Genomic DNA, 139,463 nt, shown 5'->3' on the forward strand with positions numbered 1-139,463 from the left:
TCACCCCTGTTTTCTGCAGATCCCTCGTAAGTGGTGTCACTGGCTGGTGGCACCCTCAGTTACTGGCTGCAAATGGGTGGGTTGAGGGACCTGGGTCTTCTGCTGGCCTCAGCTGTCACGGAGCACACCACTGTCCTGGGAGCCTGGCCGGGACCTACAGTCTGCACCTGTTTTCTGGGCCATTTCCTCAGCCCCTTCATGGTTAAATGGCCGGAGAGATCCCACGCCTTCTGTGTGCCCAGAAGCAAGGGACTGACTGTCCTTCCATCTGTCCCACACACCCTCTGGCCAGTCTAGGAATCCATGATCACCCATCCTGCCCTGCAATAGGATGGGGAGACGATCCCTGCCCAGGGTCACACAGCAAGGCTCTGCCCAAACATCTGGGTGTCCCCTTGGGGCTCAAGATGGGAGATGGGGTCTAGGGTGGGTTTCTGTCCTCCTCTTCGACCCCCCACCCCCCAGTCCCCATTTCTGGGGGCCCTGCAGGGTGACAGAGGACTTCATTCCCGCGAACAGTACAGATATGAGGGCAGTGGGCCTCCCATGGCTGCTGGTCTGAGCCAGGCCGAGGCGGTCTCCATGCCTGCTGCAGGCCAGAAAAGGGCCCGGGAAGGCCATCCAGCCCTGTGGGGTCCCAGCTCTCATCTCAGCCACCAACATTGTTTGCGGCCCTTACCCACCTTCCTGCAACCTTTTGGGGCTTAAAAAAATGGTTTTATTTCTTAAAGACAAAAGCTTTTTGGTTTTAATACACAAACTAAATGAGGTCCTTGGCAGGCTCTTCCACCTTCCGGCCCAACCCCTCCAAGGGTTGTGGGCTGCAGTCTCTGGTGGCCGAGGACAGAAGAGCTGGGCCCGGCTGCGGGGGCCTCAACAGCCTCGTGGGCTCGGGAGTCCAGGCTGGAGAGACGGGCCAGGAGAGCCCATCCAGGAAAAGGTCACTTCCTGGGCGTCTGCCCCCTTTTCTATTGCTGTCCACCCAGGGAGGCGTCTGGGTCCTGGTGGGACTGGACTTCAGTTCACTGTAGGCACCTGGCTGTGGTGCAGGCTGAACTCCTTGGCCTTGAGACGGAGGCTGGCGATGCTGTTGGCCATGTTGACCCCTGGGGTTGCGGGGCCTGAGCTCCCAGGGCTGTAGGGTGGCACTGTGCTGGGGGCGACATGAGACACAGGTCACATGGGTGCGGTTGGCTTCTGGGTGTCAGTGCTCGACCCCAGCCTCTGGTCCTGCCACCCCCCTCCTTAGCTTGCTCTCCTGGGCAGCCTTCACCCAGGATTGGGGGTGATTTGGAGCTGTAGGGTTTGGGCAGGGGTCAGAAGTCCCCCCAGCTCAGTGCTGGGACACAGGAGCCTCCATATGAGCCATGAGCTTCCTGACAGCAGGGCCTGGGTGGGTCCATGCCCCCCTCCATGTGTACCCTGGGCCTGGCTCACAGCAGGATGGAGGCAGAATGAACAGGCACCTGGATTTGAGGATGCCCCTTGGGGCCAAGCGTGGTGGCTCACGCCTGTAATCCCAACACTTTGGAAGGCCGAAGTGGATGGATCACCTGAGATCAGGAGTTCGAGACCAGCCTGGCCAACATGTTGAAACCCTGTCTCTACTAAAAATACAAACAATTAGCTGGGCGTGGTGACGGGCGTTTGTAATCCCACCTACCCAAGAGGCTGAGGCAGGAGAATTGCTTGAGCCTGGGAGGCGGAGGTTGCAGTGAGCTGAGATTGCACTACTGCCCTCCAGCCTGGGTGACAGAGCGAGACTCTGTCTCAAAAATAAATACATAAATAAATAAGGATGCCCCTTGGTTTTCCTGCCCCATGTAACGATGAATAGGGAGGGAAGTTAGGAGGGCGGTGAGGACTAAGATCCCTTAAGCGGACCCACGAAATCCCTGTCCCCCCACATGACCATGGCTCCAGCAGAGCCACCCTCACAGCCCAAGGAGCAGACGGCGCCTCTGGAGCTGTGGGGTATGGTGGCCCGACTCTCGAGCACCTCCTGCCGACCATGTCAGAGTCTTTCCAGCTTTGATCCAGACAAAACTGCCCAGAACTTAGCTCTGGGCCCCAGCCATGCCTGCAGGCCAGGGAGACCATTTCCTCAGCCCTCCCAGCCTCAGTTTCTCGTCTGGAGGGTGGACACGGCGCTGGGGCCCCCGTGACAGCCTAGGAATCTTCCTGCAGGTTTTCTACTCCCTCAGGGTGATGCCTGTACTTTGCTCCCCCTCCAGATAGGCCTGTTTTCTCCCGGCTCCAGGTGTTCACACACACACTCACACCCCTGTGGACACGCATGCTTGCACGCTCCTTTGCATATGCAGGCATGTGCATGCACACTCACAGTCATGTGTGCGCACATGTACATTGACACACACACATGCCAACTCTTACAACATGCACGTGCAGGTGCTCATGAACACCCACTCACAGGCACACTCGCCACACATCACTTGGTGTACCCCAGATCCCAGGGGCACGTGGACACCATTCAAGCTCTCTCCAGACCCTCAGAGGAGTCCAGGCCGGAAAAGCCCTCTGGGATTCCTCGAGCTGCCCCTTCCTGGCCCAAAGGTGTTCCCGCTCTCACCTGTAGGGGGACGAGGCTGTCCAGGAGAGATAATCTGGACTCAGGGCGGTGGGCCGGGGAGCCACAGGCTGCTCGATGGCGGCCTCCTGGCTGTAGGACTTGAGCAGCGAGGCAGAGCGGCTGGCCAGCATGGCCCTTTCATTCCTGCGGAACTTGGCGCGGCGGTTCTGAAACCAGACCTGTGGGTGGGAGGGTGAGCAGGGTGCAGCATGGGCAGGGGGGACCCAAGTCCTTCTGGATCTGGGTGTGTGCCTGCTCTGTCACCAGCCCAGGGCTGGCAGTGTCACCTCTCTGACCCTTAGTTTTTTCATCTGTAGAATGGGGATGACAAATGACGCCTGCTGCTGGGTATGTGTTGGAGATTGAGAACACCAATGAATGGAGAATGAATGGAGAATGTGTTGGAGAATGAGAACGAATGGAGAGGCACTTGGCCACTGGGAGCGAGGTGCTTGCTGAGCACTCGCGGGGAGAGGCGCTTGCTGAGCACTCGGGGGGAGAGGCGCTTGCTGAGCACTCGGGGGGAGAGGCTCTTGCTGAGCACTCGCGGGGAGAGGGGCTTGCTGAGCACTCGCGGGAAGAGGCGCTTGCTGAGGACTCGCGGGGAGAGGCGCTTGCTGAGCACTCGGGGGGAGTGGCGCTTGCTGAGCACTCGGGGAGAGAGGCGCTTGCTGAGCACTCGGCTCAGTGCTGGCACAGAGTAAGAACTTGAAACTGGAAAAGGACTTCTTTACCAGAACCCTTTGTGCCAGGCATTGTTCTAAGCGCTTTACGAAAATTTATTTTTATTTGTTTGTTTATTTATTGAGACAGGGTCTCACTCTGTCACCCAGGCTGGAGTGCAGTGGCGCAATCTCAGCTTACTGCAACCTCTACCTCCCGAGTTCAAGCGATTCTCCTGCCTCAGCCACCCAAGCAGCTGGGATTACAGGCGCATGCCAGCACGCCCGGATAATTTTTGTACTTTTAGTAAAGATGGGGTTTCATCATGTTGGCCAGGCTGGTCTCAAACTCCTAGCCTCAAGTGATCCACCCACCTCGGCCTCTCAAAGTGCTGGGATTATAGGCATGAGCCACTGTGCCTGGCCGCTTTATGAAAATTTTAACTCTAATTCTCGAAGGACCCCTATAGCAAAGACCTACGTGATCCTCATTTTCCAGGTAGGCAGGTGCCTGCAGCACAGACAGCTTAAGTCACTTGCTCAAGGTCACACAGCCAGTAAGTGGCAGGGCTGGGATCTGAACCCCCATCCTCCTGGCCTCAGATGCTCCTGCTCAAACACCCCTCCTGGGCAACTGTGTAATCCCGGGTGAACAGTGGCTGTGCGCTCCCACGCGCACGCTCCCACGGGAGGCCCGGGACTGAGCGCTCACCTGAACGCGCGCCTCGCTGAGGTTGACGCGCCGGGCAAGCTCCTCGCGCACAAAGGCGTCGGGGTAGTGCGTGCGCTCGAACACGCGCTCCAGCGCCTGCAGTTGGCTGCTGTTGAACGTGGTGCGGTTCCGCCGCTGCTTCTTCTTCCGCTTGGCGGCGCTACCGCGCCCCGGGCTGGGACACTCACCTGCGGAGGTGGCGGGGGCGGTGGTCAGCAGGACGGCCAGTGGCTACAGTCACGGTTCAGCCCCCAACTCCGCAGTTTGCTCTGAGTGCTTTAGTGCCGCCGCCAGGAATGCGTCCCTTTAATTCACTCCCTCATTCCTTCCTTCTGGCAACCACCCATCCATTCACTCTTCAACACGTATTTACTGAGCACCTGTGTGGCAGGCCCAGTGCTAGACTCCGGGGAGATAACGGAGAACAAAAGCAGCCACACCCCTGCCCTGTGGAAACCCCAGTCTGAGCCAACTGAGATGGGACCACGGCAAGAGCCCTGGGGACAGGTGTCCCTTCCACCAGGGACAAGTGACCTGCTCAAGGAGGGCTCAGGAGACACCTGAGTGTCCCCAGCACCCGGCCCAGGCTGTGGGGCATGGCACATTCTGCATGGACACCTGTTGCTGACATGCAATAATAATAATAATTAATATGTCAATAAAGAGCAGTGGGAGTCAAGGCTCAGGACCCACAGATTCTAGGAAGCTCCCAGGAGCCCTAAAGACAGATGTCGTGATCCTCATCACTCCTAAGGAGGAAGAGTCAGAGAGGCTATGGTCTCGGGCCCAAGTTCAAGGTCCCAGTGGAGTCATTGTTGGGGGAAGGATCTGAACCCACCAATCGGGTACGAGAGTCCTCATCCTCTCCTTTTTAGCCAATCAGGCAGCTGTTGAGAGCAGCCTTCCTTTCCAGAGGGCCTACTAGGCCAGAGGCTGTACTGGGGGCTAGGGAGAGACGAACCAGAGGGATCCATTGGCAGGGGAGGCAGGCCCCGAATAAGCTTTGGCGGGGCCGTGGGGTGGGTCAGGGCAGGTGTGGGCCAGGGCACGGGAGGATGCTCAGCTCTGGTGGGGATGAGGAGCTGGCCGGGGAGGCCCCTCAGGAGAGGTGGAGCTTGCAAAGGGTTTGAAGGATCCCCAAGAGTTCTCCAATCAGTTAGAGAGTGAGGGAGGGTGTCCAGCCAAGGCCCAGCAGGGGCGGTGGAGGATCCCAGCAGGGGACCTGACCGAGGGTGGTGCTGGCCTGTGGTACAGAACTAGCAGCTCTGGTAAGGAGGGCCCAGCAGAACCCTGGGGAGGTCCTGGAGTGGCAACCTCTGGGCCCAGCCTGTACCTTGGGGGATGGGGTGGGGGGCGTCCAGCTACTATTTCCACATTTAAACTTTATCCAAGGGCGCCTCTGACCCTTCATCCTCTAGGGCTCAGCCTATTGTCCACTCCTCCAGGGGGCCCTCCCTGATCACCTGAGTCCACATGGAACCAAACCCCCTTCCCTCCAGCACTTAGAATCAACCAATGCTGCCGGTTCAGCACTTCTTTTGTATCTGATTTTTTCTCATTAAAAATGTGTATTTTAATAACCAAGTAATCACACTGCTTGTCACAGTAACAGATTCAAACAACACAGATGGGTATACAGTAAAACAAAATACTCTCCCCTCCCCTATCCCACTCCCCACATTTTCTTTCTTTCTTTTTTTTTTTTTGAGGCGGAGTCTTGTTCTGTCCTCCAGGCTGGAGTACAGTGGCATGATCTTGGCTCACTGCAACCTCTGCCTCCCGGGTTCAAGTGATCCTCATGCCTCAGCCTCTCGAGTAGCTGGGATTACAGGCGCCCACCAACATGCCTTGCTAATTTTTGTATTTTTAGTAGAAACAGAGTTTCACCATGTTGGCCAGGCTGGTCTCAAACTCTCGGCCTCGAGCAATCTGCCCGCCTCGGCCTCCCAAAGTGCTGGGATTACAGGTGTGAGGCACCATGCCCAGCCCCACTGCCCACATTTTCTAAGATTACAAATACAAGTTTAAAAAATGGCCAGGCGCGGTGGCTCACACCTGTAATCCCATCACTTTGGGACGCTGAGGCAGGTGGATCACTTGAGGCCAGGATTTTGACACCAGCCTGGGCAATATGGTGAAACCCCATCTCTACTAAAAACAAAACAAAACAAAGACAAAGACAAAAGAAATTAGCCAGGCATGGTCACAAGTGTCTGGAATCCCAGTTACTCCAGAGGCTGAGGCACAAGAATCGCTTAAACTCAGGAGGCGGAGGTTGCAGTGAGCCAAGATTATGCCACTGCACTCCAGCCTGGGTGAAAGAGCAATGCTCTGTCTCAAAAATAAATAAATAAATAAATAAATAAAATTTAAAAATAAAATTAAAAATTGACAAGCACACACTGGGGCTTCAACTTGCCTCTTTTTATTTAATAATATTCTGGATACCTTTCCATCTTAGTGAAACAAACCTAACCATCTTTATTGCGATTGCTTTTCCAAAATGTATTTTCCCTCTTGTTCCCTCTCCCCTACCTTCAGGAACCATTTTAAGAGTTAGTTCTTCCTTTATCCCTCCAGCATTGCTTTTTGCAAATATAACAAAATATGTGTAATATTTTCTCCCTTTCTTCTATCAAAAGAAAGCATAGCGGCCAGGCACGGTGGCTCATGCCTGTAATCCCAGCACTTCAGGAGGCCGAGGCAGGTGGATCACCTGAGGTCAGGAGTTCAAGACCAGCCTGGGCAACATGGCAAAACCCAGTCTCTACTAAAAATACAAAAATTAGCCAAGTGTGGTGGTGCATGCCTGTAATCCCAGCTACTCTGGAGGCTGAGGCAGGAGAATCACTTGAACTTGTGGGGTGGAGGTTGCTATGAGCCGATATCGTACCACTGCACTCCAGCCTGGGCGACAGAGTGAGACTCTTGTCTCAAAAAAAAAAAAAAAAGAAAGCATAGTATGTACTGTTCACTTTTTGCCCCACCTAACGATATTTCCCAGGGATTCCCCCATTCAGCACACCGGAGCCCTTCATGTTCCTTTTCACAGCTGCATAGCAGTCTACCGTGTGACTCTGCTGTGTTTATTCAACCAGAGCCCTATTGATGGGCATTTGGAGGGTTTCCAATCTCTTGGAACTAGAAGAATGCCACAATGCATAACCTCATGCAAATATGATTTTCTATTTTTGCCAGTGTATATTTAGGACAGATTCCTAGAAGTGGAATTTCTGGGCCAATGAGTGAATGCTAGATGTGGCCAAATTCCCTCGTATAACTGGTCTTATTTTGCATTCCCACCAGCCGGGTTTGGGGCGACGTGTTTTGCCTACAGTTCGGCCAACAGAAGAGCTTTGGATTTTAGTCCATACCTTGTATTTTTGTTTCCCCAGTTACATGTTCCCATTTTACACCCGATGTTCTTTGCACAGTACTGGGCATTTGTTCAGTGAACTGTTACTGAGCTTCTAGAACATGCCAGGCCCAGTGATGGGTACTGCTGAATATCTGCTTTTAATCAGTTCCCACGTTAGGAGGGTTTACTGACTCTTGAGCAACCAACTGATTTGATGTAAGGTTAAATTGTTCCATGAGACTGTAAATGAGTGTGTGTGTGTGTGTGTGTGTGAGAGAGAGAAAGATGTCCCTGAAGCTGGGTTTGGACCACTGCTTCTCAACCGAGGGCAATTTTGCCCCTGTGAGACATTTTTGATCGTTAGGACTGGGGAAGGGGTGCTACTAGGATCTAATGGTAAAGAGGCCAGGAATGCTGCTATATCTTTTTTATTTTTTGAGACAGGGTCTCACTCTGTTGCCCAAGCTGGAGTGCAGTGGCGCAATCGTAACACACTGCAGCCTCGACCTCCTGGGCTCAAGCAATTCCCCCACCTCAGCCTCCCAAGTAGCTGGGACTACAGGTGCCTGCCACCATGCCCAGCTGATTTTTATTTTAATGTAGAGATGAGGTCTTACTATGTTGCCAAGACTGGTCTTAAACTCCTGACCTCAATTCTCCTGCCTCAGCCTCCCAAAGTACTGGGATTACAGGCATGAGCCACCATGCTTGGCCTTGCTAAATATCTTTCAATACACAGGACAGGCCCCCATGTCAATGAATTATCTTGTCCAAAATGTCAATGGCACTGAGGTTGAGAAACCCTGGTTTAGAGGGATGACTAGGAGGTTATGTTCAGAAGTTTCCCCCTTTGGGAAATACTTGCAAACATACGGGACCAGGCGGGGGCTGTGGGGGCAGTGGGGAGGGAGCACGTGGTGGCCCTGTCGAGCTGGTCTCATTGCCGGGACCGCTTCACTCTTCACTCCTCAAGCAAAGGCGAGGATGGATGAGAATGTCTGCTGCCTGTGAATGTCTTTCCACCCCCACCACCTCGATGACGAAGAAACTTTAAACCGAAACAAGAGCCCTTGCGCTGAAAACTGGGTGGTGATCAATAGCCTGAAAGCAGGGATGGAAGTTTCTGGAAAGCCAGTCATTGCAGGGGTCATTTCCACCCCCCTTCAGGCAGTTTCTCTTGGGCACACACCCAACACAGGAGGCATTTCAGCCAAAAAAGGACATTTTCGGGAAGTTTCTGAGCAATTCAAACCTGGGGGTGTTTAAATGAAAACCATTTTGCAGCCTTCGCCTTGCCGAGTAAGCGCCCAAAGAAACAGCTCCACTTTCATGCCAGTTAAGCTGTGTGGCGACGTGGAGCCAAAACCCTCATGCAAAGGCATTTACCCCCACCCCAGCCAGCCCCAGACCGCCCCCAACACTGGCTGGCGTCCTCACTGCTTCCCAAGTCAGCTCTGCCCAGGGTCGTGCCAAGGCAGCTGTGATGGGATGCGTTCGGCCAGAGTCGGTTGGGACAGGAGTGGTGCCAAGTGCTCCATGTGTGGCCACCCACGGTCCCCTGCATCCACCCTAGGAGGCACTGTGCCATTTTATTTTATTTTATTACTTTTTTTTTTTTTTTGAGACAGAGTCTCGCTCTGTCCCCCAGGCTGGAGTGCAGTGGTGCGATCTCGGCTCACTGCAACCTCTGCCTCCTGGGTTCAAGCGATTCTCCTACCTCAGCCTCCAGAGCAGCTGGGATTATAGGCTGGAGTACAGTGGCACGATCTTGGCTCACTGCAACCTCTGGCACCTGGGTTCAAGCGATTCTCCTACCTCAGCCTCTCGAGTAGCTGGGATTACAGGCGTCCGCCACATGCCTGGCTAATTTTTTTTGTATTTTTAGTAGAGATGAGGTTTCACCATGTTGGCCAGGCTGGTCTCGAACTCCTGACCTCAGGTGATCCCCCTGCCTTGGCCTCCCAAAGTGCTGGGATTACAGGCGTGAGCTACCAATGGAATCATTTTACACACACGGAAACTGAAGCTTTTGAGAGTGTCTTGCCCAACGTCGTACATCTGGGATTGAAATCGATGTCTGTTGGCCAGGTGCAGTGGCTCATGCCTATAATCCCAGCACTTTGGGAGGTCGAGGCAGGCGGAACACCTGAGGTCAGGAGCTCAAGACTAGCCTGGCCAACATGGTGAAACCCCATCTCTACTAAAAATAAATAAATAAATAAATAAATAAATTAGCCAGGCATGGTGGCGGGCACCTGTAATTCCAGCTACTCAGGAGGCCGAGGCAGGAGAATCACTTGAACCCGGCAGACGGAGGTTGCAGTGAGCTGAGATCACGCCATTGCACTCCAGTCTGGGCAACAAGAGTGAAATTCCGTCTAAAAAAAAAAAAAAAAGAAAAAAAAGAAAGAAATCGATGTCTGCTGGGAGGCCTGGCCAAGCCAAGGCTGTGAACCCCTCTTCACGGGGCCTCCTCCCTCTTCTATCTCGCTCCCAGGCTCAGCAGCGTAGGGGGCCTGTCACACGCTCGGTCCCAGCTCTCTGAACCCATGGGTGGGCGGGGTCAGGAGATGCTATGGTGGGAGGCCTCCAGCCTCACGTCACCTCTTCGTCCTAAAGGAAGCCCTCACCCCTGGAAGGGTATGGGATAGCACCTTGCTGAAGGACACACCAAGCTGCTGTGAGGAGTTGAGTGTAGCTCAGTGCCAAGGACATAGTAATTGCTCAATAAATGTTCACTCCCCTTAACATGATTGCTTTTGTGCAGCCAGCTTTGTATGAGAAGACAAGGACCTTTCTCCCTGATCCTTTCGTCCCTGTAGCCCAGCCTACAGCAGAAAGATGGGGCTGCACCCCTGCCGTGGGCTGAGGCTGGGAAGGAACGCGGACGGGGAGAAGGACCCAGGCAGCACCTCCCCGCGGACCAGAACTCGAACCCACAGCTCTGGACTTAGCCGGGGGCTCTGGCGCTGGCCTCCGCCTCCGAGCGGATGTGCCGGATATTTGTTGCCCTAAGTTCCTGAATCACCTCCTGAGAAATGCATTGTGGTGGGCGTGTGTGTTCCTCTGGGGACTCCGTGCTTGGGCTTAAAGCATTTAGGAAATAAATAAAATAAATACTCTCTAAGCCTCAGGCCATTGGCGTCAGGTCCCTGCCTTTTCACGGGGCCCCTCTCCTCCGGTCAGCAAGCCCTGAGTCTGCACTCTCCAAGGAGGGCTGTGCCCAGAGTCTCTTTTTGTTCAGGAAAAGTTCTGCTTTTCCCTGAGACTGAAACAAAGCATGAAACCGCCTCCCTTTGACCAGGCTGTTTAGCTGCTTTTGTAGGGGGCCTGGATCCCAGAGGAGAGAAACGAGCTCAGATGGGGGAGGCCTGTCTCGCGCTGTCTCCTCTTTAAAACCAAAACGACATCGTCCCCGAATACATTACAATGAAAAAATGACTGGTGCACGGTTTTCTGCCATTAAATTATTTCACACGTACCATTTATTTGGCTGACTGGGGGCCAAAGACATTTAAAAACTCTGCTCTCAGCCAAATGATCAAGTGTTCCCACCGCCCTCCCCTGTGCCTACGGTTTTTCTTATTCCGTGTAATTTAAGGGTCTAAATAGTCTGGAGGGAATTAACTGCAAATTCTTCCTAAGACAAATAAACTCAGCCTCTTCGTTCCTGCCTTTCTCAAGCTGTTGAGAGACACACTCTATTTGTTTTTGCTTCAAATAGTCAGTTTGCGCCTGACCCCAGGGCTGAGGTGAGCTCCAACCCAAATAAATAACTTTTATTAATTAGCATTTATTCTGAGCAAATAAGCAGCCCTCCTCACCACCCCCAACATGATCTCTGCCAACAGCATCGCAAAAACAAACACCGGGTCCTTGGGACCTCGATGTGGATTTAACAAATTAACACTGGGCCTTCTCAGAGGAGCCTCGGAGCTGGAGAAACATTTACAGCCTGGAACGTCTTAGGCAAGAAGTGGAGGTGGGGTAGGGTGGAGAGGCCGTGGAGGCTTCGGTTTCCCCCTGAGATTTCTTGGTAGAGATTTGGGTTCCTTTGAAGGGCCCCTGGGAGAAGGGCTCAGACAGGAACTCTGAAACCACATCCTTAGCCACTGCCTGGCAGCAACAGCAAGGACACAAGTGGCCCTGAGGGAGGCTTGAGGGAGGATTCTCACCTCTCCCAGTAAGGAATGGAAGGCAGTACCGCCTAGTGGTTAAGGAGGTGGCCGGTCCGGGTCTGGCTCCCAGGCCGGTCCGCCTCACTAGCAGAGCGCCGTGAGTGAACCTTTAACCGCTCCCAGCCTCAAGAATCTCACCTGAGGCCGGCGCCGTGGCTCATGCCTGTAATCCCAGCACTTTGGGAGGCCGAGGTGAGTGGAATGCCTGAGGTCAGGAGTTTGAGACCAGCCCGGCCAACATGGTGAAACCCCCGTCTCTACTAAAAGTACAAAAAAATTAACCGGGTGTGGTGGTGTGCACCTATAATCCCAGCTACTTGGGAGGCTGGGGCATGAGAACTGCTTAAACCCGGGAGGCGGAGGTTGCAGTGAGCTGAGATCATGTCACTGCACTCCAGCCTGGGCAACGAAGCAAGACTCTGTCTCAAAAAAAAAAAAAAAAAAAGAGAATCTCACCTGAAAAATGGGAATAACAGGATCTACCTCATTTAACCCTCATAACAACCCACCACGGCTGGCTCCTAGTTCCATTTTACGTAGGAGGAAACTGAGGAACAGAGAGTTAAATGACATACTGATGCCACATGAGCAGGAAAGACCAGAGCTGGGATTGGAACTCAGAGAGCAGCACACAGTCCGGGGTCTTAGCCACTTCCCCACACTGCTGCCTGAGTCACCTCGGCATGGGAAGCCAACCCCCAGATCCTCGTGGTGCTGGGATTCTGGGGGCCTCCCTGGTGGCTTAACAGTGTATGGATCAACCAAAAGGAGGGAGGCTGAAGGCAACAGAAACATTCTTGGGGCTGCAGCATGTGGCTTCAGGCACACAGGCAGCAGGGCAGTGAGGATTAAGGATGTGTGCAGGCCCAGCCCCAAGTCCTGTGAGGGTGGGCCACAGTCAGGCCGGGCACAGAGAGAGCTCAACAACATGTGAAGACAGAAAAGAAGGAAGGGGAGAAGGGAGGATAGAGGAGAAGAAACATGGTCCCTGGGGCCTCATGGAGAAGGATCCCAGGGCTTCTAGGCTGTTCCAACCCCAGGAGTGCAGCCCTGCCCCAGCCAGCACCCCGACCAAGGGGCCCAAGAGCTGACTTTCGTTTTGTTTTGTTTTTTGAGATGGAGTCTCACTCTGTTGCCAGGCTGGAGTGCACTGGTGGGATCTCTGCTCACTGCAATCTCCGCCTCCCAGGTTCAAACGATTCTCCTGCCTCAGCCTCCCGAGTAGTTGGGACTACAAGTGCCTGCCACCACACCCAGCTAATTTTTTGTATTTTTAGTAGAGACGGGGTTTCACCATGTTGGCCAGGATGGTCTCGATCTCTTGACCTTGTGGTCCACCCGCCTCAGCCTCCCAAAGTGCTGGGATTACAGGTGTGAGCCACCGCGCCCGGCCAAGCTAGCTTTCAATCAGGCCAAGCTGGCCTCAGCCCCAGAAATTCAGGGACCAGGGGTAAGGCACAAAGGAGGGTCTCGGGTCCTCTGGTGCCAGTTACAAGGCACAGGTCCATCTTCACCTCCCTGGACCGTTGCTGGATGGGGCCACCTAGGCCACTCCAGTAGGCAGAGCCAGGGCAGGTGGCCTCAGGGCTGCCCGGCCGCTGTTCCAGGTCCCTGCCTCTTTGGGGTCACTGCTCGCATCACATACACCACGCTCTCTCACCATGGACCCCTGCCTGAGCTGGCAACGTCTCCTCCCTCTCTTGCTCACTTTCAGGTCTCAGCAGAGATGCCTCCTCCTCCAAGAAGCCCTCCTGGACCCACAGGCTTAAGCTCCCAAAAAGCCCTGTGCCTCTCCCATTGTAGCTCTGTCACACTGTAGGGTAAGTGTGGGGTCATCGGTCCAGTAGGGGCTGGGACTTACTGTTTTCTGTCTCCTTGGAATGCATCACAGGGGCTGGCACAGGGAACCTCTCATCAATCTGTGTTGAGTGCTGAGTGTTGAGTGAAGGAGGAGGCATGGGAAGGGCCGGGTGAGCCCGCAGAGCCCGCCCTCCTGTGCAGGGGTCTAGGTTCCTCCCCTGGAGCCATGGAGGCCTGGTGAGGACACGTCCTCCGAGTGAGGAAGAGGCTGGGGGAGGCCGGCCACCACCAGCCACTGCCCTGCCACACTTTTAAGAATGTTTCACCTCATTAATTTTGAACAAAAACCCGTGACGCTGACACATTTTTATAGCTACCAGCCTGGAGGAGAAACACATCCCGGGAAGGAAGGTGATGATGGAAGCCGCAGTGGGGCCCGAGGAGTCAGACAGGTCCCCAGGGGGCCCCATCCCATGGCTTCCCCGGCCTCGGCACAGCACACAAGAGCGAGAGGCATGGGCCACCCAACCTGGGACTGCCGTGCTCTGACCTGCTCCCAGCCCTGGGGGCCGGTAGCCAGTGTGGCTGCAAGAATGGTGGCTAGTGTGGCCTCCGCAGGCTCAGGATGACCCTGGAGTTTGGAGAAGGCTGGAGGAGGTTCCCTCATGTCCCCCACAAACCTCAGCAGAGCCTTGCTTGGAGGCAGTTGCGGTGTATCTGGGTCTCTCTGGGGTCGGGAGCCTCACCCCTAAATACATGACATGCACACATTTCCATGGGGCCACCAGACCCACAAGAAAGCGGAGGGGCCAGTGACCCAGCAGGAGCTGCCCCTGGAAGGGAGCACAAGCACCTTCCCACCTCTGGGCCTTGGTATCTGCTGTTCCCTCTAGCTAGGGCACCCTTCCCCCATCCCCACCGCACTGGCTAAAGCTGACCCAGCCCTGGATTTCAGCCTACATGCCCAGCCCTGAGAGGCCTTCCCGGCTCCCATACAAGCGCAGGTCTGCTTGTTATGGACTCCTAGGCCTTCTCCCTCTCCTGCACATCTGCAATTAACTAAAACAGAGAAATGACGTGTTTTGGTTATCTGCTTCATGCCTGTCTATCCCACATTTGACTCTAAGATCCAGACGGGCAGGGCCTGGGTTTTCCTTGTCAATGCTGTATCCCGAGGACCAGGCAAGAAGTTTGGTTTCAAAAATATTTCTGAATGAATGACTATGTAAATGAAGGAGCGGCTCACTCCAGAAAAGGATCTGAAGTCTCAACTTCCAAAGCCAGGTCCCTTTATCTTCAAAAGGGCCAGACGATGGCTGTTAGATGTGACATCAAAAACACAAGCAACTACAGCAAAAAAGATAAATGGAACTTCATGAAAACTAAACAGTTTTGTAACTGTTATAACCATTAAGAAACTGAAAAGACAACCCACAGAATAGAGAAATTATTTACACATTACATATTTGGTAAGGGACTTATGTTTAGAAAATATAAAGAACCCTTACAGCTCAATAAAAAGACAAATATCCCAATTTAAAAATGAGTGAAGGATTTGAGTAGACATTTCTCTAAAGAAAATACACAAATGACCAATAGGCAGAAAGACGCTCAAAATCATCAGCCAGCAGGGAAATGCAAATCAAAACCATGATGAGACAGACTTCACACCCACTAGGATAGTTAGAATCAAAAGACAGATAACAGCCGTGCATGGTGGCTCAGGCCTGTTTAAGCCCAGCACTTTCAGAGGCCGAGGCAGGTGGACTGCTTGAGGTCAGGAGTTCGAGACCAGCCTGACCAACATGGTGAAACTCCGTCTCTATTGAAAATACAAAAATTAGCCAGGCGTGGTGGCGGGTACCTGAAATCCCAGTTACTCGGGAGGCTGAGGCAGGAGAATGGCTTGAACCTGGGAGGTGGAGGTTGCAGTGAGCCGAGATCACACACTGCACTCTAGCCTGGGCAACAGAGCGAGACTCCAGTAGGCTGAGCCAGGGCAGGTGGCCTGATAACACCAAGTGCTGGCCAGGAAGTGGAGAAACTAGAACCCTCATACACTGCTGGTGGGAATGCAAGGTACAGCTGCTGTGGAAAACAGTCTGGGAGTCGCTCACAAGGTGAAACATAGACTTACCATCTGACCCAGCAATTCCACTCTTAGGTACAGACGCAGGAGAAATGAAACATGTGTCCACACAAAAACCTGTACACAATGACATATGTCCATAGCAGCATTTTTTTTTTTTTTTTGAGACACAGTCTCCCTCTGTCACCCAGGCTGGAGTGCAGTGGCACGATCTCGGCTCACTGCAACCTCCTCCTCCTGGGTTCAAGCAATTCTCCTGCCTCAGCCTCCCGGGTAGCTGGGACTACAGGCGCACACCACCGTACCGGGTTAATTTTTGTATTTTTAGTAGAGACGGGGTTTCACCATGTTGGCCAGGCTGCTCTCGAACTCCTGACCTCAGGTGACCCACCAGACCAGCCTTGGCCTCCCAAAGTACTGGGATTACACGTGTGAGCCACCGCGCCCGGCCATAGCAGCATTATTTATAATAGCCAAAAAGTGAAAGCAACCCACATGTCCTTCAACTGGTGAATGAATAAATAAAATGTGGCCCATTCATGCAATGGAATAGTATTCAGCAATAAAAATAAATGAAACACTTAGAGATGGTAACTGTGGGTTAACCTTGAAAACATGATGCTAAATCAAAGCAGCCAGCCAGAAGGGAATATATAGTGCATGATTTCTTTTATTTATTTATTTATTTTTTGAGACAGAATCTCACTCATTATGTTGCCCAGGCTGGAGTGCAGTGGCGCCATCTCAGCTCACTGCAACCTCTGCCTCCTGGGTTCAAGCGATTCTCCTGCCTCAGCTTCCCAAGTAGCTGAGATTACAGGTGCCAGCCACCATGCCTGGCTAATTTTTGTATTTTTAGTAGAGATGGGGTTTCACCATGTTGGCCAGGCTAATCTCGAACTCTTGACCTCAAGTGATCTGCCCGCCTTTGCCTCCCAAAGTGCTGGGATTATAGGCGTGAGCCACTGCACCAGGCCCTAGTGAATGATTTCTTTTATATGAAATGTCCAGAATAGGCAAATCCATAGAGATGAAGGTAGACTGGCAGCTGCTGGGGCTGGGGGGACTGCAGTGAGGATGCTGGAGAGCGACAGCTAAAAAGTGCAGGGCTTCTTTTGGGGGTGTGAAAATGTTTTAATATTGATTGTGATGATGGTTGTACAACTGAATATACTAAAAAATCACTGGACTGCACATTTTATCTTTCTAATTTAATTTTTTGAGATGGTCTTCCTCTGCACTCAGGCTAGAGTACAGTTTTGCGATCATGGCTTACTGCAGCCTCGAACTCCTAGGCTCAAGTGATCCTCCCACCTCAGCCTCCCCAGTAGCTGGAACTACAGGCATGCGCCACCATGCTCAAATAATTTTTTTTTTTTTTTTTGAGATGGAGTTTCACTCTGTCGCCCAGGCTGGAGTGCAGTGGCGCGAACTCGGCCCACTGCAACCTCCGCCTCCCAGGTTCAAGTGATTCTCTTGCCTCAGCCTCCCGAGTAGCTGGGATTACAGGCGCATGCCATCACGTCTGTTAACTTTTGTATTTTTAGTAGAGACAGGGTTTTACCGGGTTGCTCCTGACCTCAAATGATCTGCCCCCCTCGGTCTCCCAAAGTGCTGGGATTACAGGTGTGAGCTACCGCGCCTGGCTGATCAGTTAATTTTTAAAAAAATTTTTGTGTAGAGATGGGAGTCTCACTATGTTGTCCAGCCTGGTCTCAAACTCATGGCCTCAAGTGATCCTCCTACCTTGGCCTCCCAAAGCACTGGGATTATAGGTGTGAGCCACCACATCCGGCCCTGGACTGTGCACTTTAAATGGGTGATTGTACAGTATGTGAAATATACGAAATAAAATTATTCCCAAAAACACACAGAAAAAGGAGGTGGTGTCAAGAGAAGCATTGAGATTGGAGAGAATGGCAAGCAAAGGATATCTCCTGAGTCTCTGGAGGTGCCACAGGTAGTGAGGTGACAGGGGGTGAGGAGTGAGGTGGGCTGGGGTGCCGGGGAGGCCCCAAGAGGTCAGGGGCCTCTGGGTTAGGGTCTTTGGGGAACCCTCAGTGAGAGAGCCAGCAGGAGTGGCTCTTGAACTCCTGACCTCAGGCGATCCACCTGCCTCGGCCTCCCAAAGTGCTGGGATTACAGGCATGAGCCACCGTGCCCAGCCAGGGAGTGGCTCTCGCACAGAATGTCCCCATGCGGCGCGGTCACAGCAGCAGGCTAACGGTAGCGGGGAGGCAGGGTTGGGGACAGGTGAGGCCAAAAGTTCTTCTGAGCCCAGGATCCTTGAGAAAAGGAGTCTTCAGGGCCAGGCACAGTGGCTCGCGCTTGTAATCCCAGCACTTTGGGAGGCCGAGGCGGGCAGATCACCAGAGGTCAGGAGTTCAAGACCAGCCTGGCCAACATGGTGAAACCCTGTCTCTACTAAAAATACAAAAATTAGCCGGGCATGGTGGCACCTGCCTGTAATCCCAGCTACCCGGGAGGCTGAGGCAGGAGAATTGCTTGAACCCGGGAGGCGGAGGTTGCTGTGGGCCAGGATCAAGCCACTGAACTCCATTTGCCTCCTGTTCACAGGCAATCAAAGGGCCAGGGGGGCCAAGGCCAGATGCAGCCGAGTGGCTCTGAGGCCCTGGCTCCCCAGCATGGCCCTAGCAGGAGCCTCCCCTCATATCCCTCAGCCCCTGGGTTTTGGTGCCTGACTACCTCCCTCTGCACTAGGAGCTGGGGGTCCTAAGTCCAGCTCAGTCTCTCCCCTATTCCTGAGACCCCAAAACTAAGCTCTAGAGAGGGGGGCACCTGTTGGAATGGGGTGCGGGGTGGGTGGGAGGCAGGGAGTCACCCAGGAGGAAGGGGAGCAGCCCTCTGCTCGAAATTTGGTCTAAGAGAGGGGTTCATGTCTGTCCCGTCTGGTTTTAATCTAAGGTTGATGGCCAAATGCCAGGTTTATTGTAAAGCCTACATTTTAATAAGGGGCTGGTATCGGGAGGAAAGCTGCCCTCGTTAACTGTTTCCAGACCACGATGAAGTTTTCTGCTCAGGGCCCAAGGTGGGTTTTTCTCTCCCATTTAAGAGCTCCTGGGCCTCCTAAAGCCCAGAGCCAGTTGGGAACTTGGGGTGAGGGCTGGGGCCCAGGCACAAAGATGTTGACTTCGTGTGGCTTGGTTTTGCAACAAACCTGCAAACAGCTCTGCGGTCTCAAACCTGTCATTCTTGTGGTCTCGAGGACTCAGGGTCTGAAGGGACTTTAGAGGTCATCTGGCAAGACCCCTCATTTTGCTGATAGGAAAACTGAGGCCTGGAGGGGCAGTGACTCGGCCATGCACTCACAGCAAGGCAGTGGAACCCCAAGTTCTGTCTGCTGAGATGTGCTGCCTGCAGACACACATGCGCTTCCTTCCTGCTCCCATCTCTGTTCCCGGGTTTCCTGGGAGGATGCAGGAGAGAATATTCCCGACCCAGCAATTGGGTTAGGGGGGCTACCAGCAGCCCACCCAGATAGCAAACGCCTGCCTCCCCTGAGCATCTGAGAATGAGAAAAATTGCCCCCGTGTGTCCTCAGACAAGAGGTCTCTCCTCTTGGATTCTTGGTTTCACCATCTGTATTGGGACAAAACAGTATCTCTCCCTCCCTCTCAGGTGGCTCAGTGAGGATGGCGTGGCCCAGGGCTCTCCCAAGGACATGCTTAACGTGGTGCTCCAGAAATGACTGCTAACCCCACTATTATTCATCCCATATGAAGGCTAGGCCTGGCCTGGTGGTTCTTCCCCACTTTAATCATGAACCCCCCTTGAGAACTCTGAGGAACTCTACGAACCATTCCCTAGAAAAACACAGGCGTGCAGAAAAGTTTGCATGCAATGTTGTGCGGAGAGGTGGTTCACACACTTTGAATCCTGTCCACAGACCCCACCCTAAAGCACCAGCTCCATGGAAAGTCAGTTCTCTCTGTCCTGGAAGAACCTGCCCCTCTGCCCCCTCTTGGGGTCCCCTGGCCAGCCCTTCATGGCGAGCAGCCCAGACAAGGGCAGTGCCTGCGAGGCTGACGGGACCTGCCGTGACCCTGGCTCTGGGCAGTGCTGCATTCCCAGAGAGGCTCAACTTTAAACATCGCTGGGGTTTCTATGACCCATTTGTGAGTTCCGGGCAGTGCTGGAAAATGTGAGTCTGAGCCTCGCTCGGCAAAGCTCCAACGGCGTCCTGAGTGTTTCTGCCGCGCCCCTCGCCGCAGCGTGGGACTGTGGTGAGGCGAGAAGGACTTCTTCCACACCCTTAATTTTTTTTCTTTTTTGGTTTCCATTTAACCCACTTTATTATGCGCCTGGCACTGGGTTGTGGAGCCCTGCCTCGTACAATGCAGAGGGTACTGTTATTAAGCCCTGTTCACAGTCAGGGGCAATGAGATTCAGAGAGGTAAAGTACCAAACCCAGGTCCCACTGCCAGTGATCAGGGGTGATTTATGTCCAGACTCTGTCCCCAAAGTGGCTGGTATTTGGATGAAAGCTGCCCTTGGAAAAGTTAACCATTTCCAGACCAGGCGAAGTTGCTGCTAAGGGTCCCATGTGGGAAATGAGCTCTTCCCCATTTAAGAGCTCCTGGGCTGCTCATAGTCTGCAGCCAGGACCTGCAGGGAAGCCAGGGCAAGTGCTGGTGGCCAGGCGCAGAGACCGTTCAGACTCCTGTGGCCTAATTGGCCACCCCTCTCTACCCAAACAAGTCGGAATGCTCAGCCCACACCCACCCACCTGGCTCCCCTGCTATGTCTCAGCCTCCACCAGGTACCCACCAGCTGCTGTGCCCCACCCAGGACAGCCTCACCAGTGGGGTGCATGCTCAGAGTCTGGGCACGGGGCCATCTTCGACATCTCCAGCATGTTTCCAATCACATCCTCACACAACAGCCGACCCTGGCTCTAGAAAATTCTCCATTACAGTGGGTCCTAGTCCACCTCCCTGTGGTCCCCACGACATGCTGTGTTTACACTTTGAAGGGCAGCACACAGGACTCTATTCCTCAACGACCCCCTTGCTAGCCTCTGAGGGCAGCTGTTCTGGTGATTTCAGCCACAGCTCTGGGAGCTGCCCCGCCCCCCTTGCCACACTTTGCCACGTGAAGAGGCTGGCACCACATCTTCCGCATTTCTTAAAAGGGAGTCCACTGACAATTTGCCTGGGAATTCCCCGGGAAACTTGTTAAAGCCAGACACTCCCATCCCAAGGGTCCAGCTGGGAATCTGCAGTAGACACTCCCTCACCCGCAAGTTCAGGAACCACAAGCTTCAGAGCAGACATCTGGGAATGACATGGCTCAGACTGAAAGACACCAGTCCACACTCTAGCTCTGTACTGTCCAACGTGGGAGCAACGAGCTGCACGTGGCCATCTCAATGAAATTCTCACTGATTAAAATGAAATAAAAATACAAATTCCATTCCTCAGTCGAACAGGCCACATTTCAAGGGCTCAATATCCACACATGGCCAGTGGCCGCCACATTGGACAGCACAGATAGGAAACATTTTCATCATTACAGAGAGTTCTAGAAAGTTGTTTTTTTTTTTTTTTTTTTTTCTGAGACGGAGTCTCGCTCTGTCGCCCAGGCTGGAGTGTAGTAGCGCGATCTCTGCTCATTGCAAGCTCCGCCTCCCGGGTTCACGCCATTCTCCTGCCTCAGCCTCCGAGTAGCTGGGACTACAGGCGCCCGCCACCATGCCCAGCTAATGCTTTTGTATTTTTAGTAGAGACGGGGTTTCACCGTGTTAGCCAGGATGGTCTCGATCTCCTGACCTCGTGATCCACCCGCCTCAGCCTCCCAAAGTGCTGGGATTACAGGTGTGAGCCACCGCACCTGGCAGTTGTAGAAAGTTTTGAGACGGAGTTTCACTCTGTCGCCCAGGCTGGAGTGCAGTGGTGCGATCCTGGCTCACGGCAGCCTCTGCCTCCTGGGTTCAAGCGATTCTCCTGCCTCAGCCTCCTGAGTAGCTGGCATTACAGGCACCCGGCATCAGGCCTGACTAATTTTTTTGTATTTTTGGTATGGATGGGGTTTCACCATGTTGGCCAGGCTGGTCTCCAACTCCTGACCTCAAGTGATCCGCCTGCCTTGGCCTCCTAAAGTGTGGGATTACAGGCGTGAGCCACTGCGCCTGGCCTAAGGACATTTGAAAGGAAAAAAATCTCCTACAAATCCCACGACAACAGCATATCTGTTTAATTCTTTGCATACTTTTTGTTGCATGTCCACATGTATCTAGCTATCACATGACTCCATTTACAGTGTGCATGAATATCATTTTCTGTTTTGGATGGGGCATGGATTAAGAGCCTAGGATTGTGATCAGACACACCCAGGGATGCTGCGTATGGTTACACAGGCTGTGCACTGTACAACTTCAGGGGTGCCATTCCCACAGACTCCAGTGTGACTGGTGTCCCCTGCAGTTATGCAGTAGACAACCTGCCCAGCCATATCCCACTTTCCTGGAAATAGCTGCATTCTGGTTCTGGCTTTCCATGCCAGCTCTGTGAGCTCTGTGAGGCTCAGTGTCCCCACTGTAAGTGGGAACAGCAACACCTAAAGTGCTTCGACAATACCTGGCACCCAGTTAGTGGTCAAGTAACATCAGCTATCGCGTTGGTGACTGCCATGACCTCACCATTTTATGAAGCAAAGTCAATGTGACGGTGCAGGTAGACTGCTTCCCGCTGTGAGCGACACACAATGAACGATGGTCCCTCAAGCTCCATCCTAAACCCTCTGCTCTGTTTCCTATCTTCTTCCTCACGTTAGTGTGAGCGGCTGCATCACTTCCCCTAGTGGGGATGCCAAAACAGCCTCACAGCCCTTCCCCTCTTGTGGGATATTTAGGTCTCTTGCGATTTTCCTCTATTGTAAACACTCTGAAAAATGTCTCATTTCTTTGTCCTTCTGCTGGATTTCAAGACCCCAAATGCTTCACAGAAGTTCTTCCAACAGCGCTCTCCTCTCCAGAAGGAACCTTTTTGCCACCAAGTTGGTCAGAACAGGCCAGCCCACAAAAGAATAAAAGGTGGCGTCCTGGCTAAGCACCGTGGCTCACGCCTGTAATCCCAGCACTTTGGGAGGCTGAGGCGGGTGGATCGCTTCAGGCCAGGAGTTTGGGACCAGCCTGGACAACATGGCAAAACCCCCATCTTTACAAAAAATTAAAAAATTAGCCGGGCATCGTGGCACGCACCTGTAGTCCCAGCAACTCAGGAGGCTGAAGTGGGAGGATCACTTGAGCCCGGGAGGTGAAGGTCACAGTGAGCCACAATTGTGCCACTGCACTCCAGCCTGGGTGACAGGTTCAGACCCTGTCTCAAAACAACAATAATGGCCAGGTGTGGCTCTGCAATCCCAGCACTTTGGGAGGTGGAGGCGGGCAGATCACTTGAAGGCAGAAGTTCAAGACCAGCCTGGCCACCATGGTGAAACCCCGTCACTACTAAAAATACAAAAATTAGCCGGGCTTGGTGGCATGTGCCTGTACTCCCAGCTACTCAGGAGGCTGAGGCAAGAGAATCGTTTGAACCTGGGAGGCGGAGCTTGCAGTGAGCAGAGATTGCGCCACTGCACTCCAGCCTGGGCGACAGAGCGAGGCTTCATCTAAAAAAAAAAAAAAAAAAAAAAAAAAGCCAACAACAACAACAAACCAAAAAAAAGATACAGCACCCCACTGAGGAAGAGCTGGACTCTGGCGGCAGGCTGCCTAAGTTCAAATCCCAACTTCACTGCTGTGTGACCCTGAGGAAGTTACAACCTCTCTGTGCTTCAGTTATCCCATCCAGAAAATGGGGATAACAAGATCTTCCTCCCAGAGTTGTTGTGAAAATTAAATGAAAGAATATATATATAAGGTTCTTAAAGCAGTGCCTGGCACGTAGTAAGTGCTAAATCACGTTAGCCATTAGTATATTTATCTGGAGTTAGGTGCGTGTGCGTTCCCCTCCCACACTTGCTGTATATTGGCTGTGCAGCTTTGAGGCAATTTACTTAACCTCTCTAGACCTCAGTTTGTAACCGTCTGGTGGAGACTTGGGATGCTAAGAGGCAGAAGCAACCGTATGCCTGGCACGCTGAGGTCTCTCTCCTGAACAGCTGCTGTTGGTGCCTCAGAGACCAAGTTCTCTGCTCCCTGGGACACTTCCTCCCCAAAGCTTGCACTGACACACACAGAGCAGAGGCTGCCCTGAAGGTGCCCAAGGAAAGAATTCATCCTTCGTGGATGCTTCCCAGAAAGCTGGGCTGGACCATGTAGAAAGCCATGGCACAGTCACACACTGGATATTCTTTATTCTGGGCGGATGCATAGCAGGTCCTCAATAAATACTGAATGAATATGTAAGTGAATGAATGAATGGATTTTGGCTCCTGATGGGAACATAATCTCAATTCTCTGCTTGCCCAAACACCTGAAAATTTGTATGCACTATACACCATTACAAGCCTTCTCACTTCTGGACCCTCCTATCTGCAGAAACTAATATATTGATGGATATATGTATACACACACACACACATATATATATATATATATTTTTTTTTTGAGACAGAGTCTTGCCCTGTTGCCCAGGCTGCAGTGCAACGGCATGATCTCGGCTCACTGCAACTTCCACCTCCTGGGTTTAAGTGTTTCTCCCACCTCAGCCTCCCAAGCAACTGGGATTACAGGTGCGCACCACCACGCCCAGCTAATTTTGTGTGTGTATATTTTAGACGAGGTTTCACCATGTTGGCCAGGCTGGTCTCGAACTCCTGACCTCAAGTGATCCGCCCACCTTGGCCTCCCAAAGTTCTGGGATTATGGGCGTGAACCACTGCGCCCAGCCTATTGATGGATTTTTTTAATTGACGGGCCAGAGCATGGGCTAGGGAAATCACCTCCCACAGGGAAATGCTTCAGCCTGGCTTTGCTGGTGCTCATAGTCAGAGGTACAGGCACAGCGGCCTTCCTGTGGGGAAGGGCCTCCAGCATGCCCTGGGAGGGAAGGGACAGTCAGGCTATCCTGACGGCCCTCTAGCTGGGCCAGCATCCTCCCTCTACTTCCTAGAGTTTAGGAACGAACCACCTTGCTTCCTGAGCCTCCAGACGCCAGGAAGATTTGATCCCAAGCCCAAGGTTTCATCTCTGAAGTCCAGCAGGCAGGGTGGGAATCCTACCTTCTCCACATCCCAGCTCTGTGACTTTGAGCCTGTGACCGCTCCTCTCTGGGCCTGTTTCCCTGTGAAGTGGGCCCATAGGGCCTCAGATGGGATGGTAGTGACGTGAGGTAGTGACGTGAGGGGGCGTCCACCCAGTACTGACAAATGGCCAAAGCCTTGGCTGCCCAGTCTGGGTTGTCTCAACCTCTGCCCACACGCGCCTAGCAGGGATTAGTCTCTGAGTTGATGTGCATGGCTGACACCCCCACCCTACCCAGCATCCCAGCTCCCCTTTTCCGGAACAAGGAAGGCAGGCGTGGCGGGAAAAACCCGCTCTTGCCACGTGTGTTTCACCAAACACCCTCCTCCCGATCATGGGGAAGGGCTGCACACCAGGGGGAACTCGGGGAACTGCTGAGTCCCAAGCCCTGGGCAAGCCCTCTTCTCTGCAGCCAGACTGGGTTGGCCTGGCCCAGCCCGGCCTGGCAGCACCACCGCCTGGTCTTACGCTTCCTTTTGGTGGAGAACCATGGAGACAGAGCCTAAGTGCCCCCGCCCCCCGCCCCCCCCCCCCATCCAACCACCCGTTTCTCCTAAGCTCCCCTGCTGGGAGCTCCCAGCTCCACTGCTCACTTTATAGGCCCTGCGAAGGGGCCCAGAGAGCTGAAGGGGCTGGTCCGGAAAGGCAGAGCACCCCGAAGCTGCCTGGGGACGGGAAGGCACGGTGCTGACAGCAGCCAGGACCAGGGACCACCTTGTGGTTAAGACAGACTTGGTGCGGAGCTGGGACCGGCCTCAATGAAGCCCTTGTACTCACCCAGTGGGTGAAAAGCCCCCTTCCGAATCCCGGCGCTTAAAACCCTCCAACCTCCACGCTCCCCTCCCCCACCCACATTTTGGCGTTTCTCGCATGCCCCAAAGGCCTCATCTTAGGGGAAGCTCTGACTCAGAATTTTGAAAAATCTTACACACAAACTTAGGAAAACAAACTTCGGGGGGCGGGGAAGCGTCCCCAGCCCTTTGTGGGGTGGAGACAGCGGGGGCGCTAGCAGGGGGGCAGGTTTCTGAGAAGCCATCTTTCCCTCCCCGGGGACAGGGCCGAGGGGCGAGGCGGACCCCACCCGTCTCGTGGGTGGCTTTCCCATCTGGACGGGGAGCTGGCTTGCTGGGCGGGGGTCTCCCCTCCGCACGCGCGGGTCTGGGGTCGGTCCGAAATCCAGGGGATGCCGGGGCCGGCGCGCCAGCCGCCGCCGCCCAGCCCGGCCATGTGCGCGCCAGCCAGTGCGTGCGAGCGCGCCGCGCCGGTGGCGGCCAGAGCGGCGCCGCGGCACATCTGGTTCCAGGCGAGCCCCTGGCGCCTGCCTCGCCGCAGTCCCGCGGCCCAGACACACAGACGTTAATAGATCCCGCGCCCAGCCCCGCGCTGCCCGCGCCGCCGCCGCCCAGCTGCTCCGAGGGTGCGCGCCCCGGCCGGGCGGGAGGGGGCACGGCCTAGGGGAGGGGGAGCGGGACGCAGCGCTCCCCTCCAGCCCAGCCAGCTCCCTCCTCGCCTTCCTTCCAGCTCAGACACCTCCCTCTCCACCCCCGCTCTCCAGGCAGGTCCCGGGTGGGAGCCAGGACTGACTGCTCTTTCCCATCCTGGCACCGAGTGCAAGGGAATCCAACCCCCGATTAGTGACAAAGGCAGTTCCCACGTGTCCAGCTCCGGCCAAGGCCAAGGCTAAGGGCCAGGCCGGGCCGGGCGCCCATGGGCGTGTCTCCACACACGGTAACCCTATGAGGCAGGTACTGCTGCTACCGTCCCCGTTTAACAGTCGGGAAAACCGAGACCAGGGAGGGAGGTCAGTCGCCCAAGGTCACACAGCGAGAAAGCTGCAGAGCGGCCATTCAGCTGGTCTATCGGATCTGGCCCCAGGGGGGTCCGCGCTGCACCCCCTCTTCAACTGCTAGCCCACACACCTGGAACTCAAAGTCACCTTCACCCGGGGCGCCCCTCCCTTGCCCTCCCTCTGTCAGGGACCCCCTCTGCACCTGCAACCTTGATCCCTTAGCGAGGGTCCTCCCACCCAAGCATCTGGGGAAAGCGAAGCTTTGTGGGGACTCTGCAGGAATTTGCCCAGCTCCTTTCCCTTGGCAAGGTGGCAAGACAGCTGCTTATTTGGAATCCACCCCTTATCAAACCGGGAACCGAGGGTAGCTTTGCTTTTTAAAATGTATTTTTTAAAAATTATTATTACTATTATTTTTTTCGAGACAGGGTCTAACTTTGTGGCGCAGGCTGGAGGGCAGCGGCGCGATCTGGGCTCCGCTGCAGCCTTGAACTCTCAGGCTTAAGCGATCCTCCCACCTGAGCCTCTAGAGTAGCTGAAATTACAGGCGCCCACTACCACGCCTGGCCAATTTTTGTATTTTTTGTAGAGATGGGGTTTCACCATGTTGCCCAGGCTGATGGCTAACCCCTGGGCTCAAGCGATCCATCCGCCTCAGCCTCCCAAAGTGCTGGGATTCCAGGCGTGAGCCACCGTGCCCAGCCAAGGTGCCCTGCTTTAGAAGTACCATTCTACTATTCAGGGGTATGTGGCTTGTTTTCGTTTTGAAAAGGGGGCTGTGAGCATTAGGACCCCCCACACTAGATTCCATGATAATACATCTGAGTCTTAGCCAGTTGGTGAGTGGAGGTGGGTTTTGTCTTCCTCCCTTTCTCTCCTTCTGTGACTCCCTACCCCACCTTTTTTTTTTTCTTTCTTTCTTTCTTTTACTGTGGACTTTAGCCCCTATGGGCTAAGCATGTGTGCTTGCAAATTCCAAGTAATTTGTTGGCTCCAGATTAAACTTCAGCTTTCCGCCTTCTTAGAGGGGGCTTTATAAGGAAATGGGGCCACATCAAAGTGCCATGTTCACCCTTAAAATGGGAGAAGAGTGTTTTTTTCTGAGCTGCTTACATGACAGCAGAGGTTCTGTTTAGAACTTTCCCATTAATGCTCTCTGAATTCACTTGTGGGGGCTTGTTAACTTGGGCTGTCAGAAATTCTGGATTTTAGAAAAAAAACTCACTTTTAAAAAGTTCCCAGCCTGAAGGTAGTGAGGCCCATAATGGCCTGGTGAATGTGCCTAAGCATCTGAAAGCAGCGGGAAAGTCCTTTTGACTTTCCAGCCAAGTCTCCTGTTAAAGGTTTGGGGTGGCGGGGGCCTGGAGGAAGAGCAGCGTGGGCCAGGAAAGGGAGGTGCCTGCCAACTGGGGGCTCCCGGCCCGGCTCCCAGCTCTGTGCCAGGCTAAGACTGAGCCCTTCCCCAGCAGGCCTGAAAAGGGGGTAAACACAACAAGGCTGTGGGGTGTATAAAAACCAAACCAAACAAGCACATTGGTCAAGTAAAGCCCAGAGCAAGAGACCGGGAATTTGGAGGGAAGCTGATTCTTCAAGCATCTGCCATTTCCACAGCCTCTCTCTTTGAAAAGACAGTTTCCTCTGGAGCTAAAGACAGCTGGTGGCAATTTCACATCACAGAACTCTGTCCTCTTGCCTTTCCTTCTCCTCCATGGCCTCTCCTCTGTCCCCCTTAGCCAGAAACCTCTGGAGGGAGTGTTGATTACGGGCCACCTATCCACACTCACGGACTGTCGGGTGGAGAAGGGAATAATCCTCCTAGAACTTCTAGAATGACCCTGGATCTTCATGAGGCCCTGGCCTTGGCCAGGTCCAGCCACTTGCCTGTGGGGTGTTGGGGTTCTCCCTGGACTGCCAGGTGACCCCAAAAGATTAATCAGTGGGTACTGGGACCCTACCCCCAGACCCCTCTGAGCCAGCCTGCAGCTCGCCCCATTCCTCCTCCATGGTGAGCCCTTTCATCTGGAAGCTGCAGGCAAGTGGGTCTTGGGGGGCTGATGAAAGGGGATGGTGGCTGAATCCCCCAGGCCAGAAGGCTGGCCCAGCCATGAAGCCTTCGTTGGACCACTAGGGTCATGGCACACATCATAGTGTTTATCACTATTCTGAATGGGGCTCCCTCCGCTGCCCCCAATGGACTCCCCTATGTGCCAGGTACTTTAAACACACACACACACACACACACACACACACACACACACACAGAGCTTGGAGGAATCCTCACACCTGCAAACCCAGGAAGCAAGTATTAACAAGAGGAAGAAACAGGATCTGTGGGGTCAAGTGACTTCTCTAAGGCCACACAGCCAGTTGGTGGAAGAACTGGGACTCATCCACATCCTGATGCACCAGATTCCAGCACCCAAGCTTCCAACCCCTGAACCGCGCTGCCTCCCTGCTGAGCACGCATGAGTCTGCCTTCACCTTCTCCCCAGGAGGCAGCCAGCACAGAATGTCAGAGTCAGAAAGGACTTCTGAAGGGCTGGACATGGTGGCTTATGCCCATAATCCCAGCACTGTGGGAGGCCGAGGCGGGCGGATCACTTGAGGTCAGGAGTTGGAGACTGGCCCAGCCAACATGGCAAAAACCCATCTCTACTAAAAATACACAAGTTAGCCGGGCACGGTGGCACACACCTGTAGTCCCAGCTAGTCGGGAGGCTGAGAGAATGGCTTGAATCCAGGGAGGCAGGAGAATGGCTTGAATCCAGGAGGCAGAGGTTGCAGTGAGCCAGGATCAGGCCACTGCACTCCAGCCTGGGCCACAGAGGGAGACTGTCTTAAAAAATTAAAGGGGAGAGGTGGGGTGTTTTTGAGCACACTCAGGCCAGGGCTAGCTCATGGTGTCATCTCCCTGCCACTCCTGATCGCCTGCTAGTAGCTGCTTAGAACCCTGTGTTGTGGAGGATTGGGAGGGTCTCTGGTTGATGAGCTTTGTCTGCCATGGGCTCAGGAAGAGCTCCAGAAAAACCCCAAGCAAGGACTCTGCCTTCACTCCCTGCTGGGGGCCCTTTCTACCTCCAAGGACACAGCAAACTATGTCACGTGTGGCATCGTCTTACCATCCCTTGTCCCTTGACACGCTCATTTTGGGAAGTTCCACATAGACCACAGAAAGACATTTGAAGAGAATGATGTTCAATTCTGCCTTTTAAAATAAACAAGCAGCAATGTGGCATTGCCAGGAGGCAAACCCTCATCCCTCTTCCAAGGCCTTGGTGGTGGCAGGAAAAATTATCCAACCTCTCTGGACATATTTCCAATAGGGACAATATTCTTCCTCCTGCACATAAATACTGTATTAACCAGTAATGATGGCAAGGCGAGTTTTGCCCCAAAAGAACAATCTTTTTTTTTTTTTTTTTTTTTTTTTGAGACAGAGTTTTGCTCTTGTCGCCCAGGCTGGATGGAGTGCAATAGCGTGATCTCAGCTCACTGCAACCTCTGCCTCCTGGGTTCAAGTGATTCTCCAGCCTCAGCCTCCCAAGTAGCTGGGATTACAGGCACCCACCACCATGCCCAGCTAATTTTTGTATTTTTAGTAGAGACGGGGTTTCGCCATGTTGGCCAGGCTTGTCTTGAACTCCTGACCTCAGGTGATCCGCCCGCCTTGGCCTCCCAAAGTGCTAAGATTACAGGTGTGAGCCACCGCACCCAGCTGAGAACAATCTATTTTTTTAAAAGACTATCTACCATGAGAAAACTTCTTTAGCAGATTAAATTATAAACAACCTGATTTTAAAATGGACGGAAGCCCCGAGCAGACACCTCACCAAAAAGACAGACAGATGGCAAGTAAGCATATGAAAGATACACCGTATCTTGTATCACTGGGGAAATGCAAATTAAAACTACAGTGAGATACCACTACACGGCTATTAGAATGCCCAGAATCCAGAACACTGACAACCAAATGCTGGCGAAGATGTGGGGCAACAGGAACTCTCATCCACTGCTGGCGAGAATGCGAAATGGTACAGCCACTTTGGAAGACAGCTTGGCCGTTTCTTACAAAACTAAACATACTTTTACCATACGATTTGGCCATCACACTCCTTGGTTCCTACCCAAATGAGGTGGAAACTTCTGTCCACAAAAAGGCCTGCCCAGGGATGTTTATAGCAGCTCTGTTCATAATTGCCAAAACTTAGAAGCAACTAACACGTCCTCCAGTAGGTGAATGGATAAACTGTGGTACATCCAGACAAAGGAATATTACTCAGCACTGAAAAAAGGAGCTATCAAACCATGAAAAAATGTGGAAGAAACTTACATGGATATTTACTAAGTGAAAGAAGCCAACCTCAAGAGGCTACATACTGTATGATTCCAACCACATGACATTCTGAAAAAGGCAAATCTTTGGAGATAGTAAAAGGATCAGTGGTTGCCAGGGCTGCAGGAGGGATGGATGAAGAGGCAGAACCCAGGGGACTGTTAGGGCAGTGAAGCTACTCTGGGTGATACTGCAGTGGCGGATGCGTGTCATTATGCATTTCTCTAAACCCACAGAATGAACAACACCAAGAGGGAACCCCAATGTAAACTATGGACTTTGAGTGATGATGGTGTGTCACTGTAGGCTCATTGACTGTAACGAATGTAACACTCTGGTGGGGGATGGTGGGGGTGGAGGTGGGGACAGGAGATAGATGGGGAATCTCTGCACTTTCCACTCAATTTTGCTGTGAATCTAAAACTGCTCTAAAAAAATAAAGTCTAGGCCAGGCGTGGTGGCTCATGCCTGTAATCCCAGCACTTTGGGAGGCAGAGGAGAGTAGATCACTTTAGGTCAGGAGTTCGAGACCAGCCTGGTCAACACAGCAAAACCTTATCACTTCTAAAAAAAAATACAAAAACTAGCCAGGCGTGGTGGTGTGTACCTGTATAGTCCCAGCTACTTGGGAGGCTGAGGTGGGAGAATCGCTTGAACCCAGGAGGTGGAGATTGCAGTGAGCCGAGATCACACCACTGCACTCCAGCCTGGGTGACAGAGTGAGACCCTGCCTCAAAAATAAAATAAATAAATAAATAAATTCATACAGTCTAGGCCAGGCACGATGGCTCATACCTGTAGTCTGGGCAAACACAGTGACACCTTGTCCCTACAAAAAAAATTTTTTTAATTAGCTGAGCATGGTGGTGTGTGCCTGTAGTCCCAGCTGTTAGGGAGGCTGAGGTGGGAGGATGGCTTGAGCCCGGGAGATGGAGGCTGCCATGAGCTGTGATCATGCCACTGCACTTCAGCCTGGATGACAGAGCTAGACCCTGTCTCAAAAAAAAAAAAAAGTATATTTAAAAAGGGAAAAGAATATTAAAAAATAAATTTCACAACTGGCTCTCTGTGGGGGAGGAGATCCTTAATTTATAGTGTTTGTCAATTTCTGGGGTATAAATACTTCTACCATGGCCAATTTCAAGCCACAACATAACATCAATGAAGATGAAATTGAGAAGAGATGCCCTAAAGCCCACCAGTGTGTGGTATTCCTACCATCCAGATACCACACTGCAAATAACCTCAAGCATAAATAACAGCAAAATGTAAAATTATGAGAAAGAGATGAGATCTGAGTATCTATTGCCTGTGTTTTACATATAATTTCTGTGATTGTAAGTTTATATAATTTTTTTTTTTTTGACAGAGTCGCTTTGTCATGCAGGCTGGGTGCAATGGTGCGATCTTGGGTCACCGCAACCCCTGCCTCCCAGGTTCAAGCAATTCTCCTGCCTCAGCCTCCCAAGTAGCTGGGATTACAGGTGCCCGCCATGACGCCCGGCTAATTTTTTTTTTTTTTTTTTTTTTTGGTATATTTAGCAGAGACGGGGTTTCACCACGTTGTCTAGGCTGGTCCCGAACTCCTGACCTCAAGTGATCCACCCGCCTCAGCCTCCCAAAGTGCTGGGATTACAGGCATAAGCCACTGTGTCCGGGCCTTAATTTTTAATAATATCTGTGTTTGACAACCAGCTTCCAAAATTCTAAAAACTTAACAATAGGCTCTTGTGCAGTAGGACAAGCGGGCACAAGCACACCACTCTAGTTTACAGCCCACCTAAAGGAGAGGGTCTTATTTTTGCCTCTTTCCTCTCATCCTTACCCATATGCAGCTGTGTTTTGTTGGAGATGGCCTCATGGTATAGAGCCCATTTGAGAGTTAAGAGCTGGCACTGGCTGGGCGCGGTGGCTCATGCCTGTAATCCCAGCACTTTGGGAGGCCAAGGCGGGCAGATCATGAGGTCAGGAGTTCAAGACCAGCCTGGTCAACATAGTGAAACCCCCATCTCTACTAAAAATACAAAAAATTAGCCAGAAGTGGTGGCAGGCATCTGTAATCCCAGCTACTCAGGAGGCTGAGGCAGGAGAATCGCTTGAACCCAGGAGGCGGAGACTGCAGTGAGCCGAGATCGCGCCACTGCACTCCAGCCTGGGTGACAGAGCGAGACTCCGTCTAAAAAAAAAAAAAAAAAGAGCTGGCACCGTACTTATGGTGCTAGTCATGTCTGTCCGAGGACTAGCAGCCCCCAGAGCTGCTGCCTTTGGGAGGGCCCTCTCAGGCCCCCAGATCCTGGGTACCTTAATCAGGGTTCGGATCCTACCCATCGGCATGATACAACCTGTGTGCCAACTCCATCACCTGCGCCGGGCAGCAGGGGCCTTTCTAAAGTGAGTTGTTACCCTCAAAAGTGTGCCCAGAGGGCTGGAAAAGTCATGTTGGAGAAAACTCGGGCCCCAGCTCTCAGGCCAACTCTCAGGGAGAGAATGACGCAGCCCTGAAAACAGGACCACAGCGGAGAGGAGCACCGGCTGGGTAAGGTGGGAGGGATGGAGGCAGCAGGGTGGGACGAGGCCTCGGCCCTAGCTGCACGGGGCATTACTGGGGAGCAGTAGAGGGTGGAGCCTTTAAAAATAAGATGCTATTGGCCAGGCGTGGTGGCTCACGCCTGTGATCCCAGCACTTTGGGAGGCTGAGGCGGGCGGATCACAAGGTCAAGAGACTGAGACCATCCTGGCCAACACGGTGAAACCCCGTCTCTACTAAAAATACAAAAAATAGCCGGGCATGATGGCGCGCACCTGTAATACCAGCTACTTGGGAGGCTGAAGCAGGAGAATCGCTTGAACCTGGGAGACAGAGGTTGCAGTGAGCCGAGATCACGCCACTGCACTCCAGCCTGGCGACAGAGCGAGACTTCATCTCAGAAAAAGAAAAAAAAGAGATGCCATTGGCTGGGCACGGTGGCTCATGCCTGTAATCCCAACACTTTGGGAGGCTGAGACGGGCGAATCACCTGAGGTCAGCAGTTTGAGACCAGCCTGACGAACATGGCAAAACCCCGTCTCTACTACAAATACAAAAATTAGCTGGGTGTGGTGGCGCATGCCTGTAATTCCAGCTACTCTGGAGACTGAGGCAGGAGAATCACTTGAACCCGGGAGACAGAGGTTGCAGTGAGCCAAGACTGTGCCACTGCACTCCAGCCTGGGCGAAAGAGTAAGACTCCGTCTCAATAAATAAATAAATAAGCAAAATAAGATGCCAAGCCCCCGCCCCCACCCTGGAGAGTCCGACTCCACAGGTTCGGAGTGAGGCCTGGCCATCAGCATTCATTGAAAGCTCCCCAGCTCATGCTACCGTGCAGCCAGGGTTGAGGACAACTCACTGGCGACACCAAGTGCAAGGTCTTTGAGCATCAGACCAGCCTAGAGTTGAGGCCCAGCCCTATGGCCAGGGACCACTTGTCCCAAATAAGCCTTGGTTTCTTCATCTGCAAAAGCGACATCTATTTACAGGGTTGGTATTGGTGATAACTCAAGCAAACACGCGCAGTGGGAGATGGGAGAATGGGAAATCATGATGGATGCCACTAACTCGCGTGGAGCAATTCCTTCAAGCGGAGAACTAAGCCAAATGCCTGGTCACACCGAAATCTGGCAGTCCTGGGAGACAAGCATTATCACTTATTCCCCTTTTCCAGACGAGGAAGCCCTGGCTTAGGGAGCATGGTGACCTGCACAAGTGGCATAGGCAGGATTCCAGCCGAAGCAGGCAGGCTTCTTACTGAAGACCCCTGTGCTCCGGGAGCTCAGAGAAGAGCTTAGGGGTGGAGAAGGCAGGGAAGCTTGAAGGAGGAGAGAAATGGAGAGAAGACAGGAGTGTGTTCAGGAGCACAGGAGTGTCTCTCTGCGCCATGAAGCCAAACCAGCACCCCTAAGCCATGAGCCTACCCGCAGCCAACGACACACAACATTCCTGGCCTCGTGCACACTTCACCTCTTTTCTGTGAGACCCAACCTGAAAAGATTCTATTCTGTATGATTCCAGCAACAGGACAGACACTTTCCTTTCCTTTCCATTCTATGAATGAGAAGCCTGAGGCCGCAGAGGGGAGGATGCTAGGCCTAGAGCCACCCAACCAGAGGGTGGTGCTGTGTGAACTGGTGAAGAGAGTAAACAATGGGCTCCTACTCATCCTACAAGACCCAACTGGAAAAGCCCTCTCCTGATGCCCAGAACCCCTGTGCACGTCTGCTTCAGCCTCCTCACACTGGGTTCCAGGCTTGGTCTCCTGTCCTAGCTCTGCTAGGCTCCCAGGTTTCAGGTGTCTCTTTGGGGCCCATGCCATTGAATGGCAGGAGACAGAGTGACAGAAATGTGGACCCAGTGAGCCCTCCTGGCCATTCTCCTTCAGAGTCAAGAGACCTTGTCCTGACGTGGATGATGCTTCTTGGGAGAAACGTGAGGTCAGTGTGCTACTGCGTGTTTGGGGGGTAGGGAAAGGAAGGCACCTGGGGCAGAGACTGTGGGAGGGAGTTCATGATCAGAGACCACACTGTAGACACAGGTCCAGGGTAGCTCTTCAAATGACCCCCATTATATCATGGGGCTCTTCCCAGTCCTCAAAGCCATTTCTTGACCGGGCACGGTGACTCACACCTATAATCCCAGCACTTTTAGGAGGCTGAGGTGGGAGGATCGCTTGAGTCCAAGAGTTCAAGACCAGCTTGGGCAACAGAGTGAGACCCCATCTCTACAAAAAAGACAAAAATTAGCCAGGCATGGTAGTGGCACGCCTGTAGTCCCAGTTACCTGGGAGGCTGAGGTGGGAGGATGGCTTGAGCCCAGAGGCGGAGGTTGCAGTGAGCCAAGATAGCACCACTGCACTCCAGCCTGGGTGACAGAGTGAGACCCCCATCTCTACAAAAAATATAAAAGTTAGCCAGGCATGGTGGTGCACACTTGTAATCCTAGCTACTCAGGAGGCTTAGGCAGGAGGACCGCTTGAGCCCAGGAGGTCAAGGCTGCGGTGAGCAGTGATTGCCACTGCACTCCAGCCTGAGTGACAGACTGTCCCCGCTACCTCCAGAAAGCCCTTTCTCATCCACCCTCAATCACTGTGCGAGGGGGCTACTGTCATCAGGTTGCTTTAGAAAAGGAGAAACTGAGGCTCAGAGAGCTGATGCTGCCTGCCTAGGCCTGCCCGGCGAGGGTCTGAGCCAGTCTGTCTGCCTGCGCTTGTCTCCTGGGCCATGCTACCTTTCTGCTCCCCAAATCTCGGGTGTGATGAGTTCCCACAGCAACCAGGCTGCTAGAATTCCACGGAGTTGGCACAGTGATCAAAAGGGTGTAGTTTGTGAGTCACTCATACATTCATCCAGGCAGCATTTACTGAGCACCACCCTTGTGCCAGGTGCCACTGTTGACACAGCCTTGAGTGTGCAGAGGGAAGCCGGCTGGTACAGCGCAAGCAAGTTGAGTTAGTGACAGTGCAGTGGCTGCCGGCCCTTCCTCTGGCACGCGGCTCCTCCTCTCTGTGCCTCAGTTTCCCAGCCACTCATGGATCATTGTAAGGATTCTGAGATGATGCCTGGAAGGTGGTCAGGTGGCAGGACTCACAGGGGTCCCTGGGGCCCTCCACACCCCTCACCAACCCCGAGGGGCCCGCTGAACAACACCCCTGCCAGGCCTCGAGGCCACTTTTGCCCCTTTCCTTCCACGAAGCATCTGTGCATGTTGAATGCAGCCCATTTCTTTTCTTTTTTAATGTTTTATAGAGTTGGTGGTCTCATTCTGTGGCCTAAGCTGGTCTTGAACTCCTGGCCCCAAGTGATCCTCCCACCTAGGCCTCCCAATGTGCTGGGATTACACCATGCCCGGCCTGCAGCCTGCCTCAGCCAAGTAGGAGGAGGGCACCTGAAGAAGCAGATCTGTCCCCTTTACTACTCCTCCACCCCCTCTGCAGGGGGCTTCCCTGCAGGTGGCTGTCCCTCAGCCAGCGCCAATCAAATATGGAAAAGAGCCTGCCTGCAATTGCTTAATTCTCCCCTGCCCAGGGCCTGCCCCCAACCCGGACTCCTCTGATTTCATTAGCATTCTGCCCAGACCCCACTCCCCTGCTGGACCCATCAAGGCCCTCCCCTGAAAAAATAAGGACATTGGAGTATTTTCTGGAAGGGAGGGGAGGGGCCTGGGTGGAGGAGGGGCGGCCGGTGGTGAGGGCGAATCCGGAGGCTGCAGATGACCAGGGATCCCCCTTCTGAGCAGGTCCTGGTGTGGGGCAAGGTGAGGGAGGCACCCAGGCTGCAAAAGTAAGAGGGTCAGCTGGGTGTGGTGGCTGTAGCCTGTAATCCCAGTGCTTTAGGAGGCTGAGGTGGGAGGCTCATGCCTGTGATCCCAGAGCTTTAGGAGGCTGAGGTGGGAGAATCACTTGAGCCCAGGAGCTCAAGAACAGCCTGGGCAACACAGTAAGACTCCTTTTAAAAAAATTAGCCAGTGTGGCAGCGTGCACCTGTGGCCAGCTACTTGGGAGGCTGAGGCGGAAGGATCACTTGAGCCCAGGACATGGAGACTGCAGTGAGCTGTGATCGCACCACTGCACTCCAGCCTGGGCGACACAGCAAGACCAAGTCTCAAAAACAAAACAAAAGTAAGGAGGCCTGCGTCCAGATACCCGCCCCTCATGGGCCCAGCCCTAACAGCGATGCCTCCTTGCCTCTGCTCCTGAGGCATCTCACTCCCCTCACCCTTGTCTTGACTCTGGTTCTGAGCAACACCAGGAGGGGAGCCTACATGCCAGCCCAGGGTCTAGTTCCCAGGACCTGCCCCCTCCAGCTTCACTGGGTGCCCCTGCCCCCTACGAGCCCCACCCACTACAAGCCATCCTGGCCTTCCTTGTGCTCCTTGGACGCTGGTACTCTGCTACTTCCAGTCTTTGCACGTGCAGTTCCCCCTGGCTGGAAGACTTTTCCTGCCTCTTCACAAAGCCCAACCCAGCCCTCACCTCTCTTCTTAGACAACACTTCCTGTAGGAACCCTTCCCTCACTTGTCCAGAAAGGCGTGGGGGTCTGGCCACGTCTCCCAGCCACTCCACCATCACTAACTCAACTTGCTTACGCTGCACCAAGAACCGGGTTCCCTCTGCGCCCTCAGGGCTGTCAGCAGTGGCGCCTGGCACATTGTCGGTGCTCAGTAAACACTGCATGGATGAATGAATGAATGACTCACAAACCACGCCCTTAAGTCTTTGGGTGCACAATACCTAAGGCCCTGGAGCTTTTTAAAGGCCCAGGAAAATGGGAGACTGGAAATTGTTTTTAACTTAGTTCCAAAGTACAGTGAAGAAGGGAAACTGGCCGGGCGCAGTGGCTCATGCCTGTAGTCCCAACACTTTGGGAGGCTGAGGTGGGAGGACTGCTTAAGTCCAGCAGTTCGAGACGCTCGTCTCTACAAAAAATTTAAAGAATTAGCCAGGTGGGGGTGGTGGCACATGTCACCCAGCTACTCAGGAGGCTGAGGTGGGAGGATCAACAGCCCAGGAGGCTGAGGCTGTAGTGAGCTGTGATTGTGCCACTGCACTCCAGCCTGGGCAACAGAGTGAGATCCTGCCTCAAAAAAATAAAAATAAAAAAAGGAAATGAACAAACAGTGAGTGAAATGTGGACTGCCTGTGATGGCACGGCAAGCGGACCACAGTCCACCCTGCTTTTGGCTCCGCACACTTGCCACGGTGCTTAATGTAACGTGAGGGGGATGCTGCTACTGGTAGGGGGCCCTGGGCCCAGGCAGACCCCAACTTGCCCTGCTCCCTGGCCTCCCGGGCCTGTGCTTGGAACCAGGTAGGGTGGTGATGACCCCTCCACAGCTTCCTGAGCATCACTCAGCCCACGGGGCCCACTCTGGCCAGAGTGATGCCCTCAGCCCAGGGAGAGGGCAGGAGGGGCGTCAGTGGCACACTGCCTGCCCTGATAGAGGGGACAAGATGGTGGAAGGGTGGCCCAGTGGCAGTTGTCCAGGCCTCCTGGTTGCTTTGAGAGTCATGATTGACACAGGAACCCCGGAATGAGTTCCCTCAACTCCACCCACAAGCTTGGTGACCTTGGGAAAGCTTCTTGACCTCTCTGAGCCTTGGCTGCCTCGTCTATAAAGCAAGCACAATAACGGTCCCTCCGTGATTAGGTGAGACAATACATGAGATGTACCTGAAGCACTGCTTGTCCTGTTTAGAGAACTCTTCCTTTATAAACGTGAGCTCTGTTACACCCAGGAGCACCACGTGGAGAGCAACCTCCCTCCATTCCCTGTCCCAGAGGTGCCAGTGAGGCCCCACCCCACACAGCCCAGGCCTCGGCCAATCAGCACTCCACTTCTCTTGGCCATATGATTGGTTCAGAAGTGGGTAAGGACCCAATCATGGCACAGCGAGACTTTTTCGGAGATTTCTGGTCTCTTTTCTGTTGGGGGGTATGTGTGTGTGTGTGTGTGATTTCTGGTATCTTTTCTGTTGGGGGTGTGTGTGTGTGTGTGGTATCTGTGTGTGTCTCTCTCTGTGTGTGTGTCTCCTCTATAGGAAAGGGTGAAGCCAGAGAGAGAGAACCCAGGCCCCAGTGTCATTGCTTAAGCCTGGATCCAGCAGTGCCTGAAGTCCCACCCTGGATTTCTAAATTAGGCTAATAAATATATCCTAGTTTGCTTAAGCTAGCTGGGACCAGTCTTCTACCCATCATAGGTGACAGCCTTGACTGATACAATGCCAAAGTCCAACTATAACCGTACCCTTGTCCTCACCCTGGCAGAACTAGAGTAGTGTGGCTCCCACTCCAGGAACCCCTCACCCCCAGGTCTGCAGAGAGCACAGTGCCAGAGGGACTGGTGGACCTGCCTCAGGAATCTTCTCTCCTCTGCTCCCATCGCTGCCTCCACCACATGGGGTCCAGGGTCATGGGTCCCTCTCTGGGCGAATTTGGGATGTGAGTCTCTGCAGCCTGTTGGGAGGGGCTCCCGTTAGCCATAGCCTTGTACAGGAAGAGGGTAGGGACGGGAGGGCTCTGAAGTCTGATCCTGGGCCTTACCTCTGCAGGTGCTGGCTGTGCAGCCTGGGGGTGGCGCTCCCGCCTCTGAGCCCCAGAGGCCCCTGTGCTTCTCTTCGGTGGAACTTAACAGCACTGCAGTAAATTACCTGCCTGTGTCTTTTTTATTTTTTATTTTTTTTGAGACGGAGTCTCGCTCTGTCGCCCATGCTGGAGTGCAGTGGCGCGATCTCTGCTCACTGCAAGCTCCGCCTCCCGGGTTCACGCCATTCTCCTGCCTCAGCCTCCCGAGTAGTTGGGACTACAGGCGCCTGTCACCACGCCCAGCTAATTTTTTGTATTTTTAGTAGAGACAGGGTTTCACCGTTTTAGCCAGGATGGTCTCGATCTCCTGACCTCGTGATCCGCCCACCTCGGCCTCCCAAAGTGCTGGGATTACAGGCGTGAGCCACCGTGCCCGGCCTCCTGCCTGTGTCTTTATCAGTTACCTGTAAGCTCGCTAAGGGCTGGCAGGTGGATGTGTGCCCAGGGCCTGCACAGAGCAGGGGCTCTCAAGAAATATGTGCTGCAGGAAGGAGCCTCTGTTTCTCATCTCTAAAATGGAAATGTCAATATCTGTCTATAAAGATGAGGGGAGACCGTGTGTGTCATATGCTTAGTCTGTAGTGGGGGCCTCCTAAAAGGGAGATGATTAATTACTGTTATGAAGGGGGTCCCAGGAGGGGTTCCTGATGGGCAGTGACTTCACCCAAATAAGACTTAATGGTGGCCTGGCAGGAACTGGCATAGCCAGAGGGAATTTTTTTTTTTTTTTAGACAGAGTCTCACTCTCACCCAGGCTGGAGTGTAGTGGCGCCATCTCAGCTCACTGCAACCTTCGCCTCCCAGGTTCTAGCAATTCTCCTGCCTCAGCCTCCCGAGTAGCTGGGACTACAGGTGCATGCCACCATGCCGGATTAATTTTTGTATTTTTAGTAGAGACGGGGGGGTTTCACCATGTTGGTCAGGCTGGTTTCGAACTCCTGACCTCAGGTGATCCGCCCACTTCGGCCTCCCAAAGTGCTGGGATTACAGGCATGAGCCACTGCGCCCGGCCAAGGAGGGGAAGATTGAGGGACGGGTCTGGGGTCTCCATGGTGGTGCTGGAAGACCTGAGGATGGAGCCCCTCTCTGGGGCTGTCCCTGACCCCGCCACAGGCCCAGGCTTTTGTCTGCTGTGCCAAAGACTGGGTAGGGCCACAGATACCTGAGCTGTTTCCGGGATGGGGCGAAGCCATTGCTGAGAGAGGGGTGGAGACACTCCCTGCCCTCCTCCCTCCAGCTTCACCCTGGACCAGTCAAGAGACAAAGGAATAAACAAGTCCCTATTCTCACCACCCCGCCCCAGGGTGGGGCTAGGGGCGGAGGAATGGAGTTTTTGCCTTAATATGGAGCTAGTTTGGGTTGGGACAGTTCTCCAACCCCATGCTAGGGAGATGAGTGTCCTTGAGGGCCTACGGTTGCCAGGGGTATGGCTGGGTCCTCAGCCCCTCCTCTCTCAGGGGCCCTCACAGGAGTTGCGAATAATAGCGATGGCAGTAATAGTAACATAGTGCGCACAGCAGCAGCGGCGGGGCCATCTGTGCCAGGACTTTGTGAAGTGCTTCCTATCTCTCTGCATCCTCACCACCCACGCCTCTGAGTAGGTGCTGTCACCGTCCCCACCTCACAGACCAAGAAACTGAGGTTGAGAGAAAAGAAGCCCCTTGCCCCAGGGAGCCAGGTGGGATCCATGTGACATCCTGGCCCCACTCTGGACCTCCTCTCCCTGGGGTACCTCGGGCACAGGAGGAGGCCACGGGCATTTGGCCAACAGCTCCCCAGAGCTGCTTTCCTCCTAAGACCCATGCCTCCTCCTCAGGGAGCAGCCTGTACCGTGGGAAGGTGGAGGGAGGAAAATTCTCGGCGCCACAGGCAGCCCATACACTTCCAGTCACTGCTGTGGTTCCCCATTTTGAATAAAGCAGCAAACATGTGCCCGTGATCCCCAGGGAGCCCAGAAGCCGCCAGAACCTGGAGGTTCTTCTGCAGCGGGCTCCAAGCTGTCCCTGTGCCGAAGGAGACACATTGGCCTTTAGTGTTTCTGGAATGGGTTTCACTCCCCACACCGGGGCTCCCATTCCACACCATCTGCCCCAGCCTCAGATCCACTATTCACTTTGGGTTTCCATCTGGTTCTGGTTTTGGGGGGTGGAGGGAGGGCGGGTTTAGGGAGGAGCAGAGAGGGGGCACCGGATGGAGACAAATCCAAGACATTCACAACTTTTCTGGGTGCCCCAGACACTGGCATCTCCCCACCTGCTGCCACATCCACAACCCCCAGGGCTGCTTTATCATCAAGGAACCTGCTTTCTGTTTTTTTTTGAAATGGAGTCTTGCTCTGTCGCCCAGGCTGGAGTGCAGTGGCATGATCCTGGCTCACTACAACCTCCACCTCCCGGGTTCAAGCAATTCTCCTACCTCAGCCTCCCGAGTAGCTGGGAGTACAGGTGCACACCACCATGCCTGGCTAATTTTTGTATTTTTAATAGAGACGGGGTTTTGCCATGTTGGCCAGGCTGGTCTCGAACACCTGACCTCAGGCGATCCACCCGCCTCAGCCTCCCAAAGTGCTGGGATTACAGGTGTGAGCCATCACACCCAACCAGGGAACCTGCTCTCTGATGCCTGCTTGGACCTCAGTGTCCTAGGCAGAAAAGGAGCCAGCACTGAAACCAGCTCTCCCAGGGATGCCAATGCCACATGGAACCCAGCTTTGCCGGAGCCCGGGGACTGGCTCAGAGTGTGGGTGCGAGTGCATGTGCACGCTCTAGGCATGCAGGGAGTACCCACCTGCAATGCTCCAGGCTGCAAATCTGAACGTGTCAGCCTTCCTCCCCAAGGTCGTCTTAGCCACAGACCTTCTAGACATTGTAATTAATCTCTAATTTGAATTTTTAACTTCAAACACCACATTATAAAAATAGTTGTGTTTTATAGATGGTATCTGCCATTATATATGGTTACCATTTGTGCTGTGGAAAATAAAGCAAGATGCCTCCTTCTGCACAGGAGTGGCGGTCACATCCAGCCAGAAGCTAGGTTCAGTGCAGCGGATCAGCACTGTCCTTCCAGAGAGGGGATCCCAGGTCGCCAGGCAGGGCTGGGCAGGGGAGAGGGATCTGGGTCGTGTGTGCGGGCTGGGGGCGGGGTGTTGGGCTGGGTAACTCATCTCCCTTTTGGAAAGCATGGTTAGATACCAGCAAAGCCGTGAGGCAAGCTCCCGACACCCAGAACTCTGTTCCTAATCTCAGCTCCCCTTCCTGTGGGGCTTGGGGAAACCTCTCCCTCAGTTTTTCCATCTGTGAAGGGAACGTGATGGTCCTAAATGGGACATCTGCCCCTCCTCCCAGGTGTCTAGGGCGGGTGTGGGCGGGGGGCGGGGAGGGGAGAGAGAGAGAGAGAAAGCAAATTGTTTTTTTTCCTTTTCTTTTCTTTTCTTTTTTTTTTTTTTTTGAGACGGAGTCTCGCTCTGTCACCCAGGCTGGAGTGCAGTGGCATGATCTCAGCGCACTGCAACCTCCGCCTCCCAGGTTCAAGCGATTCTCCTGTGTCAGCCTCTGGAGTAGTTGGGATTACAGGTGCACGCCACCACGCCCAGCTAATTTCGTATTTTTAGTAGAGATGGGGCTTCACCATGTTGGCCAGGCAGGTCTTGAACTCTTGACCTGAGGTGATCCACCCTTCTCAGCCTCCCAAAGTGCTGAGATTACAGGCATGAGCCACCATGCCTGCCTAAATTAGTGTTTACTGGGCACTCTTCAGGGGCTAGGCAGGCGTAAAGCTAAGCCCCTACCTGCCTGGTCTTATCGACTCCTCTGAGCAGCCCAAACCCCAGGTACTATTATGATGATCATTTTGCAGGTGAGGAATTTGAGGCTCAGAGACATGAGTGCTTTGCCAAGATCACCCAGCAAGTGGAGCTGAGGTTGGGCCAGAATCTCCACAGCAGAGCCGGGCCACTCCCCAGCGTGTCCTGTCCCTGGGAAACGGTGGCCCTGGAGGGGTGCCCTTGGGAGCTCTCTGGAGCTGGCTCTACATTTCTCTGTCTGCATCACCACTGAGCTGCATGGGGGACAAGAGGGGCTGCCCCTGCCCCTAGCCCGCCTGGCTGGGTCAGGGATCATCTCTGGTTTCGTTCAGCAGCCCCTGCTCCAGCGTTATGGAACCTTCTTACCTTTCCCTTCCTAAACAGGCCTGGAGAGGCTGGGTAAGGTCGCAGTCAGCCCAATCCAGGGACTCCAGGTCGGCAGGGGTAGGGAACAGACCACAGTCAAGAGCCCAAGGCCTGGTGCCCCCACGTACTTACTGTGTAACTTGGCTTCCTGGGCCTCAGTTTCCTCACCTGGAAAATGGGGTCATAAAACCGCCTGCCTTCTAGAATGTTTGGGAGGATTTAATGAGATGATCCATGCAGAGGGTGTAGCACTTGGCAGGTGCACAATAAATGGTCCTCTTGGATCATGGGGCCAACGATGATGGAGGTGGGCCCTCACAGCCACCTCCCCCCTGCTACCGTCACCCAGCTCAACTGTTCCGACTCTGCAGCAGCACCCCGGACTCCCTCCATTCCTTGTGGAATACAGGATTCAAGGTCAGATAGCCTGGGATGGCCTTCCTTCCTCATCTTGTGAACAAAGCTTCCACCCCAGGGTCATCATGCACTTGGGACACACAGCCCTGGTCCTGGGTCCCTGACACCATGAATTCATCACCAGCCATGGCTCCCCAGTGCCTGGACATCTGCATCCCCGTCCCCACCTCCCTGATTGGTGCTGCCGTCCTGCACGTGGTGGACTGCGACGTGGGGCCCGGCCACCTGCCCCACCTCTGGCTCTAAATGGCTCCTGGAGCTTTCCCTCCCTGGCTCAGGATCTGGGCTTCTCAGGCAGTGCAGGTCTCACAGCAGCTGGGCCAGGGGCAGCCAGTTAGGGGCTTGTGGTCAGCTCCTTTGGAGACTGGGGCAGCCCAGCGAGCTCTGGGCAACTGAGACACAACTGTCATCCCCATATCAGACACTGGCTTCCCATGTGACCATAAGAGATGCTCACTGAGAGAGCCCCCAGAGAGGGCCGGAGTGAGTGGCCACTCTGGACACTCACAGACACACAGAACGCATCCCCACTGCTCTTAATACAAAAGTCACACACCTCAAACAAGGTCTGCCAGATCACAGGCCCCCATCATGCTCTCTCCCACCCTTTCTGCTCCAGAACAGCCATGCTCTTTCCCACTCGGAGCCTTTCCGTCTGCCGTTTCCTCCCCCCGGCGCGCCCTCCCTGACCTCCTCTACTGGACAACTCCACTCATTCTTGAGGTCCCTTCTGAAATTCTGTTTCCCCCAGGAAACCTTCCCTGAACCTCCAGACAATGCAGGGGCCCCGTCGTGTGTTGTCATAGCATCCCGCATGTCTCCTTCACACCAAGGACCACAGCTCCCTTGATTCCTGCAGGGGTCCCTGTGCCTGGCCAGGGCCTGGCGTGCAGTAGGTGCTCAACAGTATTTGTGGAAGGAGAGAAGCGTTCACAGAATTTCCTCCCTTGACAGAGAAACCAGCCCCTTGAAAAAGCCGCCCCCTAGGCTGGGCACAGTGGCTCACGCCTGTAACCCCAGCACTTTGGGAGGCCGAGGCAGGCGGATCACCTGAGGCCAGGAGTTCGAGACCAGCCTGGCCAACGTGACAAAACCCCATCTCTACTAAAAATACAAAAATGTGCCAGGCATGGTGGTACGTGCCTGTAATTCCAGCTACTCGAGAGGCTGAGGCAGGACAATCACCTGAACCCTGGAGGCGGAGGTTGTAGTGAGCCGAGATTGCGCCACTGCACTCCAGCCTGGGCGACAGAGTGAGGCTCCATCGCAAAAAAAAAAAAAAAAAAAGAAAGAAAGAAAAAGCAGCCGCAGCCTTAAATTTGCTGCAACAGCAACAGTTTTCTTTAAACAGCAACCCCGCTTTCAGCTGGTATTAGATCTTTGCCTTTTCTTTCTTCCTTCCCAGTGAAATCAGAGTAGTCCGTTTTTACTTCTTGTCTCTAGCAATTTCCCGCTTTGAGCCCTGACACTCTCCTCCCCCAGGGATGTGGTGGTGGGGCGGCCCGCTCTGCGGGAGAGGCTGGCCTTCCAATTAAAACATGATGTCTCTAGGAAACCTGAGCTTCCCTAAGGCAAGGGCCCCTCCCTGGTCACCCCCCTCCCCATCACAGCAAGGCCTGGAGCCTCCCCGCCTGACCATGCCACGGCCCAGTGTCTGCATGGGTGTGTCCCTGCAAATGGGGGGTTTGGAGGGGGGCCTTCCTCAGGACACTGCAGAGCTCTCCAGGCAGGAACCGGGAGGTGGGGAGGAACCCCCCCATCCCTCCTGGGCCTCCCCCAGAGGCAGAGCCTAGGCTGCTTCTAGCAGGAGAACCCCGCGCGGCTCCTTGGCCATCTGAGGCACCGGCGTGAGGTGGCCAGTGTGATACCTGGGCTCTGGGGATCACTGCTTATTTCCTGGGTCAAGTCACTTTATCCTTCTGAGCCTCGGTTTCCTCGTCTGTAAGATGAGGATAAAGCTTCACCTCTCTCGTGAGGCTGCTGAGTGATTCAGTGAGAGGCTCTGCATAAATCCTAGAGCTCGGAGACTGGCAGATGGTAAGAACGGGATCGCTGTGGGCGCTTTGTGCTGAGATTATGCCCTTTGGGACCAGGGCTGGCCTGTTCACTGGGATTTTCCCAGCACCACGCCTCAAAACAACACGCACATGCGCTGAACAAATGAGCAAATAAGGAGAATCCTATGCAGTTTTCTTGCAAGCAAAATGCAGAGCAGGATCTTGGTGGCAAGTGGGGAGGCACGGAGTTTAACATACAGTCTCTTAGGGGGAAGGCAAAGGGGTCTCTTCTGTGGCTTCACCATGAGGGGAAATGAAACAAAATGCCCATTTGTCTTTCTTCCCAACTTAGGGAGGTTTTCTCTGGATTTTTCTCCCTAGCCTAGGATGCAGCCCTTCTTTCTCCAGGTTTGAGGACAGAGCCCCTCTGAGCTGCGGGCATCACGCTTCGGCTTCTGGGGAGGCCCCGGGTCTCCCAGCACCCACACTTGGAATGATGTCTGCATCTGGAGGCCCCTCTGGCTTCCAAGCCCGCAGGGTTAGTGGTGGGGGCCTCAAGGGGTTGCCTGGCCTCAGTGAGGGCTAGGGAGCTCATCCTCTGCATCAGCTGTGGACTGGAAGCCGTCTGAGGGCAGGGGCCGGTTCAGACCCACTTCTGAATGCCTCAGTCCCTGCTTCACAGTGTCCTGAAAGCACATGGGCTCTGGCTTCTCCACCCCCTGTGTGACCTTGGGCAAGTCACTTAGCCTCTCTGAGCACCGGGTTCCTCAGCTGTAACCACGATTGCAGATACTCTTTCTTCTGAGCACTGTCTGGCTGCCTGCTGAGAACTCCACTTCCATCATCTCCCAAATCCTTAAAACCTCCCTGCAAGAAGGTGTGACTCTTGTCCTCCCCAGATGACAAATAAGGAGCTTAGAGAGAAACTAGCCGTGGTCCCTCAGCGGGCCAGAGGTGGGGCTGGAGCTCAAGATCTGGCTGTTGCTTCCCATGTTCTTGGCCATGCCACCCCTGATTCCCACCGTCCCAGGGCCCAACCCCTTGCCAACAGACCCTCAGACATGGGCTCTCAGCAAGGAGCGGGTGAATGACTGAGCAGGAGGAAGGACAGAAGGAGAAGGAGGCTCCCAGGTCCCAGAGGGTGCAGACCCAGCCCTGGAAAAACGGGAGGGTGCCAGACATTCTACACCCACCTGGGGTGGGAGCAGCCTCCACCTGAGGCTGAGTTGCCCACCGTCTGCCCACTGGCTGGACCGGCTGCCTGAGGCACCATCTTGAGAGCATTAGGGGCTGCTGTTAACAGCTGTTTTCTGTTACGCGTTATTTGTTAGTCTAATGAAAGGAGGTGCACTGGCTTTCAAGACCTCGGCGTTCTGCGGGGTTTTATATGGGAGGCCCGCGCAGAGCTCTGGCGGCGAGATAGGCTGCGAGGCCCCTGCCAGGCGCGCCCGCCCGGCGGCTCCCGCTTTGATTCCGAGGTTTGCAGCCATCCGCGTGGTAATTCCAGCTCTGGTTAAATGTCATTTTTAATAACGCCATCTCTGGCGTGTAAACGTCTGCGCCCACGGCAAGAAGGGAGGCCAGCGAGGGGGAGACCAGCAGTGGGGGAGGACAGACAGGGAGGCGGGGGTGGGGCAGGAGGACAAAGTCTGGGGCAAGCCAGCCCCCCCTGGGGGCAGCGGATCCCCATCCCCAAGAGAGCCCTTTGAGGGGACCCCCTGGGGGAGGGAGGGTAGCAGGGGGGCAGGAGGTGCCGGCAGGATGCCAGGAGGGGGCTTGTCCAGTGGCTCCAGCTCAGCAGGGGTGCTTTTGACTGCCTCCTACACCCCAACCCTGGCCACCAAAGCTAGAGGGGGTCAGGATGCTGGTGAGGGAGAGACAGGAATCGTCCCTATCACATCACCCCTGCATTCCAACCCCCTGGGCTGCCTTGGGCTGGTACTCAGTAGGTGCTCAATGGATGCTGGTGGATGGTCGAGAGCAAATACTTCCTCCTAGACCTGGCAGTGCAGCTTCAGCACAAAATCCAGTCCCTGGGGATGCTGGGGCTTAGCCTCAGCGCAGCCCCCTCCCTCTCCTGTATACTGCACACTTCCGGGCCCTTCCAGGTCCAGAGCCAGCCTTATGCATCCTGCGGCAGCTCTGCCCAGCCTCTCTGTCCCCTCGAGAGGACCGCTTTCCACTCGGGTAAACTGAGGAGGGTGATGGAGGCAGAGTCAGCTCTGGAAGGAGCCCGCAGCAGGGTACAAGAATCGCTAGGCAGGGGGCTATTGAATGCAGACGCACAGGCCCAGGCTCCGAGTCCAATCCGGTGGGTCAGGGTGGGACAGGTGGGTCAGGGTGGGACCTGGGAACACGCACCAGCTCTCTGGGTGATTCCGACGCAGTGACTCCTGGGACCACACTAAATATGTCCATAAACAAATGTCCAACCTTCTTGTCTTGCAGATGGAGACATGGAGGCTCAGACCAGCCACAGGGTGTGTCTCAAGCTGTAGAGCTGGGCAAGGCGAGGCAGGAACCCCATGTCCTGACTCCTAGTCTGGGGCCCTTCTCACTGCGTCTTGGGCAGCAGTGTTACAGGAGGTCACCTGCCCTCACCTTGTCAGATCTCAAGCAACTGAGGTGTTCGCTCAGCTCTGGGGGCGGGGGGGTCCCTCTGTGGAAGTTTCCAGTCCTCACAGCCTGGGCCTCCTTCTCTGTCATTGTCTCACTCCCAAGCCTTCTCCAAAGACTGCGAGTTTTGCAGCCCACAGCCTGTTGCCCGGTCCCCAATCCTACAGGCCTCAGCTCCTTGGCTGCTCCATGACCCGTTGCCCCTACTCACTCCTAGCCCCTCCTACCGCCCCCAAACTGGAAGGTCCAGGCTGCCCATCCCACGCACAGAAAAGCAGAATCAATCACAGAGATAAACCAAAATAATATCTTCCAGAGTCTGCTTCATTTTTAGGACACAAGAAAAGATATCATTAGCCATCAAGGGCCCCAAGGGGACCCATGCTGTCATCTTGGTGGCCCCCCAGAGCCTGGCTGGGCACAAACAGCTTCCGTGATGTGGAAGGGACACAGAGCAGGGCGGCTGGACCCGGGCTCAGGGCAGCGAGAGCAACCGGGGACCCAGTGCTTTCTGGGTCTCATAACAACCTCTGCTTCCAGGACCTGGTGCGACTCTGTGGCTCCTGGGTTCTGGCTGGAGCGGGGTGTCCCAGTAAGCCATGCTCCTTGGGAGGGGCAGCCGTGGCCAGCTCTGCCTCTTCCAGGCTGGGGATGCTGTGCCACCTGCCCCCCTGCCCCATGTCACCTCCCTACCTGCTGGATGCTGACCGCCGGGCACCCCATCTCTTCGTGTGCTCAGTGTGGGAGCCAGCGCGATAACTTCCCCAACCTCCCTCTGTCTAAACAGGAAGCTCCCACGACTCTCTCCTACTCACCACCTCGCAAAAGGCACTTAACCCTTGGCCCACACAGGTGCAGATGTATCTGCCCATCTACTCTCCAGCCGCTGCGGCCGCCCTGACCACTAACAGCCAGGGCTCCATCAGGGGGCCGGGCTGGAGCCCTCATGATGAGGGGTGTGTGTGTGCCTGTTGTGTTTGTGTTTGTGTGTGTGTGTGTGTGTGTGTGTGTGTGTGGCATGGGGGGTATGGGTCTGTGTGTGTCTTTGTGTCTGGGAGTCTGGGAAAGCCAGACCATGTGGTTCCCAAATGCCAGCCTAGGACAAAGTTTTTACCAACAAAATGAGAAAAATAGGGGCAATAAGTGAGCTTTTTATGAAGCTAAATGAAGTCAATTTTGGGAACCTTTGTTTGTTTCATTTTTTTATTTTTTGAGACAGGGTCTTGTTCTGTTGCCCAGGCTGGAGTGCAGCGGTGTAATCACAGCTCACTGCAGCCTCGAACTCCTGGGCTCAAGGGATCCTCCTGTCTCAGCATCCCGAGTAGCTGGGGCTACAGGTGCATGCTACCATGCCCAGCTAATTGTTTTTAATTTTTACTTTTTGTAGAGGCACGGTCTTGCTACATTGATCAAGCTGGTCTTGAACTTTTGGTCTTAAGCAATCCTCCAGCCTCAGCCTCCCAAAGTGCTAGGATTACAGGCTTGAGCCACCTTGCCCAGCCAAGAACCTTTCTGTACTCAGAGATGAAGATACTAAAAGGTTCTTTCTTGGATGAAAGGGTGGGGACATAGGGCTGTGAGTAAATGGCTTTTCTTGGCAAACCTTTAACACTGTCCACTGTATGCCACTTCCTCTCAGTTACTGGAAATTTAACTGGACTTGAAAACTGGAAGTCTGGGAACCACAGGCCGGCAGTGGAACTCAAGGATTGACACATTATAGGTGTTCGGAAAATGACTGTAGAATGAATGAATGAATGAACAAGTGCGGGAGCTGGGGATGGAGGGGGAAAGGGAACCTGTCCTATTGCTGTTACACAGAGACAGGGACCCTCCACAGCTCTCGTGCATCCAGGCAGCTGGAGACAGGTGAGGGAGGCCGTTCCAGTTGTTTCTGGGCAGGAGGGGAAGGGCATCACCCCCACACTCCCATGTCAAACACCCCAGCCCCGGGCAGTCCCCACTCTCCAGGCCTGACCCATCTCCCTCACACTTGAGACATGACCCAGGCCAGGTTGCTGGAGATATTGAGGAGAACCCCCCCAACCCCGGGCCACCTCACGGCCCGTGAATGCAGCCTGCGCCTGCCTGGGGGTGGACATCCCTGGTCAGGCCACCCCAGCATTCCCGGGAGCCAGGGGCAGCTTCAGGCAGTGGTGGAGATCAGGGGTTTTGGAACAGGAGGGCCAGGCTGGAATCTTACAGGAATGGGAACGGTGTGACCTTCACCTCACACCTCAGTTTCCCTCTTCATAAAATGGGCTTCACACGGCTGGCAGGAGGACAACTCCAATGAGGCCTGTGATGCCCCAGCCGACATGCAGAACACACAGCTGCTGTGCCCACGAGGCTTCCCGGTCACTCTCACCACGTCCCCTCACGCCTTCCTTCAGCCCCACCACGGCCACCCCCTTCTGCCCCACTGGCGCAGCCTCTGGCCCAGGGTGGTACACTGCTGTAAGGGTATCTTCAGGCAAGCATTGGGTCCCCTTAAATCACCCCCAAGGTCCCCTTCCACCCTGGGTGAGCCACTGTCCTTTAGGGTCTAGGAAACCACGGAAGTGCCCCAAGTTCTGCCGCGTCCAGCCTGACCCCACATACTTGCCTGGGACAAGCCACCGCAAACCTTCCTTCCTGCCCCCACCCACTCAGAAACGCCTAACATAGGCACAGAGCCTGTTCTGTGCCGCCCCTCCCCTCCCACCCGCTTTAGTCCCCAACAAGCCTCAGCCAGAATCTCCCCAACAGCCAGGCGAGCTCCCCTTCCCTGACTCCTCCAGCCCAAGGACTGTGCAGGAGAGGGAGGCCTGGACTTGTGATCCAAAACCAAATCCCTCCTCTCCTTTCCCAGCTGTGAGGCCTCGGGCAGGTTGCTTTGCCTGTCTGGGCCTCTGACAGCCTCGCCTGACTCACAGGCCCTCAGAGAGCATCTTCAGGAGCTGCGGTGGAGACGCTTTACTATGAACTAGGCATGGTACCCAGAACCCTCACCCACTCAGGGCTCGACACGCCCTATGAGGGATACCACAGCCCTTGTTCCTATCCCACAGATGGCAACACTGACTCGCAGGGTTCTTTTCAGGCCTCAAGGGAGGTGTGTAAGCTGGCGCTGTCACTACTGCTCCAAGCTACTTTTCTGGAGTTTTCTGGGAGGGGACAGTGGTGGCTCCAGCCTGTTGAGTTTCTGCTCACAGAGAAGGGCAAGCCGGTCTAAGCCCCCTGTGCCAGGCCCCCAAGCTCCACCCAGATGATCTACTGGACAGAGGAGCAAGAGGTCCTGGAACCACAAATAATGAACCAACCCTCCCTGGCAAAAAGAAGGCCGAGATGCAGGCCACTATCCCGCCCTAGCCACGCTGGGAGGCCCAGCAGTTCCCAAACGGAAGGCCCCCTGGGCACTCAGCCTCTCACTCACTCCTCCTCCCTCCCTGCTCCCCAGCTCCTGCTGAGACATGATCATCTGAGGGTCCAGGCACCAGGCCCAGCTCAGACCCAGGCTCAGAGACCCCACATCCCGGGGAGACACGCCCATCATGGGGTTCCTAAGCCTGAGTCAAATCATCTCAGTCGGGAGGGCCTCCCAACCCTTGCACGCCGTCTCCCACTGTTCAGGTGGTGAACGAGGCACAGAGAGGGGACATGACACCCCCAAGGTCACACACGGAGAGGAAGGCAAAAGCAAGGACCCCAACTGGAGCATCCCAGCCCCCCAAAGAATGCTCACTGACTGCATGACTCCCCTTGTCCCAGGAAATAGAGAAAGGGGAAGGAAGGGGAGAGGGGAGGGGAAGGAACGCAAGCTGCCTTTCAAAGGCTGGGCTCCCAGGAAATAGAGAAAGAGGAAGCAAGGGGAGAGGGGAGGGGAAGGAACGCAAGCTGTCGTTCAAAGGCTGGGCTCTGAAGGGACCCCTTTGTCTCTTCCTCCGAAGCCTGGCTCTGGTCTTGTGATGATGCCCTGTTTCAGCATCAGTTACAGGGAGGCCGGTTAAAAACCGAAGTTAGCCGTGGAAAACAGTATTATGGTCGCTTAACACATTTAAAGGTAGGGCCGGGCACGGTGGCTCACACCTGTAATCCCAGCACTTTGGGAGGCTGAGACGGGTGGATCACCTGAGGTCAGGAGTTCAAGACCAGCCTGGCCAACAAGGCAAGACCCTGTCTCTACTAAAAATACAAAAATTAGCCAGGTATGGTGGCACGCACCTGTAATCCTAGCTACTCGGGAGGCTGAGGCAGGAGAATCACCTGAACCCAGGAGACGGAGGTTGCAGTGAGCCGAGATCACACCACTGTACTCCAACCCGGTCAACGGAGCAAGACTCCGTCAAAAAATAAAAAATAAAAAAACTAAAGGTAGAACTACCATAGAATGCAGCCATTCCAACACTGACTAGATATCCCAAATCATTAAAAGCAGGGACTTGTATACATCCACATCCACAGCGGTGCTGTTCACAGTAGATGGGAACAACCCACGTGTCTGTAGATGGGTGAACGGATACAATGTGGTCCATCCATACAGTGGAATGTGATTCAGCCTTCAGAAGGAAGGAGACTCTGACGCATGCCACATGGGTGAGCCCTGTAGACGTCACATTAAGTGAAATAAGACGGTCACAGAACGGCAAATACTGTAGGATTCCACTTACATACGAGATCCCTAGGGTAGTCAAATCCACAGAGACAGGAAGCGGACTGCTGGGTGCCAGGGGCTGGGGGAAGGGGAATGCATGTTCAAGGGGGTGCGGTTTCAGTTTGGGAAGATGAGAAAGTTCTGGAGATGGATGGTGGTGGCGACTGCACGACAATGTGAACGGACGTAATGCCACTGGACAGCATTCTTGTAAATGGTGAAAATGGTCAATCTGATGTTAGGCATCTTTTATTGCAATAAAAAATAATTGAAGGTAGGTCTGCCAGTTTCTTAACTCAGGCCCTGAGCTGAGCCCTGGGGACCCCCACCACAAACCAGACTCACCCCTATTAACAGATGCACCGACAGCCCCTCGAGGGCTCCCACCTAACCCTGCCTTGCCCCGTGCCTTAGATGCAAGCACTTCATCTTCCCAAATCTCTGGAAAATGAATCCACGTGGGATCCCAAGGTTTCTCCTGCAGTGAATCCTGGGGTTTTCCAAAGCAGGTACCAGCCCTGAGCACTGGCCGCCCAGCCTTCCCTGGCCAGAGGCCTCACCCCTGCCTGGCTCTAGGGGCTTTGTTTATTTTCCCAGTGTGTCCACGTCCCTGTTTCCGCCCTGCCCACAGGAGGGAATGCTTTAGAGAAAATCTCAGTTATTAATGTGGTTTCTTTTGTTGTAAGTCATTGCAAAGGCAGCAAACCAGGGTTTGTTTTCCTAACGTGCTTGGCATAGCTCAGCGCCTGGTGCAGCCCTCAGCGTTTGACTGGGGAGGAAGGAACCCGCGACCCTGGTTTGTTCTGAGTCACTGGCGAAGCCACGGTCTTCCCGGCCATTTCTGGAGGGAGCCTGGTCTTAGAAAGTCATTGGCAGTAGCGGGCTTTATCTACTTGTGGCTTTGTGCAAACAAAAAATTTTAAATTAAAAAAATAAAAGTTTGAGCCTGCTATCCCAGCAGATTGAAGACATATTAATTCCTAACTCATTGGTGTCCCCCATTAACCCTTATTTTTCTTTCTTTCTTTCTTTTTTTTTCTCCTGCCTCAGCCTCCCGAGTAGCTGGGATTATAGGCGTCTGCCACCACACCTGGCTAATTTTTGTAGTTTTAGTAGAGATGGAGTTTCACTATCTTGGCCAGGCTGGTCTTGAACTCCTGACCTTGTGATCCAACTGCCTCAGCCTCCCAAAGTGCTGGGATTACAGGTGTGAGCCACTGCGCCTGGCTAACCCTTATTTTTCTAATGGGGGCACTCCCTCTTTGGTGCCATCTCTTTCTTTCTTTTTTTTTTTGAGATGGAGTCTCATTCTGTTGCCCAGGCTGCAGTGTGCAGTGGTGAAATCTTGGCTCACTGCAACCTCCGCCTCCCGGGTTCAAGGGATTCTCCTGTCTCAGCTTCTCCAGTAGCTGAGATTATAGGCATGCACCACCACGCCCGGCTAATTTTGTATTTTTAGTAGAGATGGGGTTTCACCATGTTAGCCAGACTTGTCTCAAACTCCTGACCTCTAGTGATCCAACCACCTCAGCCTCCCAAAGCACTGCGGTTACAGGTGTGAGCCACCGCCCCCGGCCAGACCATCTTTCTTTGGACCTGAGAACAACTCCAAGAGCCACAGGAAAACCCACCTCCAAGCATGTCTGGATCCCTGGTGAGGGGACCGGGCTCCTGTATGTCCAGGACTGGAGGATGATGCCGCAGCCCAAGACTCAGCCCACTGGCCTGATGTCTGCAGTCCCGGCAAGCCCAGCAAGGTTTGGCTGCCCACTTTCAAAGGGTCGAGGATGGGGAAAGAAGGATCCCATCTCCCCAACCTTTGGAGCCTTTAGGACTTGGGAGTCCACAGCAAGTGGCAGTGGTGGGGCCGCCTGACCCAGAGGGATGAGTTGGAAACTGGCGCCTGCCCTGCAGTCCCCTCTCTCCACCTTCTGCCTGTAGACCCAGATCCAGGCCACACCCCGGGCGGAGCCCAGGGACTCTCCCTGCCAGGGCTCCATCGTCCTCAGGGCAGAGCTAGGCAGCTTCCAAGACGGACCAGCCCATGAGCGCCTCCTGGAGCCTGGCCCAGATGCCACCCCACCTGATCCCACACCCAGTGTGTCCCAAGCATGCCTGGGTACTCCCAGTGTGCCAATGCCCCTTCTTAGGAGAAGGCCTGGAGGCCTCATGGGCTCTCCAGGAGGGTGGCTAGCCCCAGGGAGCTGCTGGGGAGACCCACTGCACACCCAGCTGCCTGGAGGCTGCCAAGGGCCTTGTCTAGGCGCCCACATCCCCAGCTGACACTAGCTGTTCTGGGATCCCCGGGGAAACCCGCCACCAGAGACCTCCAACACTGTGTCCGGGAGAAGCACGGCCTTCCCTAGCTGTCCCCACAGCAGGGGGTAGGTCAGAAATGGGCAGGCCGTCCCCTGGCCAGGACTGGAGTACGAGACACCCTGGCCCCCTTCCTTCCCTCCTCACCCCTCTCTCCTCTCCCTTCCTTCCTCTTCCTCTGTCTCTCCTCCCTCTCTCTCTCCTTTCCTTGCCTTCTCCTTTCCTTCTTTCCCTTCACCTTCAAGTTGTTCCTCCTTCTCTTCCCAACCCCTGGAGTCTCCTTTCATCAGGGTAAACCGGGACCTCTCCTCTGTCCTGGGGTTGGGGGACCGGCTCAGAGCCGCTGAGGTCCTCAAATGACCTTGGGCCGGCAGGGCATTCCCCCAGCACAAACCAGAGGGCACCTGCTTTCCTCCGGGCCAGAGTGGACATCTCCCTCCCCTTTTCTACTGAGGAGCTAAACCCCAACTCCTGGGAGGTCTGCTGGCTTCACACTCACCCCGGAGGGTGCAGCCAGTGGCCAGTCCACTGTGGCCAGTGAGTGGTGGCCGCTGCCATGAGGGAGCCAGTGGCTTCATCTCAGCCACAGGCTGGCAGCAGCTGGGTGCACTCAGAAGGTGCCCCGTGAAAGGCAGGCGTGTCGCAGGCGTCCTCGTGGACGCACATGGATTCAGACTAGGCTGCAGCCACCTCTGTTTTCCCTGCACCTCCTGTCTCTGAAAAGCCAAGGAACGCAGCCACCAGCCTGGGCACCCTGAGACCTGGAGGCTGGTGCCGGGAACAGGGTCCCCCGGGGCGGGTGGGAGGGCTGCTGGAGTCAGGCGGGCACACTTCAGGGGCCCAGAGCCCCCAGCAGGCCGGCCCATCCCCAGAGCTAGGGGACAGGGGCCTAGCTCACCCGGCCCCCATCCTTAGTGTGTGCTGAGCCGCGAGGACTCCGGTCCTCCCCTCCCCCACTGAACCGTCCGGGGCTGGGGCCTTTGCTTTTTCTCCATCTTCTCCCCGTCCCTCCCCTTCTTACCAAGGGCTCAGGACCCTGCCATCCTGTGTCACTTTTTGAAAAAGGCCACTTGGGTGGGTTGTTTGTTTTTAAAGCCCCTTCCTGATGACCTTTGACCTCCGCCGGGGAAGAGAGGCCTGGCTGGGCCGTTCCACCGAGGCAGCTGCTCCCGGGGCAAACTGGAGGGTGGGGGTGGGCAGGCACCCTCGCCCCCCAAAGAGCCCAACTTAAGACCGAGGAGGAGCTGGGGCGGCGCTCGCTCGTGCGGGAGGGGGCGGGTTTGAAACCCCAACGTGCAGCTCAGCGGCTTTGCCCGACTCAGGTCTCTGTTTCCCCAGTTGTAACGCGGCAGCAGCCACACCCACTTCCCAGGCTGTTCGGGAGCCGAACACTGGGGAGCGAAGGCAGCGCACTTCCCCGTGGGGACGCACCCCAAGACCCGAAGAGGGTCCCCCTCCCCCAGCCCAGAGTGCTGGTCAACCGCCGCCCACCGTCACTTACACGCGCCCCCAGAAGTCCTGCCGCCGACCACGCGCCCTGCATCTTCGCCCGCCCCGCGCCGGCTCCCCGGGCCCCGCGCCCCGGCCCCGGCCCCGCCACCCCCGTCCCTGGCCGGCCGTACTCACCATCCTGCGGCGCCGCCTCGCTGCCGCTGCTGCCCCCGGACGGCTCCCGTGCTGCGCCCTCCCGCGCCTCGGCCCTGGCCCCGGGCCGCGCCGCCAGCCGCCCGGCCGCCGCCACCTCTTCCAGGTCCAGGAGGTGGCTCACCGAGAAGTTCTTGCGCGCCTGGGCGCAGTCGCCGGGCCCCAGCGCGGGTGGAGGCGGCGGCGGCCCCGGGCCCAGCGCCGGCTTGTCCAGGGCGAAGGCGGCGGCCGCGCTGTCCATGCCCGCGAGCGGCCCCAGGGGGGCCGGCGGGGGTCTCGGGCTCGGGTCCCAGGAAGGGTCGCGGGCGCGGGTCGGAGCGAGAGCCCCGGCCGCCCCGCGATCTGCCCAGCTCCCGCCGCCTCCTAGCCTCGCGGCCCGCCCGGCGCTGACGTCGGGGAAACAAACTTTCCGCCCTCCCCTTCTCAGCCACGGCCGCTCGCTCCGGAGCCGCTGGTGCACGCGCTGCGCCGGCCACACGCCCCTTCTTGAAGCAAACCTCGCCCCCAGTCCTCTCCTCCGCCCTCTCCTCCCCGCGCGCCTCGCCCGCCCCCACCCCGGCTGCTGGCGCTGGGGGCGGGGAAGGGGTGTCCTCCCTTCACCCTCCCCACCCACTTTTTAGGGAGTGGGAGGTTCCGTGTTTTGTCGTTTTCCATCCCCCAAGTGTCTGGGAGGTGATGGCAGAGGGATTCCCCCCTTCCCTTTACAATCGCCTCCGCAGGTGGAGGGGGCGGCCCAGAGACGGAGGGGACGAGCCCCCCACTCCCAGCTCCAGCCTCACTCCCCTCAGCGCCCCCAACAACGGCCCCGCCCGCCCGCGCTGGCCGACAGAGCTCTGTGCACACCACCCGCCCCAAGGCTGTCTCTCCCAGCAGGCAGCGCATCCTCAGGCTCCTGGGGTGTACGCGAGCCCCCACCCCGCCTCTCCCCCGCTGCTCCCTGCCAGGTCCCCCACACACACCCACACACCCGGTGCCCACCCCCCAGGAGGCCCCAGGCCCTTCCCCAAGGAAAACCAAGCGGGGAGGCAGGAGCTTCGCTGCAGAATTCCTGGCGCACACACAGAGGACAGCCAGCCTGAGACGGGTGACAGGAAAGAGAGAGGCAGACTTAGGTGTCCGCTCTTGTTTCAGTTTTGTTTTTCAATGAAAGCACAGAAAAGATGTGCGGAGTGAGCAGACCTGAGACCCTAAGCCCCCCGGGATGCCTCTGCTCTTTCTCCAGGACAGCCGCTCGCCGGCCCGTCCCTCTGTCGCCCTGCCCTCACTACGAGGCATAAAGTCACATCAGCCAAAGTCGCCTACCGGAGGAAGCCTTCAGCACATCCTTTCCCGGTTCCCACATGGAAAACCGGCCCGCACACATCCCTGAAAGCCTGCGGACCATTATTTTTATTTATTATTTATTATTATTATTATTTATTTTTATTTTTTTGAGACAAGAGTCTGGCTCTGTCGCCCAGGCTGGAGTGCAGTGGCGTGATCTCGGCTCGCTGCAACCTCCGCCTCCTGAGTTCAAGCGCTTCTCTTGCCTCAGCCTCCCGAGTAGCTGGGATTACAGGTGTGCATCACCATGCCCGGGTAATTTTTGTATTTTTAGTAGAGGAGGGGTTTCACCATGTTGGCCAGTCTGGTTTCCAGCGTCTGACCTCAGGTGATCCACCTGCCTCGGCCTCCCACAGTGCTGGGATTACAGGCGTGAGCCACCGCACCCAGCCGGGAACACTATTTTTAAGGAAAGCCTAGCAATACATTATAATCCTCACAGCGTGTGTTGTTTGTGTCCGCCCCCACCCCCTCCCGCGCTGGAAAGGAATCAAAATGAGGCCGAGTAGGCCGGGCACAGTGGCTCACGCCTGTAATCCCAGCACTGTGGGAGGCTGAGGTCGGTGGATCACCTGAGGTCAGGAGTTCGAGACCAGCCTGGCTAACATGGTGAAACCCTGTCTCTACTAAAAATAATAATAATAAAAAAAATTAGCTGGGCATGGTGGCGGGCGCCTGTAATCCCAGCTACTGGGCAGGTTGAGGCAGGAGAATCGCTGGAACCTGGGAGGCGGAGGTTGCAGTGAGCCGAAATCACGCCATTGCACTCCAGCCTGGGCAACAAGAGTGAAACTCCATCTCAAAAAAATATATAAATTAAATAAAATAAGAAATAATAATTTAAAAAATGAGGCCGAGTGTCCCTGAAGTGTCTTTAGCCACAGCAATCCGTGCAGGTGCACACATGGGTAGGGAGGGTTTGGAGATGACGGGGTTCTCTGTCCTTGGACCTCTGCTCCAAGGAGTGTCCAGCAAGAAAGGCCAGCAAAGAGGCGCCAGTCTCCCTCATCCTAGGCGGCTGGGAGGAGCCCAGTCTGGGCACCAGGGCATACCCAGTGCTGCCCACAGTGTGTGTGGCTGAACCACTTTCTGAGGAACCCAGCAGGGTAGGGCCACTACTGGGCTCAGGATGTCTGGGAGGACCCTGCCCCTGCACCCAGCAAAACCCGCAGAGTGGAGGGGTCTTACCCAGGAAAAGCACAGCCCACTGAGTAGAGGCTTCATCCCAGAGGCAGAACAGTTTTGTGTTGGAGACAGGGTTCCAGCCCCAGCTATGCTCCTACTGCCATGTGGCCTCAAATTCAGCACCTTGGCCGGGCGTGGTGGCTCACGTCTGTAAGCCCAGCACTTTGGGAGGCCGAGGTAGGTGGATCACCTGAGGTCAGGAATTCGAGATCAGCCTGGCCAACATGGCAAAACCCATCTCTACTAAAAATACAAAAATTACCTGGGCATGGTGGCATGCACTTGTAATCCCAGCTACTCGGGAGGCTGAGGCAGGAGAATCGCTTGAACCTAGGAGGAGGTTTCAGTGAGCCAAGATCGCGCCACTGCGCTCCAGCCTGGGCAACAAGAGCAAAATTCCATCTCAAAAAAAAAAATCAGCACCTCCCTTCTCCAAGCCCCAGCTCCCTGCCAGTGGAAGGCGCCTAATGAAGAGCCTGTCTCCTGGGCACAATGGGGACTCCATAGTAGGTGAACTTCCGGCCCCATGGCCTGGGACACACAGAGGGTACTGTTGGCATTGGCCTGTGCAGTCAAAGGGCCTGAGGGATCATCTAGATCATTCCCTTGGAAGACAGATGGGAAAACTGAGGCCAAAAAAAGGTGAAAGCTCTTCTAGAGCTGGGAGAACCATGGAAATTGTTTGGTCTAAGCCCTTTTGTTTTACAGATCAGCAATGCGAGGCCCAGAGCTGGGAAGTGCAGTGTTCCGATCTCTCGGCATGGCCAGTGGCCACAGTGGCTTCTTCCACTCACTCCTGCAATTACTTATCCTACATATGTTGAGAGGTAACTCCATCTCTGTAGCATGATGGCTGTCTGGCACCAGCCTCCTGGGTGCAGATCAAGACCTTGCCTGAGCTTTGAGCAATCTACTTAGCCTCTTTCTCTTGGGGGCCTTAAATGTAAAATGAGCTGACTGGGTGTGGTGGCTCAGGCCTATAATCCCAGCACTTTGGGAGGCTGAGGTAGGAGGATCTTTTGAGCCCAGAAGTACAAGACCAGCCTGGGCAACATAGCGAGACCTCATCTCTAGAAAAAAAAAGTGGCTGATGTGGCAATGCATGCCTATAGTCCCCAGCTACTTGGAGGCTAAGATCAGAGGATTGCTTGAGCCTGGGAGGTTGAGCTACAGTGAGCTGTGATGGCACCACTGCACTCCAGCCTGGGCAGCAGAGTGAGACCCTATCTCTTTTTTTTAATTTAATTTAATTTATTTATTTATTTATTTTTTAGTATTTATTGATCATTCTTGGGTGTTTCTCGCAGAGGGGGATTTGGCAGGGTCATAGGACAATAGTGGAGGGAAGGTCAGCAGATAAAGAGACCCTATCTCAAAAAAAAAAAAAAAAAGAAAAGAAAAAGAAAAAGAAAATGAGCTGTTAGGAGGATTAAATAAACCAATGTATAAATAAAGGACACCTGGTACCTAGTGAGCATTTAATACATGTTAACAATGATTATTTTTAAATATCTGGCTGGGCGCAGTGGCTCACGCCTGTAATCCCAGCACTTTGGGAGGCTGAGGCGGGCAGATCACCTGAGGTCAGGAGTTTGAGACCAGCCTGGCCAACATGGTGAAACCCCATCTCTACTAAAAATACAAAAAATTAGCTGGGTGTGGTGGTGGGCACCTGTAATCCCAGCTACCCAGGAGGCTGAGGCAGGAGAATTGCTTGAATCCGGGAGGCAGAGGTTGCCGTGATCCAAGATCTCGCCATTGCACTGCAGCCTGGGCAACAAGAGTGAAACTCTGTCTCAAAAAATAAATAAATACATAAATACATAAAACAAATAAAATAAACATATGTTCTGAGAAGTAGACAGGGCAAGGATGGTGAACTCGGACTGTGCAGCTGAGGGACATGGGTATGAATCTACCCACTGCCATTTACTGGCTGCGTGGCCTTGAATATGTCACTTGCCCATCCTCCCTGAGTCTGTCCCATCGTCTGTAAAATAGGGATAGTAGAGGAACCAATCCAAAGGGTTCTTGTGGATTTACCATCATTATTGTTGCTACCTATTCCCTTGCCCAGCCTGGGGATGAGGGCTGGGGTTGGGGCAGGGATGGAAGGGTGGGGCAAAGGGCATAGACTGCTGTACTGTGCAATAAGACAAGAAAAAGGGATGAACTAAAAATAATTCGAATATATCTTTGTAGCTTATCTCTATCTATCTAGAGAGATGAAGAAAGTTCTATAATATACAGTCCTACATATAGTTTTATGTTTAGGATTGTATACTATAGTCCTATGTTATAAAAGTGGAAGTATGTTTACCTCCTGTTTTATAACCTGCTGAGCATGAGCGTCAGCTCTGATCCAGCCTGGGAATACACCCAAGGAAACTCCAGGGAACCCCAGGAGGGCAGAACTCAGGGACTCATCACCCCAAAGGGATATGGCTAAAAATAAATCATTTCATGATGATTTTGATAAATCTGAGAGGCTAACCCAGAAGAGGAAATGGAGGGCAAATAGGATTCCCATTCGGAACCTCTCAGATCAACTTGTGGTTACTGAGCCGGGCACTGCAGCCGGCCAGGGAGAAAGGGAAGGGAAACCAAGAGGGCCCCTGCTCACCAGATGGGATTCGTGGAGAAGGAGCTGATTATTCACTGGTGGTTCCATTTGAGGCTAAGTTCTAGGTCTGACCTTCAGTGAAAACTCATATTTGCCCCAGTCTCAAAAGCTCACATGTTAAAAATGAAAAGGTAACCTTTCTTATTGCAAAAGTAATATGTTATGGTTGAGATTTTAGAAAGCATCATTAGAATTAAGAGAATAAAAATCACCTATAACCCATTCCTAAAAGGCCTTAACACACACAGGAGGCGTTCAAGACTTTTTCCTTTTTTTTTTGAGATGGAGTTTTGCTCTTGTTGCCCAGGCTGGAGTGCAATGGCGTAATCTCGGCTCACCACAACCTCTGCCTCCCAGGTTCAAGTGATTCTCCTGCCTCAGCCTCCCGAGTAGCTGAGATTACGGGCATACACCACCATGCCCAGCTAATTTTTGTATTTTTTAGTAGAGATGGGGTTTCTCCATGTTGGTCAGGTTGGTCTTGAACTCCTGACCTCAGGTGATCTGCCTACCTTGTCTTCCCAAAGTGCTGGAATTACAGGTGTGAACCACTACGCCCGGCCACTATGGGCTTTCATTAAGGCTCCTAAACTCTTCAGGCTTCAGTTTCCCCATTTTCTTTTTCCTTTTCTTTTCTTTCTTTCTTTCTTTCTTTCTTTTTTTTTTTGAACAGGGGGTCTCACTCTGTCTCTGTCATCCAGGCTGGAGTGCAATGGCACAATCTCGGCTTACTGCAACATCTGCCTCCCAGGTTCAAGCGATTCTCCTGCCACAGCCTCCGGAGTAGCTGAGATTACGGGCATACAGCACCACACCCAGCTAATTTTTGTACTTTTTAGTAGAGACGGCGTTTCTCCATGTTGGTCAGGCTGGTCTGGAACTCCTGACCTCAGGTGATCCACCCACCTTGGCTTCCCAAAGTGCTGGGATTATAGGCGTGAGCCACCGCGCCTGGCCACACCGTTATTTTCTTAAGAATAAATACCTAGAATGGCCGGGCACGGTGGCTCACGCCTGTAATCCCAGCACTTTGCGAGGCCGAGGCGGGCAGATCACAAGGTCAGGAGATCGAGACCATCCTGGCTAACACGGCGAAACCCCGTCTCTACTAAAAATACAAAAAAATTAGCCGGGCGTGGTGGCGGGCGCCTGTAGTCCCAGCTACTTGGGAGGCTGAGGCAGGAGAATGGCGTGAACCCGGGAGGCGGAGTTTGCAGTGAATCGAGGTCGCGCCACTGCGCTCCAGCCTGGGCGACAGAGCGAGACTCCATCACACACACACACACACACACACACACACACACACACACACAAAGAATAAATACCTAGAATAGGCTGTGGTGGGCAAATAATGACCTTCCAAAGGTGTTTATATCATAATCCCTGGGACCCATGAATGTGTTAAAGGGGAATTAAGGTAACAGATGGAATTAAGCCTGCCTATCGGCTGACTTTAACACTGGAGAATTGTTCTGGATTATCTGGCTGGGCCCCATGTAGTAATCACAAGTGGAAAAGGGAGGCAGCAGAGTTGCTGTCAGAGTGATGTGATGTGAGAAAGACTCTATTGGCTGTTGCTGGCTTTGAAGATGGAGGAAGGCAGCCACAAGCCAAGGAACGCAGGTAGCCTCCAGGAGCTGGAAAAAGCAGGAAACAGAATCCAGAAGGAAATACAGCCCCGCCAGCCCCTGGATTGTAGCCCGGGACTTCTGACTCCAAGAAAGCTAAGATAATCAATTTGTGTTTTATTTATTTATTTATTTATTTATTTTTGAGACAGAGCGAGCACTCTGTTGCCCAGGCTGGAGTGCAGTGGCACCATCTCAGCTCACTGTAACCTCCACCTCCTGGGTTCGAGCGATTCTTGTGCCTCAGCCTCCTCAGTAGCTGGGTTTACAGGTGTGCGCCACCATGCCTGGCTAATTTTTGTATTTTTAGTAGAGACGGGGTTTCACCATGTTGACCAGGCTGGTCTTGAACTCCTGACCTCAAGTGATCCACCCACCTCAGCCTCCCAAAGTGCTGGGACTACAGGCTTGAGCCACCACGCCTGGCCCAATTTGTGTTTTTAAAATCATAGGTTTGTGATAAGTTGTTGTTTTGTTTTGTTTTGTTTTTGAGACAAAGTCTCATTCCATTGCTCAGGCTGGAGTGCAGTGGTGTGATCATAGCTCACTGCAGCCTTGACTTCCTGGGCTCAGGCCATCCTCCCACCTCAGCCTCCGGAGTAGCTGGGACTAAGGTGCAGGCCACCACACCCGACTAATTTTTTGTAGGGATGGGATTTTCACCACATTGCCCAGGCTGATCTCAAGCTCCTGGTCTCAAGTAATGCACCCACCTTGGCCTCCCAAAGTGCTGAGATTACAGGTGTGAGCCACCTCACCAGCCTGTGATGAGTTGTAACAACAAATAGAAAACTAACATACTGGGCTGGGTGCGGTGGCTCACGCCTGTAATCTCAGCACTTTGTGAGGCTGAGGCGGGTGGATTCCCTGAGCTCAGGAGTTCGAGACCAGCCTGGGCAACATGGTGAAACCCTGTCTCTACTAAAAAATACAAAAAATTAACCAGGCGTGGCGGCATGCACCTGTAGTCCCAGCTACTCAGGAGGCTGAGGCAGGAGAATTGCTTGAACCTGGGAGGAGGAAGTTGCAGTGAGCAAGATTGTGCCACTGCACTCCAGCCTGGCGACGGAGCAAGACTCTGTCTCAAAACAGCAACAACAACAAAAAACTAACACACTGGGTCAAAGATTCTGCACAGATTGAAGACTTTTGATAATATTACCGCTTTGTGTTCAGAAAGGTTGTATCAACTTCTACTCCTGGCAGCTTCTCTGTATCCTTGCTAGCACAAACTACTATAATTTACTTTAAATTTCAAAAGGTATTTCTCTGTTTCAATCTGCATATCTGGAGTTATTGCTAAAGGTAAGTGTCTGATATTTAATGGCCACTTGCGTTTCTTACTTGTGAAATGTCTGTTTATATTCACTACCCATTTTATTTTATTTTATTGAGATGGAGTCTCACTCTGTTACCCAGGCTGGAAGGCAGAAGGGAAATCTCAGCTCACTGAAACCTCTACCTCCCAGGTTCAAGCGACTATTGTGTCTCAGCCTCCTGAGTAGCTGGGATTACAGGCAGACAGGGTTTCGCCGTGTTGGCCAGGCTGGTCTTGAACTCCTGACCTCAAGTGATCCATCTGCCTTGGCCTCCCAAAGTGCTGGGATTACAGGTGTGAGACACCGCACCCAGCCTCACTACTGATTTTCCACTGGAACAGTTCTCTATTTCTTACTGAGTTACATTAGTGTCATTCTTTTTTTTTTTTTTTTTTTGAGACGGAGTCTTGCTCTGTCGCCCAGGCTGGAGTGCAGTGGCGCCATCTGGGCTCGCTGCAAGCTCTGCCTCCCTGGTTCACGCCATTCTCCTGCCTCAGCATCCCAAGTAGCTGGGACTACAGGCGCCCGCCACCAAGCCCGGCTAATTTTTTATATGTTTAGTAGAGATGGGGTTTCACCGTGTTAGCCAGGATGGTCTTGATCTCCTGACCTTGTGATCCGCCCACCTCGGCCTCCCAAAGCGCTGGGATTACTGGCGTGAGCCACCATGCCCGGCCTAGTGTCATTTTTAAACCATCACAACCTCTGCAAGACACTTGATCGTCAATGACTCAAGGACTAGGCCCGTTTCACAGATGGGGAAACAGAGACCAAGGACAAGATGGAATCCTGCAGCCCTTCTGGTTCAGTTGATCAGCCCCTGCAGCCACAGACCCAAGAGCCTGTTCTGAAGAAGGCAATTGAACAGGGAGGGGACACAAAGGCACACAGGCGAAGTCGTGCTCACTGCTGTGTGTCTGGGGAATCATAAACACCGCAGGCTGGTGTGACTCAGACGTGACTAGGTGTGACCGTGACAGACCACAGCGTTCTGTAAATATTGTGTCAGGCTGAGATTACAGTGGAGCTCCCTGCTCATCCCAGACCCCAGTCTATCCCCTGGGAAGTTGGAGGCTGAGCTCAGCGGGGTAGAATATCTGGCTCTCTCTCTTGGCTCGCTGCCCAACCTTTCCTAGCCTTGGTTTCCTCCCTGAGGATCTCCTGACTGGGATACCCTGCTGAAGTAAGTGACTGGCGCTCAGCTCTTGGTGAGGGTCGAAATTGTACACCCCTTTGAAAAAGGTTCTGACCTACTTGCAAATTCAAAGATAAAGATGAGCTCCACAATAGCAGGGTCCCACTTAAGGAGCCTTACTGTAAGCCAGGCAATGTATTAATACTAAACCGTATTGTCTCAAAGCCTCCTTACGACTCTCATGCAAGGAAGGGAAACTGAGGCTCAGAGAGCTTAAGCTCTGTGTCCCAGTAAGTTTGTCAGCCTCTCAACCATCACGCCAAGTTGTTCCGTGAGAATTAAGGGCCAGGAAGTTTTTTTTTTTTTCTTGAAGAATTATAGTCTCTCCTTTAAAAAAACAAAAAACAAAAAAACAAACAAACAAAAGCAAATAATGAAACCTGGGCAACCTGCTGTATTCCCCTTTTTGCCTTGGCTACCAGGAAACCCAGAGCTAGTGTTACGACGTAATCACAGTAGCTCTATCTGTCCAGGTGGCAAGTCACTGTATTAGCCCCCCTTTTCTTCTCCTCCCACATGGTTCTTTGTTTTCCTGTTTTTGTTTTAAATCTTTTATAGGTGCTGGCCCCACATTCGACACTCTCCAGCTGCCGGACATTGATTGGGTCACTTCACCTCTCTGGGTTTCAGTTTCCACCCTTGTGAAGCCATAGGTAATAATAGCATCTCCCTGCTAGGGTTCTGAGAATCAAATGAAATGATCCATGTATAATAAAAAGCCTAGCAGGAGCCCATATGTTGAAAATATTCAGTGAACATCACCTACGGATGGGAAGAAAGGCTTCGAGAAAGCCAACATAGAGAGAGAACCTGTCCTAAGTGGGAAGATACTGCTGGGTTCAAGGCCGGTCCCACTGTGGGCTTGCTGTGTGACTTTAGGCAACTCACTTCCCTCTCTGAGCCTCAGCTTCCTCACTGTAAGCTGCTTGCTGTGCCCTCTTGACGCTGTAGATGAGAGTCCAAAGACTCTCTGTGTCCTTTTCACCATGAAGTCCCCAAAGCCTTACACAGGAGAAGCTGCTACAGGAGGCGGGGGCAACTGGCACATAGCAGGGCTCCCTACACGGCGAGCCCAAGAGTGAGCATCTGGTCGAATGCTGGTGGTCAGGGTCTCCACTGCCCACCTGGCAGGAAATGCCCGGCACCAGGGAGGTGGACTGTACTTTGGCCAATGCTGTGGGGGCTGTTAGGTAGGTTGGAATCCTGAGGACCCAGCAGAGCAAGGACAGGCCCAGATCTGGGTGTGGAAACAAATGACAAGCTACTTTTGGGTGCCTACTTGGCGCAGGGCTCCAGGAGAGCAGGGCTGTAGGCCAGGCAACCCCCTTGCCACCCCTCAGGGACTGCAGGCTTCACAGGGAGCCCAATGGGAAACAATCCTGAATGATTCACACCACCATGATTTATTGAGCACCTACTATACACTGAGGCATCCCGGGTGTGCACCGGGCCGTGAACCCCAGTGGGCCTCTTGAGGAGATGCTACGGTCCAGCTGCGGCAGCCTGGTTACTGCAGACTGAACTCGGACAGGCTTGACCACTCTTCCAACAAAGACGTCTTCCAAACTGTGGGCTTTGGGTTTCTGGGACAGACACAGCTCCCAGGATGACCCTTGCTGGAGAACTCCCTTCAGTTACAGATGGGGAAACTGAGGCTCGGAGAAGAAAGGACTAACTGCGAATCTGGGACCCAACTCCCACTACTGCTCTCCAAATTGTCTCCTGGCAAACTTTCCCCACTCTCCCCTGTCGTTCCTTCCCTGGGAGTCGTGGGAAGGATGCCTGAGGCGAGGGGCACAGGCTGAGGCCTGGGGGGCCCTGAGCCTTCCCAGAGCCTTCCGGAGCCCTCAGGCCCTGCCTTCCTCCCTCCCTGGGCCCTACATCTTGCTGCGATTCCCCTGTGGTGTGGTGGAGCTGTGTGAGGCTGTCCACTGCACACAGCGTGGGGGGGCGTGTGAGGATGGGGAGCACAGTGGCTGAGGACCAGGCGGGGCTGAGGATTGGGACCAGGCTCTCAGCTCACGGGCTTAATTGGGGATATAATAGTTATTATTATTTATAACTTACTCTTGAACCCGCGCCAGGAGGGTGTGTTCACAGCCTGCACGATCCAGGCAGGCGTTAAATAATTAAACCAAGGGCCTAATCGGCGGCGAAACTCCCCGTGGGCTCCCACTTCCTTAGTCCGCTGATTGCTGATATTTTGGGGGTGAAATATGACCATGTTTACGATCAAAGAGATCAGAGTTCCAAAGGAAAGAAACGGAAAAAAGGAGGAGGGGGGTGCGGACTCTTCCAGTTTTCTTTTCCTCTGAGTTAGTGGTCTGGTAAAGTTTCTTTAGACGTGCAAAGATTTACACACCTTTCTGCGGGCAGCCTTAAATTACTCCCCGATCCCTCACACATTTCCCTGAGCAGTGCAGAAACAGTAAGTCATTGAGAAAGGAGCAGGCCTCCCCGTAATCACTCTGGCAGCCTTTGAGAGAGAGAATGTCTAATGACTTTTTTTGAAGTCGAGGTCAAGGTTTTTTAAATAAAACAATCTGTATTAATGCAATTTCCTTTTTAGCTGTAGCATTGGATTTTTTTTTTTTTTTTTTTTTTTTTGGAAATAGGAGGCAGGGCAGGGAAGGACATCATTTTTCTCTCACCGGACAACGCGTCCCTAATGAGATACATTTATTTAAAAATCTGTATATCATCACCCTGTCAGGGCCTCCAAGCGGGACCCTGAGCCTTCCCGTTGGTTTGTTTCAGATTAGCGGGACGTGTGAATGGCCCTGCAGTCTGGCTTGCTCTCCCGGCCACTGGTCTTCCCTCTCCCTCTCCCTCCCGGGGAGTTCAGTGCAGGTAGCCGTATTTTATGCCCCACCATACCCTGCCCCATCAAATCACCCAGATCTCAGTACAGCAAATTTGGCCTCAGATCCTGGCCTCGGGTCCTCCACCCTCCCACCCACACCCCACCTGCCTCCCGCTGCTCAGCCCTGAATCCTCAGATTCCTGGAGGCCTCCCTCCTTTGCCCCAGGAGGAAATAGCGCCCAGTGGTGATGCCAGTGACTCCGCCCCACACGGATCTGAGTTTGAGTCCCAGCTCTGCCCCTCACCAGCCCACTCACTGAGCCAGCCCCCAGTTTCCTCAAACCTTCGTGTCTTGACAACAAGACTGGGGCCCACTAAACAGCGGCGGCCACCATCCGGGACTGGGTTGGGGCACTGGGGATAAAGCTGTGATCAGATGGCCCAGAAATGCAGGGAAGTCACTGAGCCAATACTGATAGCGAATGTAGGAGCAAGAAGATCAGGGACCATAAGGGAGGGCGAGAGAGGGGTATCAGGGAGGGCTTCCCTGAGGAAGAGGCATTCAGCCCACTGTTTTTGTTTGTTTGTTTGTTTTTTGAGACAGAGTCTCACTCTGTCACCCAGACTAAAATGCAGTGGCGCAATCTTGGCTCACTGCAACCTCCACCTCCCAGGTTCAAGTGATTCTTGTGCTTCAGCCTCCCGAGTAGCTGGGATTACAGACATGCGCCACCATGCCCAACTAATTTTTGTATTTTTAGTAGAGACGGGGTTTCACCATGTTGGCCAGGTTGGTCTCGAACTCCCGACATCAGGTGAGCCATCCACCTTGGCCTCCCAAAGTGCTGGAATTGCAGGCGTCAGCCACTGCATTCGGCCTGTTTTTTCTTTTCTTTTCTTTCTTTCTTTTTTTTTTTTTTTTTGAGACAGGGTCTCACTCAGTTACCCAGACTGGAGTGCAGCGGTGCAATCACACTCACTGCAACCTCAATCTCCCGGACTCAAGCGATCCTCCCACCGCAGCCTCCCTAGTGGCTGGGACTACAGACACACACCACCACACCTGGCTAATTTTTTTATTTTTTATTTTTTATTTTTAGTAGAGATGAGGTCTTGCTGTGTTGCTCAGGCTGGTCTCCAACTCCTAAGCTCAAGCAATTCTCCCATCTCAGCCTCCCAAAGTGCTGGGATTACAGGTGTGAGCCACCGAGCCCAGCTGAGCCCACTCTTGCAGGTGGAGCTGCATTCAGTGGCTGTAGGAGGGCCAGGTCTAGATGTGGCCAGGCAGGAGACCTAGCACGTGCAAAGGATCCTCAGAGCACCTGGCCTTACCTGCTCCCAGGGGCTGCAACTCACAGTAGCATTTTTGGTATCACTGTACCTCACTTTCCCCTGCATGCCCAAGAGCTCAAGTTTTATATATATATATAAAATATATAAATTTCTATTTTATATAAAAATTATATATATAAATTTTATATTAAAATACATAAGTATATATATTTACATATATATATATATTTTTTTTTTTTTTTTGAGACAGAGTCCCGCTCTGTGGCCCAGGCTGGAGTGCAGTGGCGCGATCTCGGCTCACTGCAAGCTCCACCTCCCGGGTTCACGCCATTCTCCTGCCTCAGCCTCCGGAGTAGCTGGGACTACAGGCACCCGCCACCACGCCCGGCCTATATATATTTTTTGAGACAGAATCTCACTCTGTCGCCCAGTCTGGAGTGCAGTGGCATGATCTTGGCTCACTGCAACCTCCGCCTCCCGGGTTCAAGTGATTCTCCTGCCTCAGCCTCCCGAATAGCTGGGACAACAGGTGCGCGCCACCATGACCCGCTAATTTTTGTTGTTGTAGTAGAGACAGGGTTTCACCATGTTGGCCAGGCTGGTCTCGAACTCCTGACCTCAGGTGATCTGCCTGCCTCGGCCCCCCAAAGTGCTGGGATTACAGGCATGAGCCACCACGCCCGGCCTCAAGTTATATTTTTAAACTCTGTATGCACCAAGGTTATGGGACATCCATAGGTGCCTGGCCATCTGTAGACCTGGCCCCCCTACACCTCCTGAATGCGGCTGCACCTGCAAGAGTGGGCTCGGCTGGGCACGGTGGCTCACGCCTGTAATCCCAGTACTTTGGGAGGCCGAGGTGGGAGGATTGCTTGAGCTTAGGAGTTGGAGACCAGCCTGAGCAACACGGCAAGACCTCATGTCTACTAAAAATGTACCAAGCTCTTTCCTCTGCTCACCCTGGGCTGGACACTGGGGACCAGGTAGAGTGGCCTCTGCCCTTGGGGCCACAGCCGAGAGAGGAAGACTGAAGTCGGCCGTTCCACTCACGCAGTGGAGGAGAATGCAGGTGCCACGGCAGAAGCAGGATTGGACATCAGTCACCCTGGCAGGATGGGAGCAGGGAAGGGGCCCCTGGCTGTCCGGGGACGAGGGCCCCTCTAGGGGGAAGTCTCTGCAGGGGCTGAAGCCAGCTTTGAAGCAGGTAGCAAGGGGCTGGAGTTGGGTTTTAGGAGCCGGTGTTGGGTCTCAGAGGGGAGATGGTTACCCCAGAGGTTGCTTGCCCAGGCCAGAGGCCATGTTCTCCACCTGCAGGCCTGGCTGAAAGGCCTTTGGGAGACTCGTGTGGGCCTGGGCGCTCTGGAACCTCGGAGGAACCAGTAAGCTTGGAGACCGGGGACAGATGGCTCATGTCATATGCTGGAAACTGTCTGAAAGAGGGGACCAGGCCAGCGTCAGATAGCTCAGCCTTGGGGGTCAAGGTGAGAAAACCATCCGCCATTCCCAGGCCATGAACACCCACCCTGGACCAGCCCGGTGCTGGGGCCTGGGGCCGGGAGGGTTCCTCCTCCAGAGGGGCAGAGAGAGAGGCCTCATTGCCTCTGCCCCCACCTCCTCTCTCAGTTCACTCCTGCCCAGGTGGAGGGCCCACTTCAACCACCACTGACTGCCCAGGTGAGGCTACCTGGCCCTGGCTCCCGCTAGCACTCGGCACCTAGCACGCCCCACGCTTGCGGGGAGCTTCGGGCCCAACAACCACACTGCTGCCTCCCTAGAGCCTAGCCCAGTGCTTGGCACCAGCAAGCACGAACTCCACAGCTGCCAAATGACATCATCACAACCCAAGTGACCCATGCAGCATGTCTAGACAGTACCCAGACAGACTGAGGATCAGATCCCGGCACTGCCACTCCTGTACTTCGTCATCGTGGGCTAGTCACATCCCCTGTCATCTGCAAACAGGGATAATGACAGTATCTATGACCTAGGTGTGTCGGGAGGGTTCACCCCACGAGGCATGTACCAAGCGACGTAGGGGCTTGATCAATGCTGGCCACCCAAGGGATTCTTGGCCTGGTATGTTGGTTTCTGCAATTCTCTGGGACTTGACTTCCTTTGTCTGTCTGTAAAATGGGTCTTTAAACCTTGTCATCGCTTACACCTTCATAACCACATCCCAAAGCCCAGCCTGGCCCACCTCCCCCTCCTTCCTGCCTCTGCCTCTCTCGGTCCTTCTTGATCGGTTTTTCTGCCTCTCTCTGTGTCCATCACGATTTCACTGTCTTCATTTTTTGGTTTCTGTCTGCCTCGTCTCTCTCCCTCTCAATCTGCCTGGAATTCTGTCCCAGAGGAACCAATACTCCAAGGCTCGACTACATTTCCTTTTACAGCAGTGAGATGGGAAGAGGGAGAGAGAGAGAAAGAGAAGGGGGAAAAAAAATCAAAGCCCACATATTGGTTCCAGATGTGGCCCTCTCTCTCAGCCCTCTCCAGCAATTTAATTAAATTCCCCCAGACAGCCAGGAGGGTTTCTTAATGATCAAATTTCCCCAGCTCTCCTCCTCGAACAGCCCTTGTTCGGGCCCACTCCGTCTCCCTGACGGATGGCCGACCGGATTCTTCCTGCCGTCGGCTCTGCCAAGCAGGGCCAGTGGGGGTGGAGTGGGGGGCTTCCCAGGGAGCACAAAGGACTCTGGCCCCCTGCCTCTGCCCTTGCCACTTCCAAAGGGGTCTGAGTGCTCCTGAACCCACCCTGGGTCAGGCTGCAGTGGCTGGAGGGGCCCCAGCGGCCCCCACCCCAGAGCTCTGACCTTGGGGCTGGCCTGCCAGCGACTGATGCCAAGTGGGTGCCAGCCGGGGTGAGATGGGGGAATCTTTGGGATCAGGACTCTGGGCCCATTTACCAGCCAGAGCTGGGGCAGGCTCAGACCTACTGGGCGCCCTCCCCGGCCTCCACTGGGCAGAATGAGCAAGGTTTAGAGAAGACGAGCCCGAGCTGGGATCTCCTCGCCGGGCTTGGGAGAAGTGGGGGCAGGCTGACCCGAGTTTAGAAGGCGAGGATCTGCCCCCGGGACGGGCCGAGGTGAAGAAGCCTTTCTTGGAAGGCTTCCTCCATGGGAAGAATCGCCATGGGCAGAATCCTTGCCTGCTAGGCTCTCAGTAGGACACTTGACTTCTGGGGTGGAAAGAAATTTAGGGGAACCCTGGGCCCACCCCTTCGTGTGCAGATGGGCAGTGAGGCTGAGAGAGGCCCAGGCCAAAGTCCAGGCCCCAGCCTCCCTCCAGATGCAGGGCGAGACCCCCGGGGCGCTCAGCACCTTCCCACCCTGCTCTGGGCTGCTGACTTACCTCACCTGGGAGAGGCGGGGACCAGGCAGGGCCTTCCATGTGGGCATGGGGGAACAGTAGAGAAAGAGGGGTCCTGCGGCATCCCGTCCCAGGCTCTGGGCTGCCCACCTGGGGGCTTCACTGGGGCCTGGCCCCACCCTTACCTGGCTGTCACAGGCCCCACCCTTGGACCAAGCACCAGGAACCACCTGGCAGTCTCTGTGCCAGGAGTAGGGGGCTCTGGCCGGCAGGGAGGGCTTCCTGGTGGGGGCGGGTAGGGAGGGGAAAGCAAGCCCGGCCATCAGAAGCACAGAGGTCTCTGGGGCTTGTCGCCCTGGGGGTTGGGGCCCCCGAAATGCTCCTTGGTGCTTCTTAGGACAGTAAACAGAATAAGGGAGGGGACAGAAAAGCCCTTCGCTGGCCCAGCCACGGTCCTGCCACACGGCCCCACCGCACGGCCCCTGCTCCAGCCCCTGCTACCTCAGTTTCTCCCCTGAGCCGACAGACTCTTAGGCCTCTGGGAACCCAGGAGTCCAGGCCCTGCCCCTCCAGCCTGAGGACTGTGGCAGGAACAGGCAGGCTGGGCCTCCTGCAGGGACACTCTTGGGTCATGTGGGTCGGAGGTCAGGGTGGGGTCAGGGTGTGGGGGGAGGAGGAAAGGAAAGGAGCGGGGAGCCAGGCAGGAGAAGAAGGGCAGAAGGGAGGGAAGTGGAGGGCGGCACTTCCATGACCACACTTCAGAAATATGCCGGCCCTCGTCTGTCCCGGTGCCCTGGGGACTTGCCCGGGGGCTGAAGTTGGAGGCTCTGAAATGGTCCTTGTGGTGATGTCTATGTTTCTAAATATCTCACTTTATGGAAACGCCGCCAATCAAAAAAAGAGAAGAAATACAAGGCAGGGGTTCCCTAATTCTCCCCCTCCAGGGCCTCCTAAGGGACAGCCCCTGCTGGGGAGACAGCAGGCACTGTGGAGGGCGAAGGTGCTGGGATGGGGCCAGACTACTCCTCCCTGGAGCTGCCCAGCCTGGCACGTGTGTGTGTGAGTGGTGTATGTGTGTGGTGTGAGTGGCGTATGTGTGAGTAGTGTGTGTTACAGTGGTGTATGAGTGGTGTATGTTGGTGTGTGTATGGGTGAGTGGTGTGTAAATGGTATGTGAGTGTGAGTGGTGCGTATGGGTGAGTGGTGTGTGTGCTAGTGTGCGTGAGTGATGTGTGTGTGTGAGTGATGTGTGTGTGAGTGGTGTGTATGAGTGGTGTGTGTGTGGTGCGTGTGAGCGTGTGGTGTGTGGGTGGTGTGTGTGGTGCGTGTGAGCGTGTGTGAGTGTATTTGAGTGGTGTGTGTGTGAGTGGTGTGTGTGTGGGTGGTGTGTGTGAGACTGGTGTGTGTGTGAGTGGTGTGTGGGTGGTGTGTGTGGTGCGTGTGAGCGTGTGTGCGTGTATTTGAGTGGTGTGTGTGTGGGTGGTGTGTGTGTGAGTGGTGTGTATGTGTGTGAGTGGTGTGTGTGTGTGAGTGGCGTGAGTGGTGTGTGTGAGTGGTGTGTGTGTGGTGCGTGTGAGCGTGTGTGAGTGTATTTCAGTGGTGTGTGTGAGTGGTGTGTGGGTGGTGTGTGTGGTGCATGTGAGCGTGTGTGCGTGTATTTGAGTGGTGTGTGTGTGAGTGGTGTGTGGGGTGCGTGTGAGCGTGTGGGAGTGTATTTGAGTGGTGTGTGTGCAAGTGTGAGTACGCGCTTTGTGGGGCTCCAGTAGGGGTTGGAAGCCAGGCCCTGGGTGTGAAGCCCCCTCCCTGGGCCCCTCACTCGCTGACCTTGGCTTGGTCAGCCATCTCTCCTAGACTCTGACACCAGAGTCCTGGGGTCACTTCCTGGGGTGTCGCGATGAACTGATGAGACTTGTTGAGCTTCTTACTGAATGCATGGGAGTAGGACACACTCGAGCAGAGACCACAGTTGCTGCCGATTGGCCATTCCTACAGCCAGCCTGGGTGGGTGGGCGGGTGGACTCACGGCCACTCGGGAGGAAAGTGAGCGAAGCGCTAGTCCAGGTTGAGGGGACCTCCAGGGTGAGTGGCCTGCGTGCTGAGGAGGAGGCTGTCACTCCATGGGCTGGGAGAGGGAGAAGGCTTTATGGACAGGCCTGGACCCCCTGCTGGTGTTCAGGGCCTGCCTTCAACCCCAGGAGGGGTGTCAGGGCCTGATTCTCTGCCCTGGGCTTACATAATGTTTTATTAACAAGTCTCAGGTAAGACACACTCATTGGAGAAAAAAGAGGAAATATATCCACATACAAAGAAGAGTAAAAATTCCCAGATCCCAACACCCAAAACAACTACCATTAACATCTCAGCATGGGGCCTTCAAGAATGATTCCTGCACACACACACACACACACACGTGCACACACACATTTTCCTAAATGGGACCATATGGTACCTGCTATTCTGTAATGGGCTCTGTTGGACTGTTATAGAGAAGGACCCCACGTGTTACCAGCTACCATCATTGTTGGACCGCAGGAGAGGCTGAGTGTCTATCCCTGTTTTTTGACCATTTTTCATCCTTCGTGACTTGCCTGTGCATGTCCTTTGCCCATGTTTTTATTGGTGTTTTTGCCTTCTTGTTGTTGATTTTTAGCAGCTCTTTATATATTAAGGTCATCCCCCTCTGTACATTGGCGAGTCGGAGTGACTCCCAAACTCCCCGAGGATTAGGAGGCAGGGACAGGGCTGAGCTCTGGGTCCTTGTCCCCAGGATCCCCATCCTGCTGAAGATCTCTGGAGGTGGGTGGCAGGAAGGGGCTGGGCTGGCCAGGCGGTGAGTGGCAGTGACAAGGAAAAGAGAGAGAAGCGGAGAGCTGGAACCAGGGGCTCTGAGTGACAGAGCCCTAATGGGAGGCAGATGGAGGAAACAAGTCTGCCCTTGCTGACAGGAGGGAGGTCAGGGGGCACAAAGCCCTCTAAAGTTAGGAGCCTGGGCGGCGGGCAGGCAGCAGGGCCGGCCCCACAGGGTGGTGCCCCAGGGCTGTGAGAGGGCGGGGGTTAGCTCCCCCTCCTGCATGTCCAGACTCGTGAGCCCAGAGCTGGAGGAGCTGAGGACACTCAAGTCTCGGAGGCAGGAAGCGTGGAAAAGTTGCACCGACCGGGGCTGGAGGCCCAACCTCACAGTGCAGCCTGGGACAAGCGCCCAAACCTCTCTGAGCCCGTTTCTTTGTAAAATGGGGTAATAATATCACCTACTTAACAGGATTTAGGGAGATCAGTGCACCAAACATTCAGCATATCTACTGCCTGGCATGTACAAGGGTCTCCGTAAATACAAGTGGGCTCGTGTTGTTGTTATTATAATGGCCCCCCCTCACTCCTTCTCTGTCGGCGGAGCCCACCAGCCACGTCAAGGAGTTCGTCATTGGCTCCAAGACTGTCAGAGCTGGGAGGGCCCTCAGGTTATAGGTGAGGAAACTGAGGCCCAGAGACCAGAAGGGCCATGCCTAGGGTCACTCGTGACAGTGGGTTTATGTGTGCTCCCCAAAAAGATATGTTCCAGTCCTAGTCCTGGTGTCTGGAACGTGACCTCGTTCAGATAAAGGGGTTTTGCAGATGTAATCAAATTAAGATGTGGCCATAATGGATTTGGGTGCACCCTATAAATCCAGTGACCCATGCCCATTTAGAAAGGAGGGGGAAGGCTGGGCACGGTGGCTCACGCCTATAATCCCAGCACTTTGGGAGACAGAGGCGGGCGGATGACAAGGTCAAGAGATCGAGACCATCCTGGCCAACATGGTGAAACCCTGTCTCTACTAAAAATACAAAAAAAAATTAGCTGGGGGTGGTGGCACACGCCTGTAGTCCCAGCTACTCGGGAGGCTGAGGCAGGAGAATCACTTGAACCCATGAGGCAGAGATTGCAGTGAGCCAAGATCGCACCACTGCACTCCAGCCTGGCGACAGAGCGAGACTATGTCTCAAAACAGAAAACAAAAGAAAAAGAAAAAGAAAAAGATAAAGAAGGGAGTGGGGGATTTGGACAGTGGCATAGACAGCAGGAAGAAGGCTGTGTGGAGACAGAGGAAGGTGGACACTGGGGTGCTGCTGTCCCAAGCCGAGGTACCCTGTGGTCACCAGGAGTGGGAGAGGCAAGAAAGGGACCTTCTCTGGAGTCTTTGGAGGGAGCGTGGCCCTGCCCACACCTTGAATTTGCCCTTTCCGCCTCCAGAACTGTAAAGGAGTGAATTTCTGTTGTTTTAAGCCATCAGGTCTGCAGCACCTTGTTGTAGCAGCCCTAGGGCAAAAGCAGGGCTCAGACGACGTCAGCCCACCCAGCTCCACCGGGACCCCACGGGACTGCACCTCCCGCAGTTACTCACCAGGCGTCCTTGGGTAAGTCAGGCCTCCGTCTCCTGAGGGCTGAGGGCCGAAGGCCATCACATAGGTGAGGAGACCGAGGCCTGACTCAACACGGGCATGGTGTCATGTGATCAAATGTGTTGTGTGATCAAATGAGAGAGGGGCTGTGAAGACCTGGGTCGCCTGAGAGTGGCTGTACCATTCAGGGCCTTGCGATCCATTGAGAGGGTGGGGGACCCTTCAAGCAGGGGCAGACACTTCCAAACCCTCAGAGTCATGCCCAGGCAGGTGCACCCAGGGCAAGCACCCCATCCGGATGCAAATCGCTATCTGGTAAGAATCTGGGCCCTTCTGATTTTTACAAGGCAAGTTGGAAAATCTCCATTTCCCTGTGAGCAAAATGTCCCGATTTCCCTCAGGAAGATACTTCTTTCCCTCAGCAAGAATCAAGGCAGACATGTGTGGGGAGCCGTGGACCCTCGTGGTCTGCAGTTGCTTCTGGAACGCCCAAGCTAGTGTTGCCTTAAAGGGTCTTGAACCCAGCTGCCCACCCCCACCCCTCCTTCCTACTCCTTTAGGTAATGGAAGAGGAAGCAAACTGAGGCACTCTGAATGCCTGGCGTCGGAGGCGGTTTTCCGAGAGCCTGTCATTGGATCTGACAACAGCTTTAACAACCAGAGCCAGCAGTTACCAGCCGCTGCTGCCGCACCCTCAGCCTTGCCGGTTGAGGCTCGTTGCTGGACCTGGACATGCTTTGCGTTTTCTTGTACAGTTTGTTTTGCACATGGTAGAGGGCCTTACTCTGCCCATTTAAAAATGTTTCATCTGGCTGGGCGTGGTGGGCTCACGTCTGTAAGCTCAGTACTTTGGGAGGCTGAGGCGGGTGGATCACCTGAGGTCAGGAGTTCGAGAATAGCCTGGCCAACATGGTGAAACCCCGTCTCTACTAAAAATACAAAAATTAGCCTGGCGTGGTAGCGCATGCCTGTAATTCCAGCTACCTGGTAGGCTTGAACCCAGGGGTTGGAGGTTGCAGTGAGCCGAGATCCTGCCACTGCACTCCAGCTTAGGCAACAGAGTGAGACTCCGTCTGAAAAAAAAAAATAATAATAATAAATAAATAAATATAAAAATGTTTACTCTAAGACCCATCGGATTGTCTTGAAATGAGCCTTTAAATGTTTTTTTCCTGGGCTGGGCAACTCTCGCTGTCTGGCAGGTTCCAGGGAGAGGGGCCCAACTTGGCAGAGCAAGGCCCAGGAGGCCAACGCTGTGATGTGGACTGCTGGGGCGGGAAACCCCTCTTCATCGTCAGCTTCCCAGAAGCAAGAAGGCATCAAGGCCTCCCCCGCAGACTCCAGATGGGAGAGGAGGCTCAAATGCGTGGCCCAAGGGGAGGTGCCTCGACTCCAGAAAAGTGGTTTTTCCAAGGCAAGCTGGAAATGTCCATTTCCATGTGAGCAGAATTTCCCGATTTCACCCAGGGAGAAATTTCTTTCCTGCAGTGAGAACCAAGGCAGAAATGTGCTGGCAGCTGTGGACTCTGCGGCCTGGAGCTGCGTCTAGGAAGCCCAAGCTGGTGTTGTCCTAAAGGGGCTTAAACCCGGCTGCCCACTCCGCCCCTCCTTCCTGAACCAGAGGGTTTTGGCTCCTTCCCACTGAATTCCACTTCCACCAACAATTACAGTGCGCTGGCTCCAGCATCTCAGGTGAGTGTGATTATACTTTTTTTTTTTTTTTTTTGAGACAGAGTTTCGTTCTTATTGCCCAGGCTGGAGTGTGATGGTGCGATCTCCACTCACTGCAACCTCCGCCTCCCGGGTTCAAGCAATTCTCCTGCCTCAGCCTCCCAAGTAGCTGGGATTACAGGCGCCTGCCACCACGCCCGGGGAATTTTTGTATTTTTAGTAGAGACAGGGTTTCATCATATTGGCCAGGCCGGTCTGCAGCTTCGAACTTCTGACCTCAGGTGATCCACCTGCCTCGGCCTCTCAAAGTGCTGGGGATTCTACCCATTTTACAGATGGGGAAATCCAAGTTCAGAGACAGGCGGTAGCACACTCCTGTGTTCCCAGCTTCTCAGGAGGCTGAGGTGGGAGGATCACCTGAGCCCAGGGGTTCAAAGCTGCAGTGAGTCATGATCACTACACTACACTCCAGCCTGGGAGACAGAGTGAGACCCTGTCTCTAAAAAATACACAAGATTCGGGCTGGGCACCGTGGCTCATGCCTGTAATCCCAGCACTTTGGGAGGCCGAGGTGGGAGGATCACGAGGTCAGGAGTTCGAGACCAGCCTGGCCAATATGGTGAAACCCTGTCTCTACTAAAAATACAAGAATAAGCTGGGCGTGGTGGCCAGCGCCTGTAATCCCAGCTACTCGGGAGGCTGAGGCAGGAGAATCGCTTGAACCCGGGAGGCGGAGGTTGCAGTGAGCCGAGATCGTGCCATTGCACTCCAGCCTGGGCGACAGAGCGAGACTACGTCCCCCCAAAAAACAAAAACAACAACAACAAAAAACAAGATTCACTGAGTCCATCAAGGCAGAGGTGGAGAGGGCTAGCAGCCGTCCTGGCCAGGTGCTCCCCGGGACAGAGAATAAGAAACTGAGGAGGGGACGTGCGAGTACCCTGGTCCTCATCATTCCAGTCAGCGGGCCGGGTGGTGACAGAGGTGGCCCAGCCCCTCTTCACGGAAGGCGAGGGCCAGCCCGAACCGGAAGGGGCAGTGTCTGATGACCTCAGCTCTCAGGGGCGCCCAGGGCCAGTGGGGCAGCGGCAGGGCCGAGAGCACGACCGGCGGAACTCGGACGGCGCCCAGCGGTCGCGGGCGGGATCGCAGGGCGAAGCCGAGCCGGGCCGGGCCCTGGCAGGAAGGGGCGGACCCGCCTGAGTCTCGGATCTGGCTTGGCTCGATCCTCCACTCCCCGACTCCGCTGGGGCCGCCCACTGGACATCGTCCGAGTCGGCCTGGCGGTCGTGCCCCAGGACGCGCCGAGGTCCTCCGAGCCCGCAGGGGGCGCTGTCGCCATGTGGCCCACCCTGAGTCGGCGCGGGCAGGAAGTACGAGGGTCACTTCCGGCGGGGGCGCGGCTTGGACTGAGGAGCGGACCCGGCCGGGCGCAGGGGCTGGACTGGCGGAGCAGGTGGGGTCCGCGGCCGCCGGAGCGTTCCGGTCGGCGTCTGGGCATCTCGGCCTCGGCAGAAAGCGCGACCGCCCTGCTGCGCGGGGCCCACGGCGATGCCGTTCCTGCACGGCTTCCGGAGGATCATTTTCGAGTACCAGCCGCTGGTGGATGCGATTCTGGGCTCCCTGGGGATCCAGGACCCCGAGCGGCAGGAGTCTCTGGACCGGTAACTCACCCCCTCCCGTGAGCTGGCCGAGGCCGCTCCGACCCCGCAGCGTCCCACTTTATCACCACAAGCCGGGCGGGGTGGATGCGTCCCCCTTGACAGAGGAAGGGACGGGCGGAAGCCGGGGTTGCGTGGCTCGGAGTGCTCGCTGCCCCGCGCGGATCCCACTCCTGCCCCTTGCATGGCGGAGACGAAGGGCGAGGAGGGCCCGAGGGCGGAGGCCCGCGGGTTGTCGCAGGGCCTGCGCCTCAGCCCCACCCTGTCGCCTGCCTGTCCTGTGCCACCCCCCCGGCGTGGCAGAGGAGCAGGGTGGAATCCGTGAGGCCTCAGATGTTACCCCAGAGCAGTGTGAAGGTGGGCTTTTGTAGCAGAGTTTGCGTTTTTATAGACAAGAGCTGGTCTGTCGTGGACCTGCAGGAAAGGTGTCGGGAGCGAATCTGCATTCACTGCCCATGGTACTAGGCACTTGGGGTCCATCAGTGGCTCAGCAAAACCCCCGCCTTCTTGGCGCGTGTGCTCCAGAGGAGAGACTGACAAGTAATTGTACGGCGGCACGCGAGGTGGAAGGGAGGGGAGAGCAGAAGGAAGGGGCTCGGCTCAGGTGTTGAGGGGGTTGTCAGTTGGAATTTCCAACACGTGGTAATGATGAGTCTCGCCATCCAGGGACTCTGGTAGAAACGTAGGCTTTCTTCATCAATATCAGCTGAAGGTCTCAATGTGAGGGGAGGGAGGAGGCTGTGTTGCTGTCCTGGCTGCAGGTGTTGCCGGGGCTGGGGTCCTGCAGGTTTGAGGATGGAAGGGCTTTCTGAGGAAGAAGCATCAAAGTCGGGCTTGGGCTCTTGGCCTCCAGGCTGGTGGTCCCTTCAGTCCCAGCAGCCCAGCTGTGTGAGGCTTTGTACCTAAGTCTGCGACCAGACTCTGGGCAACGCGGGAGGAGAGCGCAGACAGACCCAGCCCATTCTCCGCAAATCCCAGTCTGCTCCCGTCTTAAGAGATGCAGCGTGGCCCTCTCTCTACTTCAGAGCTTCCCCCAAGCCCCTGTGACCCACAGAGCCAGGGCCCTGCTTGCTGATGATGATAGCAGGACTAAAGCCCACCAACCCACAGGCTGCGCGGTCACCCGGTCCCACAGCTGTGCCTACCCTCAGCCTCTCTCCTGTCCCAGGCCCAGTTATGTCGCCAGCGAGGAAAGCCGAATCCTTGTTCTCACTGAGCTGCTGGAGAGGAAAGCCCACTCTCCCTTTTACCAGGAAGGCGTGAGCAACGCCCTGCTCAAGATGGCTGAGCTGGGGCTGACGCGGGCGGCCGACGTTCTCTTGCGGCATGGGGCCAATCTCAACTTTGAAGGTCAGCGAGAGCCCCGGGGGTGGGCAGGTGGCTTAAACGCGGCCCGACGCTGGGTGGGCGCCCATGTCCCCAGCCTTGGCTTCTACCATTCTCTGAGGAGTGACTTCCCCCCCTTTATTTCCTGGGTGGCTGCAACTAAGGAAACTCCCATTGGGTGGCCTCCCACCCCCTGCGGGTTTTCACATGGCTCTTCCCACCTCTGTTCCAAGAGCGAGTGTTGCTGCTTCTACCATGTGATTGATTAGCAAACTTTCCCCAGCTCCCAGATTAATCCCTACTTCCATTAATGCAAAAATGCGGCTGCTGGCACTGTGCCCAGAGCTAAGGGAAGGTAATTTTCTGCTACTTACTCTGAGCCAATTTGTGTTTTTTTTTTCTCATGCCGTAGGGAGAGGGGAAAACAGGCTGCATTAGGCATAAATCACCACAGGACACCCTGGCTCCTGGCTCCTGAGTGCCAGGGATGGAGATGGAGCCGAGCTCCTTTCTCTGTGTTTTTCAGCCCGGGGAGGGCAGGGTTAGTCGGGAGACAGGCAGGGCTGCCTTGTGACCTAATAGGGGCCTGAGACAGCCAGGCACGTCTCCTTTCCCCATCCGAAGACGGGCTTGGAGTCTGCTGGGCTCCTGGAGGGTCAAGGAGCTGAGACGGGAGGGCCGGTTCTGAAGCCAGTGACTTGGAGACCAGCTTGGAGAACCTGGCTGTTACCACCAGGCCTACAAAGCGGAGCAGCCGGAGCTGCTGTGTAGCGCGGCCTCCCAGCCATTCTGAGAGGGTGCGCCCCGTTTTATGGTCCCTTCTTACAGAAGAGGAAACTGAAGCCCCCAACAGCTTCAGTAGTGTGCCCACTAGAATACCCCGAGGGCCCTCTAGTATCTGGTGAGGACAGCTCTGTCCTAACCCGTGATGGTGACAGGAGGCTGGGCCTGTGCTTCTGGACACTTTAGGTGGGAGTTTGGGGCTGGGCTCTGGGTCCGGGGGCCCCATAAGAATGCGGATAGATAGGACCCACATGAGCTGTGTCTGCACCTTCAGACCCAGTCACCTACTACACGGCCTTGCACATCGCCGTCCTGCGGAACCAGCCGGACATGGTGGAGCTGCTGGTGCATCACGGGGCCGACGTTAATCGGAGGGACCGGGTAAGTGCCAGGTCCAGCTTGCTTTGAAGCAGGGTTGGGCAGGGGCCTGAGCAGCTTCCCAAGCCAACCTGACTGTGCTTGCTTGGCTCAGATCCACGAGAGTAGCCCCTTGGACCTGGCCAGCGAGGAGCCTGAGCGCCTGCCCTGCCTGCAGCGCCTCCTGGACCTTGGAGCTGATGTCAATGCTGCTGACAAGCATGGTGGGTGCCTCCTGCAGGAAAGCAGGACAGCTGGGCCCCCAGGCACCTTGTGGGGGACACCCAGGGTGCCCCAGGACAACAGCTAGGTGGGCAGGCTGGATGCTGGCCCTGGCTGGTGGCACAGCATGGCTGGGCACACAGGGATTCTGCTGACTTGCTGAGCTCAGAGGCTTCAGAGAGGCAGTGCAGTCATTGTCCCTGTGCTGGCCCTCAAGGGCCTTCTATAGGAAGAAATAGGGCATGTGTGCACTTAGTTTCCAAGAAACAATGGCTTCCCATTGGGAGAGGCCCAGCCGACATCTCAGGTAGCATCTTGGGGTCCAGAAAAATCCTACTTTTCCTGGCCTTTCTGCTCCCACTTCTCTGGGTGGAAAGGGAATGGCCAGAAGCCCGTCACCCTCAGCCCTCACCTGAGCTGAGAGTTGTCTCTGAAAGTTCATCTTCTGATCCTCTGAGTGTCTGGATTTCTGCCACCTCCTCTGGGTTGCCCTGACCTGGGCTTCCTGGCCTCCTGCTCCTCCTTGCTCTCCCTCCCTCCCTAGGAAAAACTGCTCTGCTCCATGCCCTGGCCAGCAGCGACGGGGTGCAGATCCACAATACTGAGAACATCCGTCTCTTACTGGAAGGAGGTGAGGCTGGCGTGCTCCTAGGCCTCGTCCTCTCACCCGCCCCTTCGATGTGTGCTGTTGCTTTGCCAGGGTTGAAGGCCTCCCAGCATCTCTTGTTCTATGGCTCTTCTAGGGGCAGACGTCAAGGCCACCACCAAAGATGGGGACACAGTGTTCACCTGCATCATCTTCCTGCTTGGTGAGACCGTGGGAGGGGACAAAGAGGAGGCCCAGATGATCAACCGCTTCTGCTTCCAAGTCACACGGCTGCTGCTGGCACACGGGGCCGACCCCAGCGAGTGCCCAGCCCACGAGTCCCTCACCCACATCTGCCTCAAGAGCTTTAAACTGCACTTCCCTCTCCTGCGCTTCCTCCTGGAGTCCGGAGCCGCCTACAACTGCTCCCTGCATGGCGCGTCCTGCTGGTCTGGCTTTCACATCATCTTTGAGAGGCTCTGTTCCCACCCAGGCTGCACGGAAGACGAGAGCCACGCGGACCTCCTGCGCAAAGCCGAGACTGTCCTGGATCTCATGGTGACCAACTCTCAGAAACTCCAGCTGCCCGAAAACTTCGATATCCACCCTGTGGGCAGCCTGGCGGAAAAGATCCAGGCCCTCCACTTCTCCTTGAGGCAGCTGGAGAGCTATCCCCCGCCCCTCAAGCACCTGTGCCGTGTGGCCATCCGGCTCTACCTTCAGCCGTGGCCTGTGGATGTGAAGGTCAAAGCCCTGCCTCTGCCCGACAGGCTGAAGTGGTACCTCCTTAGCGAGCACAGTGGCTCCGTGGAAGATGACATCTGATAGGTCTCAGGCTACAGGAACGGGGGACACGGGCAGCTCAGGTCAGCCTGTTGGTAGATGCTGGGACAGCCCTAGAAGAGGGTCTTTTTCATCTGGGAGATGAGACGGGATCCTTCATGAGAAAAGCCAACCAGGTAGAGCCTGAAGCTGTGATCACTCCAGTGGTGAAGGGTGCAGCTCTGGTTCTTCCAGAGAGACTGCCCCCTTCCCTCCAGCGGCACTCCAAGTCCCCCCCCATGTTGGAAAGAGGAACAGGGCTTGGATTGATGTTTATACCCTCTGAATTGGAGGGCAGTGCCAGGGCATTTGCAGAAGCTGGGAAGGACCAAGCCTCAGCATCCCCAGGGCTGTGGGGCTCTTGTTGGCCGCACGTGGCAGTGCAGCTGGAGAGGAAGCCTGGGGCACGTCCTGTGCGGTGCCACCAAGGCCCCACCCCTGCCCCTTTTTCCTTCCAGGTTCTGTTACTCACAGAAGTGTTTCTGGTGGGTTCTGCGGGAGAAGACACTAAGGGCCCCACAGGCTTGTTTCATGGTGTTGCAAGCCAAGCTGGCCCCTGCCTGTTCCTGTAGCTCTGGGGCCAGGTCAGCCGTGGCCCCACCTACCAGAACTGTGCTCTGCTGGCACCTGTGCTTTTGCCAAACCCAGGGCCTCAGCGACCATGACTTCTGCTAAAAAGCAATCATGAGTGCGTGGCTGGGGACAGACCTCTCTGAAGTGTCTCCTGTTGTGAGGGGCTCACTTTGGAGCCACTGAAGAGCCAACTGTGCCACCCACTTGCGAGCCTCAGTCCCTTCCAAGCTGCATTGGTCATTGGGAATTGTGTAAACACCTCTGGGGATAAGCTGAGGTGACTAAATGATATATTTATATTATAAGATTAAACTGACTTTCTTGGCCTTAACAAGGTTCCTGTATAAAATTTCCACCCCGCCCCTCCATAGTTCAGGATAGAGGCTCCCACAGCAGCCGGTAAGGAAGTGGGTGGCAGGTGTGAGGGGATGCTGTGTTTGGGGGGTTGTTTCCAAGTCCCTGCAAAGAAGCACCACTCTAGACTGGCAAGGGCCTCCACAGTGTGGAGGTCCCATTTTATTATTTTTTTTCCGAGACACTCTGTCACCCAGGCTGGAGTGCAATGGTGCAATCTCGGCTCACTGCGACCTCTGCCTCCCAGGTTCAAGCAGTTCTCCTGCCTCAGCCTCCTGAGTAGCTGGCATTATAGGTGCCCACCACCATGCCTGGCTGATTTTTGTATTTTTAGTAGAGACGGGGTTTCGCCATGTTGGTCAGGCTGGTCTCAAACTCCTGACCTCAGGTGATTCGCCTGCCTCGGCCTTTCAAAGTGCTGGGATTACAGACATGAGCCACTGTGCCCGGCCCCCATTTTATTTTATTTTTATTTTGAGACAGAGTCTCGCTCTGTCACCTAGGCTGGAGTGCAGTGGCGCAATCTCAGCTCACTGCAAGCTCTGCCTCCCGGGCTCACCCCATTCTCCTGCCTCAGCCTCCTGAATAGCTGGGACTACAGGCGCCCGCCATCACGCCCGGCTAATTTTTTTTTTTTTTGTATTTTAAGTAGAGACAGGGTTTCACCTGTTAGCCAGGATGGTCTCGATCTCCTGACCTCGTGATCTGCCCGCCTCGGCCTCCCAAAGTGCTGGGATTACAGGCGTGAGCCACGGCGCCCAGCCCCATTTTATTTTTTACTTTAAGTGCCTGCCAAGGAGCAGCCTCAAGCCCAGAGAAGACTGAGGCTACGGGGAACTTCCCTTGCTGCAGGCTGTTGTAACACTTTAAGGGCCCCAGGTCTCCACTGCCAAGCAGGACTTGGGACGTGAGCACCCCCCACACAGCATCATCAGGCAGCACCCATGGGCTCCACCAGCCCAGCTCTGTCCCTCCCCTAGGTAAAGATCACACTGAAGTCTTCAAGTCCCCAGCAACCAAGTTGGGGGTGGTTTCCTTCCTCTTCAGGCAGCCAGGCCCATGGCTGGAAGGCCGGGCTGGAGGCCCAGGGAATCGGTTACTGATGTGGCCACCCTATTCCCACATGGGGAGCACCAGGAGCCCTGGAGCCCCTTCCACCCAATCCCATCTCGCAGGAGAGCAGGGTCTGGGCTCCTGCCTCACCGCTGGTTCAGCAGCACCCTCCCCACCGGGTCCCACCTTGCCTTTTGAAGAAGAGCCCGCATAATGAGTGGACGGCAGACAGCTATATTTAGTGGTGCCTCGACACTCACGAACCGCCAGCGTGGCGCCTGGATCTTGCCCAGCTGCCAGCTCCCCCCACCAGGACTGTGGTTCCTCAGTTTCTCCTGCCAGCCCCGGCTCATCTCAGGGCAAAGCTATAGACATGGTAGATCTCATCGGGGAGGTTCTCCTGCCTCTCCTCGGCCAGGAGGCTGAGGCCTGCACTGCAGATAATCCTGCGGACCACGTCAAGGTCCCGGCACACGCTGCTGTCCACGTCGTCCAGAATCACGCCCTCCTGGGCCATGTTGTCTTTGATGACGATGATGCCGTTGGGGCGGAGGCTGCCCTTGCAGCGCCCCAGGAACTCGGCCAGGTGCTGATCGGTGAGGTGGCCTGGGGAGGGCAGAGGCAAGGTTACCAGGGCACCATGCAAGCGGATGTCGGCACTGGATGGGATGTATTTCTCAGCCCCGCTGAGCCCCTCATTTGTGCCCAGCATTTTGTGTGCACACATGGCCTCATTGGCTCTCAGCAGTCCCGAGAGATTCACTAAACCCCAATTCATAGAACAGGAAACTGTGGCTCAGAGGTCATCTACCTAAAGACACATTAAGCCAGAATTTGACTTGACGGGGTGGCTTACAAGTCCTGCCTGATACCTACACACCATGATGCCCCACCCCTGCCAGGCTTGGATCGGAGGAGTGAACCTGGGCTAAGAGTTTGGCATTGCAGGAGCTCCCGGAGAGACTGCCTTCCCTACACTAGAAGTCCCCACAAAGGCTTCTGAGACCACAAAATACAAGGCCAGACCTAGAGCGTCCACAGCAGGCCTGTGCTGCCCGCCTCAGGAGGTGGCCGACTGCTGCTAGCGGCCTGCCGCCAGGTCAGCAGCCCAGGGCACAGCGCTCGAGGTGTGCTGTTAGGCTAAGAGGGTGCAGGGCTAGACACGAAGCTTAAACTATTCATCTTATTAAAAATAAAACCCTTATAAAACTCCTCACTTTGAATGCAGTAAGTTATTGGCCGTTAAAATTTTTTCAACAAAAAACTGCACCCAAATGGATGGTAGCAGGTATTCAACTGAAACAAAACCTAGAAGGAAGAAATCTACCTTTTAGGCCGAGCCTGTCCCTCGGTCCTGGGAAGTACGGGGTGGGGGTGGGCCTGGGCGGATTGGGGAATCCTCACTGGCCCACTTGCTGCAGGAGTGCAAAGCCCTGGTCCCGACACCTTATGGGGAACGCGAGTGAGCAGGGAAGGGCGGTGGGACCCTCACCTATCACCCACTGGATCCAGATCACGTCGTAAGAGTCCGGCTCCGGGGTGAAGTCCTGGAGCCCACAACAGAAGTAGTTCCTCACCCTCTTGCCCTCCTCCCCCAGGTAGGTCTTGGCTTGAACCAGGAAGTCCTCCGTTATGTCGACCATATCCACCTCTCTGAACAGCGGCAGGAGCAGCCGCTTGGTGATCCTGCCAATGCCAGCTCCACAGTCCAGGGCACAGGACGTTCCTGTCTTGTTCGGGCCTTCCTGAAAAGCAGAGGCATATAACCTATCAGAGGGACCCTGTCACCGCACGTGGGGCCCTTCCTCACGAGCCCTAGGACTTAGACTCAAGTCAGGATTCCAGGACTCCGCACAAGCTGAGCACTGGTGGGGAGGTCTGTGCTGGCTGCCAGCTTGTACGGAGTCGAGGGGATGAGCATGGAGGACACACTGCTGGGCCACACATTCCTTTATCTTTGAAAGTTCAGGTTGCATTCTGCATTCTGTTCAGGTTGGAATGCAGTGGTGGGATCATGGCTCACTGTAGCCTCGAACTCCTGGGCTCAAGCCATCCTCCATCTTCCCACCTCAGCCTCCCAAGTAGCTGGGACTACAGGCATGCGCCACCATGCCCAACTCATTTTTTTTTTTTTGTATTTTTTGTAGAGACGGGGCCTCGGTCTGTTGCCCAGGCTGGTCTCAAACTCCTGGGCTCAAGCAATCCTCTCACCTTGGCATCCCAAGGGGCTGGGATGACAGGAGTGAGCCACTGCCCCTGCCCTGGGCCACACATTTCTAAATGAAAGCTAATTTCCACTTAAAGGTGATAACTTGAACAGGTGCACTAATCTCTCCCGAGTCTCCAGGTAAACAACGGCAGAGAGGAATGGGGAGAATGGAAGCGGGGCAACGGGTGAACAAGGGTGCAGAGAGGGAACATGGAGGGAGGGGAGGCGCTGGATGGAGCAGGTGGCCAACAGCAGCCTCCAGTGCCAGCCATGAGACAAGAAGGTGGGGGGCTCCAGGACTGGGGGTCCCAGCCTGGTACAGAAAAGGCTGGGAGTGGAGCAGAGGGTGGAAACCATGGCACGTAACTAGGAGTCTTCGTCCAGAATAGCCAACATCCTCAGTCCAAACACCCATGGACATGGCAGGAGAGCAAGGGTTTCGTCCCTGGCAAAACCCAACAGTTGAAGAGAAGTTTGCCCAATTCAGGCACCTCAATTCTGCCTAACAGCCAGCTCCTGTCTGGTAACCTTGAGGCTAAGTCCACAATCTAGAAGTTACCCCACTGTGCCCACCCAGCCCAGCTCCTCAAGGCTTTGGGGTAGGTACCAAGAGATAGCCAATGACCCTGCAGTGTTACATGTGTAAAAGGTGGCACCCCACATGGACTCGGCAGTGCCACCAGAGCCACAGCCTCTCCTGGAGAGCACGCCAGACCTGCCTACCCTCAAAAACCTCTGCAGAAACTTCCGGGAGCTGTTGATGTCGATGCTGGAGATGTGGCCATACCCCCCAAGCATGCCGTCCACTGTGGGTGGGATTTGTTTCCAGTAGGTCTTGGCCTTGGAATAGAATTGCTTCTCGTCTTCTATCACCTCGCTCGTCATGCTGTCACCAACCACGGCTCTACTCAAGCACCACGATCAGCAACCGCGACTCTCCTGGGTAAGGAAGGGGGCGTGAGTCAGCGGGCCAGGGACCCGGGCAGAAAGGCCCCCAGGGCAGAGGGCCAGTCTCACACCAGGCTTCACAAGTCACACATCCTGCTGAGTGCAGAGAGAAGTCCAGGGTCCCCAAATCTGCTTCTACCCCTTGCATAACAGCATCTTCTGTCTTTTGCACTCAGAGCACCCGCCCCAAGTCCTGGCTTCAAGTTCTTTTACATTTTCATTTTTTCTGGAGTGCAGTGGTGTGATCATAGCTCAATGCAGCCTCCAACTCCAGAGCTCAAGAGACCCTCCCACCTCACCCTCCGGAGCAGCTAGGACTACAGTTGTGTGCCACCATGCCTGGCTAATTATTTTTTGTAGAGATGGGGTCTCACTATGTTACAAAGGTTGGTCTTGAAGTCCTGACCTCAAGAGATTCTCCCACCTTGGCCTCCCAAAGTACTGGGATTACGGGTGTGAGCCCATGTACCTGGCCTGGCTTCAAGTTCTTGACATGCTCTATATGACACCTGACTCAGTGGCTTCAGGGCACAGAAAACCCTGATCAATAAAGAGAAACGACCGCAAAGCCGAGAGCACCAGCAGACCCTGGAGGGCCAGGGAAGCTTCCACACCTCCCTTCCTCTGGCTCAGAGCACAGCAACAACTCACGGTGGGGTCCAGTCCTCCGTTAACGAGGAGTGGGGACTCTGTGCCAGGCACCGGGCTGTGAACCAGGCAGACAGCCAGGCAGAAAACAATTCTACAGACACAACCACACCTGCAGGGAGGGCTGCAGAGGAGAAGCGCCAGTGCCAGCAGAGCACGGAGGGAGGAAGTGGACTCGGGTGCGGGGACCAGGGAAGGCATCCCTGAGGAGGGGACACGTAAGCTGAAACCGATGGATGGGCAAGAATAAGCGCAGTAGGTGGAGGGCGACGGCACTGCTCCTGGAGGGAAGGACAGACAGCCCTCGCGGCTGCCAGTTCCTGGTCTCACAGTCAACTCTAGCAGTTTCGACTGCATCCTACAGAGCAATGAGTCAACCACCCTGAGGCCCAACAGAGAGTGGCCCGGGAAGACCGATGCTTCTGAAGACTGCTGGCGGCGGTGGAGACGGCAGGGGGATGAGGAGACGGTTGCCACGGTAGAAGGAGAGAGAACTAGAAAGCCTCAGCTGGGTCCTGGCAGCAGAGCCCAGGCCCACCTCGCCCTTCAGGACAGCGATGACAGTTGGGCGGCTCCATGCTCCACGGGCGGCCAGCCTGCCATAAGCTTCCCAAGGCACAGTGCTGTCACCAAGGCACACCACGCTTAGGGGCTGTTCTAGTTGCTGTGAGGCTTGCCAAGACCTCAGAGAGCTCTAGTCCAGGAGGACAAAGAACAAAGGGAAAGAAAATACACAGCAGAACAATAAGGATTCTCAGGGACCCACAAAGTGCCGAGGACACTCAAAGGGCAGAGGAATCTCCTCCCAACAGCAGATAGGGGCAGCCGCCTGGAGGAGGCAGCCCGAGCTGGGCAGCCAAGCACAGGGAGTGCTGGAGGGGGTGGGGCACAGACAGAGGGAGCAGCCGTGGGACAGCATGGGCCATCAGAGGGCGGAGAGTGGAGCGGGGGAAGACTGTGGAAGGTGAGCTCGGAAAGGCAGACGGGGCCTGGATGAGGCGGCCTCGAGTGCATGCTGGGCACCAACTCTCGGCTGATGTGTTTCCCACACTGCCAAGGCCTAACCTAAAGGAGGCAGAGTGAGAATGGCAGTGGCCGTGCTGAGGACACACAGCAACAGTGGGTGGTAGGAATCCCAGCAGCAGCAGCTGCTACATCCTGATAAACCCATGGTAAAGGGAAAATACCCTCGGTGGAAAACGCGCAGCTGACTGGGAGCTGCAGCTCACCGCCTCGCACGTGCTGCCTCCACACGAGGAGAGCAGGGGGCTTCTAGCAAATGCCTGTCGCCAAAGTTGACAAATCGTAGGTCCAAGACCGTCTGCCTGACCCCTGGAGCTACAGGGTCAACACGGAAGAGTCCACATATGGAACTCGGGTACAGTCCTCAAACACAACTCAAAGCTTAAGACCCAGGAACACTCTAGGGGCTTCAAGAGAAGTGGTCAGAGGGAAACGGGAAAACGCCCTGAGAAGGAGCACGAGGCCTTTGGGAAGCAATTATGAGGAAAGAGAAGGGAAACTAAACACAAGACAAGCTGGAGAATTTTTTCTTCTTTTTTTTTAGAAAGGGTCTCACTGTCGCCAGACTAGAGTACAGCTCAGGTGATCCTCCCATCTCAGCCTCCAGGGTAGCTGGGACTGCAGGCACATACCGCCACACCTGGCTAACTTTTGTATTTTCTGTAGATATGGAGTTTTGCCACGTTGCCCAGGCTGGTCTCAAACACCTGGCTGCAAGCAATCCACCTGCCTCGGCCTCCCAAGGTGTTGGGATTACAGGCAGAAACCACTGCACCCAGCCAAGATTTTTCATTGGTCAGATTTGTTACTGGCCCCAGAACTATATTCTGCACTACTATATTCTGAACCTGTCCTGAAAGAGAAGGAACTTTCCAGAAGCAGTAGGCCCACCCCGCCCAGCCAGCTCAAGAATACTTCTAACAGATGCAACGGGGTTCTTCTTAGATCCGTGATTGGGTCTTTTCACCCTTAGCAGAATCCTTTGGCTGTGCCTAGAGAGAAGCCTGCTTAAACCTCTCTTCAGATTCTTGTTTTTTTGAGATGGGGTCTTACTATGTGGCCCAGGCTGGCCCCAAACTCCTGGGCTCAAGCCATCCTCCCTGCTCAGCCTCCCAAGTAGCTGAGATTACAGGCACACGCCACTGCACCTGGCTTCCCTCTTCAGATTCTTGAATCCGCTCGCAGACTGACCCCTCACTTTACTGTTCACGCACAAGGGTTTCAGCCACAATGAAGAAAGGCAGCAATCACTTCACCAATCAGGGAGCCCTTTGGGGTAACAGGCTGGGGAAGACCTTAGTTCTAAATATTGCACATAACACCCTCCCCGCAAGCTGACCACAAAGCTCCCACACTGGTGTCCCAGCACTGGGAACAACACTGCCGGAAGGAGAAGGAAGCCCACGGCTCAGAAACCCCATCTCTGTCAAAAATACACACATTCTAGTAGCTACTAGGGAGACTGAGGTGGGAGGATCACTCGAGCCTGGGAGGTCAAGGCTGCAGTGAGCCATGATCCTGCCTCTGCATTCCAGCCTGGGCAACAGAGTGAGACATTGTGTCAAAAAAAGAAGAAGAAGAATGAATTCTTCTTCCCACCAGACCTGCCAATCCTCAAGACTGCTAGATGTGCCAGGGTGGCTGACAGGAAAAAGGGCCACCAATCTGAATGTCACCATGTAGCTGGGTTTGGTGGCTGCTATGGTCTGATGGCATAAGGACCAGGTTAGGTGGGCTGCCTGCCCCTCTGCCAGCAGGTACCGGAGCAACCATGTCACAGCCCTCCATCAGTCACTCAGAGAGGACGGCATTCAAAACTACTCTATAACCTATAACCTATAACCTGAGCACTTTGGGAGGCTGAAGTGGGAAGACTGCTTGAGCCCAGGAGTTTGAGTCCAGCCTGGACAACAGAGCGAGACCCTGTCTCAAAAAACAAAAAACACTCGGTTGAAGACAAAGGTTAAAAAACGAACTACTACTCTTCCACACCATGCTGGCACAACTCCCATTCAGACTGGACCATGGCGAGAGCAAGCCTGTCTCCCTCTCACTGCCCAACTTGGCAAACTGAAGGTTTTGTATTCAGTTCTCTCTCTCGCCTGGCCGGGGAGCTCCTGAGAGCAGTGGCAACATTTGAGATTTATCACCATGCTTCTCTTGCATCCCATGAAACACAAATATTCAACAGAAAGTTCACCTCTGATCAAATGAACAGAATAAATCTGGGGGCAAACACATACCAGGCTGGACTCCATCTGTCTCCTCTCCCAGCATGCAGCTTCCTGGGGGTAGAGACATTACCTTGTACACCATTAGCCCAGTGCCTGATACCAGGTGGGCATTGACTAATTGGTTGCCAAATAATGCAAGAATGGGCTTTGTGCAGCTATAGCCATTTTCCACTCTAAGAAAATCCTACAGACAAAAGTCCAACCATTCAGAACTGGTAAATACTGAAGGCCTGAAGGCTGCTACCGACAATATAATTCTGTGCTTTACCAAAAGCCTTGTAACATGATTCCTTTAAATGTCAGGGTCCCCTGAATAATCTAATTTACAAGAATTCCACTTACACGCAAATTCTGGGAACAAGCCAGGGGAGGCACATCCTGGCCGGGAAATAGCAAGCCTGACTTTGACATCTGTCCTAACAGCTGATTCATTAATAAACGGGATTCCTGGGGTCCTGGCTACATTTTGCCTCGTGGTGTCCAGATTGGAGTGGGGCAGGAGGAGGTCCCTAAGAGTCCGAGGGAACAGCAAGGTCGGTCGGCCAACAGCAGGAGGTCCTGCTACACTCTGCTCCAGAGCACAGATGTCGTATGTGGCTGAAGGGCCTGGGAGGGGGCCAGGAGCACACGGGCTTTGTGTGCACTCTAGGCTAGCTCAGAGAGGAAGACAAACCCCTCATGCCTGGTAAATGGCTGCTCAGCCAGTAAATGTGATCCTACATCCTTCACGGTCACCTGGCTGCTGCCTCCTCCTCCCCGCCAAGGTGTTCAGACCCAGGGTACTGCATCTCTTCTCCCACGACCTGTGGAAGAAAACAGTGCTGAAACTGTCACTGGCAGACTTTTGCAGTCATCTCATCCTCCTCACGTAAGTCTCTACGGAAAAGCCTGCCTAAAAGTTACCTCCACCCTCTAGCAGCCTAGTGGACAGAGTCCATCCTCCCTGGATCTTTGTGGACAGCAGCAGGCCACATGCAAACGGCAGAGTGCTCTAAGAAAAAGAAGGAAGTGAGAAAGGGAGGGAAGAAGACAAAAACTAACAAAGGCTCTGATGGAGCCAGATGAACCAGATCTGAATCTTGGCTCTGCACACCTGCTGTGTAAGCACAGACAAGACATTAAACCTCACCATTCCTCAGTTCACCTATAAAATGGAACAGTAATACCGACTCTACAGAAAGGCTGTGATTGAAAGTGCATATGAAAAGCTTAAAGTGCTTTGCACAGTGCCGGGCACATATTCTCTCTTGAGCTTAGAAATCTCTGTCAAATGAGATTCTTGTCAACTCTGCCCACTATAAGGATCAAATGGGAAAACTGCCTTAGAATGCCACAGAAGCTGTATTGGACACACCTAGGGGACTGTTACTGGTATGCTGGGCGGCCAAGCCAGCAGACTCAAACAGCTCTGCAAATCAGCCAGAGTGGGGAGTGAGCTTCCTCTGCCTATAAGCACAGAAGCCCCACCGAGATTTTTTAGATGCTATCCTTGTGATCCTAGGGCTTCCGGCCTCCACCAAAACGCTCCATGCATCCTTCCAACCCCCGCACAGTCCTCAGTTTACATAGAGAAAAACCAGCACACTAAAGGAAGTGACGTGTCTTTAAACATACAAACAGGAAGCCGAGAACAGAATTAAGGAGGGAATCCAGGCTCCTTATACCAGCCCTGGTTCCTCCCAGAGGCTCATCCCATCTCACTGGACAATCATTCTACACACCACAACCACCGGTTACACTGTCCCTCCCCGCTGTCAGGGCCTCTGACACCAGTTGTGGCAATCACTTATAGTACAGAGGAGAAACCAAAGCCCAGAGGGAGAGATCACACAGTTGGTGCGCAGCAAAGTCTGGGCTTTTCGATATGGCAGCCTCCCCGCAGACAGGCTGACCTTGGCCGCAAGGGCTCTCGGGCTGTCTTTTTTGAGCTGCACCTGTGTCGGGCTGGCGCTCGGGTGGGACCCAAGGTTAAATACGACAGCAACTTCTGTGCAGCGGGCACTTAACTGTGCCAGGCTCTGAACTGGGCATTTTACCGATTTTACCGATTCCTCCCATCCATCCTCCAAGTGGGCGCTCTCCATATCCCTGTTTCTCGGAAGGGAAACAGGCTCAGAGAAAGGGATTTGCTGCGGTCTGGGGACCGGGGTGGGGGAGTGCCCTGCCTGGGCTTTGAGTGCCTTGACTTTCCTCCTGTACCCCGACCCATGGACTGCTCCGTAGTCCCTGCCCAGGTCCGGCCCGTAGACCTCTTGGGGACGCGCACGTGGGGCCTGTGCCGGCCCGCGCGCACGCGCCGGGTCACGTGACGAGCCGGGGACCCGGGACCTCAGGGCGCCGAAACAGTTAGGGGTCGCAGCCTCCCCTCTCCCGGCGGCTGCCTACCCTTCGCACCGCCTCGCGCTACTCACTCCGGGCGGGGGCTCCCGGGACCAAGAGAAGAAGATGGGGAAGAGGAAGGGAGGGCGGCGGCGGCGGAGACGCCACAAGCCAACCGCAACTCCGCCAGACCACGACCAGACGCGACAGCTCGCGGCGCGCGCTGCCTTTGTCCGCCAACGTCACTTCCGGGCGTTTAGGGGCGGGCCCATGGCTGGCTCCACCCCCTCGCTCAGCTCGCCCCTCCCCCGCGCGGGCTCCGGATTTAACTTGACTTCTTTTGAAAAATAATTTAAAAAAAAATTTTTTTTTTTTGAGACAGAATCTTGCTCTGTCAAGCAGGCTGGAGTGCAGTGGCGCGATCTCGGCTCACCGCAACCTCTGCCTCCCAGGTTCCAGCGATTCTCCTGCGTCAGCCTCCAGAGTACCTGGGACTACAGGCGTGAGCTACCACACCCAGCTAATTTTTGTATTTTTAGTAGAGACGGGTTTTCACCATGTTGGCCAGGCTGGTCTCGAACTCCTGACTTCCAGTGATCCGCCCGCCTGTGCCTTCCGAAGTGTTGGGATTATAGGCGTGAGCCACCGCACCTGGCCTAATTTGACTTCTTTAAAAAAAAAAATTAGAGACGGGGTCTCACCCTGTTGCTCAGGCTGATCTTGAACTCCTGGCCTCAAGCGAGGCTTCCACCTCGGCCTTCCAGACTGCTGGGATTACATGCGTGAGCCACCGCGCCCAACACAGGTTACAGCTCAAAACTTGACTAAATTGACTTTTGGGAATCTAGAAGGACCTCCCGAACGGAAAAGAGCCGCAGCGTCGCCCTCTCCCCGTCCCCAGCACGTACAACAGTTCGTTTGGAGGCTGCAGGCTGGACTTCTAAAAACGAGTGTGTTGTGCGGGCTTTGAGTAAAAAGGGAAAAAAAAGCCATTGGTCCTCAAATCCACCCATCTCCATTAGCATCTTAAAATAATACCGACCCCCCAAAATAAATAAAATAAAAAGAAATACTCTCGGCAGTGCCATGGGATTCCCACTGAAATGAGCAAAACAAGCCCATGACGTTTCCATTCCAAAAGCGTGGCCCTTCCCTAGGCTCCTCCCATGCAAAGAAATTCTGGAGCTATCTCCGAGGCAGCGGTGATGGAAACGGGAGCTTGCAGGTGGGTAGAGCCTGTTAACATCTCCGAGCTTCAGTCTCCTGTCAGAAGAGGAAGTTGAGCAACGCAATAATTACTCAACTTCTGATGCTCTGAGAGGGTTAAACTTGTGGGACATTGCACGTCAGACCTTCAGCTCAGCACCTGCAGTGGGTTCTCAGGAAATGGAAGCTGTTATAATGACAATATCCATCTTAAGTTCATTTTTCCTATACTATTAATAATATCCTTGTGTTGGCAGGGCGCGGTGGTGCACGACTCTAATCCCAGCATTTTGGGAGGCCAAGGCAGGCGGATCACCTGAGGTTGAGACCAGCCTGGCCAACATGGCAAAACCCCGTCTCTACTAAAAATACAAAATTAGCCAGGGATGGTGGTGCATGCCTGTAGTCCCAGCTACTCTGAGGCTGAGGCAGGAGAATAGCCTGAACCTAGGAGGCAGAGGTTGCAATGAGCCTAGATCGCGCCATTGCTTTCCAGCCTGGGTGACAAGAACGAAACTCTGTCTCAAAAATAAAATAATAATAATACTATCCTGGTGTTCCTTCCTCTGGGCGACGCACACAGAAGGTGCTTAAAGTGTGTTTGCTCTAAATGTGCTGAGAGCTACGGTAGAAAGGGGATGCTAAAAAGCCCCTTCTGCATTGAGTCCGCAGGATGTGTGTATGTGCATATTATTTGGCATACCCTCTAGACTATTCTAGGTCACAACTGCTACCCCTGGTCTGAGCCCCTCTCCCAAGCTTCATTTTCTGTGTCTTTAAGCAAAGGGATTGATCCTGGGCAATTTCAATCGGTGGGGGTGTCCGGAACCCTCCGCCAGGGGGCAGCTCTGATCCAAGCTCTCTGTATGCCTAAAAATCCAGCCCAGTCTTATTTCCTGTCAACAGAAGAGCAAGCCCCTTCCCCACAGCCACGCTCCAAGGCCTTCCCAGGACTGGCCGGCTCCCTGACCTCAAAGCCTCTGGCATCTCTGAATTCCCAAGCCTAGCACATAGTAGTTCCTTGATAAATATTTGCAGAGTGCAAGGGCTGGAGGGCTCCTTAGAAACCATCTAGTTAGGCCAGGCGCAGTGGCTCACGCCTGTAATCTCAGCACTTTGGGAGGCCGAGGCGGGTGGATCACAAGGGCAGGAGATCGAGACCATCCTGGCTAACACGGTGAAACCCCGTCTCTACTAAAAATACAAAAAAATTAGCCGGGCGTGGTGGTGGGCACCTGTAATCCCAGCTACTCGGGAGGCTGAGGCAGGAGAATGGGGTGAACCCAGGATGCGGAGCTTGCAGTGAGCTGAGATCGCAACTCCGTCTCCAAAAAAAAAAAAAAAAAGAAAAGAAAAGAAAAGAAAAAAAGAAACCGTCTAGTTAATCTGGTGTTTCGCAGCCATTAAAAAAAGACACATACCCTTTAAATAAATACAAAAATATCTCCCTCCCCCACTCAATATTGTAGCTCTCCAGGAAAGTATGTCCCTCCATCCCTGGTGAGAAGCATTGACAGAAAATAGAATATATCTTTGGCGACGCGTTCTCTAGTGAGTCACTCTGTTATTTGAATTACAAAGTCATTTCTTCATTTTCAAATTATGAAACTATGCCACGCCAGTGAAATACTCATGTAAATGACCTCTGTCTCCCACCCCAGCTTCACAATACTATGAGCTTCCTCTTGGCCCTCTCCCAGCCAAGACTCAGAGATAAGGCCCAGGGAGTCCTGAGAAAGAAGACACTTCTCCAGGATCACACAGCAAAACAGCAGACCATGGACTTGAAAGTGGGTCTGTTAATTTCTTTTCTTTCTTGCTTCCTTCCTTCCTTCCTTTCTTCTTTCTTTCTTTTTTTTGAGATGGAATCTTGCTCTGTCGCCCAGGCTGGAGTGCAGTGGCGCGATCTCCGCTCACTGCAAGCTCCGCCTCCTGGGTTCACACCATTCTCCTGCCTCAGCCTCCTGCGTTGCTGAGATTACAGGCACCCGCCACCACAACCAGCTAATTTTTTGTATTTTTAGTAGAGACAGGGTTTCACCGTGTTAGCCAGGATGGTCTCGATCTCCTGACCTCGTGATCCACCCGCCTTGTCCTCTCAAAGTGCTGGGATTACAGGCGTGAGCCACTGTGCCCAGCTCTTTTTTTTTTTATGGAAATGGAGTCTCACTCTGTTGCCCAGGCTGGAGTGCAGTGGCGCGATCTCGGCTCACTGCAACCTCCGCCTCCCGGGTTCAAGCAATTCTCCTACCTCAGCCCCCCAAGTAGCTGGGACTACAGGCACACGCTGTCACGCCCGGCTAATTTTTTTGTATTTTAGTAGAGATGGGGTTTCACCATGTCGCCCAGGCTGGTTGCGAACTCCTGAGCTCAGGCAATCCACCTGCCTCGGTCTCCCAAAGTGCTAGGATTACAGGTATGAGCCACTGGAACCTGGCCTCTTTTTTTTTTCTTGAGACAGAGTCTCAAATGATCCGTGTAACGGATTAGAGTTGGAGATGTCAGCATGAGCTCATGTTTAGCTTAATATAAGTACAGATGGTTACCTATAGAATTATTTATAGATATGTGTGTGTTTAATAGTATACACACACATTTCTTTGTCAGCTGAGACTGCCTGAAAGAAATGACATCTCAATAGCAAGAAGCACACCTAGCACCCAGACCTTGGATTATTATTATTATTATTTTTGAGATGGAGTCTCGCTTTGTCACCCAGGCTGGAGTGCAGTGGCATGATCTCAGCTCACTGCAACCTCCGCCTCCCAGGGTCAAGTGATTCTCCTGTCTCAGCCTCCCAAGTAGCTGGGATTATAGGTGCACAACACCATGCATGGCAAATTTTGGTATTTTTTGTAGAGACGAGGTTTCACCATATTGGCCAGGCTGGTATTGAACTCCTGACCTCAGGTGATCCGCCCGCCTCGGCCTCCCAAAGTGCTGGGATTACAGGCGTGAGACACCGTGCCCCGCAGGGTCTGTTCATTTCTAGATCCATTGTATTCTGACTGCCTGGTCTTGGGGTGGAAGTTCTACTTCCAGAGCCACCCAGCCTGAGCCTCCCAGATCTGGAAAGGGTAGGCCTGGCTGCCCTGGTCAGAGTCCCAGTGCCCCAGGTGGCTGCGGCCAGGGCATCCAGGGCACAATAGCCCCACCCTTAGTCCCCAGGCCTCAGTGCCCACTGCTACTCAGATGCCCAGGGGTGAGGGGCGGATCACAATGACCCTGAAGCGGCCCAGAGGCAGCCGGGAGGGGCTGGGAGAGGCACCAGGCAAGGATGATGGGCTCTACAGCCTGCCTGTAGAGAGCTCTAAACTCACAGGACCTTCTAGGGCCCCACCCAGAAGCCCACCAGGGTGAGTGTGACACTGCCCAGGAGTCAGCTCAGAGCTGACAACAATCTGGGAGTGGGGTGTGGTTGGGAGGAAGCAGGCTTAGAAACCCCTCAGTGTCAGAGCTGGGAGTAAGACTGGGGCTCTGCCTCCCAAAGGGGGAGTTTGTTAAAAGTCTGTGTCTTGGCCAGAAGTGGGGACTCACGCCTGTGATCCCAGCACTTTGGGAGGCCAAGGCAAGTGGATCACTTGAGCCCGGGAGTTCAAGACCAGCCCGCGCAACATAAATACAAAAAAATTCTACCCCATTTCTACAAAATATACAAAAATTAGCCAACTGTGGTGGTGTATGCCTGTAGTCCCAGCTACTCGGGAGGCTGAGGCAGGAGGGTCACTTGAGCCCAAGAATTTGAGGCTGCAGTGAGCTATGATGGTGCCATTGCATTCCAGCCTGGGCGACAGCAGGACCCCGTCTTAGCAAGACCCCATCTCTTTAACAACAACAACAAGAACAAAAAACTGTCTTGGCTCCAGCAGAGACGTACTGAATCAGAATGGGGGCTGGGGGTAAGTCATCTGTATTTTCAACAGGCTCCCCACCCAGGGGTCTCTGAGGCAGCACCAGGGCTGGGAGGCTGCTGGTCAGGTCTCTCTTCCCTCAAGCTGGTTCCAGGTTTCCTAATTCCCAGTAGAGCGCTAATGACGGTAACAGCTTCCACGATTTGAACACTGCAAGGCAGGCTAAGTGTGCTCTCTACCAGCGGTGATGCCGTTTCACGGCTGCAGAGAGGCAGGTGCTGCTATTATCCCCGTTCTGCAGACCAGAGCCCCCAGGGAAGGCAGAGGGAAGTTAATTGGCTTGGCCAAGGTTACAAAGCTAATAAGTGGTGGAGCTGGGACTAAATCCTAAATAATAATAACTTTTAAATACTAAGAATGGGAGCTAGTCTATGTGTAAGCTTGGCCAGCGTGCCTGGCACTGTACCGAGCTTGCTTTTCTAAGACTGGCATGTACTTGCTCATTTAAACGTCACAGCAACCCCCAAAGTTGGCTACTCTTGCTGTCACCATTTTTCAGGTGAGGAAACAGAGGCTCTGGGAGCTCCCGCCTGAAGCCACTCGCTGTCCGCCGGGCCGGTGGCGTTCACCCCGCACCGCGCTGCCCCCCGCCCGGGGCAATATGGCCTGGGGCTGGACTATGCCCTCCCCACCTCAGCCGGCGCCCCCCACCCACGCGCGCTGAGGGTGCGGTGAGCTGAGTGCGGGGCCAAGCATGTTCTGGCGTCGAATTCTCCCAGGGGCCCAGGACCTGGCGCCCAAGGGGCTCCCTGGCGACGGAGACTTCCGACGCAGCAGCGACCCGCGGCTGCCCAAGCTGACCCCGCCCGCGCTCCGAGCGGCTCTGGGCGCGCGGGGCTCCGGGGGCTCGAGGATCCCGGGGGGCGGCGCCGCGTGGTGGCCGGAAGGGGACGCCGAGCCCGGGGTGGGCGTCGGACGCCTCCCGCCGCGCCTGCCCGCCTTGCTCACCGCGACCCGGCGGGCCGTGCGGAAGCGGGGGCTGCTGCGGTCCCTGCTGCCGCCTCCCCTGCTGTCGGCCGGCGCGTCCCGGGAATCGGCGCCCAGGCAGCCAGGGCCTGGAGAGCGCGAGCGCCCCCGGAGGCGCGTGGCCAGGGAGGACCCCGACTTCTTGGGCGCCTTCCTAGGAGAGCTCCTCCCCAGCAGGTCCCGTGAGTTCCTGCACCAGCTCCAGGAGAAGTGCGCCGAGGAGCCGGAGCCACTGAGTGAGGGCCCGCGGGGCCCGGGGGGCGGGCCCGAGTCATTTCCGGTGGGGGGTGGTCCCTTGTGTCCCCGCACCCACCACCCCCACCACCCAGGCTAGAAGGATGCTAATGTTAGCTGAGTATCTCAGAGCCCTCGCAACCCGTCCTTGAGGGCTGGTCTGCCATCACCCCGAGGCTACAGGACTAGAAAGGACCGTCCCCCAGCCAAGGCTCACAACTGTTTCCTCCTGGCTCCAGCATCCCCAGCACCGCAACATCAAAGGGTTGTATTAGAGCACTGCCCAGGGTCTCCGCGGTGTCCCAACTGTTCATTCCTCCCAGACCTGTGGTAAGCGTCAGTCCGCTTCTTGGTGGGGACGGGGTTGCCATCGATGTTTCCAGGGCGGGACAGCCTGGCCACTCATGCCAGATGTGGCCTGTTTGTCTTTAAGGGGCCAGTCATCGCACCTCCAGGATAGTCTTACGAAGATTTTGCTCCAGCAGACACCTATTCTGGGGCCCCTGAAGGGTGATCACTCACAATTCACCACTGTCAGAAAGGCCAACCAGTGAGTGTTGGGCGGGATAAGGGTAGGGTAGTGGAGGAAAGGGGCATTTCTTTCCTCCTTTCTTTCCTCTTTCGCCCATGAATGTATTCATTTATCCACCTATCTACCCATTCATCCATCCTTACATATGTCTGTCCGTGAATCAGATCTTCTACCAACCCATTCAAGATTCATTCGCCAGTTCATCAATGAATCAACCCATCCATTAATGAGGTCTTCTTCCAACACATAATTCATCCATGAATCTATTCATATATTCATTTTCCCATTCACCCATCCATCCTTGCATCCATCTCATCCATGAACCAAGTCTTCTACAACCCGTTCATGAATCTCTCCATCTATCCATCCATCCTTCTGTCCACCCATTAATCTATCATGGACCCATGACTCCATCCATCCATACATTCACTCACCCACCCACCCATGAATCAGGTGTCCTGTGGATCCATTCATCTACCTGGCCAACCAGCTAGCCAGTCATCCATCTAAAACTCCCACACTTTGGCAGGGCACGGTGGCTCACACCTGTAATCCCAGCACTTTGGGAGGCTGAGGCGGGCGGATCACGAGGTTAGGAGATTGAGACCATCCTGGATAACACGGTGAAACCCCGTCTCTACTAAAAATATACAAAAAAAAAAAAAAATTAGCCAGGCGTGGTGGCGGGCGCCTGTAGTCCCAGCTACTCGGGAGGCTGAGGCAAGAGAATGGTGTGAACCCGGGAGGCGGAGCTTGCAGTGAGCCGAGATTGTGCCATTGCACTCCAGCCTGGGCAACAGAGTGAGACTCCATCTCAAATAAAAATGAAATAAAATAAAATAAAAAAATAAAAAATAAAACTCCCACACTTCTATCCATCCATCCATTGATCCAATGATAAACCATCTACAAATCCTTCCATCCACTTGTAAACCCAGGACACTGTCCATCGCTAATCTAGTCATAAAGCCATCCACAAACCTACATACCCATCTACATAATCATCCAGCCACACATCTGTCCATCTACCCATACATTCATAGTTCAGTTCTATTCAGACCCTTTCACTAACTCACCCATCAGTCCATCCACCCATCAACCCACCCACCCAGTCTTCCATCATTTTACCCATCCCACCATCATTTGTCCATTTCTTACTCTAACTTTTATTAGGTTTTACTATATGTTGAATATTGGGAGAAAACTAAGGGATGGAGGTAAGAGAAGAGCCTAGGAATTGGAACCTACCTGGGCCTAGACACCATAGTTTTAACAGAGGAGGAAAAGAAGACAGAAACAGTTCCTCCAGGTTAAAATTCCTCCAGGCTTAAGCAGGGGTGAAGGGTGAACGGCACTGCCCATGAGTTTAAAGACCAGGGAGAGTAAATACATCACAAACATATCATTCTTCCTCATCTCATACCCACAGCAGACAAAACTAATGGATCATATTTCCCCACTGAGCCTCAGAACCGTTCCTCACACAGTACTCCAGGTAGATACCCCTGATGGATCAGAGTAGGGACTGGAAATGGAACACATGGCCAAGCATGGTGGCTCACACCTATAATCCCAGTGCTTTGGGAGGCTGAGGCAGGAGGATCGCTTGAGCCCAGGAGTTTGAGACCAGCCTTGGTAACATGGTGAAACCCTGTCTCTACAAAAATTACAAAAATTAGCTGGGCGTGGTGGTGCATGCCTGTGGTTCCAGCTACTCGGGAGGCTGAGGTGGAAGGATTGCTTGAGCCTGGGAGGTTGAGGCTGCAGCGAGCCAAGATCGTGCCACTGCACTCCAGCCTGGGTGACAGAGCAAGACCCTGTCTCAAAAAAAAAAAAAACAGTGAAACACATTTACCAACCTCAGAACGTTCAACCAATCAGGCCAAATATACACATGACTTCTCACAAGATACAAATAAATAAAAGTATGGAATTCATTCTCTCAAATGTGAGCAAAAGCAGAGACAAACACAGTTACGGACTTTCACATTCAAGAGCAAATACTTGAGCACCTTACTGTGTGTGAGATTCCCTGGTAGGTCCTGCAGGGGACACTGTGGTGCCTCAGAACAGGCTCCAGTGGCCCTCGAGTGAAGATGCTGAGATTTCAGGCAGGCGGGCAGAGCTGGGTTATGCCTTTGCCTGGCCCAGCAGCCAGCAGAGAGCAGGGGTTCCTGAGCAGACAACTGTTAGATGACTAGGTCCCAAGGCATGTAGCCAGGCACTGTCCTGACACCTCCCAACTGCATGGCTCTTTGGGGGCTGATGAAAAGCATTCCCTCTGCATCTACACAGACATACAGATGTGGTCAGATGAACGGATGCAGACATATAAATATGTGCATACTAACGGTCAGCCATGACCTTCCTCAATAACAGAGCTATAGGTGGGTCAAGCAGGCCTTCCCGCAGCCTTGCCCTTGAGGCTGATTTTTTTTTTTCTTTTATTTTGAGACGAAGTCTCACTCTGTCGCTAGGCTGGAGTGCAGTGGCACGATCTCGGCTCACTGCAACCTCTACCTCCTGGGTTCAAGTGATTCTCAACCTCTCGAGTAACTGGAACTACAGGCGCACGCCACCGTGCCCAGCTAATTTTTTTGTATTTTTGGTAGAGACGGGGGTTTCACCATGTTGGCCAGGATGGTCTTGATCTCTTGACCTTTTGATCTGCCTGCCTCCCAAAGTGCTGGGATTACAGGCGTGAGCCACCGCACCCGGTTGAGGCTGAAATTAATAACAATAAATGGAACAATGTTATCTATGAAATATACATATAACAGATACCCTTGATTAAGGCCAAACCCTGTGCCAGGCCATGTCCTACATGCCTCATGTAAATCATTTGATACTCACCAAACCCAGGAGGATGGTATTATTGTGCCTATAATTTAAAGGGAAAAAAAAACTGCAAAATGGAGACTTGGAGACAGTCTGCCAAAGGCCACGTGGCTGGGATGGGGCATGATTGAGATAGACAGTTACAATAAGAACAGCTCAGGCAGGCGGGCGGGCGGTGGCTCATGCCTGTAATCCCAGCACTTAGGAAGGCGAAGGGGGGTGGATCATTTGAGGTCAGGCATTCAGGACCACCCTGGCCAATAAGGTGAAACCCCATTTCTACTAAAAATACAAAAATTAGCCGGGCGTGGTGGCACACGCCTGTAGTCCCAGCTACTCGGGAGGCTGAGGCAGGAGAATGGCGTGAACCCGGGAGGCGGAGCTTGCAGTGAGCCGAGATGACGCCACTGCACTCCAGCCTGAGCCACAGAGCGAGAATCTGTCTCAAAAACAAAACAAAAACAAAAACAAAAAACAGCTCCCTGTTAGTGATGTTTCCTCTGGGTCCTGCAGACCCTGGGCTGGATGCTTGTACGGCCCATTTCCTTTCTTCACAACCCTGTAGAGTGGGCACAATGATTCCCATTTTACAGACAAGAAAACTGAGGCTCAAAAGGGTCAGGACAGAAACCCAGGACTGCATGACTCCTGGGCTGGCATTCTTATTCTCTCTGCTAAATTGCTTTACGTGCGAGGGCGCCAGCTCTGGAACCAGGATGCAGGTCTTGGCTCCATGCCTGACAGCTGCATCGCCTTGGAATAGTCTCTGTGCCTCTGTTTCCTCAACTATAAAATGAGAATGATAACAGCATTGCGTGGGGACTGTGTGCATTTGGTGGGTTCGTGTATGCGCGTGCTTGAGCCTGCCTGGCAGGTAGGAACTGCTCCGTTAAGGCCGGCTGCTGTGATTGGCGTTATCCATTCTTCAAGACCAGTGTAGGGCACTTGTCCAGGATCTCACAGCGAGTCTGGGGCTGGTGCGTGTGTGCTGGGGTACGGTGGGGGGCTTCGAGCACAGGCCCCTCTCCCCTCTCTCAGCAGGCCCCACGGTGCACAGGTCCCCAAGCTCAAGGCTGCGCTGACCCACAACCCCTCGGGGGAAGGCTCTAGGCCCTGCAGGCAGCGTTGCCCTTTCCGGGTGCGATTCGCTGATGAGACCCTGCAGGACACAACGCTCCGCTACTGGGAGCGCAGACGCTCAGGTAGGCAGACAGGATGGGGAGCCTCGAGACTCCCAAAAGTTCTAGCCAGGAGGGCAGAGAGGCTGTAGCTCCGGGCCCCTAGAGTGAGGGACTGGCTTTGCAAAGGCCAAGAGATCAGTGATCCTGCAGAGGATGTGCCTGAACTGGCCTCCTTGGAGGATGTCAGGTTGACCTTCGAAGACCAAGTAGAGGGTCCAGAGTCCAGTGGAGGTGTTCCAACGCAGGCAGCACCTTGGACTGCTCGCTGCCAAGGGGTTCCCATATGCTGTATCTGCCCACCTTGAAACCCGTAGCCGGAGCCTCCAGAGCCCACACTTGCTCCCCTCCACAGTCCCCACAGCCTACAGGGGCTGGAGGAGGTCCAGATGCCATTGGAAGCATCTTCCTTTGACATCCATGAAGGCAGACCTCGAAGCCTGCCTGAGGAGGTGCCCAGAAAAGCCGGGAAGCGGAAACTTTCTCTCTCCTGGAGACAGTTGGCACTGCCAGGTCCAGCAAGGAAGCTAAGAGCCACCAGACCCTGGATGTAATGGTGCCTGTTTTGCAGTTCCCAGTGAGTTTTCTTTTTCTTTTTTTTTTTCTGATACGGAGTCTCACTCTGTCGCCCAGGCTGGAGTGCAGTGGCGCGATCTCGGCTCGCTGCAAGCTCCACCTCCCGGGTTCATGCCATTCTCCTGCCTCAGCCTCCTGAGTACCTGGGATTACAGGCATGCGCCACCGCCCCTGGCTAATTTTGTATTTTTAGTAGAGACGGGGTTTCTCCATGTTGACCAGGCTGGTCTCGAACTCCTGACCTCAGGGATCCACCTGCCTCTGCCTCCCAAAGTGCTGGGATTACAGGCATGAGCCACCGCGCCTGGCCATTCCCAGTGAATTTTCTGAAGTGTGTCTCGAGAAGCAGGCGAGAAGTCCCTGTTCTTACTCTGGTATAACCTTGACTAAGCTCCACCTTTTTCTGTGTGCCCAGCCTCTTCTCAGGATCCAGCAGCCCCCGGGGTCCCCAACAGTCAATGTCCTCTAGCTGTTTATTGAGCACCCACTATGTGCAGTTTCAGGAAATGTCTGCCTCAAGGTCTAGCTGTGGGCGATGCCCTGCAAACCTAGGACCTTCGCGGATTTGGGAGGGATCTGACGCAGCCCCCTTAGTGTGACAGGAAGCTGGAGTTAGAAGCTGTGATTTTTGCCCAACTTCTGTTTGTTTGGTGGGGAAACCAAGGCCCCAGAAGCAGGATGGGCTTGTGTGGGTGACGCAGAGCCACATATAGAAGCCAGAGTGACCCCGGGCCCCTCTTGGGAATCCAAGGCCAGGACAAGCCCAAGAGAAACAATTTCATGTGAATGGCAGTTGGTGCATACAGGAGATGATTCCGTGTCAGCCACTGGCCATAAGGAGCTATCATGGTGTCCCGGGCAGCAGGGTGCCCAGGAGACGTGGGGGCCAGCCTGCTGCTTCCCAGCCCTTTCCATCCTGGGGCGGCCATTGGGGAACTCAGGGTCCCTGGACCACCTCGCATGGCTGCTGTTGGACAGGAAGAGCCCCCATCCCTGAGACAGCCCTCCCTGAAGCCCTCAACGCTCTCAGCATGGTTTCTGGGATTTCTATGATGGGGTAAGCGGTGTCCCCACTGCGAGAAAGGGGGCACGCTTCCGGCTGCAGCGTGAGTGGGGGTGCGCAGGGGCACAGCTTGGGTATAACAGAAATGGTCACGCAAGGTGGTTTTAAAACCCAAGGCTTCTCTGGAGGCAGCCAGAAGGCGCTGGGGAGCCTGGGGTTGCCATGGAGACAGGGCTCTGACCGGCCCTGCCTGCCAGAGGGAGGAAAAGAGGGTGGGGGCACCAGTGCCCTCCTCCTGGGCAGAGATCTCACCCTGCCCTCTCTCCTGCAGTCCAACAGAGCGTCATTGTGAACCAGAAGGCCGCCCTGCCAGTGGCGTCCGAGCGGGTGTTTGGGAGTGTCGGAAAACGGCTGGAGAGTTTGCCCAAAGCCCTGTACCCTGGGGCCAAGGAGGAGACTCTGGCCAGCTCCTCGTGTTGGGACTGCGCTGGCCTGTGAGGCTCCAGGGAAGGGGATGGGACTCGTGGACGTTGCCAGGGCCCCCCACCCCCCTTGCCTACAGACCTCCCCACCCAGCAGCAGGCGGGTTGCCAGTGTGAGTCCTCAAGGGCCCTGCCAGCCACGGGTGGGCCGGGGACTCAGAGTCCAGGAAGCTCATGGGGTCCTGTCTCCCCCAGGTCCACCCAGAAGACACAGGGCTACCTTTCTGAGGACACCTCCGTGAACAGCAGCCTGCCCTTCTGTTCATGGAAGAAGGCCGCTGCTCAGAGGCCGCGAAGCAGCCTCCGAGCCTTCTTGGACCCGCACAGAAACCTGGAGCAGGTGGGCAAATGGTCTTGCTCCCGGACCCAGAAGCTGGTGAGCCCCTGCTGGCAGCTGGCTCCGGGAGCAGCCCTGTTTGGTGGAGTGGCTGGGGCTGGGAGTGGACCCTCCCTGAGAGCCAAGTCACCGTGGGGGCTTGCAGTGGCCACGCCCTGTGTTCCTGCATCTCCCTCAAAGGGCAGCAGTCAAGGGGTGGCTCTAAACCAGGTGCCTGGGTTCCGATCACAGTTCCTTTCTGCATCTCCCCTCCCCTCCCCTCTCCTCTCTGCTTTTTTGAGACAGAGTGTTGCTCTGTCGCCCAGGCTGGAGTGCAGTGGTGCAATCTTGGCTCACTGCAACCTCTGCAATGGGGACACCCGCCACCACACACAGCTAATTTTTGTATTTTCGGTAGAGACAGGGTTTCACTATGCTGGCCAGGCTGGTCTTGAACTCCTGACCTCAGGTGATCTGCCCGCCTTGGCCTCCCAAACTGCTGGGATTACAGGCGAGAGCCACCGTGCTTGACCTTGCATTTGTTTCCTCATCTTTTAAAATGGGGCTGACAGCACTACCTGCCCAACAGGGCTTCAGCACAGAATCCCACTGGGAGCCCAGTCCCCTGCCCCGAGGTCCTGGTAGCAGCCAGCTGGTCCTCTGTCTCACTCTAGCAGTCCCTCCTGCCCAACCGGGTGCTGCAGTCGGTCCTGAAGCAAGGCTGCCCTAAGGGATACCATCTCCTCCTGGCCTCCGCAACACTGTAGCCAGATAAGAGGTGAACACTCGCGAACCCAAGGCCAGGGGCACACATGGGCCAGGCAATGAGGAGCGTCCTTCCTTGCCCCACAAATAAAGGCACATCCCAGGTGGCTGGGACCTGCCAGTAGGTGTCACACCACAAGCCTTTCTGGGTACCTGGTTGCTGGTCTCTGGGGGTTCCTGGAAGGAAGGGGGTGGAGACACAGCCAGGATGAGGCTGAGGGGTGGGGACAGGGCATCCCTGGGGTTCAGGACTTGTAGTGAACCCCTCTTCTGGAAGGTGGGAGACCCTGCCACATACCTCAAACCTGGGAACATGCTGGGCACAATGGTCCATGCCTGTAATCCCAGCACTTTGGAAGGCCGAGGTGGGAGGATGGCTTGAGCCCAGGAGTTTGAGACCAGCCTGAGCAACATAGACCCTGTCTCTTAAAAAAAGAAAAAAAAATAGCTGGGCGTGGTGGTCCACGCCTCTAGCCCCAGGTACTTGGGAGGCTGAGGCGGGCAGATTGCTTGAGCCCAGGTGGTTGAGGCTGCAGTGAGCTGTGATCCCGCCACTGCACTCCAGCCTGGGCGAGAGAGTAAGACCTTGTCTCAAAAAACAAACAAACAAACAACAACAACAACGAAACCCAAAAAACTTGGGACCAAGCCTCTGTTGACCTAGATCAGCCCACACCTGAAGCAGGCACCTGCTGGAAACTCAGCCTAGGGGTGGGGAACCCCCACCCCAAGCCTCTGTCCTCCCCAACCAAGCCTCCATCTGACATCCACAATGGAGTGAGGGCGTCCAGACTCCAGCCGAGGGAAGAGAGCCCTGTGTTAGTCTCATGCGTTTCCCCGGAAGGGTTGGCACCCTCTGGTCCCAGAAGGCAAAGCACCTGTGTGGGACGGGCTGGGGCCCACGGTTTCTCTCCTAGTCTGGGGATGAGGGGGTGGATGTTCAAATCTGCATCAGGAGGTGGCGAAAGACAAGGTGGCAGCCCCTGCCCACCAGGTTTGCCCCTGCCACACCTGCGTTCCAGCCCCCTGGACAAAGTTTGAGCCGCCACCTCTTTCCCTGAAGCTGTCAGTGGCCCCCAGACCCGCGCCATTGCCCAGGATCCGGGTCTTTCTCGCCACCTCCTGGCCGCTGAGGAAACAGCAGGGAATCCACACCCTGGCGCCTTGTTTAATGGCAAAGGAATGGGCTGCAAACGGTGGGACTGGCCTGGGCGGTGGCTGGTGGGGGTCCTTAGGGCCCGGATGGGTTGTGGATGGGGGACGCCTTTTGGGAGAGGCGCCCTAACTCCAGAAGAAGGGCAATAGAGCTAGGCTTAGTTTAGACAAACTCTGCAGGGATGGGAAGAAGACAGCACTGCCACCGCCCCTCCACCGGGTACCTGATTGCTGGACTCTGGAGGTAACTGGAAGGAAGGGGGTGGAGACACATCTAGGACGAGGAGTGGGATTCAGTCCCTGGGACGTCCCCTCCCTTCTGTCTCCCTTTCTGGACATTCACGCCCCGTCCCCCGTCTCAGCAGGCCTGATTCTACGGCCCCTCCTCCAGGTGGCCTTGCGCAGCCCACGTCGCCCTCTCTGAGCCTCAGTTTACCCCAAGGGTCGCGGCGGGCCCCGACCCCTGCGCCGGCTGCAGCGCCGCGGCGCGCCCACGCGGGGGCAGTGTTGGCCTGGCTTTGGCGCCGCCTGGCGCGGCCGAAACTTCTCAGCCTCTCGCTCCAGGGTCGGAAACTTTTCCCCTCGCGCGGCGCTCGCGCCCGCCCGCCTCCGCCTCCGCGCTGCTGGCCCCGCACAGCCCCGCTCCGGCCGCGCGACCTCCTGGCACCTGCTCCGAGCCCGCGACCGGCCCTGGCGGGTGGGGGGAAACGCGCCGCCCCCGCCCCCCAACTTCCCTCTCTCTCGCTTTTGTTGTTCAGCCCAAAATTGCTAGGCTTGCAGCCGTGCGGCAGCGCCGAGCACTGAAGCCGGAGTCCGCGTGGAGCCCCCGGGGCGGGTCTCGGCGCCCCCGCGACCCCGGACTCCACGCCCTTGCTCGCGCCGGGGGCACCACGCCGGTGGGGGGGGCGGGGCCTGCAGGGAGACCTGGCCCCCGCCTACCGCTTACCCCCCCTTCCCCCCTTTCCCCTCCCCGTCCCCCTTTCCCCTCCCCCCCCTCCTCCCCCCTCCCCTGTGGCTCGGCCCGCACGGCCCCGGGATCCCGCAGCGCTCCTGTCCGCTCCCTGCGCTGTCCACTCCCTCCCCGCAGACCACAGATGGAGGACGGAAGCCTCAGTCCCGCCGCTTTCGGCACTCACACCCACCACCGAGATACGCACCCCGAGACACACACAGGCACACCACAGGGCCACACCCACACGGTACACAGACAAAACAACGCCCCACAGACACCCCCTTCAGACACACACACCACACACATACCCGGACTCCTGCCCTACAAACAGCCGGTGAACACAGGCCGACCTCACACATACACGGCCTCTCACGGGGTCTCCCAGGGCCGCAGCCCCCACATTCGGGGTCACCTGCTGCCCTGGAGGCCCAGACGCCTCCCCCTGGCCCTCTGTAGCCACTTGTCTGTCCACCAGCATGTCCCCCACCATGAACTTGGGGTGACCAAGGAGGGGATGAGGAAGAGGGAGCGAGGCATTCAGGGGATGGACCCAACCCCAGCTCTTCCCCGGGGGCCCTCCGGGGACCTCTCTCTCACCCTCTTTGGCAAAGACCCCAGACTGGGGGCCTCCCCAGGGGCCCCAACAGGGCCCTTTTCCGAGGGGCATTTCCACTCAGGGCTGGCGGGGGTGGGGTGGGGTGTGGGGTGGGGGGCTGCCCCTCCTGGGCTTCAGGAAGCAGCATGTCAGGGAGGCCAGGAAAGCTCTGCTCCCCCCAACTCAGACCCATCTGAGCAGCTGGGATCAAGGCAGGCGCACCCCCCAACCCCACCCCTGCCATTGGTCATGGACAGTCCTGTGCCCAGCCAGGGCAGGGGAGAGTGGCAGCCCGGTCTAGTTGGGGGGAGGGGGAGGAATGACTCTGACCCAAGGCAGAAGGCAGAGCTGGGAGAGGCAGGAGGTCACTGCCCCTTTCTAGGTGTCCCCACCTCCCCACGCCTCTGCACCCCTGCAAGCTGGCTCCTTAGCCCGTTTGCTGATAAGGACACTGAAACCCTGAGGGCTCAGGCGGTCTCACCTGGGCGTGCTGGCGGTGCCCACTGGAGCTGGAACTGGTCCTACAGATGTCCTGAGCCAGCAGAGCCCTCGGCGGCCCACACAGGAGCTCTCTCCTAAGCCGCTCTCTGTACAGCCTTTGGTTGTTGGGGAAGCCAGGGCCCAGAGAGGCTCAACTCTTTCTCAAGATCACACAGTGACCAGGTGTTGGAGTGGGCATTCGCACTCAGCACCTCTTCACGGGGAAGCCCCGTCTCCCGCTGACCGCAGTCCTGTGGAGGCTGCTTCTTCCTGCCGCACATGGGGCACCTCGGAGCAGGGAGGATCAGGGCAAGGTCAAGGAAGGAGAGGCGTTTATTTGGAGAGGGTGGAACTGGGCAGGTGCACAGGGTCCGGAAGGAGCTGGAAGCCTCAAGGCTGGTGGGCAGGACCCACGACTGGAGTGGGGAAGAGGGCGCTGGCTCCAGGCAGGAGCCTGGTGGGAGGGAGAGGAAGGAGCCAGGAGCCAGGGAGCCCTGTAGATGCAGGGCCAAGGGAAGCCAGCCCCAAGTGGGGCTCCAGGGATGGCAGCTGCCCCACGGGCCGATTGCCATTCTGCAGGCGGCTCATTCAGCTCTGTTATGGACTGAACGTGTCCCCCCAAAATTCATATGCTGGAACCCCAGGTCTGATGTGATGGTTTGAGGAGGTGGGGCCGTTGAGGGGTGATCAGGTCATGAGGGTGGAGCCCTCACAAGTGGGATTCCTGCCCTTATAAAAGAGGCCTGAGGCCGGGCGCTGTGACTCACGCCTGTAATCCCAGCACTTTGGGAGGCCGAGGTGGGTGGATCACCTGAGGTCAGGAGTTTGAGACCAGCCTGGCCAACATGGCGAAACCCATCTCTACTAAAAATACAAAAATTAGCTGGGCATGGTGGTGGGCACCTGCAATCCTAGCTACTGGGGAGGCTGAAGCAGGAGAATAACTTGAACCCAAGATGCGGAGGTTGCAGTGAGCCGAGATCATGCCACTGCACTCCAGCCTGGGCAACAGAGCAAGATTTTGTCTAAAAAAAAAAAAAAGAAATAAAAGAAAAGAAAAAGAGGTCCCAGAAAGGCCTTGCCCCTTCCTCCTTGTGCGGATACCGCAAGAGGCCAGCAGTGTGCAACCCGGAGGAGGGCTCTCACGGGAACCTGACCATGCCAGCGCCCTGATCTCGGACTGCCAGCCTGCAGCTTGGGAGGAATACACTGTATTGCTTCGGAGCTGCCTAGGCTCTGGTCATCTGTTAAGCAGCCCAAAGAGACTCAGCCAAGTATCACACCCATGCTGGGCCCTGAGTGGGTACCTGCCTGGGCAGCCCTGCCCCTGGGAGCCTAGAGTCATGGGGAACATCGCTCAAATTGAGCAGTTCCAGGATGCAGTGACAAGTGCTGGGATGGGAGGCCTTGGGAGCAGAGTAGGGCCTCAATCTTCTGTGCAGGGCATGGGGTGGACACCTGGGCTTTCTGACGGCAGCCAGGTGGGGGTGTGGTCAGAACACAGAGGAACACAGGGAAAGGCAAGTGACTGCTACTGCCTTTCCGGTCCCACAGGCAGGCTGGTGATGCAATTCTCAGCATGGACCAGGGGAGGAAACAGACATGGGAGGGCTGTTGAGCAGGCAGAGGGAAGGGCTGGTGTTCCCCTAGCCAAGATAGACACACACACACACACACACACACACACACCACACACCCTGCCTCCCAGCTGTGTGGGGCTGCCCAGCGCTCATTCCAGCTGCTCTGCCTTTATCGGGGCCATTTGTTCGACCCCACCCCCACCACCTGCCCACCCTCACCCTTTCCCATCATTTCTGCCTCTCTGGGTCCTTCTGTCTTCCCTCCCAAATACACCCTAAGTGACAGATGGTCTGCCCCTTCCTGTTGGAGGCAGTGAAACCCTTCCATGGGGACATGTGACACCACCTCCGGGCAGCCCCACAAGCCTCAACATTCCCCTATGAACAGCACCAAGAAGGGGGATGGATGCTCACTGCTGTTTCGACCCATCGGAGCCAGCTTTGGATGCTGGATGGTGTCTAGGCCAGAAACAGGGATTGGACTCACCAGGCTGGGCCAGGTGTCTCTAGGGCTCTGGAATTCTCCCAGTCAGACTCGGACCCCAAGCACGGCAGCCGGGAGCAGCTCCTCTGCCTCTGCCATCATGGAGCCTGGGCACCCTTAAAGACTCACCCACCAATGTTTCCCTGGCTTATTTACTGCACCTGGCAGCTGAGGGGGCTTCAGTGATGCCCCCAAACTCCCAGGGAGCCCCCCTGCCTGGCTCTGGGAAGACTTCTCTGATGGCTGAAGAGCGCAGCAAACCTCAAAAGAATCTTCCAATAGGAACGTCCTGGCCCATACACTTTGCAGCCATCTCAGTGACCCGAAGCATGTTCTCTGGGGGACGTCACCTCCCCAGGCCGGCCACAACTAACTTCTAGTAACTTCTAACACAGCCCACAGCTGTTCTGGTCATGTGGATTATCTGGCCATGTGAATCAGGGCAGCCAGGAATCCGTGAGAGCAAGATGAACCCGGGCCCTGACCTCATGGAGCTCAGAGTCCAGCAGGAAATCGCAGAGGAATCAGGACGAAAGCTATCGAGCAAGTGCTGTTTGCAGATGCTGCTCTAACACGTCCGTGCTTAAAGCTTACCTCCCCTTGAAGGAGGGCACGTCTCTGGGGAGTAGGCCCAATCCCTGCAGATCAAGAGACCAGCCCACAGAGAGGTTAAGTAACTTGACCAGGGTCACACAGCTGAGCTCCAGATAAGAAATCATATAAGAAAGGGAGGTTCAGGCAGCTGTGCAGGGGAGCACAGAGCAGCTGCCTCCTCTGAGGCTGAGGTTTCTTCCTCCAGGAAGCTGGCCTAGATTTCCACTAGCCCAGCAGGGCCATAGCCAGTGCGTCCAGGCTGGCTATCCTGGCAAACTCTGTCCCGGGGAGCCAGTGTCTGGATTGGGGAGATATAGATGGGGCCAGCTGCACAGATGTGTGACCCCTGCAGGCGCACAGGGCCCCAGGCGTAGAAGGGCCCTGCACAGGCTTCATGCTATGCGGTTGCCATCTTGAAATTTGCAATACATGAGGCACGAGGGGTCCTGCTTTTCATTTTACCCTGGGCCCCACAGACTGTAGCTACCCCATACACAGACACTAAATTATGGCGATGCTGAGCTGCAGCTGGGCGGAGGGCTGGTGAGAGGGTCGCAGAGGGTCTCCTGGAAGAATCGGCCAGACAGAGAGGCCGAGGGGCTGGAGCGAGGCTGGTCAGATGGGCAGCTCCCTGGAGATGATAGTCAGGAGTGAGCTTTGTCCTGCCTGACCCCAAAACCCTGCTGTGGCTCCCCAGGACCCCTCAGGGCAGCTCCCTGGGAGCTAGGCCAGCATCAGGCAGGTCAGGAGCAGCAAAGCTCTGAGAGGACTTTTATTTTTATTTTTGAGACAGGTGTTTCTTGTTATTTTTTGAGGTGGAGTCTCACACTGTTGCCCAGGCTAGAGTGCAGTGATGCAATCTCAGCTCACTGCATCCTCCGCCTTCCGGGTTCAAGCGATTCTCCTGTCTCAGCCTCCCAAGTAGCTGGGATTACAGGTGTGTGCCACCACGTCTGGAAATTTTTGTATTTTTAGTAGAGACAGGGTTTCACCATGTTGGCCAGGCTGGTCTTGAACTCCTGACTTCAAGTGATCCACCTGCCTCGGCCTCCCAAAGTGCTGGGATTACAGGCGTGAGCCACTGCGACCAACCAGAGAGGCCTTTAAAAATACCCCTACACTGCTGGGCGCGCTGGCTCACGCCTGTAATCCCAGCACTTTGGGAGGCTGAGGCGGGCGTATCACGAGGTCAGGAGATCGAGACCATCCTGGCTAACACGGTGAAACCCCCGTCTCTACTAAAAATACAAAAAATTAGCTGGGCATGGTGGCAGGCGCCTATAGTCCCAGCTACTCGGGAGGCTGAGGCAGGAGAATGGGGTGAACCCGGGAGGCAGAGGTTGCAGTGAGCCGAGATTGCGCCACTACACTCCAGCCTGGGCAACAGAGCGAGACTCCACCTCAAAAAAAAAAAAAAACAACAAAAAACACCTGTGTATTGACTAGATAACATGCTTGTGCACAGCATTTGGAAGGCACCAACAAGAAACCAGTGGGAAGAAAGCCCCTCCCCCCTGGCCTCTCACCTAGCCCTGGTCCCTCCCACTGGGTAACCCAGTTTCCTGTGTACCTCCCGGAGGTATTCTGTGCACATACAAGGAGGCGTGTGCCTGCGTGGTTTTCAAATTTTCGTGTGGATTTCACATACATTCTGTATTGTACATACTCTTCTGCACTTAGCTTCTCACTTCACAGTCCAAGCAGGAAATCATAAAAGGCTCTCTCAAGGCCACTGAATTGTATAGATGGAGAAACCGGAGCCCAGAGTGTCACACAGCAAGTGTGGGTGTTCTGGTGGTCCAGGCGCAGAGCCTGGCCTTGGCACAGTGGAATCCATGTCCTTCTGCGTGCTCACCAACCCCCCCTCGGCCTCCCCACAGCTTCTCTCCTGCCCTAATTGCAAGGGCTGCCAAGGAGGGAGCCAAGGAGGTACTGTGATGATCCCCAGTTCCACATGAGGCTCAGAGAGGTGCAGCCACTGTCCTGAGGCCACACAGCAGAACCAGGATTGGAACTCACCAAGCTGCAGTGGCCCCCCAGGAGCAGGCTCATGTTCCCCAGGCGGGCACTGCCCCTCACCACAGACTTACAATCTCCCTGATACCAGATGGGGAAGCCCCCAGCTTCAGCAGGTGAGGTTTGGGTAATAGACCCTCTCAGCCTGACGGAGCCACAGGATGGAGCTGGCGGGAGTCCCAGCTAGGCCTGGAGGGTGGGGTGGGGCCAGGTGGCTCACTGGGGGGACCGGGTTGATGTGGGTGCCTGGTCTCCTAGGCTCCAGCTGTACCACTGAGGCTCCTGGAATGCCCCCTGGGCCTGTCTGGGCGCCAGGGAGGACTGGCATCAGCTGGCTGAATGTGCCTGGGGTTGCTGCTCAGTTCAGCATTTGGGTTCGAAGCATTATTTTTATTGTGTTTGTTTATCCAAAGCTCGCCTTTGAAATCTGCTTTCGTGCCTCCCCATCCTGGAGAAGGGCACTGGTTTAGTTACAAAGTGCGTTGCTGTCTCAGCCTTTAAAGAATTCCTGAGTGAAGGGGCTCACTTTCCCTGAGCACGTGTGGCCTGATGTGTGGGCAACTATGGCAGGTCTGCAGGACAACTTGGGTCCTGTCCTGACTAGCCGGGGGCAGGTGACAACAGCCCCTCAAAAGCTGTGTGTGGCTCACACCTGTAACCCCAGCACTTCGGGAGGCTAAGGCAGGAAGATGGCTTGAAGCCAGGAATTTGAGACCAGACTGATCAACAAAGTGAGACCCACCCCCCCAACACCATCTCTTTAAAAAATAAACTAATTAAAAATAAATCAATCAATAAAAAGTTGTGTGGGATGAAACCTCCAAAGTACTGGAGGTGCCACCACCCTGGTGCAAGGGACACAACCTGAGGGGTCATGAGAACACTGTAAGCTGAGGACCTGCTTTGTCCAGAAAAACACCCCACTCAACCACAAAAACTTTACAACCAGTTCTAGGCCCTTCTAGGACCTTCTGAGACCCATCCACAAACCCTTTCCTCCAGTTTAGAGCCCGTTCCTAAAGAAATCTCATGGTCAGCCTTTTTGGAATAATAATCATAGTAGATAAAGTTGAACACTAACTCTATTTCAGGCACTGTGCTGTGGGATTTCTCTGATTTACTCATTTACTCCTCACACCTGAGGCACAGAGAAGTTGGGTCAGTCACCCAAGGTCACACAGCCAGGAAGTGGCAAAGCCAGGATCCAGGCCCAGTCAGTCCTGCCCAGGTCTGCACTCCTAACCACACACGCGCACGCACACACACACAGAGCACACGCATGAACGCATGGACACGCATGGCACCTGGCTCCTGAGTCAACCCGTGGGTTAGGCCCAGGGAGGGCCTGGGGTGGAAGACCTCAGGTGAACTGCCCAGGATTGGGGTCTGGTGAGCTGGGTGACTGAGGTCGAGTCCTTTTGTGAGGATTAGGTGGGCACCACCCAGAGATCCCTGGCCCAAGGCCAGCAGCGGGGAGGAGCTGATACCAGGAGGAGAGGGAAGTGACAGACAGTGGGGACACCCCTCCCCAGTGACTGCCACTCGGCACAGCCTCCTCCCCCTTCCCTCTTCCTCTCCCCTCTCCTCTCCTCCCCTCCCTCATTCTCCCCCTCCTCCTCTCTCCTTTCCTCTCTCCTCCCTTTTCCTCCCTCATTTCTCCCCTCCCTCCACATTCTTGCCCCCTTCCTTCTACCCCCTAATTTTCTTCTTCCTCCCTTCTTACCCCTCCTTCCTCCCTCCCTTCTCTCTCCTTTGCTTTCTCCACTTGTTCCCTCCCTCCCCCTTAACTCCCTCATGTCTCCCTCCCTCCTTCCTGTTTTCCTTTCCCCCTTCCTCTCTTCCTTCTCTCCCTCCCTGCTGCTTGCCTCCTCTCTCCCCCTCTTCTCCCTGTTTTTCCCTCTCTCTTTCCTCCTCCTTCCCGCTTTCTTCTCTTCCGACTCCCTCCTCTTCCCTGTCCTTCCTCTCCCTCCACTCTCTTTCCCTCCTTCCCCAGACAAGGAATAAGAGTTGCTCACCCCTGGCCAGCTCAGTGGCTCACGCCTGTAATCCCAGCACTTTGGGAGACCGAGGCGGGCAGATCACTTGAGCTCAGGAGTTCCAGACCAGCCTGGCCAACATGGTGAAACCCCATCTCTACTAAAAATATATGTTTTAAATTAGCCAAGCGTGGTGGCGCATGCCTGTAATCCCAGCTACTCGGGAGGCTGAGGTGACAGGGTCGCTTGAACCCGGGACGCAGAGGTTGCAATGAACTGAGATTTCGCCATTGCACTCCAGCCTGGGCAACTGAGCAAGACTCCCTCTCAAAAAAAAAAGGTGTTCACCACCCTCCTCCAAGAAGCTGTCCATCCTACCAGAGGAACAGCCCATCCCTGTAAACACTGCACTTCTGAGAAGGACCAGACCACACCTGGGGACACCCCTAGGTCTACCTGGGGGCCTGCCCAAGAAGGATGGGGAGGGGCCCACTGGCTGAACAGACCCGGCCAGACCTTCCCACCCAGAGCCTCTTGGCTCCCCTCCCCCATCCCCAATGCTGGGAGGACAGGGAATGGCTTCCATGGGCCTTCCAGGCTGAAATTTCTAGCGTTTGTGGAGTTAAGACCCTAATATTATGGGCCGGGCAGGGTGGCTCATGCCTGTAATCCCAGCTACTTGGGAGGCTGAGGCAGGAGAATTGCTTGAACCCAGGAGGCGGAGGTTGCAGTAAGCCGAAATCATGCCACTGCACTCCAGCCTGGGTGACAAAGACTCCGTCTCAAAAAGAAAAAAAGATCTTAATATTATTTATCGACAGTTTTTGGTGATTTAATAGAATTGAGGGTAAATCTAACTTGCAAATTTTCCTTTTGATCTCCTTTTTCTTTTAGGAGAGAACAGAGCAGGCTTTAGAGCAAGACTGGAGACTGCTCCCTCTGCTCTCCTGTTCCCAGTCAGGACTCTCCTGGGGTTTGCAGTCCTGGGGTGTCCCTGAGCACGTCTGTCTGGCAGGATTCCTGGTTGCCAGCCTTGACTCCCCCTGCTTGTCCCTCCCCCCGGCACCCCAGCACTGAAGTCCTGGGGACTCCTCTGAGCCCCAAGGCCCTGGCCCCTCTGCCTCCTCCCTCCTCTCTCCTTCTTCCCCCTCTGTGCTTCCCCTCACACTCTGCAGTAGGCCTCTGGCTTCTCCTTTAGCTCCTGAGCCAAACTCCTTCACACCCCAGGGCCTTTGCACATGCCCTCCTCTCTACCCAGAATGCTCTTCTACCAGCTTCATGGGTTCCCACTTAACATCAGGTCTCAGATGTCACCTCCTCAGGGAAGCCCTCCCAAATGAAACCAGCTCCCCACAGTTCTCCTTGTGTGGCACTTACCACAATCAGGACGGAACAGTGGTGGCATTGCTGGCACACATGGACCATACTCAGTAGCCCCTGAGCTCCAAGAATGCAGAGACTGGACAGGTCCCTAACACAGAGCCTGCCACAGAGAAGGCCCTGAATGAACGCTGCGCAAAGGGATAGGGATCCTATCTGTGAACATCTCCCTGCCACATACCGTGCCTCAGTTTCCCTGCCTATACGGCAAGGGGGAGGGTCCCGTGCCTGCACTTGCAATGCAATGTTTCTCAGATGTTCCCTCTGGGCTTCTGGCAGGGATCACATTCATTTCACGGTATTTGACTTCTTTGATTATCTGATTTTCCAGAGAGGAATTTTAAATCTCTGGGCTGGGGTGGCATCTGCTAGATACCTGGGCACTTGTCCCAGCCCACCAGCCTGGGTACATTCAGCATCATGCTGGAAGCCCGTTAAAACTGCCCCCTCTTGGCAGATTAGGCCCCACGCAGAGACACCCTTCCAGGGCTCTGGAACCATGCAGTGTTTGGTGCGAGTGGGTAAGCAGTACAGCTCTCTTTGGGCAAAGCTCTAAATCAAGTGCAGGGGCATAGGAGCCAGACAGACTGGGTTCCAATTCTGACTCAGTCACTTCTGGTGAGACTGGGGCCCACCATTTACTTTTTATTTGAGATGGAGTCTCGTTCTGTCGCCAGGCTGGAGTGCAGTGGCGTGATCTCAGCTCACTGCAACTGCCACCTCCCTGGTTCAAGTGATTCTCCTGCCTCAGCCTCAAGAGTAGCTGGGATTACAGGGGCGTGCCACCACGCCCAGCTAATTTTTTTGTTTGTTTGTTTTGAGATGGAGTCTCGCTCTGTTGCCCAGGCTGGAATGCAGTGGCGCGATCTCGGCTCACAGCAACCTCCACCTCCCCGGTTCAAGTGATTCTCTTGCCTCAGCCTCCAGAGTAGCTGGGATTACAGGTGCCTGCCACCACGACTGGCTGATTTTTGTATTTTCATTAGAGACAGGGTTTCATCATGTTGGCCAGGCTGGTCTTGAACTCCTGACCTCAGGTGATTCACCTGCTTTGGCCTCCCAAAGTGCTGGGATTACAGGCGTGAGCCACTGTACCTGGCCTAATTTTTGTATTCTTAGTAGCAATGGGGTTTCACCATGTTGCCCAGGCTGGTCTCGAACCGCTGACTTCAGGTGATCCACCCGCCTCGGCCTCCCAAAGTGCTGGGATTACAGGCATGAGTCACTGTGCCTGGCCTCACCATTCACTTCTCTGTGTCTCGGTCCCAGGCCTGCGCAATGGTCGCATCACTGTCAGAGGTGTCTGAACCAGGGCAATTCCATCTTGAATGGGGCTGGGTAAAATGAGGCAAGACCTACTGGGCTGCTGCATTCTCAGACGGTTAAGGCATTCTAAGTCACAGGATGAGATAGGAGGTCGGCACAAAATACAGGCCATAAAGACATTGCTGATAAAACAGGTTGCAGTTAAGAAGCTGGCCAAAACCCACCAAAACCAAGATGGCAACCAGAGTGATCTCTGGTTGTCCTCATTGCTAGACTCCCACGAGCGCCATGACAATTTACAAATGCCATGGCAATGACAGGAAGTTACCCTATATGGTCTAAAAAGGGGAGACATGAATAATCCACCCCTTGTTTAGCATATCATCAAGAAATAACCATAAAAATGGGCAACCAGCAGCCCTCAGCGCTGCTCTATGGTGTAGTCATTCTTTTGAGACGGAGTCTTGCTCTGTTGCCCAGGCTGGAGTGCAGTGGTGCGATCTCAGCTCACTGCAACCTCCGCCTCCTGGGTTCAAGCAATTCTTCTGCCTCAGCCTCCTGAGTAGCTGGGATTACAGGCACATGCAACCATGCCTGGCTAATTTTTGTATTTTTAGTAGAGATGGGATTTCTCCATGTTGGCCAGGCTGATCTCAAACTCCCGACCTCAGGTGATCTGCCCACCTCAACCTCCCAAAGTGCTGGGATTACAGGGGTGAGCCACCGTGCCTGGCCTATTCCTTTACTTTCTTTTTTTTTTCTTCTTCTTCTTTAAGACGGAGTCTCGCTCTGTTGCTAGGCTGGAGTGCTGTGGTGTGATCTTGGCTCACCGCAACCTCCGCCTTCCAGGTTTAAGCTATTCTCCAGCCTCAGCCTCCCGAGTAGCTGGGACTACAGGCGCGCACCACTACGCCCAGCTAATTTTTGTATTTTTTAGTAGAGATGGGGTTTCACCATGTTGGCCAGAATGATCTTGATCTCTTGACCCCGTGATCCGCACACCTCGGCCTCCTAAAGTACTGGGATTATAGGCATGAGCCACCATGCCCGGCCTATTCCTTTACTTTCTTAATAAACTTGCTTTTACTTTATGGACTCACCCTGAATTCTTTCTTGCGAGAGATCCAAGAACCCTCTCTTGGGGTCTGGATCTGGACCCCTTTCCTACACCACCACCTCCCAGCTGGGGTTCTTGTGTTGATCAAGATGCTTCCCAGCCTGGGCCTGACACACAGTAAGTGCCCTGCCCCTCTCACCCCAGAGGCAGTGGCTAAACCTCAAGTCTCTGGGGCCCCAAAAATCTGCGTCAATACCCAGCTCTGCCCCTTGTCTGGCTTCGCAACCTCTCGGTGTCCGTTTCTGGGTCTGTAAAGCGGGGGTGATACTACTCCTGCGCCTGCACCCCACGTTATGTCAGTGTCTGCTTTCCAAATTCCCAGCCTGGACTCACCTCCCCTGTCTGTTTTGCAATCAGTGGGGACCATGGGCAGGGAGGAAGGTGGAGGAAAGCCCAAGTAACTCTGTGTCAAGTCCCAGTTTCCCTGCCAGCTGAGACCTGGGGCAAGCGACACCCCCTCTGCCTCAGGCTGTTCACCTAAAAAAAGGATGTTCTTAATCTACACACAGGGCTCTGTGGGGCTTGGATGGGGCACGCGGACGGCTACAGAATGTCAGGCAGCCACTTCCTTATGGTTACACCAGAAAGGGAGAGCCATTTCCCTCCACCCTTACTTTAGGGACCGGGAAACAGGACGGCAAGAAGGGATGTGCTACACCTCAACCCGGAGGGAGGGCATTCAGCCGCCACCCCCTCCGCCTTCCAGGAAGCTGAGGCCCAGAGAGGGCCAGGCTGGACCACGGGTTACACTGCGGGCAGGGCTTGGCTGATGCAGGAAGCGGTTCCTCTCCGGTGGGATGGGTGGGGTCGGGCAGGTACCCCAAGGAGAGCCCGGGCTCCCAGCTTAGCTTCCTGTTCCTATCTCAGCTGTCCAAGGGCCACTGTTTGTTCCCGAATGCCCCTCCCCAGAAAGGTCCCGTGCCGGGGAGTCCTGGGCAGGGAGTAGGGCATTTAGGAAAGCTGAGGCCCAGCGACAGGTAGGCGCTGGCCTGAGGTCCCACAGCGCAGGCGGGTCCGAAGCCCCCAGTCTGGGTTCAGGCCTCCCCCGCCCTGCGGCGCGGCCTCGTGGCGTCCCCAGCCCTCCGTTCCCGGTCGCTGCCCTGCAGGGACTTGCCCAGCGGGGACGCGCCGGGCCTCCCCGAGGTCTGCGCCCGGCTGCAGCCGCGGGATGAAAGGGGAATCCACCGAAACCCGCCTCCCTCCCAGCTCGCCCGCCCCACCCGCAACCGGATCTGGCGGCGGGCTTTGAAGTCCGCGCCAGCGGCCCCAGCGCTCGGGCGGCTCCGGAGACTCCGGGAGGCCGACTTGAAAGGGCACGCCGCGGGCCGGTCCAGCCTTCCCGGGACAGGGCCGGGGAGAGCGGGGAGGAGGAGGGGAGGGGCGGGAGGGGGAGAAAGGGGAGAGTGAAGGGGAGGGGACGGAGGGAGGGACAAAGGGTCCCGCCTGACGCCCTCCCCAGGGCCCAAGGGCGGCCCAGCCCCGCGCTAGGAGCGAGGAATGAGTTATCCCGGCATTCAAGGCCCTGCCATGGGTGCCCTGCGCGCCACCCGTTTCTTCCTCCCTCCTGGCCCCTTGGCCAGACAGAACTGGTTCTCAGCTACTGCCTCACTCCGGCCTTAGCACACGCTGTTCCTTCTGCCAGGAGCGCCTTTCCCATCTTCCCCTCCCAGGCTCCAGCCTCAGCTCCTCCCTGCGGGGGATGGGAGGGAAAGGCGTCCTCTCTTCCCGTGGGGCCTCCCATAAACCTCCCGCCCTACCCTCTTCCCAGGTGCCCTCCTCCCCGGCCCCCTGCCTCAGCGTTCCCCAAGGCTGCTCAGACTCTGGTAATCCCTGGCCCAGAACCCCAGCTGTGGACACCTGGAGGGCATCCTCGCATCCCTCAGTCTGGACAGCTGTGGGTGGGCGCAGGAGACAGGGAGAGGGGGTCCTTCGATCATAGCGATCACAATAGTAATAAGCCTTGGGGACTGGTCAGTGTGTGGGCGGGTGCTGAGAGAATTCCAGGGTCCTAGAGCCCATCGGCCCCGCGCACTGGAGCCTTATAGCTTCCAATGCACCCATGCAGGCGCACCATAGCCTCTTTCTCCTCCCTGCCCATCAGATTGCAAAGCTGGGTGACCCCTCTCCCGACCTCCAGCCGGGACCTCCTCCTCACTGCAGAGGGCCCCCAGCTGCTGCCTCGGCCCTTGGGTTCAACCACTGGCAGCCCCTAGAAAGCTCCAGCCCCGCCCCCAGGATTCTCTGTCCTCAGAGTCCCAGGAGGCTTTGCAGCTGTCTCCTGGAACCCTCTCCTCTGCCCACCTAGTGGGCTGATTGCCTGGTTTCTCCCAGCTCCCCAGGGCTGCTGGCTGAGGACAGAGTTTTTGTTCCAAGTTGCAGATGAGGACGCTGAGGCCCACAGAGAAGTTGAGGTCTCGAAGCTGGTGGGATTGAGGTGGCCATGCTGGCCCCTGAGGAGCTAAGAGAGAGGGGCCCCCAACAGGCTGTGTCTAATAGGACAAGAGTGCCGCCATCTTCACAAGTCTCCACCATCTTAAAAGTATCAAGTTTCCATGTCTCAAAACTGTCCGCAAATGTCAACCCTGCCCATAGCTTCCACAGAGCATAAGGCTGTAACTGCAACAGAACCTCACAAAGTCCCCAACAGTCACAACCAGCCAGCACTTCCCCAACTCCTCCACATAGAATCTTTCCTCAAAGCACACTTCCGGGCTGGGCGCGGTGGCTCATGCCTCTAATCTCAGCACTTTGGGAGGCTGTGGTGGGCAGATAACCTGAGGTCAGGAGTTCAAGACCAGCCTGGCCAACATGGTGAAACCAGGTGTCTACTAAAAATACAAAAAATTAGCTGGGTGTGGTGGCAGGTGCCTGTAATCCCAGCTACTCAGGAGGCTGAGGCAGGAGAATTGCTTGAACCTGGGAGGCGGAGGTTGCAGTGAGCTGAGATCCCACCATTGCACTCCAGCCTGGGCAACAGGAGTGAAACTCTGTCTCAAAAAAAAAAAAAAAGCACACTTCCCCAACCAGGCCCTTTAAAAAGCCTCAGGCTATATGAGAAGCTTGCTCCTGAGCCTGCTGGCCAGAAGCCCTTCTCAGGTTTACTCTTAATAAATCCATCTCCACTGTAGAACTGCCTTCTTGCCTCTTCTTTCCTTCATCTTTCTATTCCAATACTTGCTGCCAAAACCCGGGATGAGTCTTGGGGCTGAGAACTCTTGCAACCCAGGAAGCAGTGGGCCCCGACAGCTCATCCCTGGCTAATTCCTGGATCCTGAGGGTTCTCTGGCTTCCCGCCTAGTCCCTCAACTCTTCCTCTTTTTTAAAAGTGATTTGCATGAGGTAATTGAGTGACCGGAGAGGACTTCGAGGCTGTGGCCAGGGCTACCCCTGGATGGGTTCTCAAAACTCCCGGACCCAGAATTTTGCCTCCAACCGCTGGATCTGGGCAATTTACTTTCTTCTCCCCCACGGCTCCAGTTTGAGAGGTCCTTTGCTGGTTCCCTCTAAAACATCCAACACCAGACACTAATTAGTAAGGTTTGCCCCCACCTGTCTCTCCTGTGCTACCCAGGAGACTCAGGTCCGCAGTCCCGGTCTCCTGGGGACCATTAGGACCATCAGAGACCTTGGGAGGGTGATGTTCAGGGATGCCTGACCTTTCCCCTCAGTCTACCTCCTCTTGAGAGGATCTCCCATCTCTGCCCTTTTTCTGGGGATGCCTAGTCTAACGGCAGACACCCCTGGCCTTTCCTTGCCAAATCTCAATGGGCTCCAATCAATCTCAAATTACTCCTCCCTCCCCTCTAGGTTTCCTGATTTGTAACCTTTCTAAACTCGGTATAAAGGGGGACATTAAAGTAAAGTGCCTTATATTCTTTTGCAATACTGCCTGGCCTCAGGCCAAGGGCAACCGTTGGCCTGAAAACGGCACATTCGACCACCAAATTTTAAGGGATTTAGATAACTCCATTTATCGAAATGGCAAATGGCAAGAAGTTCCTTCACTTACCTTTGCTCATGTCCTTCCCTCTGCCAAGATTGTTCCCCACACCTCTAATGTGCTCCTTAATCTCTATTGTTGGCATAAAGGGCATTCAGAAAACTCCCCTCCAAACACTCCCCTTATATTGTTCCTCTCGGGACGTCACCCTCATACATTGCTTCCTGTTAATCCCACATTGCCCCATGCCTCTTCTAAGTAGAGACCTGCTGTACAAATTGCGTGGCTTCCTCCACCTTTGGGCTCTTGGCCAAAGCCATCCCTACTTACTTTTATGCCAGGAACCCAAATTCTCCCTGCCTGAAGTTAAGGAGCCAACACCTGACCTTAGCATTATAACTCAAACAAATCCTATTGTTTGGAACACAAATTCTGCAGTCGTGGTGGCCCAGCACTCCCCATTAAAATTTCATTAAAGGATCCTTCTCATTAGATCACAGTCCAACAGTATTCTCTCAGCCCTGAGAGGCTTCGGGGACTCAAGCCCATCATCTCCCAACTGTTAGCTGCCAACATCCTCATTCCAACCCATTCCCCTCATAACACCCCTATTGTCCCTGTCCGGAAGCTGGATGGGTCCTACCGGCTTGTCCAGGACCTTCGTCAAATCAATTCTGCTGTCATCCCTACACACCCAGTCGTTCCTAATCCCTATACACTCCTCTCCAGAATCCCCCCTTATACCAGTCATTTTTCAGTACTAGACCTCAAAGATGCCTTTTTCAGGCCGGGCACAGTGGCTCTCGCCTGTAATCCCAGCACTTTGGGAGGCTGAGGCGGGCAGATCACGGGGTTGGGAGATCGAGACCACCCTGGCTAACACGGTGAAACCCTGTCTCTACTAAAAATGCAAAAAATTAGCCGGGCATGGTGGCGGGCGCTTGTAGTCCCAGCTACTCAGGAGGCTGAGGCAGGAGAACGGCATGAACCCGGGAGGCGGAGCTTGCAGTGAGCCGAGATTGCGCCACTGCACTCCAGCCTGGGCGACAGAGCGAGACTCTGTCTCAAAAAAAAAAAAAGATGGCTTTTTCACTATACCTCTATACCCTTCTTCCCAAAACCTGTTTGCTTTTACCCGGATGGATCCAGATACCAACATTTCCCAACAGCTCACATGGACTGTCCTCCCCCAGGGTTTCAGACACAGCCCCCCAACTTTTTTGGACAAGCCCTTCAAGCAGACCTCTCTAAACTTTGCCTAACACCTCACATCCTCCTTCGCTATGTAGATGATCTGCTGCTCTGTTCCCCTTCAGAGGAACTCTCTATTCAGCATACTGTTACCCTTTTAAACTCCCTCACCCAGTACAGCTACCAGGTGTCCAAAAAAAAAAAAAAAAGGCCCAATTAGCCTCCTCCAAGGTTTCATACCTGGGCCTCATGATTACCCCTGCCACCTGGGAAATTCCCTCAACACACAAGCAGATGGTCCAGAGCATCCCATTCCCTCATACCAAAAGAGACTGTCTCTCTTTCTTGGGACTCATGGGGTACTTCCAGCTATGGATTGCCAATTTTGTAGTTATTGCCAAGCCATTATATGAGGCCTCAAAAGGAAACCTCGCTGAGCTTATTGCCCCTACCCCTGAACTTCATCATGCTTTGTCCTGCTTAAAACAAGCTCTAACCTGGGCCCCTGCTTTGGGTCTCCTTAACCCCAGCCGACCTTTCCATTTATACTTACACAGCTCCCAAAACGGAGCTTTAGGCCTTTTGGCCCAGCCCACAGGGGACTCTCTTCGACCTGTTGCATACTTCTTCAAGCAGCTAGATCTTATCTATAAAAGTTGGCCTCACGGCTGGGCATGGTGGCTCATGCCTGTAATCCCCACACTTTGGGAGGCCGAGGCGGGCAGATCACCTGAGGTCGGGAGTTCGAGACCAGCCTGACAAACATGGAGAAACCCCATCTCTACTAAAAATACAAAATTAGCCGGGCATGGTGGTACATGCCTGTCATCCCAGCTACTAGGGAGGCTGAGGCAGAAGAATCGCTTTAACCTGGGAGGCGGAGGTTGCAGTGAGCCGAGATCGCGCCATTGCACTCCAGCCTGGGCAACAAGAGCGAAACTCCGTCTCAAAAAAAAAAAAAAGTTGGCCTCTTTGCCTAAACATTTTAGCCACAGCCTCTTTAATTATCCCAGAGGCACAAAATTTCATCTTCTATAAACCCCTGCAAGTTTATTCATCACATGACTTGCAAGATATGCTCAGCCACAGGGCACTTCAAACAGTATCCCCTTCCCGCATCCAGACCCTGCACTCAGCCATTCTCCAATCCTTTCTCTCCCTCCGTAAATGCTCCCCTCCTAACACCGCCACCCTTTTACCCTCAACACCCCTCTTAGAGTCACCCCTGCACTGCTGCACTGATATCACTGATGACTCCCTTATCACGTTCCATCATTTAACCAACGCACCTATAAAGGGAGCTCCAGGCTGCTTTCTAGATAGCAGTGTGTCCAGAGTTCCTCCTTTCTCAGCAGGGTATATTATCATGGAAGGATACCGTGATGACACCCCCGTCCTCCCTCCCTGAAGAGTCATAGAAGCCTCTTTCTTACCAGCAGGCACATCCTCCCAGCAGGTAGGCCCATAACCAGGGCCCTAACCCTAGCAGCAGGAAAACAGGTCAATATTTACACTGACTCCAAATATGCATAGAACATCATTCATTCCAATGCCCAAATTTGGAGTGAACGCGGTTTCCTCACCACAAAGTGAACCCCCATTGTTAATGGAAAGCTCATTCGCCATTTGTTACAGGCTGCCTTGCTCCCAAAAAGTGGCAATAATTCACTGGAGGGAACACCAATCAAATGAGGGTCATATTTCCTTAGGAAATCGCAAGGCTGACAAATGAGCCAGAATGACCTCAGCAAATCAAGAAATTCCCCAATATCTTTTTTTTTTTTTTTTTTTTGAGATGGAGTCTTGCTCTGTCCTCTGTCGCCCAGGCTGGAGTGCAGTGGGGCGATCTTGGCTCACTGCACCCTCTGCCTCCCGGGTTCAGGCGATTCTCCTGCCTCAGCCTTCCGAGTAGCTGGGACTACAGGCGTGTGCCACCACGTCTGGAAATTTTTTGTATTTTTAGCTAGAGACATGGTTTCATGCCCCCTGAAAGCCTCCCTGCCACCAATAAAAGAGCCTCTACTGTGGCCGCCAAACTACTTTCTGTGTGTATGTGTGTGTGTGTGTATATATATACACACACACACACACACATATATATTTGAGACCAAGTTTCACTCTTGTTGCCCAGGTTGGAGTGCAATGGCGCTATCTCAGCTCACTGCAACCTCTGCCTCCCGGGTTCAGGCGATTCTCCTGCCTCAGCCTCCTGAGTAGCTGGGATTACAGGTGCCCACCATCACACCCAGATAATTTTTTGTATTTTTAGTAGAAAAAATACTTTAGTATTTTAGCCACCTGCCTTGGCCTCCCAAAGTGCTGGGATTACAGGCATGAGACACCAGGCCTGGCCTCCCCAAATCTTATAAAAGCCCTTCATATTACCTGGAAATTCCATATTCCTTACTGATCTCCATCTTCTGGGAAGGTAGAAAGGATGAATTGCATTCTAAAAAATACTCTCACAAAATTCTCCTTACAAACCCACAAAGACTGGACCACCTTATTGCCCCTCGCCCTTCTCAAAATTAGGGCTCTCCCTCGCAAACCCCTAATGATTAGTGCATTTAATTCATGTACAGGAGACCTCTTGCCTCTTTTACGCCATCTCAAAAAAACCCCTTCACTCCCCGATTCCCTTGTTACTCCACTCCTACAGGCAGTCCGCAGTTTCCTTTGGAAATGTGTGAACTGCACCTTACCCCAACCACTCCCAAGCACAGACAACCCCTCTCTCCATCAGTGAGACTAGGTTCTCCAAACCCCAAGAGAAACCCCCAGCAACCCTCTTAAGCCCAAGCAGGATGGCCCTTATTAGATTATTTTGGCTACCCCACAGCCACTAAGCTCAAGGGAATTCCTAATTGGTTCCACCCCTCATCCCTCAAAGAAACCATCCAGCCCCCCACCAACTCAGAATAAAACCCTCTCAACCTTTTCCTGTGTTTCCACGGGGCCTACATCTGTCTGCCTAACCAGGATTCCCAAAGAAGAAACTTCCACCTAAACCTCTCTATTAAAAGCCTATCACCCGGGCGCGGTGGCTCATGCCTGTAATCCCAACACTTTGGGAGGCTGAGGCAGGTGGATCACGAGATCAGGAGTTTGAGACCAGCCTGACCAACATGGTGAAACCCTGTCTCTACTAAAAATACAAAATTTAGCCGGTTGTGGTGGTCCATGCCTGTAATCCCAGCTACTCAGGAGGCTGAGGCAGGAGAATTGCTTGAACCTGGGAGCTGGAGGTTGCAGTGAGCCAAGATCGTGCCACTGCACTCCAGCCTGGTGACAGAGAGAGACTCCGTCTCAAAAATAAAAATAAAAATAAATAAAAGCCTATCAATCTTCTATGTTGCTCTCTCCCCACAATTTTCACCTCTTCCTCACACTCCTTAGCTCAGACATTACCTGGTCCCCTCACGAGGAACCTCTAGTTTCCCCTAATCAAACCTTTAACCTTCTGTTGGACTTATGGCTTCAAGGTACCTCCTAGGATTTCTCCCCCACCCAAATAACTTTCTTTTCCTTCTGCCTGATGTTCCCTCTCCCCTAAGTTTACCTTTCCTCACTACAATGGGATCCTCAGCCCGCATCAAGTCACTCCTCAAAGCTAAGCATCTGGAACTTTCTTTGAATCTCACTCAGTCCCTGCTGTGGCAAGCTAATCCTTCCTATGCCCATAATTGTTGGATGTGCCTATCACTCTCCTCATTGTCGGCATATACAGCCCAATCGGCGCTTCTCTCTACAACGTTAACTCAAAAAACATTCCTGACTTATAAACTCCAAAAGCGGTCTTCCTGCTTTGAAAGGGCAGACACTGTACTTGGCAATTACCCTACCCAATTTGCTAACCAAGCCAATAAACTGTTCCAAACATATTATAACTCTCTAACAAAATATGCCCACGGCCAGGCGCTGTGGCTCATGCCTGTAATCCCAACACTTTGGGAGGCCAAGGCGGGCAGATGGTTTGAGGTCGGGAGTTCAGGAGCAGCCTGACCAACAGGGTGAAACCCCATCACTACTAAAAATACAAAATTTTAACCGGGCGTGGTGGCGCACACCTGTAATCCCAGCTACTCGGGGAGATGAGGCAGGAGAATTGCTTGAACCCGGGAGGCGGAGGTTGCAGTGAGCCGAGATGGCAACACTGCACTCCAGCCTGGGCAACAGAGCGAGACCCTGTCTCAAAAACAAAACAAAACACAAAATATGCTCCCCCCGCCCCCTCTATTGAAGGACCCCTTACTCTTCATATCCCTCTCCTTCAATGGGCTCCACTGTTTTTCAGCCACACAGGGCATGTGCCCCATAGGATCCCTCATTCCAGGAGAATGTAACAAAACCATTTCTCTCCAGCACCCTACAGACCATCAGACTAACCGGGTTGAATATCAAGTGTCACCAGAAGCCAGTGGGTTGCTCCTCCAACCAGTTCGCTTTACAGCCACCCCCCACATCACGGCTACCTCCTTTAATTGCTCTATCCCCAACACACATCTCTATCCGTGGCTATCCATAACTGGTGCTGCTCCAGATCGCATCAAATGTTCAAAGGTTGACTCCCAGCACATCTTCACCATCGTCAGAGCCTCCTTGCATCTACACTGTCTGTTTGGAGCCAGGAACCCACCACAAACAACCAAAGGCCCTTAATCCACCTTTTTTCCCTTCATATCTCTACCTGCATTTCCGAAGCAGGCTTGTTTTCCTGCCTGGCACCAACACTTACCTCTGCCTCCCAACCGATTGGACAGGCACCTGTACTCCGGCCCCCCTTTCTCCAGGCTTTGGAATAATTCCCCCTAACCCAGCCCTGCCGGTGCCTTCCATTCAGCATGTCAAACAGACAAGGGCAATCCAAATCATTGCCTTATTGGCTGTTCTGGGCATCAGCTCAGGCATTGGTTTAAGAGCTGGGGGATTAGCCACTTCACTCTCAAATTTTAAGTCTCTCTCCACAGACCTACAAGAATCCTCAGAAGATATAGCCAAGGGCCTTGTAAGAATTCAAGACCAGCTAGACTCCCCAGCCGGAGGAGTCCTCCAAAACCGGAGAGGACTCGACCTCCTTACAACAGAGAAGGGAGGTCTCTGCCTCTCTCTAGGGGAAGAATGCTGCTTCTATCTCAACCAGCCAGGCTTGGTAAGGGATGCCGTCCAAAACTTAAGGAAAGAGCTCAAAGAATGAGGGAGCGACAAGAAAACCAAACCAATCAGTTCCTGGTTAAATGTTCCTTACCGACAGGATCACAGCCATCTCACAAACTACCCCCCAACAACACCTGAAGACGGTGCTACTCCTCCAGTCAATCCAAAACCAGCAATCTCACGACCCCCTTTCAGCAGGAAGTAGCCAGAAAAAGCACGCCAGCCCATCTCCCTATCTAACCATAGAGTCTGGATTGATAGGACAAGAGTGCTGCCATCTTAACGAGACTCCACAATCTTCTTTTTTTTTTTGAGACAGTTTCACTCTTGTTGCCCAGGCTAGAGTGCAGTGGCGCAATCTCTGCTCACCTCAACCTCCGCCTCCCGGGGTCAAGTGATTCTCCTGTCTCAGCCTCCCAAGTAGCTGGGATTACAGGCAAGTGCCACCATGCCCGGCTAATTTTGTATTTTTAGTAGAGACGGGGTTTCTCCATGTTGGTCAGGCGGGTCTCGAACTCCCGACCTCAGGTGGTCCGCCCGCCTTGGTCTCCCACAGCGCTGGGATTACAGGCATGAGCCACTGCGCCCGGCCTCCACCATCTTAAAGTATCAAATTTCCATGTCTCAGAAATGTCCGCAAATGTCAGTCCCACCCATAGCTTCAACAGAGCATAGGCCCTAACTGCAACAGAGCCTAACGAAGTCCCCATTCGTCATAACTAGCCAGCCCTTCCCCAACTCCTTCCCAATAGGATCTTCTCTCAAAGCACACTTCCCCCACCGGGCCCTTTAAAAAGCCTCAGGCTGTAAGAGTCGCTTGCTCCTGACCCTGCTGGCCAGAGCCCTTCTCAGGTTTACTCTCAATAAATCCATCTCCACTGTACAGCTGTCTTCTCCCCTCTTCTTTCCTTCATCTTTTTTTTTTCTTTTGAGACGGAGTTTCACTCTTGTTGCCCAGGCTGGACTCACTGCAACCTCTGCCTCCCGGGTTCAAGCGATTCTCCTGCCTCAGCCTCCCTGGCAGCTGGGATTATAGGTGTCTGCCACCACACCCAGCTAATTTTTTGTATTTAGTAGAGATGGGGTTTCACCATGTTGGCCAAGCTGGTCTCGAACTCTCGACAAGTGATCCACCCGCCTCGGCCTCCCAGTATGCTGGGATTACAGGTGTGAGCCACTGCGCCCGGCCACCTTCCTTAATCTTTCTATCCCAACAAGATCAAACCTGGAACTCCATTCCACCTGGGAGGTGAGAGGCCCAGGTGCCGTCCATTCCACCTGGGCGGTGAGAGGCCCAGGTGCCGTCCATTTGTCCGGGATGAGCAGGGGCTCAGTACGTTTAACATAATAGCAGATTGGCCTCAGGTCTCAAGGTGGGGTTCAATGTCAGCTCTCAGGAGTTGGTGTTCTGATGCGCACACAGCACATATAACTGGGCTGTATGCACACATACGAATCTGCGGCTAAATCTGCAGCTGTGCCTCCCTAGGAAGGCAGAGAGTGTGGGGAGGAGGGAAGAGGGGGGCAGGGGTTAGTCCTGGGGCAGGGAGGGCGGTGCTGCCCCCTGGAGCCGTAGCCTGGGTGGGTGGAACCAGATGTGAGCTTCATCCACCTCCTTCCCTGCCAGCTGTAGCTCTTCTGGAGATCTGGGAGCTCAGCGTTCTCGCCTCTGCCTCCCTGGGGGATTCTATCTGCAGCTCCTACCACCAACTCCCACTCCCCCACTCCTACCCAACTCCACTGCCAGGTTCAGCAGGCAGAGGGGAGAGGGGAGGCCGGATGGAGGGCTCCCCCTGGGGGCAGCAGACAGGAGACCTGACCCACCTGGGCCCAGCTTCTCAGCTGGTTTTCTCATCTTTCCTGGAGGGCTGGACTAAGTCTCCTCCTTCCTTCCTGAGCACCTACTATGTACTGGCCCTGTGCTAATGCTGTGGATACCTCTGTGGATAGGCTCACTGTATAGTGAAACAGACATGAATCAAAGACACCCACAAATATGTGCTGTGATGGTGAGACTACAGGCAGCTCAGCGTAAAGGCCCTAAACCAGCCACAGACATCAGGGAAGGCTTCTGGGAGGAAGTGACATGGTTGAGTTGAAAGCAAAGGTTAGGGCTAAGGAGAGTGAGTGGAGGGAGGGGAAGAGTAGGGGGCAGTGGGAACTGTGAGCTGGCTTTTATGAGGGGAGACAGAAGAAGGGCTTGCTGTTGAGGGAAGGGCAGGTTGATGTGGCAGAGGTAAAGTGGTGGCAGGGGGTCTGCTACGGGGTCTTGCAGGTCCTGGGCACCAATAGAATCCAGACCACAGTGTCCCCATCCCCCAGTTGAGGAAACTCATAGGATGGGACCCAAAGAAGCAGGAGGGCCCAAACTCAGTGGCTCATGCCTGTAATCCCAGCACTTTGCGAGGCCGAGGTGGACGGATCACCTGAGGTCAGGAGTTCTAGACCAGCCTGGCCAACATGGCAAAAACCTGTCTCTACTAAAAATACAAAAATTAGCTGGGCATGGTGGTGTACACCTATAGTCCCAGCTACTCGGGAGGCTGAGACAGAAGAATCACTTGAACCCAGGAGGCGGAGGTTGCAGTGAGCTGAGATTGTGCCACTGCACTCCAGCCTGGGAGATAAAGTGAGACTCTGTCCCCTCCCCTCCACCACCAGAAAAAAAAAAAAAAAGGGGGAAAAAAAAGCAGGAGGGCTTAGTTGGGGTTAGAAGAACATCTCAACCTGGATTTCAGACCCCACCTTGAATGGACTGGCCAGAGACAGAAACAGAAATTGGAAGCTAGGCTCTGAAGAGGCCTGGTGGATGGGGCCAGCCCTAAAGTGGATGGGGAATAGAAAGGGCCTGTGATCCACTCCCCTAGAATATCCTTTCTTCCCACTATCTTAGTAAAACTCCTATGCAACCTTCAGGACCCAATCTAAATGCTCCCTCTGCTGTAAAGACCTAACAGACCCTCCCAGGCTTTACCCCATCTCTGATTTCATTCACATTTCACCTGTGTCTTCTAAAACAGTAATCTTTCTTTATTCCTTCTTTTCCCCTTCTTCCCTCCTCTCCCCTCCCTCCCTCCCTCCCTTCCTTCTTTCCCTCTTCTCACTCTTTCTTCTCTTTCTTTCTCTCCTTCCTTGCTATGTCACCAGGCTGGAGTATAGTGGCACAATCATAGCTCACTGCAACCTCTGCCTCCCAGGCTCAAGAGATCCTCCCACCTCAGCCTCCTGAGTAGCTGGATTACAGGCCTGTGCCACCACACCTGGCTAATTTTTGTATTTTTTGTAGAGACGGGGTTTTGTCATGTTGCCCAGGCTGGTCTTGAACTCCTGGGCTCAAGCTATCTGCCTGCCTAGGCCTCCCAAAGTGCTGGGATTACAGGTGTGAGCTGCCACACCCCACCCAAAACCATGATCTCTCGTTGAACATCTACTATGTGTCAGGAACTTGCTGAGCACTTTGCCTCAGAGAGGGGAAGGGGAGTGGCTTGCCCAGGTCCCACACCGGGGGAGAGGCAGGGCCAGGCCAGGGGCCCAGGACCCCCGACTCTTGAGGCCTGTGCTCTGAATCACAGAGCTGAGCGGCCTCCTTCTGTGCTCCTTCATTCCCTTTGCAGGGACACTCTTCCCTGCTCTTCCCAGTTAGATGGTAGCTAGCTGCCTCCTTCTCCAAGAGTCCTCCCAGGGTCGGTCCATGCCTCCTCCACTCCCCACCACGTTCTCTGGCCCATCGTTCATAGCTCTTTTCATAACCACCACGACTTCCTTCTTTGTTTACATGATTATTGTCTCTCTCTCCAACTAGACTGTGATTCCCAGAGGGCAGGGGCTGTGCATGTTACTCACCGCTGTGCCTGCGTTAAAGAGGATCTGGCTGTGCTTGCAACAGGGCAGACTTCAAATCACACCGGTTTAAACAATCAAGGGTTTATTTCTTGCTCAAGTAAATCTAAGCAGTCCAGGGCTGGTAGGGGCTTCATGGCCCCTGGGGGCTCCAGCTCCATTAGGAGCTGCTCTGCTATTCTCAACACACGGCTTCAACCTCACAGTGCACAACAGCTGCTCCTGCTCCAGACTCCATGCTCACATTCTGGTCAGCAGAAGGGA

General features: G+C 54.7%; 4 protein-coding genes across 25 annotated transcripts; 2 read left to right on the plus strand and 2 right to left on the minus strand.

The window, feature by feature from the left end:
• Positions 1 to 695: 695 nt before the first annotated feature.
• On the minus strand, positions 696 to 58,173 carry PRRX2 (paired related homeobox 2). Its single transcript, XM_016961831.4, has 4 exons — positions 57,611 to 58,173; positions 3,965 to 4,152; positions 2,591 to 2,769; positions 696 to 1,153 (listed from the first exon to the last, which is right to left on the minus strand). Exons 1-4 carry the CDS (start codon positions 57,867 to 57,869, stop codon positions 1,018 to 1,020), a joined length of 762 nt encoding a protein of 253 aa, XP_016817320.1. The 5' UTR covers positions 57,870 to 58,173; the 3' UTR covers positions 696 to 1,017.
• A 23,277-nt stretch (positions 58,174 to 81,450) lies between these two features.
• Positions 81,451 to 89,304, plus strand: ASB6 (ankyrin repeat and SOCS box containing 6). 2 transcript variants are annotated; one of them, XM_001163675.6, is made up of 6 exons: positions 81,451 to 82,018; positions 83,184 to 83,365; positions 84,399 to 84,505; positions 84,597 to 84,705; positions 85,248 to 85,334; positions 85,447 to 89,304. In XM_001163675.6, the coding sequence occupies exons 1-6, from the start codon at positions 81,906 to 81,908 to the stop codon at positions 86,112 to 86,114; spliced, it is 1,266 nt and encodes a 421-aa protein (XP_001163675.1). In that variant the 5' UTR covers positions 81,451 to 81,905; the 3' UTR covers positions 86,115 to 89,304. The 2 variants fall into 2 exon arrangements, with proteins under 2 accessions (XP_001163675.1, XP_003312391.1); XM_003312343.6 differs by lacking the exon at positions 84,597 to 84,705 and having other exon boundaries at positions 81,734 to 82,018; positions 85,447 to 87,012.
• On the minus strand, positions 88,305 to 114,969 carry NTMT1 (N-terminal Xaa-Pro-Lys N-methyltransferase 1). 21 transcript variants are annotated; one of them, XM_054658454.2, is made up of 5 exons: positions 97,565 to 97,722; positions 95,496 to 95,956; positions 91,024 to 91,239; positions 89,584 to 89,836; positions 88,305 to 88,697 (listed from the first exon to the last, which is right to left on the minus strand). In XM_054658454.2, exons 3-5 carry the CDS (start codon positions 91,183 to 91,185, stop codon positions 88,441 to 88,443), a joined length of 672 nt encoding a protein of 223 aa, XP_054514429.1. In that variant the 5' UTR covers positions 91,186 to 91,239; positions 95,496 to 95,956; positions 97,565 to 97,722; the 3' UTR covers positions 88,305 to 88,440. The 21 variants fall into 21 exon arrangements, with proteins under 21 accessions (XP_054514429.1, XP_063644247.1, XP_054514433.1 ...); XM_063788177.1 differs by having other exon boundaries at positions 89,669 to 89,836; positions 97,565 to 97,716; XM_054658458.2 differs by having other exon boundaries at positions 89,669 to 89,836; positions 95,889 to 95,956; positions 97,565 to 97,710.
• C9H9orf50 (chromosome 9 C9orf50 homolog) lies at positions 103,226 to 111,618 on the plus strand. The gene is made up of 7 exons (XM_016961830.3): positions 103,226 to 103,791; positions 104,029 to 104,119; positions 104,223 to 104,339; positions 108,198 to 108,361; positions 110,248 to 110,410; positions 110,594 to 110,738; positions 111,389 to 111,618. The coding sequence occupies exons 1-7, from the start codon at positions 103,284 to 103,286 to the stop codon at positions 111,479 to 111,481; spliced, it is 1,281 nt and encodes a 426-aa protein (XP_016817319.2). The 5' UTR covers positions 103,226 to 103,283; the 3' UTR covers positions 111,482 to 111,618.
• Positions 114,970 to 139,463: the final 24,494 nt, after the last annotated feature.

Source organism: Pan troglodytes, chromosome 11, assembly GCF_028858775.2.
Source record: "Pan troglodytes isolate AG18354 chromosome 11, NHGRI_mPanTro3-v2.0_pri, whole genome shotgun sequence".
NCBI lineage: Eukaryota > Metazoa > Chordata > Mammalia > Primates > Hominidae > Pan > Pan troglodytes.

Bases quoted from the DNA above. Each gene is read 5' to 3' on its own strand.
- PRRX2 (XM_016961831.4), bottom strand. From the start codon at position 57,869: ATGGACAGCGCGGCCGCCGCCTTCGCCCTGGACAAGCCGGCGCTGGGC. The intron at 4,153-57,610 runs GTGAGTACGGCC...CCACCTCCGCAG, and splicing joins CGAGGCGGCGCCGCAGGATG to GTGAGTGTCCCAGCCCGGGG. The intron at 2,770-3,964 runs GTGAGCGCTCAG...TCCCACCCACAG, and splicing joins TCAGCGAGGCGCGCGTTCAG to GTCTGGTTTCAGAACCGCCG.
- ASB6 (XM_001163675.6), top strand. From the start codon at position 81,906: ATGCCGTTCCTGCACGGCTTCCGGAGGATCATTTTCGAGTACCAGCCG. The intron at 82,019-83,183 runs GTAACTCACCCC...CTCCTGTCCCAG, and splicing joins CGGCAGGAGTCTCTGGACCG to GCCCAGTTATGTCGCCAGCG. The intron at 84,506-84,596 runs GTAAGTGCCAGG...TGCTTGGCTCAG, and splicing joins ACGTTAATCGGAGGGACCGG to ATCCACGAGAGTAGCCCCTT.
- NTMT1 (XM_009457481.4), bottom strand. From the start codon at position 91,185: ATGACGAGCGAGGTGATAGAAGACGAGAAGCAATTCTATTCCAAGGCC. The intron at 89,837-91,023 runs GTAGGCAGGTCT...TCTGCTTTTCAG, and splicing joins TTCTGCAGAGGTTTTTGAGG to GAAGGCCCGAACAAGACAGG. The intron at 88,698-89,583 runs GTGAGGGTCCCA...TGCCCTCCCCAG, and splicing joins CTGGATCCAGTGGGTGATAG to GCCACCTCACCGATCAGCAC.
- C9H9orf50 (XM_016961830.3), top strand. From the start codon at position 103,284: ATGTTCTGGCGTCGAATTCTCCCAGGGGCCCAGGACCTGGCGCCCAAG. The intron at 108,362-110,247 runs GTAGGCAGACAG...TCTCTCCTGCAG, and splicing joins CTGGGAGCGCAGACGCTCAG to TCCAACAGAGCGTCATTGTG. The intron at 110,411-110,593 runs GTGAGGCTCCAG...TGTCTCCCCCAG, and splicing joins TGTTGGGACTGCGCTGGCCT to GTCCACCCAGAAGACACAGG.